Raw genomic sequence first — 144179 nt, 5'->3', positions numbered from 1 at the left:
TAAGGAGGTTGGGTGAGCCCTGGCCAGTTTGGCTCAGCGGTTAGAGCGTCGGCCTGCGGTCTGGAGAGACCCGGGTTCGGTTCCCGCTAAGGGCATGTACCTCGGTTGCAGTTTGTCCCCGGCCCTGGTTGGTCGTGCGGGTGGCAGCCACTCAATGTGTCCCTTCACATTGATGTTTCTCTCTCTCTCTCTCTTCCTCTCTCTCCCTCCCACTCTATCTGTACAAAAAAAATGGAAATATGTCCTCGGGTGAGGATAAAAAACAAAGGAGGTTTGGTGAGAAGAGGAGAACAAGTACAATAGCCGAGAGAGATGAAACGTCAATGACCATTTTTAGTTTTGTTTTTTGTTATGAGAGAAACTTGAATAGGTTAAAATGTTAATGAAAAGATCTAGTTGAGAAGAAGTAGCTGAATATATTGGTAAGGAGGATGATAAAGGATAAAATAATTAAGGAAGCAGAAATGGGTAGAATGAATTCTAGAACATAGACCCTAAAAGGGGAAAAATTGTGTGTGTGTGTGTGTGTGTGTGTGTGTGTGTGTGTGTGTATTTGAGTTTAAGGAAGTTAGGTATTTTTTCCTTTATTGATTTTAGAGGGAGAGGGAGAAAGAGATAGAAACATCTATGAGCGAAAACAGCAATTGGCCGCCTCCTGCATGCCTCCCACTGGGGATCGGGCCCACAACCTGGGCATGTGCCCTGACCCGGAATCAAACTGACGACCTCTTGGTGCATGGGTTGATACTCAACCACTGAGCCACACTGGATGAGCAGTTATGGGTCTTTTTATTATTGTTGTTATTGTAGGAATTCTTTAATTTAGAAAAATTAATTCTTTGTCTATGCTATGAGTGACAAATGGTTTTCACTAACATGTTCTTAGTCTTTTGACTTCCCATACAAAGATTTTTATTTTCTGGTCAATTTATCAGTTTTGTATGGCTTTTGGCTTTGTATCATGTTAAGAAAAGGTTTCCCCACACAGACATTAGCAGAAACAAAAATATTTCATGGTTTTGTCTCATGCTTTCATGGTTTTGCCATTTATATTTAAATCTATGATCCATGTGGAATCGGAATTTATTCTAGGGCAAGGTCTGAAATATGCATCTTTTTTTCTGGATGGCTGTCTTTTCTTCTGTTTCAATTTGATTAATTAAATAATCCTTTCCCATTTTATTTATTTTTTTATCCTCAGCTGAGGATATTTTTTTATTTATCAAATAGGGTGGGAGGGAGGGAGAGAGAGGGAGAGAAAAAGAGAGGAAGAGAGAGAAACATCGATGTGAGAGAGACACATTGACTGGTTGCCTCCCTCCCGACCTGACCAGGGCTGGGGACAAACTGCAACCAAGGTACATGCCTTTGACTGGAATCGAACCCGCAACTCATTGGTTCTCGAGCCAACACTCTAACCACTGAACCAAATTGGCCAGGGAAGAATCCTTCCCCATTTTAAATAGCCACTTTATCATATCCAAATTCTTTCATTTTAAAATGTAGTTATCTACTTACTATTCAATTTAATTAATTTATCTATTACCACAATATGAAATTACAATTGCTTTATAATATATTATAATATCTTATGTTTTCCAGAGTTACCTTAGCTTGGATGATAGATTTTAAGTGGTCCCTGTTAATGAATAAATTTCATCTAGTTTATTTCAGCCTGTGAAAATATTGTTGAATCTTAATTCTGAAATAAACTGTTCATTATTTCTCCTTTTATATTATCATTTTTAATTACCATGCTTATTGATATTAATCTAATATAAAATTTTCAACCAAAAAAAGGCTAGAAATAGAGTCCTGTAGCATTGTCCTAGAGCCTTATTATTCTAAGTATGGTCATGGACCAACACAGTCGGCCCTCGTTTACCGTGGTTAATCAGTTCCAGACTCTACCGCAATAAATGCATTTCCACGAAGTAGGATTCTTTATTTATACAGTCGTCCCTCCCTGCTTCAAGCTTTGACGTTCACAGCTTCACTCTATCACGGTTTTTTTCAAATGTAGTCTAGTATTTCAAAAAACCGCGATAGAGTGAAGCCTCGAAAGTAGAAGCGCCAAGTGGCGAGGGACGGCTGTATATGGAGCTTGTTGTAAGTTCTGAATCTTGGGACTTCCGATCAAGATGTCAGCAAGGTAAACGTGGTCCTCGCCTCCTCCCACAACCATATCAAAATTACAACTAAACTACGGAACACAACCATCATTCAAACAGCCTGAAATCGAGCTGAATGAAAGCCCTACAACTACAAAATTAAAGAAGAAGCCACATCAAGACTGGTAAGAGGGGCAGAGGCCCAGAAGAGTTGGTCCCACACCCACATGTGACGGATAAAAATCAGGAAGGATATTTCAGCTGTGAAGGTCCTCCCTGAGGAGTGAGGGGTCTCCGTCCTACACCAGGCCCCCCAGCCCAGGGTTCCAGTGCCAGGAAGAGAAGTCCCATAACTTCTGGCTGTAAAAACCAGCAGGAACTGAAGCTGAGGGAGGCTGAGGCTTCTGGAGTCCCAGGCAGTTCCTCTTAAAGGGCCCACACATAGACTTACTCAGACTCACTCCCCTGGACTCCAACGCAGGAGAGGCAGCTTGAAAGGCACCAGAAACATGCAGGGAAAAACTGAATTATTTGGCATTGGGGTGAGAGCTGGAGAGGCAGTTTTCTCTCAGACAGACATGCTGGTGGAGGTGGTTGTTCCTTTGGTGAGCCCTTCCCACACAGGGCAGGCAGAAGGCCACCATATCTGAGATTCCAGTAACCTGGCTCATACAGTTTGCCCCGCCCTGGTGATTCCCTGAGGCCCTGCCCCACCCAACTTTTAGGCCCACTCAAGCTGTGTCCAGTGGCTTTACTATAGGATTGGCCTGTCTTGGTTCCTGCTTCAGATTTTCCTAAATGCTCTCAAACAAACAGCACCCGGCCTCAGCAAGCCCCATACCTCTCGCTAACTGGCCCTAGGCCTGGCACTAGAAGCAACCAGGCTTGGTTCACAGTTTGGCTTTGCCTGGACACCTCTAAGCCCAGCACAAGAAGCAGCCATCTTCAGATAGCTTCGCAGCTTATGCCTGGTGGCCCCTGGTAGAACACAGGTAGTGGCTGACCTTGCCCCAGAGCCAGCACAAGTGACACACTCAATGAGCAGACTCAGTGGGTACCAGTGCCCTGCTGAAGTAAATCTTGCTTTGTGTGGTGAGCCCCTGCACAGCTGATCCTCCAAGGTAGTCAGAGGTCAGTAGTCAGTGGGCACACCCAGTCCTTGCAGTTGATCAGCCTGAGTAAATTCCTCCCATTGATGTGCCAACAGCAATCAAGACTCAATTACAACAGAAGGATCCACAGTCCACACAAGGGGAGCACCTTAAGGGCCCAGCTGGGGTGACCAGGGAGGCTGTGCCACTGGATCCTATAGGATACCTACTACAATAAGCCACCCTAAGAAATCTAGTAGATATAGCAACTCTACCTAATACGTAGAAACAAACACAGGGAGGCAGCCAAAATGAGGAGACAAAGAAACATGTCCCAAATGAAAGAAAAGAACAAAACTCCAGGAAAAAAAATTAAACAAAATGAAGATAAGCAATCTAACAGATACAGAGTTCAAAACACTGGTTGTAAGGATGTTCAATGAACTTAGTGAGAATTTCAAGGAATTTCGTGAGAACTTCAAGGAACTTAGTGAGGGCCTCAAGAGCATAAAAAAGGACCAGTCAGAAATGAAGGCTGCACTAACTGAAATAAAAAAATAATTTACAGAGAATCAATAGTAGAGTAGGCGAAGCCAAGGAGCAAACCATAGATTTGGAATATAAGAAAGCAAACACACCCAATCAGAACAGAAAAAAAAAAAAAGAATCCAAAAACATGAGCATAGTGTAAGGAGCCTATGGGACAACTTCAAGCATACCAACATTTGCATCATGGAGGTGCCAGAAAAAGAAGAGAGAGAGCAAGAAATTGAAAACCTATTTGAAAAAAAAAAAATGACAGAAAGCTTCTCTAATTTGGTGAAGGAAACAGACATATAAGTCCAGGAAGCACAGAGAGTCCCAAACAAGATGAACCCAAATTACCAAGACACATCATAATCAAAATGCAAAAGTTTAAAGACAAAGAAAGAATCTTAAAAGCAGCAAGAGAAAAGCAGTGAGTTACCTACAAGGGAACTCCCATAAGGCTGTCAGCCAATTTCTCAAAAGAAACTTTGCAGGCCAGAAGGGAGTGGTAAGAAATTTTTAAAGTGATGAAAAGCAATGACCTATAACCAAGATTACTCTACCCTCAAAGCTATCATTCAGAATCAATGGACATATCAAGAGTGTCCCAAACAAGAAAAAGCTAAAGGAGTTCATCACCACTAAACCAGTATTATATGAAATGTTGAAGAGTCTTCTTGAAGAAGAACAAAAATATGAACAATAAAATGGCAATATAAATACATATTTATCAACAATTGAATCTACAAACAAAATGAGAAAGCAGAACAGAAACAGACTCATACATACTGAGAACTTTTTGTTGGTTCCCAGATGGAAGGGGGTTGGGAGGAATGGGAGAAAAAGGTGAAGGGATTAAGAAGTGCAAATTGGTTGTTAGACTGAGACACCTCTAAGGGAATAGCAGAGGTTGGGCAGGAAGAGATAAACCAAAGAACTTCTATGCATATATGCATAACCAATGGACACAGACAATAGTATGGGGAAGGCAGGAGAGGGGTGGGAATGGGGAGGAGGGGGTCAAGGTGGGAAAAAGGGGGATATCTGTAATACATTCAACATAAAGATAAGTTTAAAAAGAAAAAATAAATAGCCCTGGTTGATTTGGCTCAGCAGTTACAGGGTCGGCCTGTGGACCAATGAGTTGCAGGTTCGATTCTGGTCAAGGGCATGTACCTCAGTTGCGGTTCATCCCTGGCTCTGGTTGGGTCATGCGGAAGGCAACCAGTCAATGTGTCTCTCTCACATCAATGTTTCTCTCTGCCTCCCTCTCTCTCCCTCCCTCCCACTCTATCTGATAATAAATAGAAAAAATAACCTAAGGTGAGGATTGAAAATTAAATAAATAAATTCTGAATCTCAGGCCCCAAACCAGGCTTATTAATTCAAAATATGCATTTTAACAAGTTACTTGTTTACACATTAAGACTTTGAGAGCAGTGTATAAAGAGATTTTCCTCTGGGATAGTAACGTACAAGCTTCACTGCATATTGAATTCACCTGGGGGAGCTTTTAAACAATACTCAGGACTGGGCTGTGCCTCTTGAGACTGATTTAATTGGGCTAGGGTTTGGGACCCTTGGCACTGGTATTTTTTAAAAACTCTAATTGCATCCAGAGTTAAGAAACAGTGCTCTAGAATTACAGCTTACCATTGTTAGGATCCTGGTTCTTTAAAAACCAGGAAGGATGCTTTTATTATCTATTGGATAGGGTGTCACTAGAAAACAACCAGGATCCAAAAGCATTATCTATGCAACATGCATCCCCAGAACTCAGCTGTTGCACCTGCCTGGCTTGGCTTTTTCCCTCACCATTTCTTTGGTTTTCTAGATAAATTTCCTGATAACTTAAGTACCACTTTATCTTTCTGTTCTAACACCCAATAAAGGTTTCTGGCTTGTCTGCTTTCTCTAATAAGCAACCACAGATTGGTTTCTGCCTGTATTCCTGTCCTACTGCCTCATACCTATTCATGAATCTGATATAAGTTTATTCCTACCTACTAGTTCCAGTTTTAGATTAAGAGATTTTAATTCCTGCCCTGGCCAGCATGGCTCAATTAGTAGGAGAATCATCCTGTACACCAAAAAGCCACAGGTTTGATTCCCAGTCAGGGCACATATCCGGGTTGCAGGTTCCATCCCCAGTCCGGGTGTGTGTGGGAAGCAACTAATCAATGTTTTACTCTCACATCCATGTTTCTCTCTCTCTCTCTCTCTCTCTCTCTCTCTCTCCCTCTCTCCCCTTAACTCTCTCTCAAATCAATAGAAGAATGTCCTCAGGTGAGGATTAAACAAACAAAAAAAAAGAGATTTTAATTCTCTGTACAGTTAAAATTCCATACTCATAAATAGCTAACACAGTGGTTAGCTCATCTCCCTGTTCAGCCATGGTGATTAGTGAAGGCAAGCTGTAGAATTCTCCTGATATACCAGGTACCCAATAACCTTAGCAAAGAAGAAAGGGGATTTATTTTGAATGACATTCTGAGAGAACACATATTGCCTTTAGTGATCAGTATGTATTTCCATAAACGCTCATGATGCAATGTTGAATGAACTGTTACATGTAGAATGTTGCTGAATATCAGAATCAAACTTTCTACCATGTAATTATTGGAATATATATTATTGAAAATTTGGTAAGTTATTAGTTTACAGTTTTCCAGAAACCTGCTCAACCCTACCCCTTATTTCTCAGAAATTACTAACACTTAACTCTGCAGTCAGTGGGGAAACTCTTTCAGCATCCAAAGGTATAATTCTCAGGAGTCCTGAGGTCTTGAACTCTGTTAAAGTAAGTGTGTGAGTCTCCAGTACACCCTTAGGTTTGTTCATTTAACATACGTGAAAGAAGCACCACAGTATACTGAACTTGGACAAAGTTGAATAATCAAGGAATTTACTCTCCATTGGAGGTGGCGATATATATGTCCCCAACCAATTCACATTCTGTGTGAACAAAATGGATTGGATGGGTAAATGAAATTCTGTGTGAAAGTAGCTAGCCTAGTACAATATTAATAGATTTTCAGATTTTAAAGCCTGTCCCAGGAGTGTGGATAATGTTCAATTTTATCTTGGAGGGACTGAAGAATAGTTTCCAAGTAGTATTTTTATTTTTCTCTAGCTTGAAAGCATTTATTTTTGCTTGGAAGATGGAAACAATATAGTAGCTCAATTCTCTCTCTCTTTTTTTCCCCCCAGCTACTAAAATCATACCATTTCCTCAAGCAACAGGCCTATTTCTTTTTTGAAGTATTTCCTCCCACAAACTCCTAAAGAGAGTCTATCGATGAAAGATAAAAAAAAGTTTATATCGCCCTGGCCGGTTTGGTTCAGCGGTTGGAGCGTCGGCCTGCGGTCTGGAGAGACCCGGGTTCGGTTCCCGCTAAGGGCATGTACTTCGGTTGCAGTTTGTCCCCGGCCCTGGTTGGTCGTGTGGGTGGCAGCCACTCGATGTGTCCCTTCACGTCGATGTTTCTCTCTCTCTCTCTCTTCCTCTCTCTCCCTCCCACTCTATCTGTACAAAAAATGGAAAAAATATCCTCGGGTGAGGATAAAAAAAAAAAAAAAAAAAGTTTATATCAAAATAGATACTTAAAATTTGGGGCATACAGTCAGAGTGGTAAGGGCAGCTAGCTCAACAGATATTTATCAACAAGTCACTCATATTTTACGATCTGCCTCAAAATCCATCTTTCCCAACTTCAGAACAGTAGTATGGAGGTGACTTAATGACTGCATAGTTAATATTTACTTCATGCCCAGCACCTATTTTATTTGATCCTCACAACAACCCTCTGAGGTAGACACTATTATTAGCTCCCTTTACAGATCAGGAAATAGGCACAGGATCAGGAAATAGACACACACATTGTTTAGTTTGTAGCTATTAAGTGCCAGAGACAGGATTCAAACCAGAGCCTGCCCAACTTCAAAGCGTAAGTGAGAAGCCGCCATACAAACTGCTCTCTGTTCCACTTTTGTTCGCTGCTACACTATTGGGCAAAGCTTGTCTTCCTGCCTTCCTTCAAGTTGTCAGTGGGATATTGAAGACTCAGACCTGAACCGATGTCTGGGAGCTGCTGAGTATGCAACTTCATCTCTTCTTAATCCCGTCCCTACTAATGTGTCTGCGGCGGTGATTTGTTTTGGGTTTTGTTTATTGTGTTTCTGTTTTTGGGTGTGTTTTTTTTATATAAAACTCTACTTTCCTTCAGGGACATATGAAAACAAAACAAACAAAAACGGTGAGAGGCGGGTGGTCTTTCTGTAGCCCTTCTGCTCTATACTTTGAGGAGAGGTTCATGGACTCAGTGGTGCCCACGGGGCCTTTTCAAGTATATGCTTTCTTTTCTGCCTTTGGCACCTCTGCACAAATATGAAACAGGCAGCAATATGGACATATGTCTTCTCCCAAATACTTTATCTTACATTACTTTTTCAGATTTTGAACTCAACACCTGATTATAGCCCATATATCAAAATTATGTAAGAGGAATGACTGAGAAAGGAGAATAAGAATATGTTTTTCTCCAATAACTTAAACATTCAATGATCTCATGGTTTTTCTAATAAAAATTTAAAGAAAACACACATATCTTTACTATAAATTACAGTAAATGACCTTACCACTTCAGTAGTGGCCCAGCTACTGATTATAATCAACTTTAATAGAATGTTGAGATTATACTGCTGTTTTCCTGTAGGTTACTGGTTTTTAACTGCTAGAAGCAAAAAACCAGTAGAATAAATAGAATGCTTTCACAGCGATATGAAATTTGGCCTGTACTTTTTTTAACACCAAAAAAAGGTAATTAAGTATTTCTTAACTGTTTAGAACTTTTGTTATCTGTAACTGCACATAGTATTTAAGATCTATTTTGTTTGAATACTATTTGGAATCAACTGTATAAATTAAATACTCCGGATTATTATTAAAATGGTGAAATAGGATAACTATTTTATTTTATTTTAAATGACATTCAATTTTATTAAAATTCTGAAAATTTTAAAAACTTTTACTTACAAGATCATTACACACAGGAAAATAATCACTTAAATGGCACCATTTTTGCTTTATCTGATGCTTATAGGGTTACACTAGAAATGATTGTTGAACCTGAAAGGAAGCTGTAGTAGGTTAGGTATTAAAATATCCAGGAACCAGTCGTGAGGCTGATGTTTGCTTTTGATTTTTCTAAGATATATTAATCTGATCATGCCATTCAGTGCGTTAGACTCTTCGGTGGCTTCCCATTGTCCAACCTTCTTAATATGACTGGCGTGCTGGGTTTTCTAGAGAGGGACTCTAGAGTTTTCTTCTTCAGTTTTCTTTTTTTTTTTTTATTAATTAATTTTTGTTACAGATGTTTCTCCTTTTTCCCCCACTGATTCCCCCCTCCCTCTCCCTCCCTGCCCTGTCGCCAGTTTGTTGTCCATGTCCACTGTTCATGCATACATGCATATAAGTTCTGTGGTTTATCTCTCCCCCACCATCCCCTCTTCTGGGGATTGTCAGTCTGTACCCCACCTCCACGTCTCTGGGACTACCCCATTCCTCAGACTGTTATGTTCATTATATTCCACAAATAAGTGAGATCATATGATACTTGTCCTTCTCTGTTTGGCTTGCCTCACTCAGGATGATACTCTCCAGGTCCCTCCATGTAGTCTCAAAGGACAAGAGATCTTTCTTTCTTACAGCTGCGTAGTACTCCATTGTGTATATGTACCACAGCTTTTTTATCCATTCGTCTACCAATGGACACTTGGGCTGTTTCCAGATCTTAGCTATTGTAAATAGTGCTGCTACAAACATGGGGGTACATATATTCTTTCTGTTTGGTGTAGGATAACTATTTAAAATTAATCCTTTTTCTCCTTTTCCATGGTATCTTTCTGCATTCTCCATTCTTCTAGGACAGCGATTTTCAACCTTTTTCATATCATGGCACACATAAACTAATAACTAATTACTAAAATTTTACGGTACACCAAAAAATATATTTTTCACCAATCTGATAAAAAGAATAGGTATAATTTTGATTCATTCACACCGGACGACTATTGTTGTGTGGCTGTCGTCATTTTTTTATTTGACAATCTAAGGGAAAAGAGGTCAGTGGCCCTGACTAAATAGTCAGGTATTACATGTTTTAAACATTTTTGTGGCGCCCTAGCTGGTTTGGCTCAGCGGTTAGACTGTTGGCCTGCGGTCTGGAGAGACCCAGGTTCGGTTCCCGCTGAGGGCACGTACCTTGGTTGCAGTTTGTCCCCGGCCCTGGTTGGGTCGTGCGGGTGGCAACCACTCGATGTGTCCCTTTCACGTCGATGTTTCTCTCTCTCTCTCTTCCTCTCTCTCCCTCCCACTCTATCTGAACAAAAAATGGAAAAATGTCCTCAGGTGAGGATAAAAAATAATAATAAAATAAAATAAATTTGTGTGGCACACCGGTTGAAAATCGCTGTTCTAGGGTGTTGTATCCTTCTGCTACTTCCCCAACCGCATACTATCTCCACTGCAGATTCACTAGTCTGGAGGTTGTCCTTTCCTCCCCTTTCTGCAGTGAGCCTCATTTCCTACAAGTTTTAAACAGGTTGGTACATGATAACTAATCCAGACTAACATATTAATGGCTGACAGCTGCCAAGGGAATTTGGGGAAGAGGTTAAGGGTAGGCCTCTCCCTGTGGCTTTCAAATACCACCTGGGCAACACATTAATTAGCTTATTTCCAAGAGTAGTCTTGTTCCTAATCAAATTAATTGACAAGTACTGTACATTTGAAAAGACTATATTGTGTAAATATAAAATAGTTCTTTAGCCCTGGCTGGTCTGGCCCAGCGGTTAGAGCGTTGACCCGTGGAGTTTTGACAACAGCCGGGAGTTCAATTCTGGTCAAGGGCATGTACCTCGGTTGCAATTCATCCCCAGCCCTGGTTGGGGTACTGCGGGAGGCAACCAGTTGATGTTGATGTGCCTCTCTCACATCGATGTTTCTCTCTCTCTCTCCCTCTCTTCCTCTCTCCCTTTCTCTCCCTCCCACTCTATCTGAACAAAAATGGAAAAAATAACCTCGGGTGAGGATTAAAAAATCAAATATAATAGTTCTTTATTAAGGGGGGGTTATTGATTAGATTTCATTGTGTCTCCAAGATGAGAATTTTTTTTTTAATATCCAGAGTTGAGTTGAAATGAGAAATAGGAGACTAATTCCAAAATCACACACTGGAAACTCATCTTTTCCTAGCTTTGTTGCTCCTGGATATCCTCTATGCGTTCTTAAATTAATCATTTATAAAATAGAAATAAAATGTGGTTATATTTCATAGGAATGTCATGGAAATTAATTATTCATTAAATTATAAATATAAAATAGGTAACAGTTATAATATTTAAAGTCATAATCTTGGTTTTTCTACAATGGTACCATTTACCAAAGTATACAAGAAGAAATACAGCATTATAAATTTATAATTTAAAAAGTAAGTGAAATGTTCATTCATATAAATATTAAATCAGGATGTATAAAACTTTGGAAGTGTTAAACACTCAAAATGAATTTGCTGTAGAATTTAGTTTGTGTGTGTGTGAAAATTTTTGCTAATTAGCAAGTTAGCATAAAATTTAAAAACTATTGGTACTTTATATCCTTACTAATCATGTAAGTTCTAAATCAATACTGCTGATTGATATAAACTAAGTTATAATTTTTAATTTCATACACAACATATAACCCAATTATTGGTTCGGTTGCAGATCTCATGAGTTCTGTTTTTAAACTACAGTACTTAATCTGGGTTTCTTCCTAAGGTTTTAGAATTGGGGAAGAAATTGGTGTAGCTGTGAAAGCAAAATTGTTTTTGGTAATTATGTTCAAAGATCCTTGTCTATGTTTACTATCATCCAGATAGTTTGATTTTAAATACTTTTGTGGACAGTTTACATCATATGTATTTCTTACAATTAAATTTAAAAATTTTTGGATATTCACATAAGGATGATTAAATATTGTGTATCATTTTAACAAGCATATGTACTCATTTATTTTGCTTGTATGAATGTTGCTTTTTCATTATTGCATAAACTATAAAAACTATATTGAACTTATATTTTCAGAATTTAATAAATAGGAGATAAAACTCAGAGCTAATTTGTGAGCTTTGCTTATTCTTTCTGATCCATTTTAAGTGATAACTAAAAGGAAAAAAAGTGATTTTTATGGAGCAAATAATGGGAATTACAAGAAAATGAAGTAGTTTTACCATGAAATACAGTCATACTTTAGAAAAGTGATTTGGGAGCTAATTACATTAACAAGCACCACAACAATAAAACAAAACAAAACCTTCTTACAATATAGCTGAAGATTAAGTTCTATTAACAAGGATGAAATATTTTAGCTAAAAATAATTGACTATAAAAGTCATTAGTAAAAATCTAAATTACTTCTCATTTTGGTGGTAGCCATGATGTGGTACATTTGCATGTCTTCTTGCAAAGTTTGAAATGGTATTTTAGATGTATTTTTAAATGTGTATGTGCTGATTGTGGTTGCACTATTGATAATGATGCAGTACTTTTGAATGTCTTTCATCCCAGCGTGGTAAAAGCCTTTACAGAATATTAAAATTCACACCTCTGATAGCCTATAGGCAATTAAATTCTGTGACCTACTCACTTGATATATGGATCAGTTCCTAGTTAGTATGCTATCTTACATATCTAAAATAACATTAAATTTTTAAATAACAATAATGGCACAAGCCACAGAGAAATACAAAGGAGTTTAAAATAATCATGAAAACTTCTAAATTTAAAAGTAGAGCTCCTTTAGAAATATGTGAAACTTTATTCTTTTTTTTTTTTAATCCTCACCAGAGGACATTTTTCAACACTTTGTTGAGATAGAGTGGGAGGAAGAGAGAGAGAGAGAAACATCGATGTGAAAGGGACACATCGAGTGGCTGCCACCCACACGACCAACCAGGGCCGGGGACAAACTGCAACCAAGGTACATGCCCTTAGCGGGAACCGAACCCGGGTCTCTCCGGACCACAGGCTGATGATCTAACCGCTGAGCCAAACCGGCCAGGGCTGAAACTTTATTCTTGAACTAGTTCAAGATGGATATAAAATATTAAAAATTAAGTCATTTTCACCCAGAAAATATTTTTGGAGACTCAGTGCACATCAGACATGTGCTAGAGGTGGTTATACAATGATACATAAGATATGGCAGGGTGGGCACCTGTCCTTGAGGAGCTAGCTGTCTAAGAAACCAAGGAAGCAAATAATTGTAATATAAAGTGACAAATGCTATAAGGCAGGTGTTTATAAAAGTGCTATTCTACTGCCCTGGCTGGTTTTTCTCAGTGGTTAGAGCATCAGCCTGCGGACCAGAGAATCCTGGGTTAGATTCTGCTAGGGGCACGCACCTCAGTTGCGGTTTGTCCCTGGCCCCAGTTGGGGTCGTGCGGGTGGCAACCAATCAATGTGTCTCTCTCACATCTATGTTTCTCTCTCTCTCTTCTTCCCTCTCTCCCTCCCACTCTATCTGAAGATAAATGCAAAAATGTCCTCGGGTGAGGATAAAAAAATTATAAAAGTGCTATTCTACTAATGCACAAGGACAATGGCATGTTAAAAGGCAAAATATATTACTGTAATTAATAACAATTACTCCAAGACTATGTTGATAATACCACATTTTTTGAAGCACAAAGATACATTTCTGTGCTATGGAATAATGAGAAGCCTCAAAAAAAATTTATGAATAATATGTTTCTATGGGAAGAATCTAATTTAAACCTCTTATTTTATAGATATGTTAACCCACCATTAAGAAAACTGAGTCCCCACCACCACCAGAAGTTCAGTGAATAGAGTTAATGGCAGAGACCAAATCTCCTGATTTCTATTGGCGTTCTTTCCATCCCACTTTTAAAGTGTATTTATTTCAATCTTGCTCATGATTCTAAAAAGAATAAACTCTATTTCAAATCTCTATAAAGTGTATACACTAGAAATGCAAAAGAATACAATCCAGATTCTTCATAGCATTTATTCATTCAGGCTATATTAAATAAGGGACTATAATGTATCAGGTATTTTTTTAAAGGAGAAAGGTACTGTTTCTGCCCACCCCTTTCCCAGAATTATTAACACATAAACAAATGGATACAATGTGTTATAGGAGCTAGATAGGGGGAGAAAGGCACTAAGAAAGAAGTGTTCACGACCCATATATATGCTGTCTACAAGAGACCCACCTCATAACAAAAGACTCACACAGGATAAAAGTGAAGGGATGGAAAAAAATTTCCAAGCAAATAGAAATGGGAAAAAAGCTGGTGTAGCAATACTCATATCTTACAAGATAGACTTCAAAACAAGGGCCATAATAAGAGACAGAGAAGGTCACTACATAACATTAAAAGAATCAATCCAACAAGAGAATATAACCCTGGTAAACATATACGCACCAAACATGGGAGCACCAAAATATATTTTAAAACTTCTGGAGGACTTCCAGGAAGAGATCAATAGCAACACGATCATCGTGGGTGACTTTAACACGCCACTGACACCACTGGATAGATCTTCTTGACAAAAAATTAACAAGGACATCGAGTCCTTACAAGACAAACTAGATCAGTTGGACTTCATTGATATTTACAGAACATTTCACCCCAAAGCTGCAGAATATACATTCTTCTCAAGTGCACATGGATCATTCTCAAAGATAGACCAGATGTTAGGACACAAAGCAAGTCTCTACAAATTTAAGAAAATTGAAATCATATCAAGCATCTTCTCAGATCACAGTGGCATGAAACTAGAACTCAATTACAATAAAAACACACAAAAACATTCAAACACTTGGAGGCTAAATAGCATGTTATTAAACAACAAATGAGTTACTAATGAGATCAAGGAAAAAATTAAAAACTTCCTGGAAACCAATGAAAACGAACACACAACAACACAAAATCTATGGGACTCAGTGAAAGCAGTCCTGAGAGGGAAGCTCATAGCACTACAGGCCTACCTCAAGAAACAAAAAACATTTCTAATTGACTTTCTAACCCTACAACTTAAAGAACTAGAAAGTATACAAAAAGAAAAACCCAGAGCTAGTAGGAGGAAGGAAATAGTAAAGGTCAGAGCAGAAATAAATGACATAGAGACTAAAAAAACAACTCAAAAGATCAATGAAACAAAAAGCTGATTCTTTGATAAATAAGATCGATGGACCTTTAGCCAGACTCACCAAGGAACAAATAGAGAGAAACCAAATAAACAAAATCAGAAATGAAAGAGGAGAAGTAACAAATGACACCACAGAAATACAAAGGATCATCGAAACATACTATGAACATACTGTGAACTATACGCCAACAAATTGGACAATCTAGGAGAAACAGACAAATTTCTAGAAACACACAGCCTCCCAAAACTGAACCAGGAAGAGATAGTAAACTTGAACAGACCAATAACAACAAAGGAAATTGAAGATGTCATTAAGAAACTCCCAGCAAACAAAAGCCCAGGCCTGGATGGCTTCATGAGGGAGTTTTACTGAACATTCAAAGAAGATCTAATAACCATTCTCCTCAAACTATTCCAAAAAATCCAAGACAGAACACTTCCAAACTCATTTTATGAGGCCAGCATAATCCTAATTCCAAAACCAGATAAAGACACTACAAAGAAAGAAAACTACAGGCCAATATTACTGATGAACACAGATGCCAAAATCCTTAACAAAATATTAAGCAAATCAGAGTCAGCAATACATCAAAAAATTATTCTTGCCCTGGCCAGTTTGGCTCAGCGGTTAGAGCATCGGCCTGCAATCCGGAGAGACTCGGGTTCGGTTCCCGCTAAGGGCACGTACTTCTGTTGCAGGTTGTCCCCGGCCCTGGTTGGTCGTGCGGGTGGCAGCCACTCGATGTGTCCCTTCACGTTGATGTTTCTCTCTCTCTCTCCCTTCCTCTCTCTCTCTCCCACTCTATCTGTACAAAAAATGGAAAAATATCTTCGGGTGAGGATTAAAAAAAAAAAAATTATTCATCATAACCAACTGGGTTTCATCCCAGGCATGCAAGGATGGTACAATATTTGCAAATCAATGAATGTGATATACCACATAAACAAGAAGAAAGATAAAAACCATATCAATAGATGCTGAAAAAGCATTCAACAAAATCCAGCACCCATTTCTGATAAAAACACTCAGCAAGGTGGGAATAGAGGGATCATATCTCAACATAATAAAGGCCATATATGAAAAACCTACAGCCAACATCATACGCAATGGGCAAAAACTAAAAGCATTCCCCTTAAGGATGGGAACAAAACAGGGATGCCCACTTTCACCACTCTTATTTAACATAGTACTGGAAGTCTTAGCCACAGCAATCAGACATGAAATAAAAATAAAGGTGATCCAAATTGGAAAGGAGGAAGTGAAACTGTCATTATTTTCAGATGATATGATATTGTACATAGAAAACCCTAAAGATTCTATCAAACATCTACTATACTTAATAAATGAATTTGGTAAAGTAGCAGGATACAAAATTAACGTCAAGAAATCAATGGCATTCTTATACCCCAAAGATGAAATCACAGAAAGAGAAACTAAAAAAACAATCCCATTTACCATTGCAGCAAAAAAAATTAAGATACCTAGGAATAAAATTAACCAAAGAAGTAAAGGACCTCTTCACAGAAAACTATAGGTCATTGAAAAAAGACATAGAGGAATATATAAAACAGTAGAAGCATATACCTTGTTCATGGATTGGAAGAATTAACATCATTAAAATGTCCATACTACCCATAGCAATCTATAGATTCAATGCAATCCCCATCAAAATACCAACAACAGAACTAGAACAAACATTCCAGAAGTTTATATGGAACCAAAAATGACCCCAAATAGCCACAGCAATCTTGAAAAAAAAGAACAAAGTAGGAGGGATCATATTACCAAATTTCAGGTTATACTACAAAGCCACTGTAATCAAAGCAGCCTGGTACTGGCACAAGAACAGGCAGATAGATCAATGGAACAGAATAGAGAACACAGAAATTGACCCAAGACAATATGCTCAATTAATATTTGACAAAGGTGGCAAGAGCATACAGTGGAATCAAGACAGTCTCTTCAAGAAATAGTGTTGGGAAAACTGGACAGCTAGTTGCAAAAAAATGAAGCTAGACCACCAACTTACACCATACACGAGAATAAACTCAAAATGGATAAAAGACTTAAATGTAACTTGTGAATCCATAAAAATTCTTGAAGAAAATGCAGGCAACAAAATTTCAGATATCATACGCAACAGAATTTTCACTGATACAACACCTAAGAGAAGAGAAACAAAGAAAAAAATGAACACATGGGACTACATCAAACTAAAAAGCTTCTGCCCAGCAAAAGAAACAACCATCAAAACGGAAAGGGATCCCACTATATGGGAGACCATAATCGCCAATGATACATCAGATAAGGGGTTAATTTCCAAAATACATAAAGTGCTCATACAATTCAACAAAAGGAAGACAAAGAACCCTATTTAAAAATGGGCAGAGGACCTAAATAGACACCTCTCCAAACAGGACATACAAATGGCCAAGAGACATAGGAAGAAATGCTCAACGTCACTAATCATCAGAGAGATACAAATTAAAACAACTATGAGGTATCACCTCACACTTGTCAGAAGGGCCACCATCAACAAATCATCAAACAACAAGTGTTGGCGAGGGTGTGGAGAAAAGGAGACTCTAGTACACTGCTGGTGGGAAAGCAGACTGGTGTAGCCACTGTGGAAAACATTATGGTGTTACCTCAAAAAGTTAAAAATTGAACTGCCATTTGACCCAGTGATCCCGCTTCTAGGATTATACCCTAAGAAGCCTGAAACACCAACCAGAAAGAATATATGTACCCCTATGTTCATAGCAGCACTATTTACAATAGCTAAGATCTGGAAACAGCCTAAGTGCCCATCAGTAGGTGAGTGGATAAAAAAACTGTGGTACATGTACACAATGGAATAATATGCAGCTGTAAGAAAGAAAGATCTCTTATCCTTTGAGATGGCATGGAAGAACCTGGACTATATTATGCTAAGTAAAATAAGCCAAGCAGAGAAAGACAAATATCACATGATCTCACTTATTCGTGGAATATAATGAACTAAACAAACTGATGAACAAAACTGACCCAGAGCCATAGATGTGGGGTACAGACTGACAAGCCTCAGAGCGGGGAGGGGGGGTTGGGGGGAGAGATAAACCACAGAACTTATATGCATGTGTGCATGACCAATGGACATAGACAACAAAGTCAGGAATGAGGTGGGGGGGATGGGGAGGAGGGTGTCAATAGAGGAAAAAGGAGAAACATCTGTAATGAAAACAAATTAATAAAAAAACAAAATAAAAAATAAAGAAAGAAGTGTTCAGTATAATCGGTGTTTGGGGTATGGGGATACAGAGAGTGCTTCTTAGGAAGATATGTGCTTAGTCCAATACGTTTTCTTAATCTGTATTTGAAAACAATGGCTTGGTCTATATAATTATATCTGACTTATTCAAAATATAATTTGAGGACAATAATAGTTTATTTTAGACCCCTTAAATTTTCCCCAGTCCTGCTTATTTTGGAAATTTTAGCCCTCTTATTGCAATTTGTTTTCTCTGACTGTTGAGACACACTAATGATCTTTTGTTCTTGAACAGACTGGTTGCAACAGCTTTGGAATGTGTTCATAAAATTAAAAGACAAACAAACACAAAATGCTACAGTTCAAAGTTTGCTTCTTTTTAGATCTGCTACTTTACTTCAAACTTTAAACTGTGCACAGACCATGCAAGAAACTGGTAAGTGCAATTTTCAGAGAACCTTCTCTGTTGTTAGCCTCTCGGGAATCTTAACATTTGAACATACTTTCCAAGGTCCAAGCATGCAATAGGGGTGGACTGCAGAAGATACAGGAGCCTACCTAGTTGTGAACCCCATTATTACAAAGAACAAATTATAGCAAAACTAAATTTTAGGCTATCCTTGAACACATGCATAGAAAGTTATATGTTACTTACTAATAGACAATTTATAAGACTGAAGCCATTCTGAAGTCATTCTAAATCCGTAAAAGCAATATTTGCTACTTTGTTAAAAGATAGATGATGCTTTTGGGGAGGGAAGCTAAATTGTAGAAAAGACAGAGACTAAGTTCTCGGTAGAAATCAAGTCCCAGAGAACCTTTCCTTTGAAGTGAGAGAGATCCAGCAAATGACCCAAGGACCTTCCTAGAAAAGAGAAATGTTGTTCCAGTGCTGCTGTTACTGTAGCTTACAGGTCTCAGAGTGGGTGTTTTTAGTGAATTAGGTCAGGAGGCCTACATGAACTCTGGGGAAGAACAGAAACAGCATAGGAGTAGAGGTGAAATGTGTGAGTGGGGCTGTAACTTTGACAATTTACAGAGAGCAGGACCCAAATCCTGTTACAGTGGGCACTCACCAGCATTTTTTTAAAGGTAAACTCAAATTAAGATAAACATCAAAGCTTAAAAGTAGAAAAGAGATCTCTCGGGTTATAAAGATAAGGTATGATCAGTCCCACTCTTGGCGGTAGGGTGAAGAAAAACATGGCCCACACCCGGCCAGTGTGGCTCAGTGGTTGAGCATCAACCAGTGCACCAAGAGGTTGCTGGTTTGATTCCTGGTCAGGGCACATGCCCAGGTTGTGGGCCTGATCCCCAGTGGGGGGCATGCAGATGGCAGCCAACAGATGTTCTCTCTCATTGATGTTTCTATCTCCCTCTCACTTCCTCTCTCTCTAAAATCAATAAAGGAAAAACATTGCCCACTTTGAATTTGCTATTATGTAGAAAAACTCTTGTTATAAATATGAATACTGTTTAAGGGAAAGGGAGAATAATATTAAGTGCCTGTTATGGGCCAACATTGTGCTTAGCACTTTCTCTGAAAGGTAGCAATTAACTTTTTCATTAAAAACAAGCAATTAGCCCTGGCCGGTTTAGCTCCATGGTTGGAGCATTGGCCTGGAAACCAAAGAGTCTTGGGTTCGATTCCAGTCAAGGGCACGTACCTTGGTTGTGGTTCAGTCCTTGGCCCAGGTCGGAGTCGTGTGGGAGGCAACCAATCGATGTGTCTCTCTCATACTGATGTTTCTCCTCCCTCCTCCCTCCTTCCCTCCTACGTGGTCTGAAGATAAATGGGAAAATATCCTTGAGTGAGATTTAAAAACAAAACAAAACAAAAAAGCATTAGAGCCCTGACCAGTGTGGCTCATTTGGTTGGAGTGTCAACCCACACACTGAAGGGTTGTGGGTTCAATTCCATATCAGGACACTTGCCCAGGTTGTGGGTGCAATCCTCAGTCAAGGTATCATACAGGAGGCAACTGATTGGTGTATCTCTCTCTCTCTTTCTCTCTCTCTCTCTCTCTCAAATCAGCAAACATATCTTCGGGTGAGGATTTTATAAAGAAAACAAGAAACAAGTAATCAGAACACAGAGAAATATATTTTCAGTGCTTAGGGTCATCTGATCTTGCTAGCAAATAGATTTAATGATCAGATTAATTTACTAGAGTAATAATTTTTCAAAAGCCCTTTTTCTTGTATTTTTCTGTATGAAATTGCCAGTGTCATTAACAGAAAGAGAGAATTGTACAGGGAAATAAAGTGATGTTCAGTTGTGATTGCATTACCTAAAATAAAAGAGGCAGGTGCAATGAGCTAAACTTTAGGGACTAGACTATGTTGCTTTGGGGGCATCCATACTTGCATTTTTGTATTCTTCATATGTAATTATATCGCCAAAGACAAACTTTTATCATGTATTGTAAACAACATTTTTCCCCAGACTTACCATAAAGTTTGCAGTGATGTATTATCTTCCAGTTGTCATAAAAATTACTAACTTGCAGCCATGGCCGGTTTGGCTCAGCGGTTAGAGCATCAGCCTGTAGACCAGAGTCTCAGGTTCGGTTCCCACTAGGGGCACGTACCAAAAAAGAAAAGAAAATTACTAAGTTACAGCAGTTAAAGACAAAACCCAGCTAATCTTATTCTTTCCTATAAAAACAATATATGGTCATTACTGAAAATTCAAAACAGCAAAAAATACATATTTAAAATGAAAATCATGCCCTGGCCAGTTTGGCCTAGCTGTAAGAGCATAGGCCTGCGGACCGAAAGGTCTCGGGTTTGGTTCCGTTCAAGGGCACATACCTAGGTTGCAGGTCCAGTCCCTGGCCCCAGTCAGGGTGATGCAAGAGGCAACCAATAGATCTCTCTCTCTCTCTCTCTCTCTCCCCCCCCCCTCCCGCCCCCTACCCCTTCCTTTCACTCTATCTAAAAATCAATGGAAAAATATTCTTGGGTGAGGATTAACACAAAAATCAAAATAAAATAAAATAATAAAATTAAAATTAAAAACACCAATTGCTCAGAAATCTAAACATAAATACTAGCCAGTGTTAAATTTTTGATATATTTCTGAAACATCATGCATACTGTTTTGTAACATTACTTTTCATTTGAACTATATATTAAAATCATCTTTCCATGGTAATAAAATACACTTTTACAATATCATTTCTAATGGCAATACAGTATTCAAGTTGTTTGGATATAGCATAATTTATTTACTCCCTTTTTTATAAACATTTGAATTGTTTTCATTTTTATTTTTTACTAATATAAATAAAACTTTGATGAACATTCTTACAGATAAATCTTTGCCCATAGTACCCAAAATTTCTGGGGAATATAGTTTTAAAAGTGGGCAATTTTTTTATTATTATTATTATTTTTTTTTATCCTCACCCGAGGACATTTTTCCATTTTTTTGTTCAGATAAAGTGGGAGGGGGAGGGAGGAAGGGAGGGGGGAGAGAGAGAGAAAGAGAGAGAGAAACATCGAGGTGAAAGGGACACATTGCATGGCTGCCTCCCGCACAACCCCAACCGGGGCCAGGGACAAACTGCAACCAAGGTACGTGCCCTTAGCTGGAACTGAACCTGCGTCTCTCTGGACCACAGGCCGACGCTTTAACCACTGAGCCAAACCGGCCAGGGTAAAAGTGGGCTAATTTTGTACCTTGAAGGTTAATAAATAAAAATTGATGTGCATATCTCTATTTTTTTTTTCTTTTTTCTTTCTTGATTTTAGAGAGGAAAGAAGAGGGAGAGAGAGATGGAAAAATCGATGAGAGAGAACATCTATTGGCTGCCTCCTGCATGCCCCCCACTGGGGATTTGGCCCACAACCTGGGCATGTGTCCTGACCAGGAATCGAACCAGTAACCTCTTGGTGCATGGGTCAACGTTCAACCACTGAGCCACACCAGCCAGGCCATATCTCTAATTTCTAATGAGACAACATCTTTCTCCAAATGTTAGTCATTTGTATTTTTTCTTTTTTAAGGGGCATTATGTCCTTTGCCCATTTTTCTATTGGGTTCTTCTTTTTGTTTATAAGGCCTCTTTATCTTTGAAGGATACTAAACATTTATCGGTCATAATTATTACAAATATTTCTGTGTTTTACATGCTTTTTAATTTCATTTTTAGGTTAATAAAATATTTTATTTTTATATAGTTAAGTTTATCAGTCTATTCCATTTTATTGCTACCTATTGTGTTATGTTTAGGCAGTCTTTCTCCATAGTAAGCTTCTGTAACACAAATATTTTCTTCTAAGAGTCGAATTTTAAGTCAGAATAATATGGCTTACACTTTTATGTTTTCTTTTCCATATAGTATGTATTCCGTGTGAAACTTATTTTGAAATAAGACATAAGATAGAGATATAGTTGATCTTTTTTCCAAATAATTTGCCTAGTTGACACAATACCATTTTGATCTATCTTCCCCCACTGATTCAAAATTCTACCTTTTTCTATTCTAAATTCTTACCTATACTGGTGCTATTTCTGAACTTTCTCTTTTGTTCCATTAATTGATCTGTCTATTCTCCCTTCCCTTTTCTTAAAGCAAAACTGAGTTTATTGACTTCAAGGGCAAGACAACACAAATCAGTAAAAATAATAATTCACTGATTCACTAAAGGAGATTATTTTCCACAGCAACTATACCTTTATAATCCCACCAGCAATATACGAGTGATCCAATTTTTCTGCTTTTTTGCCAGAGTTTGGTGTTGTCATTATTTATTATTTTAGCCATTCTGATAGGTGTGTATCAACATCTCATTGTGGTTTTAATTTGCATTTCCCTGATGGCTAATCATGTTGAACATCTTTTCATGTGCTTATCTGCCACCCGCATATCCTCTTCAGTAAAACAATCTATTCATATCTTTTGTCCATTTTATGATTGCATTGTTTTTTAACTGTTGAATTTTGAAAATTCTTTATATATTATATTAAATTTACATAACCCTTTGGCAGATATTAGTTTGCAAATATTTTCTCCCAATCCATAGCTTGTCTTTTCATCCTCTTAACAGGATCTTGGGTGTTATAGATCATGATTTTTGGTGTCAAGACTAAGAACTCTTTGCCTAGCCCTAGGTCCCAAAGATTTTCTTCTTCTAAAAATGTATGGTTTTAATGTTTTATATTTGAGACTGGGATCCACTTTGAGTTAACGTTTATAAAAGGAGTGAGTTTTAGATTGAAGTTTGTTTATTTATTTTCCTATAGCTATTCAATTACTCCACCACCATTTATTGAAAAGTCTACCCTTCCTCCATTACTTGCTTTTGCACCCTTTTCAAAAATCATTTGGGCATACGTCTGTGGCTCTGTTCCATTAATCTATGTGTCTACCTCTCCTGTTTATAATTTTTAATTTTTACAGATTTACAATATGTTTTTGTTTTTGGCGTTGTAAGGTTCTCTTCATTACTTGTTTTCTAAAATGTTCTTGCTCTTATGAGCCAGTATAGCCGAATGGTAAAGAGCTTAGGCTCCATAAACAAGTGGCTTCACTACTCCAATAGCTTAAGTGACCTTGCAAATTTGTATTTTCTGATCTGAAAATGAAGCTGTGAGAACTGAATTACTTCAAGTGCCATAATATTTGACATTTAGTAAATGTATTTATATGGTTATCTAATGTTGTAATAAACAAGTCCCAAATTTTTAATTGTAAGATATAAACTTACTTCCTGCTCATGCAACAGGCCAGTGAGGTTGTTCCTGAGTAGGCAGCTCCCTGGAGCAATTCTCTTCTAAACTGTGATTCCAGCCCTGGCCGGTTTGGCTCAGCGGTTAGAGCATCGGCCTGTGGTCCAGAGAGACCCGGGTTCCCTTCCTGCTAAGGGCATGTACCTCCGTTGCAGTTTGTCCCCGGCCCTGGTTGGGTCATGCGGGTGGCAGCCACTCAATGTGTCCCTTTCACGTCGATGTGTGTGTGTCTCTCTCTCCCTCCCCACTCTATCTGAACAAAAAATGGAAAAATGTCCTCGGATGAGGATTTAAAAAAATAAATAAATAAAATAAACTGTGATTCCAGAGGAATCGGGAAGAGTGCGTCTGGGGGGAGGACATCTGTAACAAAAATTAATAAAAAATTGCAAAAAAATAAACTGTGATTCCATCTTACTTCCAACTTGTGTCTCCACCATCTCTAGGTCTTTGAAATATTTTCACTTAGTTGATGGGAATAGAGAAGGGAGAGTAGAGAAATGCTTGAGAGCTTTTTTGCCCCTGCTTTACAAGTGGTACTTTCTCCCATGTGACATTGGCCAGAATTCAGTCAGATGGGTCCAACTAACAACAAGGGAGGCTGGGGAATGTGTTCTGTGTACCCAGGAGGAAAAGTAAGCACATGCAAACACACATAGTAGCTATCTCTGCCTAGGGAAATGCTTAATAGTGTTAGGGTCTAGAAAAGGGGAGAAGTCTTTCTAAAGAACAGGAAATTAGATGAGAAAGGAATGATGAGAGCAGCAGACATACAAAAATATAGGGGAAGAGTTTCAAGCAGAATAAATATCAAGTGCAAAGGCCTCAGTCTGGGCTCTTTTTGAATGGGATCTTTCTTCCCCTATATTTTCCAAATGGTTACTGCTACTGTACAAGAAAGTTATTTTGTAATCGAACATCTTTCTGAACCTCTCTTCTTAGTAGTAATGATTTTTTAGGTGACTCTTGATTTTCCAATTAGATCATCTACTCATAGTTATAAATTTCTCTAATATTTTAATACCATGCTTCTTATGTCCTTTAATTGTTTTTGTTTGTTTTGTTTTGTTTTGTTTTATTCTTCTGAATATATTTTTCCATTTATCATCAGAAAGAGTGGGAGAGACAGAGGGAGAGACAGAGAGAAACATCGATGTGACAGAGCCACATGGACTGGCTGCCTCCCGCACGACTCAATGGGGACGAACCTCGAACCGCAACCGGGTACGTGCCCCTGACCAGAATCGAACTCGCAACTCATTAGTCCGAGAGCTGACGCTCTGACCACTAAGCCAAATCGGCCAGGGCTGTCCTTTAATTGTTTTATTAGCTACTTCTTCAACAGATATGAGTTATAGCAGCAATAGTTTTTTATTGTTTCCAATTTTAATGGAAATGTAATTAAAGTTTTAATGTTTGTTTCAAATTTGCTATTTATGCTTTATTGTGTCTTCATTTACTTTTTTTTCTTTTTTTACAAACCAAGATCAGACAGTGAATTTTATCAAGTTCTCTTTTGTTCTCTCTCAAAGCAATCTTGGATTTATACTCTTTTGATCTATAAATGTATTGAAACTTATTTGTTGATCCAATGTTGAACCATCTGTACATTCTCAAACTAAGCCCTTCTTGGTTAGGGTGTCTTATCCTGTTAATATATTACTGGATTTGATGACTAACACTATATTTGGAATATTTTTTTGCATCGTTTTTTGTTAATGATATTTCTCTGTGGTTTTCTTTTTCTGTATGTGCTTTGTGCCTCAGATTTTGTTCTCAGGATTATGCTAACTTTGTAAAATGAATAATAAAGCTTTCCATTGCATTCGATTTTCTACCATAGACTAGATATTATGGATTATAATATATGTATAAAGTTTTGAAGAATTCACATAGAACCATATATAAGCCTAGAAAAGATCTCCATTCCTTATAGATGGGAAAATTTTGTTTCCCAAGGTTTTATGTACCAAAGGGAAATTTTAAAACCCAGTCATACAAAGGCATTTGCTTTCTGCAACAGCCTATTGTTTCTTTAGCATGATTAATTATCCTTAGCTATTGTAGGGATGTCTGGCAAGTAAGGGATTCATTCTTCTCTTATTTGAAAGAGCAGAATTTACCAAAAGCTTCAATAACCTGACAGGAGGAGAAATGAAACACTTCTATATTTGTGAATTTTCCACATATGATCACCAGTAGTTAGCTGTCCCTCCCATCCCAGCCCCCACTGCAGCTTTCTTTCAGCCTATGAGGGAGGACCACTCAGGCTTACAGTGTCTCGAAAATATTTTCTGCTTATGAGACTCTCTTCTACCAAAAGTCACTAGAACCTGATTGGAGTCTGTCTTTGAGCTAATGTCTTCTGGCTCATGAAGCCTAGAGGGAATGTGATGGAGCAGGGTTCCTCTGGCCTCCCTGTTCTTGTAGACATCACAAAATTTACACATTAAACTTTGAAACATAGATAAATTTATCTAAAACCTATTGAAGAAAATCATATTTTCCCTATATTTGCAGGCCTCAAGCTCAGTCCATAGGAACAATGACTCTATGTTATTAGGCAGAGCAACTGTTGGTCTTTTTGCTTTGCTCAAGAGGCCCAGTAAGTAGCAAATTAAAGAGCTGCAATACAGGCTGTTCTTGTCCCTGTCCTACATAACAAAATGTATTCTGCTTATTTGAACCACTTAATATCAAAATCTTTTGAAATGTAAAAAAGGTATCACCAAAGAAAAATCTAAATGGCAAATAAACATGTAAAAAGATAACTAACCTCATTAGCAATTAGAAAAATGCAAATTTAAGCTACAGTGAGATGTTACTACCTATCTAAGAGAATGACTGAAGAGAAAGACAGTACCAAGCATTAGTGAAAATATGCAGTCACTGGAACTTATGTAATGATGCTGGTGGGAGTGCCAATTTATATAACCACTTTGGAAGACAATTTGTGTCTATTAATGCTAAAAATATGCATATTCTATGACCTAATAATTCTACTCTTATCTACACATTCATATGTCCAACAGACACGTACAAGAATATTTATAAATAAAACTGCAAACAACCTAGTGTTCATCAACAAAAGAATGGATAAGAATACCACATAGTAACAAAAATGAATAAACTACAGGTATGTGTAACAACATGAATGAATCCCATAAGTACTGGGGTTCAGGCTATGTTCTCTTTTTTTACCTGGGTAGTGCTATTTGTGGTATTCATTGAGCTGTATGTTTATTTTGGGCACTGTTCTATGTATTTCATAATGGAAAGGGTTAAAGTGTGTGTGTGTGTGTGTGTGTGTGTGTGTGTGTACAATACATACATTCTCAGACTCCGGAATAGTATATTGAACATAATTTTATCTTTGTTTTGTTTTGTTTTTCTTTTATTTTTCAGTTGTGTCTTTTTTTTAATAATTTAGAAGCACTGTAATAAACAGTTATTACTGAGCTGGAATACACTTGATTTATGTGGGACTTTCTGTCCTAACATTAAATGACTCCAAATTTATGTTTATAAAACTCTTGTATCTGTTCCTGAGTGTGTATCTTGAGTCAGAAGCAGTTCTGAGTCACCTTCTGGGTGGTAGAAATTATGTCTGACTTTTACACTAGTTTGAAGTTATCTCCATTTTCCAGTAAAATGTATGACACAGTAAATATGAATATTTCATTTTGTCTGTATTAGAAAGGTCTTAAAAATGTGAAAAGAAGAAATCCTCTAGATGATTTCAGGAAAAAATTAGCCAATTTTCTAACTTATTCAACATCTCACTGTGATGACAGTATTCACAGAAGGTCCCTGTTCCTTCTTTTAAAGATACTCATGGATAGCCCTGGCTATCAGCGGTTGGAGCATCAGCCTGTGGACCAGAGAGTCCCGGGTTCAGTTCCCGCTAGGGGCATGTACCAAAAAAAAAGATACTCATGGATATAGGCACACCATTCTTTTAAAGCCAGGATAAGTTGACTTCTCATCAGTCAAGGCAGGAGTTTCCAGGAATGTCAGCATGGTTAATGTTGTAGAGAAATTGATAGGCATGAAGACTGCAAGCAGGCTATGGAAGGAAAACAAAGTAGCAAAGGGTTAGAGAGAATGAGTGCTGTGGAATTTGGAGCCTGGTGTGGAGCAAGAAAAAGGAATGGAAACAGAGACAGCTAGAGGCATTTTTCATGATGAGACTTGTGTATATTTAATGTAGTTGGATGGAAGTGGAAGAGGCAATAATTGATTAAGCCAGATTTCAAAGGAGATTTGTGATAAAGACAACCTAGGCAGAAGGGTCAATCTTGGGAAAGTAAATTTTCCTTATTTGTGTAGATAAGTGGCAGGGAAGAGGACAGAGGAGTTGTCATCTAATTAATATAAGCACCAAGAGTGCAAGGCTCTTCTGTTTTCTTCCCTGATATAGCCCGAGTCTCTAGCATATAGAAGGCACACAGAAATATTTTTTAAATGAATAGGCTTTGACACCTAATCAATCTGAATTTGAATCCCAGCTCTTCCATTTGCATACTGTGGAAACTTGGACAATTTCTTTACCCTGCTAAAACTCAGCCTTATTATCAATAAAACGAGAATAATAATATAAAATGTATTTCTGTATATGTTTGTAACATACACCTTTAATATGAGCCATTATGATTTTCTCATACTTAAATATTAATCTCAGTACTTGATAAAGTGTTTTATACCCAGCAGTTGCACTCTAAATGATTTTTTTTTAACTCTCACCCAAGGACATTTTTCCATTTTTTGTTCAGATAGAGTAGGAGGGAGAGAGAGAGAGAGAAACATCGACGTGAAAGGGACACATCAAGTGGTTGCCACCCACACGACCCAACCAGAGCCAGGGACAAACTGCAACTGAGGTACGTGCCCTTAGCGGGAACCAAACTCAGGTCTCTCTGGACCGCAGGCTGATGCTGCAACCGCTGAGCCAAACCGGCCAGGGCAGATTTTTTAATTTTATTTTTATACTTAATTGTAAGGAATCAATTTGCGATACTGTAAATCACAATATTCTTAAACTTTTTCAGAAGCTTTCTAGTTGTTAGAATACTTTTGTTAGAATAATATAAAAATACATATTTTATTTTTATAAAGTTATAAAAATAACTTTTTCTAAAAGTTGATCATAAAAATTAATTTGTTTTTAAATATTTTATTCTTGAGCCCTTAGATCCAAATGCTTTGCACCACATTCTGGCATTTTCTCTAATTTCATTAACAATTAGGAAGGCTGCTATAGTAGAACAGGGCTAAAAGGTAGCTTTTTAGGATAGAAGGAGAAATGGAGTGTACATAGAATACTGAGGGAAGGCACTGTCAACTTTCCTGCTAGAAAGTTCTAAAATATAAAGTCAATAATGTTTATAAAATAAAATCAATTGTATCTAAATTAATAATGAACCAAATTAGTGTTCTCATAATGCCTTCTAAGTTTAAAACTTCACTGCTCACTTCTCATGCTAACATCTACATTCGTTGCTGTAAGGATTGCCCAATACTTGCTTACAGCTTTAAATGAATATAATTGCCATTGTTATAGACATCAGAAAAATCCTGCCTATGATTAAGAGATAACCATCACATGACAACTCTAAGTGCATTTATACATTTAACTCCTTGGAAACAGATAAAGGCAAAGTAGTGTTATATTATTTATTATTTCTCAGAAGTCAGTATCCCAAATCTACAACTATTTCTTTCTCTCTCTCCCCGCCCCCTTTATTGATTTTAGAGAGAGAGGAAATGAGAGGGAGAGAGAGACAGAAACATCGATGAGAGAGAACATCGATTGGCCGTCTCCTGCATGCCCCCCACTGGGGATTTGGCCCACATCCTGGGCATGTGCCCTGACCAGGAATCGAACTGGTGACCTCTTGGTGCATGGGTCGATGCTCAACCACTGAGCCACATCAGCTGGGCCACAACTATTTCTTGATTAATCATAGCTGAAAACATTTTTCAACAGAGTTACCATATGATTTCTGTCCTACAGAAACTTACATTTTTGAGACTCTGATACAAACATATAGGAAACATAACACAAACGTGCCCTACCGAGAATTCAAACCACCATCAAGATTATATGTAGTTGTAAAGCTTATATTAGCTAGTAACACAGAAAAGAAGTAGTAAAGATGGTAGCTCTGAGGGAATCAAAGTAAAGGAAAACAGGTTTTTTTAAGGATAAGGTGGGCTTGCCCATGTTAGTAGACCAAAAGAAAAGAACAACTGAAGTGGGGAGATATTAGAGAAGGAAGTCATGGAATAAGGTCCTGAAGGTTGAAAGAAATGTGAGCAAAGACACAGACAGAGCCTTGGAAAGGAGAAGACAATAGGGCAAGAAAAAGGGTGGGGTGAGAATAAAATAAAATTTGGATTGAGAACTGAAGTCACATTGAATGACTCAGATTTTGTAAATAAATCAGGAGGCAGAGTGAGAGCTGAGAGCACGATAAGGCTAAGAAAGAAAGATCAGGTTAGTAGTTGAGAAAAATGAAAAGAGGTTTAGAAAACCTGTTGCGAGGGTATCCAATAGAATGTCAACATGAGATAACCTAAAAAGGAGTTGAGCATGTCTGTGAAGGCCCTGAGATTAGAGAGCATGTTTTTGTAGTATCTTGCAATGATCAACCAGGAAGAAGCAACAGAAAAAGCAAATGCTGGGGGTTACTCATGCTGGGACAGAGAGGTATTTTAGAGTGCCGGTGAGTGTCCTGGGCATCCTAGTGCTTGCACTGGGTGCTTGAATAGAGGAAAAATGGTAAGGGAGTTATATATTTAGCATATGTTAATTACCTACTCTATACCCATCAATTTGAGTAGCTTTTGTTATCTTATTTCTGGAAATAGTCCCCTAATTTATAGCCTCAATCCTGATTTCTCTTTTGATTTAAGAACCCAACTGCCTACAGGGCATCCCTGCTTTGATGTTTCATATCTAAAACTGAATGCTTCATCTTTCTCCCAAACCTACCTCTATACCTGATTACCCCATTTCTGTTAATGATGTTATTACCTTTCTAGTCTCTCAGGTCTGACACTTTTGAGTCGTCTATGGTGTCTCCTCTCCCTTCCTTAATGTGTCATCAAGTTCTGTCACTAAATACAAGTGTACTTTGGAGATATTGGTGGCAGGGGAGGGGCGGTCAGTTCCAGGCCACCATAATAAAGTGAGTATCACAATAAAGCAAGTTGCAATCTTTTTGCTTGTGGAGTATCTTGCCTTCAGTCTGTAAAAAAAAAAATGCAACACCTGTGAAGCTCAGTAAAGCAAGGCACAGTGCAATGAGGTATGCCTGTACTTCCACTGAAATATTTCTCTGGCTTTTCTTCCTTCCCATTGCCACAGCAATACAGGCTGTTGTTATTCCATAGTTGTACTTCTGTGACTTCTCAACTGATTTCCCTGCCTCCAGGCTCTACCCAATCCAGTCTGTCTTACATACCACACCCAGATTAATCTTTATAAAATATCAGTTTGATGAGTCATTCCTCATCTCAAAAATCTTGAAGGAGCTGTGTTGAAGGAGCTGTGGTAGAGTCCCTAAGGAAACAGAAAGACCCTAGAGGAGTTCACATTCCAGTGAGAATGGGTGCAGTTAACTAGACAGGAGGCATCGCTGATTAGAGAAGGCTTCTGGGAGGAGTGATGAGAGAAGAGAATAGATGGAAGAAAGCTGGGAAACCCCAAGGTTTAAGGAATAGGTTGTAGAGGAAGAGGTGATGCCAAGGAGACGCAGGACTGTTCAGAAGGGTAGGAGGAGAACCAGGGGAGAGCATGCCTCAGTGGCTAAGGCAGGAGAGGATGTCAAGGAGCAGAGTGAAGAGAATGGACTTTTCCCTGGTGAGAGTCTACTGGATTTGGCAATTAGGGGGACAGAATCAAGAGCAGTTTTAGGGGAGTATATAGGGAGGCTTTAGAGGGTTGAGAAATAAGGAAGTAGAAACAAAGTTTCCTTTTTAGGTCTTGGTTGAGAAAAGAAACAGTGCTGAAGATAGAGATGTACTTAATTTTTACCGCCACAATGACAGAGACTTGCACTAGATTACAACCCAACAGAAGAGATCTCAGGGGTGAAGGAGAGCTTGATATTAGATAGAGAGAAGTTGATTGATGAAGCAAGACCCCTAAGGAGGTCTGAGGAGATAGACTCTAATCGGAGGGGTGGTGTTTATAATCATCTTCTTACTACATACATGCTAATTTTGACTGTATATATGTTATTGTTGCATGTGGTTAAAGTAATGATACATTATGAAATAACTAGATGAATTTTGCAACTTGAAGAGTTAGCAGCTGGATAACTCTTCAAGTTGCAAAAAGATAACTCTTCAAGTTGCAAAAATTCATCTAGTTATTTCATAATGTATCATTACCTTAACCACATACAACAATACAACAAGAGTTAGCAGCTGGATAAATCATTATAAAAATTTCTAGAAGGAGTTGCAAATAACCTCAGCTTGAAAGAGCGAAATCATTCACTAAGGTTCAAAGATATCTTTCACTATTGCCGTGAAAATCAGCTAAGGATTACGACTGTTTTCTGACTTGAAACTGGATGTATTAGTTTTCTATTGTTGCTCTAACAAATTACTAGAAATGTAGGTCAGAAGTCCAGCACAGGTCTTACAGGGCACAAATAAAGGTGTAGGCCGGACTCTGTTATTTTCTAGAGGCTTCTAGGGGAGAATCCTTTCCCTTGCCTCTTTCAACTTCTTTCTAGAGACCACCACATTCCTTGGTTTCTCCGCTCCAACCCAGCAACCCCTCATCTCTCTCTAACTTTTCTTCAGTCGTCCCATCTATCTCTGACCACGCCCAGGAAAGGTTCTCCACTTTTAAGGACTCAAGTGAAGAGACTGGGCCCACCGGGGGAAATCCAGGCAAATCTCACTATCTCAAGGTCTTTAACCTCAATCACATCTGCAAGTTTCTTTTGCCTTATAACATATTCTCAGGTTCTGGGAATCAGACTGTGGATGTCTTTGGGGGCTATTCTTCTGCCTGCCACACTGGAACTGAGGATGAGGTCTTTATTTTAAGATGGACATGTGAAATGGGGAAAACAAAGGTGTCTAGTACTGGGAAATTTGTTTTTTGCATTTGAAATAGGTAAGATGCTTGTTCTGGTAGACAAACTGGTTCCTAGATGCCAGGCATGTGGTATCTAGATGCTAAAAAGTTATTGAGAAAACAGTTTACTGGTAGCTTAGAGAGAAATTAACCTATTTTTCAGTTGAAAAAGATAAAATATTAGCTATGCTAAGAAAATAAGAGATGGGTGTTTTGACCTAAACATTTAGACTAGAGAAAATAGGGTAGTAGCATGACGCCTGGTTTTTAGGTATAATAATAGCAACAAAAATAAAAGAGAGAAAACCCTAAATGTTTTATTTTATAGGCACCAGTAGCATCAGAATATGTTTCACTAGAAACTCTTAGATTAGAATTTAGTAACAATATATTCAGAATTGGGTTCTGAATTTCAACTGTCTTTTTGTTGTTGTTGTTTTGTTTTTTGTTTTGTTTTTTATCCTCACCCGAGGATATTTTTCCATTTTTTGTACAGATAGAGTGGGAGGGAGAGAGAGGAAGGGAGAGAAAGTGAGAAACATCGACGTGAAGGGACACATCGAGTGGCTGCCACCCGCATGACCAACCAGGGCCGGGGACAAACTGCAACCGAAGTACGTGCCCTTAGCGGGAACTGAACCCAGGTCTCTCCGGACCGCAGGTCGACACTCTAACCGCTGAGCCAAACTGGCCAGGGCTCAACTGTCTTAATTCTATTTCTTCATCCACAATTGCCAGGTAGTCTATAGATACATGCATTGCAATATGGGGCTAGTTATTGGTGTCAAACTTGGTAATACCATGCTTCAACCATAAGTGCTAACTGGAAAAAAAAAAAAAAAAGATATGGTCCTAATTATAATATTATAAATATCATTTAAATATTATCTTAAAATATAAGAAAAATGAAATGACATAGTACTTTTTTATAATAGGGTTTGAATGCCTACTGTGTTCCAAGCATTGTAGTAAATTCTTTTTAAAGATTTTTTAAAAATTGTACAGTAATATTTAGAATGAAATCTGATAATAGATTATGTATAGCCTGAATGGTAAAGAGAAAGTATACAAGGAACACATATATTCCATTTTATACTCCACTAAATGTGATGGAAAATATTGGCGCAACTTTTATCTGATAGCTATTTTACTACACATAAACTAAAACTTAAAAAGTAGTTTTGAGGTTGATATAAATAAGAAAAAGAACCCGTAATTCACATTTTAAAACCTTCTACTTGTTTGTTATATGTCTTATTCATTGATAGGATTTGTTCTGTAAGTTGGTATATTGCTAAGCATTAACATAAGCAATCTAGAGAGTTTTTCAGAAATGTGTAATTTAAATTCTATTTCCATATAAAGATGAAAGCAACCACCTGACTACTAATTTCACTGTAATCAAATTAAATTTGTATTTTACATTATCTATCTAAGCATTTATCTATCCAACAAATATGTGTTGAACTCCTGTCATGGGAAAGGCACTATGCTAGGTCCTGTACAATATTTAACAGAGACATTTTTTTTACTTTTTATTTGCAGTTCTAAACTTATTCCCAGTTGTGCAGTGAAAGACTTTAGTACATCAGTTATCTGTCCTGACCTGCCTCTTTACCGTCTTTATGTCTATCTCTTTTCTGTATCTCAAAAATTTGTATTCATCTTTCCACAATGAAGAATCTCCCTTTCATCCCTGTCCCTGGCAATTCTTTTCCCAGAGGCAACTAGTGTGTTGTTTTCCTGTATAACCTTTCAGATGCATTTTATGTATCAAGCAAATATGTATATATTAAACTCCATATATATTTTCTACATTGTGCTTTTTTTTTTTAAACTTTCTCATTCTTTCTATGTCTTCATACTATTCCATTGTATGGACATATCATAATTTATTTAATTATGGACATTCCCATTAATTTTAATATTATGCTATTCAAAGTTAGAGTCTTATATTTACAAGATATCTTCCTAGAGACTGAACTTCTGTGTGCATTCGTAATTTTGGATAAACATTGCCAATATGCTCCTTATGGAGGTTGTGCCTGTTTCCCCAGACTTTGGCAACATATGATGGTAATGTTTGCAAATCTGAAGGATGAAAAACGCTATCTCAATGGAGTTTTAATTTATATTTCTCTTATTATGAGTGAGGTTAAGAATCTTTTTATAGCCCTGGCCGGTTTGGCTCAGCGGTTAGAGCGTCGGCCTGCGGTCCTGAGAGACCCGGGTTCGGTTCCCGCTAAGGGCATGTACCTCGGTTGCAGTTTGTCCCCGGCCCTGGTCAGTTGTGCGGGTGGCAGCCACTCGATGTGTTCCTTTCACGTCGATGTTTCTCTCTCTCTCTCTCTGTTCCTCTCTCTCCCTCCCACTCTACCTGAACAAAAAATGGAAAAATGTCCTCGGGTGAGGATTAAAAAAAAAGAATCTTTTTATATGTGTTAAAAGCCATTTGTATTTCCTTTTCTTTTTCTCTTGTGTTACTATGATTTATTATTGCTTATATGATAAATAAGAAATTATTTATATATTAGGGAAATTAGCCCTTTGTCGGTGCAAATCATTTTTTTCCCAGTTTGATATTTGTCTTCCAAGTTCATGGTAGCTTTTGACATGCAGAAATTTTATTTTTATTTTATAGAATTATCTTTATAGATTCTGGACTTTGTGTTGTACTTAGGCTTTCCTCACTCTTGAGATAATTTTTTAAAATTCTTTATAGTTTCCTGTAGTACTTTTATGACTAACAAACATTGCTAATCATTAAAAGTTCTAAGTTGTTTAGTGCATAGGATCAAGTTCCCTGTTTCAATTTATTTCTGAGCTATATTAGCAAATCACCCCATGGAAATATAGAGTAGTAATAAGGAGCTTGGACTCTAAAGATGATAATTTGAGGTTTTCTGCTTCTGGACTGTATGACCTTGAGCATGCTACTTAATTAACCTCTCAGAGCCTCAGCAGCTTCATCTGTAAAATGGAAATGATAAATAGTATTTAGTTTGTTGTGAGAACTGCATGAGATGATTCATTTAAAGCCCTTAGCATAATGCTTGACAAGCTGGAAGCATTCATTAAATGTAAACTATTACTGTAATAATGATGATAGGCATAGACTATTTTTTCAACCCCTATTACCATCCCATAATTCATGACTTCAGTTACAAGGGATCGAATTTTAAAAATGCATTCCAAATTTTCTAACCTGCACTTCAGCATTAATAATCCAATCTCCTCTAAGCATAGTAGTTCTCAACAATAGCAGTACATTAGAATAATTTGGGTAGAATTTTAAACTCCAAATACCTGGATCCCTATTCCAGAGACTGTTTTAATTGCTCTAGGGTGTGGTCCAGGCATTAGCATTTTTCAAAAACTCCTTTGGTAATTTAAATGGTCAGCTAAGATCTATAATCACTATCCTAACACTAGGCTAGTCATTTTGAATATAAAGGGAAACATATTCATTGCTTCTAAAAAACAATATAGAGATCTTTTATAATAAAATGCCATAAATTAGTTAGGAAGACATTAAGAAGAGAACATAAAAGAGATGATACAGGTATGAGAGATATTGAAGAAGAGAGTTACAAAGTTGAAGATATTCCTGATATATATTTATAAGACATCTTTCTTGAAAGAGCTTAGGGCAGCTAAGCTCTTAAATTTTTTTTTCTTTATTGATTTTACAGAGAGAGAAAAGGGGGAGGGGGAGGAGGAGAGAGATAGAACCATCGATGAGAGAGAACATCAATTGGCTGCCTCCTGCATGCCCCCCACTGGGGTTTGGGCCCACAACCTGGCCCTGACCAGGAATCAAGTGACAATCTCTTGGTGCATGGGTCGACGCTGTGGTGCAGTGAGCCACACCGGCCACGCTACTCTAAATGTTTTTATAACTGCTACTTAGAGATAAGGGATATGGAGTGTTTATATTTGTTAGATGTGTTGAGTGAAGAATTTAAGATTCTTTCTACCCCCATTGCTTTCCTGGATAATTCTCAAAAATAAATTATTTCTGATCATGAGTAATATGTCTTATCCCTTAAACATTTTAGCAGTTTAGGAAGGAGTTGGAAGGGTATTTTAGCTCATTTGTAGATACAGTGTGAGTAACATACAGAAGAAAATTAGATATTACTAAATCCAAAGAAAAAGCAGCATGGTCTAGAGAGACTGGACAAGGAGTTAGGAGGCCAAGATTCAAGTTCCTCGGCTTCAGTTTCCTCAGCTGCAAAATGAGAGAGTTAAAGAGTTCCCCAAGGTTTCTTTCAGCTGTCTCACCAACTCACCTAAGTAAAGCCCTTCCTAATCAGTCAATAGAATACAGGAAAAGTATTCTAGCTCAAGCTTTTAAAATATATATTTCATATTCTTATTTTGTCTTTAGCTATGTAAGGCAGTATACCTTCTCAAATATTAAACTATGTCTTGCTGATACTAGATTAATACATGTCCTGCCTAACTAGTATATTTACATTTTACATTTAATCAGGGACCACTGGTGTCTTCATTCAGAGGGGTGACTAATGGAGGGTGTGTGGGGGGGTTGCTTCTTGAGACTGGCCAGGACATGTTGGAGCATGAGTTTTCTGTTGCCCTTCAAATCATGCCCTGTGGATGACTTCATTTAGGACCAAGCCCAAGTCCCCCCTTCTATATTTTCTTCTAATCCTTTCTACTTCTCTTTTTGCATTATGTAACTCATAATCATTAGGATGCGCACAATTCTTGTATTGGTTGTCTTTACACTATCTCTTCCCTATGAGAGTGTACTTTTTTGTGGCCAGAATACATTTATATTATATTCCTTACATAAGCTAGAATGTCTTGGCACATAAAAGGAGCTTGACACATATTTAATTGAATTAAGTTGTTAAAAATTATTTCAATTTCATTTTTCTTTCTTCTGTGATACTGTACCTTTGTAGTTTGTTATATTTCAAAAATTTTACCCTATCCTATTACACAAAGTCTTATTTCACAACAGTGTCCTTTACTTTCTGAATTCAGCAATGATATTTTCCCTCTCAAAATCCTAGAAGTGGTAATTAATAAAGCAAGGAAGAATCATGACACTAAATTTTAAAAAAATAACATATTAGGTAAGCTTTTAGTAGTTAATATGTAGGATAACTTAAAGAGAAGTGTTATTTTGAGGCAGCTTAGGTATGCTATCAATTTGGTCAAGTACTATAAACACGTCAAAAGTAAATGTTTTAATATGTTAATTATAATTTACTAAACTTACATTATTTTGAGTTAACAATGAGCAATTATGTGTATAACATGTATTATATATCACAAACCATTAAGATAAATTCTATGCATGTACCTCAGAATTTAGATATGATAATATTGAAATTTGAGTATAATAGTAGGAAAATTGAGTATGATAGTTTTTGGGTTTTTTTCCTATCCTCACCCGAGGACATTTTTCCATTTTTTGTTCAGGTAGAGTGGGAGGGAGAGAGAGGAAAAGAGAGAAAGAGAAACATCGATGTGAAAGGGACACATAAGAGTGGCTGCCACCGGCATGACCAACCAGGGCCGGGGACAAACTGCAACTGAGGTATGTGCCCTTAGCAGCAACCAAACCCAGGTCTCTCTGGACCACAGGCCGACGCTCTAACCGCTGAGCCAAACTGGCCAGGGCGAGTATGATAGTATTTTGATGAAATAGAATAAAATTTCAATTTTAAGTTGGTATAAAAATCCAATTGTTTAAAATGTGCATTTAATAAAATGAAATCAACGTTATTTTGATCATGGAGTCAACAAAATTAACAGCTTATCAAATAGTGAGATATAAGAAATATAAATACTATACATTCAGCAAAAATTTCATGTTTTTAGCTTAATAGTTAAGATGGGATTTTGAATTGTGAGCATGTTTCAATAGTGGTTTGAAAATTACCCATCCTAGTCCCCCCTTTTGAGTCTACCTCTTGAAAGAAGTTAAAAAATGGTAACTCTTGAGATTTAGATATATTCCTTACATTTCAGCTCCAATTTTCACATGTACTTAAAGATACAAAGATGATCCTATATTGTTTCTATAACTATGATTATTTCACAGTATTGGTAGCTACATCCTTTGTTGAACGACTGTTCTTCAAACTTACTTTTAAACTCATTCTTTCATGTTCGCCTGCAAATAAGCAACTGTCAAGAGTAGTAGCAAAAAAGACTATTTAAAACAAAGCTGGCAAACATTTGGAGTTATTTGGAGGCTCGACATTTCTTTTTAATTCAAAAGTCATGTGTTATGTGCATTAAAATTCATTTCACAAATGAAAATTACAGATATGGAAAAGTTGTTTGGGGGGAAATTTCACTAGTAAGTCCATAATCTTTAAAATTGAGTGATTTAATTAAATATTGACCATCTGCAAAGTATTTTCACATTGTATTCTAGATATTACTTTTTAAAGGTATGTTTTTCAGTTTGAAATATTTGGGGGTCCAATGGGCATGATGACATTTTCTAACATATGTATACTTTTTTGGTCTTTTCTTCTGTTAAATCTTTGAATTTCCCTAAGTATTAGAGAGAACTGCTGTCAAGAAAGGTATGTTCTTTTCAAGATGGACGTTTACACAAGCAAAATGTTTTAGACGGAATTCAGTTTTGAAGAAGAAAATGTCAAAATACTTTTTATTCCTTATTCCTCATCCCATGTTTCAAATACAAGTTAAATCTTAATCGTAATCAGTTTCCCATCGTGTGACCAAGCGATGGTGCCACACTTGAGGATGAAGGCTTTACTTTGTTAGCGATGCGTTTCTCAAACCCCGGCGCTTTCCCTCGATCTTTTGGCTGACAATCTCAAACATGGAGGATGCTTCTGATTCTTCACAAGGGGTTGCTCCATTAATTAATAATGTAGCTCTCCCAGGCTTTCCGCCGTCTCTTCCTGTATCAGTGACAAGCTGTAAAAGTCATCGAGTAGCCAATAAAAAGGTAGAAGCGAGAAGTGAAAAGCTCCTCCCAACAGCTCTTCCTCCTTCTGAGCCGAAAGTAGATCAGAAACTTCCCAGGAGCTCTGAGAGGCGGGGAAGTGGCGGTGGGACGCGATCCCCCGCGCGGAGCCAGGCCGTGGCAGCTGAAGGAGCGGCGGCCGCGGCGCGGCGGGGCCGGCGGGAGGCGACCCCCCGGGGCACTGAGCCTCCCCTCCCTGCCTTTGTAGTGGAGGTGAAGAAGTGGCAGTCGGCGTGCTCGCAGGTGAGGCGCTCCGTGGGGTCGGGGAGCCGGCCGGCGCCGGCAGGGAAGTGCAGGCGAGCGGGGGAACAAAGCGAAGGGGGGCCGGGGTCCGCCCGCTGCGAGCTCCCCTGCGGCGTCGGGCCGGCCGCCTGCGCGCCGAGCACGTTGTGAGCCCCGCGGCGGCGGGCTGGGAGCCGGCGCTGGGGGAGGGGGCCGCCGCCGCTCCCTCGCCGCCCGCCCGCCCGCCCGCGGCGAGACGGCCGGCCCCATTGTGAGCCGGCACCGGCGTGCGGAGGTGGGGCGCGCTCGGAGGGCAGAGGCGGCGGTGGCTCTGCTAGCTCAACACCCGGGCAGCGACAAGAGCGACCTCGTCTCCGGTGGCAGCCGCGGCGCGTTAGTCACACAAAAGGCAGTCGAGCCTCCCCGGCGCGTGGACCGGCCCATGCCGCCGCCGAGCGCTGCCCACCTTACCGGCTCTCCTTTCCCTCCAATTCTGATAGGGAAGCGGGGCCGACGCGGGCGGCCGAACGTCAGGGTGAGCCCGCGGGGGACGGGAGATGCCGCTGCTACACCGAAAGCCGTTTGTGAGACAGAAGCCGCCCGCAGACCTGCGGCCCGACGAGGAAGTTTTCTACTGTAAAGTCACCAACGAGATCTTCCGCCACTACGAGTAAGGACCGAGCCGGCGCGGAGGGTGCGAGGGAGTGTGGGGAGGGCTCCCTCCCCAGCGTCCTTTTGTCTCTCTCCCTTTCCTCGCCTTAGACTTGTGGCGGGGCGACTTGAAAGTGCCAGGTGGCCGCGGGCCCGCCTTTCTCTGTTCCCCGAGCCCGACCCGACGACTTCGCGGGTCCCCGGAGCCGCCCGACCCGCGGCGGCGCGCCTGGGGAGAGCGGGCGGGGGCCCCGGCGGCTGGCGTCCCGGCCGGCCGTGTGGACCGCTCCTGGCCGCGGCTGCCACCCGGCTACCACCCGGCTACGGGCGGCGGAAACTCCCCGCCTCGCCCCTCCCCGCCGCGGCCACACGCGCACTCCGGGGCCAGTTCCGGGATCCCCGCCCGGTAGCCGAGGGGATCCCCGCTCGGGTCAGTGGCACGGGGCCGCCGTCCCCCGGCCCAGAGAGGGAATCCCCGCCCCCGGGGGCAGGAAACGGCCGGGCTGGGCGTTGTTTTCTCGGACTGGGACGGAGCCTGACATTGGAGCCGCCTAGGGTAGGGGCGGGAGGGAGCAGAGTTGAGAGTCGGGGAAGGAGGGGCTCGCCGGGGGCAGGGGGCCCGGGACTAGACCGTCCACCCGCGGCCTCCAGTCCGGTGTGGCTAGGCCTCGGAGTGTGCGACTCGAGCCGTGTGCTCTGTCACCGCCTCTTCTCGGTGACTAACTCCGGGCCCCGGGGAACTCTGCGTCTCCGCCCCCGGGAGATCGGGTGAGGAAGAAGTCGGGGCTGGGCGGGGGGGAAGGGGAGGAGTAGAGAGCAGGGCCCTGGGCGCCCCTGGTTTTCACTTTCGCTCAGCCCAGAGGGCTGCGTTGAGAGTTAGGGGAGGGGGTTAAGACAAGTTCAACAACAGCCTCAGCCTGTCTCTTTATCCCCCTGCGCATGTGGGCTGCCTGACGTGTGCCACTCGCTATTGTTTTGATAAGAACCCGGAGCTGCTGCGTGTGTAGTTTCAACCCCTAAATTTTCAATCCTTCGCCTGGTTTATCCTGAGAGATCCCCTTGCCCTGTTATACCAAACAACGAGGTATTTTAGAGATCTGTGTTTAAACGCAGAATTTCCAAGTGATGATCTGAATTGTTCGATCACTAAAACAGCCTGATTCTCCCTTTTCTCATGCTTTATTGTCTCCACTCCAAAGAAATCCTTTGTGGTTTAGAAACCAAGTGTTAAGCAATCAAATAAATTGTGTAGGACGCACCTATTCTGACTGGGGGCTTGATCATCCAAGGAGGGCTTTAGTCACACTGCACCTGTCTGAGAAATGAGTGCGAAGTGAAGTTAGAAAAGTCCGTTCCTTTGAGCTTTTAACTTAAGTCTTTTTCTTCAGCTCCACGGAAAGAGTTACACATAAATATGTTAGATCTAGAGAAGTTTTACAGCAGACAGTACTTTTAAATAGGAGTGCACATCTTACTCTGCTCCTGTACAGACTTGTTTTGTTACTTTAAACTACTTAAGTGAATTTGGATTAGGTAACTTGACAAAGGTGATGCCTGATTTCTTTGTAAAGTTAAAGTTAAACTCTTTGGTAATAATTCCAAATTTTTTAAAACTTGTACCTAAGAGTGCCAACAAAATAGGGAACAGACTTACCTTTCAAACTGTTCTCTCCTTTGATGTAAGCAAGCTTGCATTTTTAAGATGTTTTTTCACTTTATCGGAGACTGCACATGGATGTTATCTTCGTTAATTAAACACTTTTCATATACTTTGGTTCTCGATAATTTACTATAATCATGAAGAAATCTGAAATGCCGAAAGAAAGGAAGAGACTTTTAGTATTCCAAATCTGCTACCTTCCATTAATAAAGAACTGTGTCCTTTGTAGCCTTATGACATTACATTTTTTAAAAACTAGTTCCTCTGTGCTGTTGTGTTTGGGTTTTGGGAAATTACAAGCAGTTCAGGAGATGTGATTTGTTTGGGAGCAAAGATATTTATTTAATCATTTACCCCGAACAAAACAGATCTACTGATGTTCTTAGGTATTCATCTTTAGGACTTTGAATTGGCAAAACTGGAAAATTTTAATTGTGTTAAATTTTGGATTATTTTATCTTTCTCTTAAATGATTACAATTATATATTTTCAAAAATGTATTCACAATGGATGGTATATGGTGGTCTACAGTAATCTGAACCTTGGCACAAGTCTGGAGAAACTGAAGGAAACCTGTTTTCACTCATTCACCAAATGGTTTATGTGAATTTGTTTGAAGATTATCCTTTAAGTGCATTATCTTGAATTTCTTTTATATTTGTTTGCCATGCTCACCTGTTTGCTCAGGTTTTTGATTTCTTGAATATAACTTTTTCTATCAGTCAGCCTCAAAGAGATTTTCTACACTGTCCTGCTTTTTTCATTTCCCAACACAATGCAAAGTAACTTTTGCCTCTAACTCTGGTTAGTAGAGGTTGCTAGTGACTTTTTAATTCCCAAATAGTTTTCTGTCTTTATCTTATTTGATATTATAGTGTAATACTTCCTCCTTGTCCTTCTAGGCAGCAGTGATCACCCCCTCCATTTTATCTAGTGTAACATCTGCTATTATTGCACTGTAATGCAGTGTATTTGTTGCCTCACATTTTCTCTTCTCCTACACCCTGAATTCTTCAAGAAAGGGACTGTGACCAGGATAGATCTTTAGTGATTATATAGTACAAACTCCTTTATTTTGTTTTTGAACTACATGCTCTCTAATTGCTAACTCTTGTTTGACCTGCTTTCCATAAGTAAAGAAGACTTGTTAAATATAGCACAAAAATAAAAATGTAGCACATTAACTGTTGGCAAATACATACGCTAAAGTGCAAAAAAATGAAATTGGACTACTATTTTACAGTATACAGAAAAATTAACTCAAAATGGATTCAAGAACACATAAACTAAACCATAACACAAGAACTAAAACCATAAAACTCCTAGAAGAAAACATAGGGAGTCAGCTCCCTGAATCAGTCTTGGTGATAATTTTTTGAATCTGACATCAAAAGCAAAAATAAACAGTGGGACTACATCAAACTAAAAAGCTTCTGCATAGCAAAAGAAACCAACAAAACGGAAAGGCAACCTACTGAATGGAAGAAAGTATGCAAATCATATATCTGATAGCAGTTAGTATTCAAAATATATAAAGAACTCATACAACTCATTAGCAAAAAATCCATACAATCTGATTTTAAAATGGGCAGAGACAGCTGGTGTGGCTCACTGGCTGAGCGGTGACCCTTGCACTAAGGGGTCGTGGGTTCAAATACTGGTCAGGGCACATGCCCAGGTTATGGGCCCAATCCCCAGTAGGGGGCGTGCAGGATGCAGCCAGTGGATGTTTTGTGTCATCTATGTTTCTGACTCCCTCTTTTTTCCTCTCTAAAATTAATAGAAGAAAAAAAAATTTTAAGTTAATTAAAATGGACAGAGGATCTGAATAGTTTTTCAAAGAAGACAAACTGATGGCCAGCGGGTACATGAAGAGATGCTCTACATCGTTAATCATTAGGGAAATGCAAATCAGAACCGTAATGATTATCACCTACACTTGTTAGAATAGCTATTATCGAAAAGACTAGAGATAGCAAGTGTCGATGAGATGTAGAGAAAAGGGAGCCCTTGAGCACTCTTAGTGGGAATGTCAATTAATGCAGCCACTACGAAAAACTGGAGTTTCCTCAAAAATAGAATTACCATATGATCCAGCAATTCCATTTCTGAATATTTATGCAAAGAAAATGAAAACATTAATTTGAAAAGATATGCATTTCCATGTTCATTGCAGTATTATTTATAAGAACCAAGATATGGAAACAACCTAATTGTCCATCAGTGATATACTGGGGTAGCTTTTCTCACCACGTTGTCTTTCATCCTCAGAAGGCTAACCTGGGCTTCTTCAACTGTTGGCCTCAGGGTTCCAAGAGAGGGAAAGCAGAAATCTTTCAATGTCATTTCTGTATTATGTTAGTTAAAGCCAGTATCAAGTCCAGCACAGATTTAAGAGATGGTAAATAGACTGTTCCTCTTGCGAGAAGAATATCCAAGTCATATTGCTAAGGAACCTGCATACCTTCACCCCTCTTTGCAAACTGTCTACCATTAAGCAGTTGATAAGATTTTATACTTAGGTCATCCTGATGGATTTTGGGGTGTTCTATGATAGTTCCTCTTCAGTTAACCCCTCTTCCTATCCTCCTTCCCAGTGCCAAACTCTCTCTTCAAAGATTCTCAGGTCTTTTATGTGTTGTTCTGGTATTGTTCCTCTATCATATGGGTTATTCTTCAGCATATTCTTCTAGGATCTCTCTGCAGATATGGTACCTGAACAATAAGAAATTTATACTGTTTATTGAGTGTACATATATAGTATGCTGGGCATAGTATTGTATCTTACCTTATTTAATTTTCATATTGTCTGTTCATGAAAGATACTATCCTCATTTTACAGAAGGGGAACCCGGTTTTTTTGTTTTGTTTTGTTTTTATCCGAGGACATTTTCGCATTTATGTTTAGATAGAGCAGGAGGGAGAGATGGAGGAAGAGAGAGAGACACACACACATCAAGTGGTTGCCACCCACACAACCCCACCCAGGGCTGGGGACAAACTGCAACTGAGTTACGTACGTGCCCTTAGCGGGAACGGAACCCGGGACTCTCCAGTCTGCGGGTCGATGCTCTAACCTCTGAGCCAAATTGGCCAGGGCAGGGACCCGGTTTGATAAGTTTATGTTCTACATAAACTTCAAATTCACATTCTACAAGTGGTAAAGCTGAGATTCAGACACTTTCCGCTCTCCTTTCCATTCATGTATGTACTTCTCTGTATAAATATACAAAAATAAATGACTGCCAGTGAGAATACGTTTGTTTATTCTTGACACTATACTTTTGGGGAGTTTTTGAGATGCTGAGATAATTTGTCCCTATAACGGGAAATGATGTATGTTTACAACACAATGGTATAAATAGTATATGTGCTATGGGAGTATAGAAAATTGAGCTGATAACTGCTGTGGAGTTGAGGAATCCCTCAAATTGGAGATAACTGCCCAATTGAGTCCTGAGAGATGGCGCTGTCAAGACACAGAATGAGGAAAAGGGGCATTCTAGGCAGAAAATGCTCTAAATACTTTTTGAGCAGAGAAAACGATATAAAAAGGCACAGAAATGTGAATTTGCAGTTTGCTTGAAATTTGCCTTTTTCACATTTATTGTTAAGCTAGGACATTTGTTAAGCTTGTATAAAGTTTCACTTGTTGATTTTTATTTAAGGTTTTAGTTTCTAGATTTCAAAAGTCCTTATTTCTATTCCTCATCTTAGAGTCATCTGCAGATTTTAGGAGCCTGCCTTATATATTGTCATTAAGTTTGATAGCACTGAGTAAAGTGCAAAAGTAATCTTTCATTGAAGTTTTTTTAAACTAAACTTTATATTTTTAATTAGTCATACTTTTCCTGACCATTTATAATAAATGTAATTTTCATCTACCTGGTATTTCTCTAAGGTATGTGAACTCTGCGGTGCCCAGGATCTCCTGATCTGTTTTGTAACCGTGTCAGCGAAGGAAACTGTTAGAACAACCCATGCTGTCTTCTGGCAATTACTATTTTTCTAAGTTTATAAGCCATACTTTCCATGTCTTGCTATACCCCATGCTGTTTAAGTCAGGAATTATGTTAGTTTTTATCCTATGGCTGCATTTCTCAGTTATACTAATTATTTTGTGACAGGAAAGTTTATGTTCCTTAGATCTTTTCTGGAGTATTGTGCTAGAGCTTTCTTTTCTTAAATCTGCCTAGTTAATAGAGCTTTGGCCCTTAAATAGAGTACACTTTGCATTTATCATTTCTGAATTGTGTTTGTTTTTTGGTTTTTGTCATTTCATTCTTAATCTTATTCTAATAGATTTTTAGTTGTCCAGATACCCAGCAAGTTAATATGTTGCCCTTTGTTCCTTAGTTTGTTCACTAGAGAGTTGGTTGATTTTATATTAGAGGTGTATTCTTACCAGTAGTGGACCTGGTAACTCAGAAACAATTTTTCCTTAAGAAATAATAATAAAGAGCAGAGGTCATCAAATTTTTTCTTAAACAGCCAGATAATATTTTAGTCTTTGCAGGCCATAGGATATCTGTTATACCTACTCAACTCTCAGGTTATATGTGAGGAAGCAGTCACAGACAATACCTAAAGGTATTGGTGTGGTTGTGTTCCAATAAAACTGCAAAAAAAAAAAAAGGTGGAAGGCTGGATTTGGTCACTGGGCCAATTTCTGATCAAGAGGATTGTTGAAGGAATGTGGTAATAAATTGGAGACATAATAATCTCTACTAGCCTAAAAGTATATTCATATCAAACAGTACTGTGTATTTTATAAATTTTTGCTCACAATAGTAAAATGTGTTTCTTGTAAAAGTTTCATTTTTTAATATAGAAATTGAACAGGCACTGTAACCTACCCCCTAGAGTTTAGTAATATTAACAAAGTATTACACATTTGAATGTATATGATAAGTGGGTAAAGAGCGGAATTACAGAAGTGGGGGAAAGTGAAGGTATGTAATGTTAGAGATGGGGCTATGCTGGTGGGAGGTGATGAATAGGAAAGATAATCCTTGGGCTTTGGGAGCCATGCCCATGGAGGATGTTGAATAGAAAAATATAGCCTTCAGGCATTTTACTCTGCATTGAAATTGCACTGTGGTGGTGGTTTGCCCTCCCTCCCTTGTCCTGAGGGTAGATCTTTGTACACAGCAGGACTATAATGTAACAACAGCTTTGTAGATAGAAGCAAAGGAAACAAACAGTACAGACACTTTGCAGGAGGTGTGGAAACCTGGTGTAGAAGGGCAACTGTACATCACTGGTTACCGACTATCCAATTTTTCTGCCTGGTAGCACGTTTAGTATAAATTTCTGGCACTTGTGTCATTGCTCTCCTTGTTATTTTGAACAGTGTTAACATATGTAAATAGTGTTTATTGCCCCTCTGTGTAAAGTCTGTCCCCCTGCATGCCTCAGGCTACCAAATAGCGACCTGCTCTGGCTAGAGCTGTGCTGTCCAGTACTGAAGCCATTACTTGGCTTGGAGGTTAATAAGAAGTTGAAATGTGTCCGAATGAAGGTGTGCAGTAAGTGTAAGATGCTTACTAGATTCTGAAGACTTAGTGCCCCCTAAAAAGTAAAATAATTCAATATTGATTACATATTGAAATGAAATTATTTGGGGATATATTGGGTTAATTAAAATAAAAAAACTAATTTCGTTAGTGTTTCTTTAAAAAATTTTAAGTGTGGCTAGTATCCTATTTCTGTTAGCACTGTTTTAGAGACTAGTTAATGTGAAAGGTATCTAGATTTGAAATTTGTTTTTCTTAAATGTACTATAGTTTAAATTATTAGAAGCATACCTCACATACTGTATTATGTGTTAACCATGTGTTGGCTTGGGAAGCTAAGTCTTACAGATATGTTTGTTTCTATAGAAAAAAAGTTTAAAACCAATTAAGTTGTCTAAGTAAATTGCAGTTTCCAGCAGTAAAACAAATAAGACTTCTTTCAAAATATATCCATTCATTTTATTCTACACCATTGATAACCACCTATTGGGTATGTCTTTTCCTCTTCCTTAGCTAATAAGTTATTTATCTGACATAGATTTAATTGCTTATTAGGACCAGATTATATTCCCTTTTTGTCTCTGGCATTTCTTTCTTAAACTCTACGTTTCCTTTACAACCCTAACTCTTTAGTGCCACTTCCTTCAAAACATGTTCTAGTATTCCTTGATCTTTTTTCGCCTGCCTCTCCTCCTTCCCTTCTTCTGAATTCCTGAATCACTTTTTACTTTGTATTTTAATAATATACATCTGTTATCTCCTCTACTAAAGAGTACATTGTTACGCTAAGAGAAATAAGCCAATTAGAGAAAGAAAATATCACATGATCTCACTTATATGTGGATTCTAATGAACAAAATAAATTCTTGAATAAAATAGAACGAGAGGCATGGAAACAAGAAACAGACTGATGAATCTCAGAGGGAAGTGGGGTGGGAGGGAAGATTAACCAAAGAATTTATATTCATATATGCATTGCCCATGGACACAAATAATAGGGTGGTAAAGGACTGGGGTGGGGCAGGAGCTGGGTGGAGGGCAGCATTGGAAAAAGCGGGGGGCATTTGTGATGCTCTCAACAGTAGAGATAATAAAAAAGGTTGCATACTTCAAAAGGATCATGTAACTTGGCTTATGTATGCTACCTCTTTAGATTTCATTTATGTTAAAGTATGATTAGTTTATCTTTATTTCCATAGATTTCATTTTTTGTTGTTCTATAGATAAATATACAAATGAAACTATCTTATTTTAACTCATCTTTATTGTTGAATATATTACAGATGTCCCCCCTTTTTTCCCCATTGACCCCTTTCTCCCCAGTCCCCCCCTCCTTCTCCACACTATTGTTGGTGTCCACTGATTACACATATATGCATAGAAGTTCTTTGGTTTATCTCATCATGCCCTTCCTCCCCCCTTCCCTTTGAGGTTCATCAGTCTAACAACCAATTTGTACTTCTTATTCCTTCATCTTTTTCACCCATCCCTCCAGCCCCCACCCATCTGGCAAGCAACAAAATGTTCTCTGTATCTATGAGTCTGTTTCTGTTGTGCTTCCTCATTTTGTTTGTAGATTCAATTGTTGATAGATATGTATTAATTGCCATTTTATTGTTATATTTTTATTCTTCTCCTTCAAGAAGACTCTTCAGCCCTGGCTGGTTTGGCTCAGCGGTTAGAGCATCGGCCCACGGTCCAGAGAGACCCGGGTTTGGTTCCCACTAAGGGCATGTACCTCGGTTGCGGTTTGTCCCCGGCCCTGGTTGGGGTTGTGCGGGAGGCAGCCACTCGATGTGTTCCTTTCACGTTGTCTGTCTGTCTGTCTGTCTGTCTCTCTCTCTCTTCCTCTCTCTCCCTCCCAATCTATCTGAACAAAAATGGAAAAATGTCCTCAGGTAAGGATAAAAAAAAAGAAGACCCTTCAACATTTCATATAATTCTGGTTTGGTGGTGATGAACTCCTTTAGCTTTTTCTTGTTCGATAAACTCTTGATATGTCCATCGATTCTAAATGATAGCTTTGCAGGATAGAATAATCTTGGTTGTAGGTTACTGCTTTTCATCACTTTGAATATCTCTTGCCACTCCTTTCTGGCCTGCAAAGTTTCTTTTGAGAAATCAGCTGACAGTCTTATGAGAGCCCCTTTGTAGGTAACTAACTGCTTTTCTCTTGCTGCTTTTAAGATTCTTTCTTTGTCTTTAACCTTTGACATTTTGATGATAATGTGTCTTGGTGTGGACCTCTTTGGGCTCATCTTGTTTAAGACTCTCTTTGGTTCCTGAACTTGAATGGCTGTTTCCTTCACCAAGTTAGGGAAGTTTTCCATCATTATTTTTTCAAATAGGTTTTCAATTTCTTGCCCTCTCTCTTCTCCTTCGGGCACTCCTATGATGCTAATGTTGGCAACGTTCATTTCTAACTGGTCCTTTTTTATGTTGTTGGTGTTCTCACTAAGTTCCTTGGAGGTCTCCTTAAGTTCCTTAAAGGTTTCACTAAGTTCCTTGAGCAATCTTATAACCAGTGTTTTGAACTCTGCATCTGATTGATTGCATATCTCCATTTTGTTTAGTTCTTTTCCTGGAGTTTTGTTCTGTTCTTTCATTTGGGACATGTTTGTTTGTCTCCTCATTTTGACTGCTTCCCTGTGATTGTTTCTATGTATTAGGTAGAGTTGCTATGTCTCCTATTCATAGGGTGGCCTATTGTTGTAGGTGTCCTGTAGGATCCAGTGGCACAGCCTCCCTGATCTCCCAGCTGGGCCCTCAAGGTGTACCCCTTTGTGGACTGTACAACCTTCTGCTATAATTGAGTCTTGATTGTTATTGGCATGTCAGTGGGAGGGATTTACTCAGGCTGATAAGCTGCAAGGACTGGTTATGCCCACAGACCACTGGCTTCTGACTCCCTTGGATGATCAGCGATGTAGGGGCCCAACACACAGAGCAAGACTTACTTCAGCAGGGCTCTGGTACCCTCTGAGTTCACTCAGTGTGTGTCACTTGTGGAAGTGTTTGGGTGGTGGTGCTTTGATGTGGTCTAATGCTGTCCACTGGGTGTGCTGGCTCTGGAGCAAGGTCAGCCTCTGCCTATATTCTACCCAGGGCCACCCGGCATAAGTTACAAAGTGATCTGCAGACGGCTGCTTCTTGTGTTGGGCTTGGAGGTGCCCAGGAAAAGCCAAGTTGTGAACCAAGGCTGGCTGCTTCTAGTGCCAGGCCTGGGGCCACTTAATTAGAGGTATGGGGCTTGCTAAGACCAGATGCTGCTTGTTTGAGAGATTTTAGGAAACTCTGAAGCTGAATCCAAGATAGGCCAATCCTATGGTAAAGCCTTTGGAAACAGCTTGGGTGGTGGTCCTGAAAGTTGGGTGGGGCAGGGCCTCAGGGAATCACCTGGGCGGGGCAAACAGTGTGAGCCAGGTTGCTGGAGTCCCAGATATGGCAGCTGTCTGGCGCCGCGGGGGATGGGCTTACCAAAGGAACAAAGGCATCCGCCTGCTTGTCTGTCTGAGAGAAAGCTGCCTCTCCAGCCCTTGTCTGGAGGCCAAACAGCTCAGTTCTTCCCTGTATGTCTCTGGTGCCTTTCAAGCTGCCTCCCCTCGAACTTAGAGTGAGCAAGTCCAAGTAAGTCCCTGTGCGGGCCCTTTAAGAGGAGCTGCCTGGGGCTCCGGCAGCCTCAGCCTCAGTTCCCTCTGGTTTTATAGCCAGAAGTTATGGGACTTCTCTTCCTGGCACTGGAACCTTGAGCTGGGCACCTGGTGTGGGACAGGGACACCTCAGTCCTCAGGGAGGATCTTCACACCTGAGGTGTCCTGATTTTTATTCACCTCACATGGGTGTGGGACCAGCCAATCTGCGCCTCCGCACCTCCTACCAGTCTCCATGTGGCTGCTGCTTTAATTTTGTAGTTGTAGGACTTCCATTGAGCTTGATGTCAGGCGGTTCTGAATGATGGTTGTACTGTACTTTAGTTGTATTTTTGATGTGGTTGTGGGAGGAGGTGATACCGCATTTACCTATGCCACCATATTGACCAGAAGTTGGGAATGTTATTAATCCAAATGAAACGATCTTAATGGAATTACCCCAACTCTTTGAATACCAGACTGCTACAGGGAAAACCTAAACAAATAATACTAAACAGATAAATAGCAGGGTTTTTGTTTTGTTTTTGTTTTTTGTTAATCCTCACCCAAGGATATTTTTCTATTTATTCTTAGAGTGGGAGGGAGGGAGAGAGAGAGAAACATCGATTGGCTGCCTCCCACACTACCCCAACTAGGGCTGGGGATCAAACCTGCAACCCAGGTACATGCCCTTGACCAGGAATCAAACCGAAGACCTTTTGGTACGCGAATTGACACTCTAACTGCTGAGCCAAACTGGCCAGGGCCATATAGCCGTTTTAATACTTTTTAGAATGATAGGAGAAGGAAAGAGGGATTGCAGGAAGGACAAAATGAGTTATGCTGGTTACATATAATTATTGCAAAGTAGACCAGAGTAGGGGGGGAAGGGGATGTATATCTTACCAGTTAGAGGCAACCATTGTTAACCCTATTGCATGTGTCTAACCTTTTCTATTTGAAAATATGTTTATTATAGCCCTGGCTGGTGTGGCTCAGTTGGTTGGGCTTCCTCCTGTACACTGAAAGGTTGCCATTTCAATTCCCAGTCAGGGCGCATGCCTGGGTTATGGGCCCCATCCCTGGTAGAGGGCATTAAGGAAGCAGCTGATCCATGTTTCACTTTCACATCCATGTTACTCTCTCTCTCTAAAAAAAAAAATCAATAAAAATTTTTTTTAAAAAAGAAAATGTTTATTATAAAAATAATACAAGTACATGCTCTTTATAAAAATTCAAACAATGTAGAAATATTTAGAATAACAAATTTTTCTTTTCCTTCCTTTCCAGTTCCTCTCTTTCTCTATATAGGGAATATCTGTTCATAGTATTTGTATAAATACACACATTTTTGTTACTATTATAATTAATGTTTATGGGATTTTGTTTAGTGATTTAAGTTTTTTCTACTTAGAATACCTGAGACATCTTCTCAAATTATAGATCTCTTGCATTTAAAAAGTGACAGGATAGAATTAAAATTAAAAATTCCAATAGTGCAGCCCTGGCCAATTTGGCTCAGCAGTTAGAGCGTTGGCCTTCGGTCCGGAGAGACCCGGGTTCGGTTCCCGCTAAGGGCATGTACCTCGGTTGCAGTTTGTCCCCGGCCCTGGTTGGTCATGCGGGTGGCAGCCACTCGATGTGTCCCTTTCACATCGATGTTTCTCTCTCTCTCTCTCTTCCTCTCTCTCCCTCCCACTCTATCTGTACAAAAAATGGAAAAATGTCCTCGGGTGAGGATTAAAAAAAAAAAAAAATTTCCAATAGTGCAGAAAAGAATTGAGTAGATTGGTCGCCCAGGCCCATCCCCACCCCCACTTTGTAGCTGTTACCTTAACTTTTGTATAATGTTCCAGAAATGTTTTATGTTTTCTTTTTTTTTCTTTCTTCCTTTCTTTCCTTTTTCTTCATTTTAACACAAACGGGACCATATTATTATATATTTATATAAACCTGAAAGTTTTTTCCCCTATTAACATGTTATTTAAGAATTCTTCTAGTACTGTTAATAACTGATTTTTCATCATATGAAGTACTTAACCTTTCTCTGATTGTTAGATGCTTAGATTTTCCAGTTTTTCACTATTATGTTAAAGCCTTTTAAAATTCATAGTTAAAAAAATAAATACATAAAAATAAAATTCATAATTAAGTACTTGAATTGACTCCAGTCTTTTGACTTCTTTGTAACAAAAAGCTTAAAGTTAGAATGAGCCTAGCCTGTGTGATTCAGTGGATTGAGTGTCCTCCCTCGGATTTAGAGGTCCTGGTTCAATTCCCTGTCAAGGTACCTGCCTAATAGGGGGTGTGTGGGAGGCAGCCAATCAATGCCCCTCTTACATCGCTGTTTCTCTCTCTCTCAAAAGTCACTAAAAACGTATTTTAAAAAATTAGAATAAAAGGAACGGTTGAGTTTATTTTCACTTGCACTTCCAGTTTAAAAAACTGATGGAAATAAGTTTGATTTTTGGCTGATTGTACTTGTAAATTGCTAAATATCAATGTCTAGTTTATTATACTTTTTCTTAGGTTTGTATTAATGTGTAAGCTGACCAGTTACTAAACCCTTGTTTGAGTTCTATGATTCTATGTAAGTTTTTTCAACAGAGGCACAATTACTTACCAGCTTTTAATATAAAATTCGTGAAATGATAGGTAATGAATTTTCATTTTTGTTTTTTAATCAGTGACTTTTTTGAACGAACCATTCTGTGCAACAGTCTTGTGTGGAGTTGTGCTGTGACGGGTAGACCTGGACTGACCTATCAGGAAGCACTTGAGTCAGAAAAAAGAGCAAGACAGAATCTTCAGAGTTTTCCAGAACCACTAATTATTCCAGTTTTATACTTGACCAGCCTTACCCATCGTTCACGCTTACATGAAATTTGTGATGATATTTTTGCATATGTTAAGGATCGATATTTTGTCGAAGAAATTGTGGACGTCATTAGGAACAATGGTGCAAGGTAAGATACTTTTAATATTTTCTTTGATCTGCATACATCCACATTGCTTAAAATTCAAAATACACAAAAGGCTGAAATGAAGAAAACTTCCCTTTTACTATCCTCCAACTACCCTGTTACCCTCCCCACAGATCCTTAGTGTTAGCAGTTTTTCTTATGTATTTTTCTAAAGTTAATTTTTATGTACATCCCCAAAACGTACATGCAGACACGCACACACACTCTCCCACCCACTTTAATGCAAAAGGTAACACATTCTGTATGCTATACCTTTTTTCACTTAAAATATCTTGAAGATCAGTCCATGGCTTTATAAATCACCTTCCTTGCCCTGGCCGGTTTGGCTCAGCGGTTGGAGCGTCGGCCTGCGGTACAGAGAGACCCGGGTTCGGTTCCCGCTAAGGGCACGTACCTCGGTTGCGGTTTGTCCCCGGCCCTGGTTGGTCGTGCGGGTGGCAGCCACTCGATGTGTCCCTTCACATCGATGTTTCTCTCTCTCTCTCTTCCTCTCTCTCCCTCCCGCTCTATCTGAACAAAAAAAATGGAAAAATGTCCTCGGGTGAGGATAAAAAATAAATAAATAAATAAATAAATAAATCACCTTCCTTCTCATTACATAGAAGTTTCCTTATTATTTAAAAATGAAAGACCTTAGATAAAGATATCTACTGTGTCCTGATTTTGTTACTTTACAGTTTAAATAGGCCTGTTTTTCTTGCTGGTTTTAGTGGTTCCTTTGATGAGGACTGAGTTTCATGTACTCCACTAAGTTCACTTCTCTTTTACCCAGGTCTTTAAGAAAAAAAATAGATTTTTTATATATGAAAATTTAAAATGACATTATCTATAGCACTAAATTAAAAATTGTCACTGCTTTCCTGATTGGCTAGTCACTGATATTTATCATAATAACTTTTTTTTGCATTTAAATTTAATATAGCTTTCTTTACTTTTAGGGCAGTGACTGAAAAATGTTTTTTGGCTGCTTTTTTCCCCTCTTGATTGACCTGAATGCAGATTTTTTTTTCTTTCTGAATTTTTTTTTTTTTAATCCTTACCGGAGGACATTTTTCCATAGAAAAATGGGATCAAACCTGCAACCCAGGGCTGGGATAGAGTGGGAGGGAGAGAGAGAGAAACATCAGCGTGAAAGGGACACATCCAGTGGCTGCCACCCGCATGACCAACCAGGACCGGGGACAAACTGCAACCGAGGTATGCGCCCTTAACGGGAACTGAACCCGGGTCTCTCAGGACCATAGGTCGATGCTCTAACCGCTGAGCCAAACCAGCCAGGGTTTTTTTCTGAATTTTAAACTTTAGCGGTCAAAAGTTGTTTTTATTATGTTCTTTATTTTCTTTTGGAGAATCATCATATGTTTATATGTAATTTCAGAAAAATGTCTTAAAATATTACAATCCAGCCCTGGCCGGTTTGGCTCAGCGCTTAGAGCGTCGGCCTAAGGTCTGGAGAGACCCAGGTTCAGTTCCCACTAAGGGCACGTGCTTCGGTTGCAGTTTGTCCCCGGCCCTGGTTAGGTCGTGTGGGTGGCAGCCACTCGATGTGTCCCTTTCACATCGATGTTTCTCTCTCTCTCTCTCTCCCTCCCACTCTATCTGAACAAAATATCAAAAAATGTCCTCAGGTGAGGATAAAACAAAAAAAATTACAATCCATTTTAGTTATTAAATGCTACTATACGTGAATCTTACAAAGCCAAGAGATGTTTATATTAAGATTTAAATTTGTTTGGATTTGATTTTAATGAATAATTGGATAAGTTTTTTTATTAATTGTAGAAGCAACAAATGATAAAAATTTAAGAATTTTGGAGAAAAATTATATCTTTATTTTCGGGGGAGAGATTAACATGTCACCAGTAATCCCACCAAGAACATACCCTTTTAAAAAGAGATCAAATTAGCCCTGGCCGGGTTGGCTCAGCTGTTAGAGTGTCAGCCCACTGACCAATGGATTGTGGGTTCGATTCCGGTCAAAGGCACATACCTCGGTTGCGGTTCGACCCTGACCCTGGTCAGGTTGTGCGGGAAGCAACCAGTCAATGTGTCCCTCTCACACTGATGTTTCTCTCCCTTTCTCTCCTTCTCCCTCCCTCCCATTCTATCTGAAGATTAAAAAAAATATCCTCAGGTGAGGATTAAAAAAAAAATGATAAAAAGAGATCAAATTATAAATACTGTTTTGGAGTATATTTTATGGGTTTTGGTAATATACTTAGAAAACAGATTTTTGTATTTTGATCTATATCGCCAAAAGGAATACTAATAGGAGCATATCTGGGGACCAGGACAATTTTTTTATCTTTATAGTCATTGTTTTTATTTGACTTAACATTAAGAATATAGCTTACATCAAAAAATGTAGTGGTTCATTGAGTTTTGCATAGTTTGTTGTTGTACTTTAAAAGTGGAGTTCAGGTAGTTGTAGCTGTTAACAGTAGTAAACCAGGATACATTGTAGAAATGTGAAATCTGGGAGTCACAAGCTTGTTGATTATTATTCATCAAAAAACGTATCTCTTCTTGCTTAAGAAGACTTTAAATTGTAAAGTCTTCTTAAAATTGGTGTTTTCTGCAAACTTTTAAGACTTAATTTTTTTTCTTTACTCATATTAGAGAGAGAGAGAGAGATAGAAACATTGATGAGAGAGAACATAGGTTTGCTGCCTCCTACATGCCCCCCACTAGGGATTTGGTCCACACTCTGAGCATGTACCTGACTGGGAATCAAACTGGCGACCTCTTGGGGAATGGGTCAATGTTTAACCACTGAGCCACACCAGCCAGGTGTGTTGACCATTCTAATCTTTGTACAGGAAAGGAGAAATTATAGAAGACTCCTTGACTTTTTGTCTTTATCAGCAGGGTGGATGATAAGATGCAGAAGCCTCAGGAAGTAATATGAGTCTAACCATCTTTGCTCTCATCTCAGGCCCAGACATGTCTGATTGCTCTGATGTTATGTTTCACATGTTTCTTAGTGATTCATAAGTGTCAGTTATAAGGTAGACACTGAATTGGGGACTAGGGATACAAAAAGGATTAAGATGCCCTTCAAAATTCAGTTAAGAAAGAGACAAAACATGCCCAGTCGGTATGGCTCAGTGGTTGAGTGTCGACCCATGCACCAAGAGGTCACTGGTTTGATTCCCGGTCAGAGCATATGCCCAGGTTGTGGGCCTGATCCCCAGTGGGGGGCATGCAGGAGGTGGCTAGTCGTTCTCTCTCATCGATGTTTCTATCTCTCTCTCCCTCTCCTTTCTTCTCTCTAAAAATTCAATAAAAAAAAAAAATTTTTTTTTTTAAAAAAGAGACAAAACATTTTGACTTTTCTTTTTTTTTTTTTTAAAGATCCATTTTCTTTTCTTTTTTTTTTTTTTTAACAAGTTATGTTTTAATTTTCTTTTTTTTTTTTTTTTTTTTTTATCCTCACCCGAGGACATTTTTCCAACTTTTGTACAGATAGAGTGGGAGGGAGAGAGAGGAAGGGAGAGAGTGAGAAACATTGACGTGAAAGGGACACATCGAGTGGCTGCCACCCGCACGACCAACCAGGGCCGGGGACAAACTGCAACCGAAGTATGTGCCCTTAGCGGGAACCGAACCCGGGTCTCTCCGGACCGCAGGCCAACGCTCTAACCGCTGAGCCACCCCGGCCAGGGCACATTTTGACTTTTCAAGTAGTGAAATGTATGAATGAAGTAATTCAGGAGCATCCAGGTCCAGAGTGCAATAAAGGCTAGGTCTGGGTTTCCTACACTCATGCTAACACTAGATATTTTAGTTTTTTAATCTTTGCCAGATCTGATGATACCACAGTGTTTATTTGCTTGTTCAGGTTCTTTGCTCATTTTTCTTTTGACTTATTTGTCTTAAGTGGCTTTGTGAGAACTATTAATTAAATGCTAGGCAGCCCTGGCCGGTTTGGCTCAACAGTTAGAGCATCAGCCCACGGACCAGAGAGTCCCGGGTTCGGTTTCTGCTAAGGGCACGTACCTCAGTTGCAGTTTGTCCCCAGCCCCAGTTGGGGTTGTGTGGGTGGCAACCAGTCAGTATATGTGTCTCTCTCATATCGATGTCTCTCTCTCTCTCTCCCTCCTTCTCTCCCTCCTGCTCTCTCTGAAGATAAATGAAAAACTGTCCTCAGGTGAGGATAAATAAATAAATAAATGATAGGCATATTATACTCTTTGTCTTACTGTTGCAAATATTTTTCCATTTCATTTTTTGTTATTTTTTCTCTAATATGCAGTTAATGTAAAAATAAATTTTAAAATACGCATAAATAATAATGATATAATTAAGGAATAAAGGATAAATGTGCAATCAATATTCATGCATTTACCACTTGGTTTTAATAGAATACTTTTTATCTTTGATTTTTGTTTATAGTTTGAGAAAAGTTATACAGCTCTAATTCTATAGGAGGCAGAATAGTGTGATAGTGAAGGAAATAGGCTTTGAAGTCAGGCTGACCTTTTTGGACAATGACATCCTTTTCAGGTTACTATGAGACTAAAATGAGAATATGTTGGGGGAATACACATTTTTAATTGCTACATAAATAGAATATAGTAGCATTTTATGGGGGTAATAAGGCTGCTATTGGCCCAAGAGGCTTATACAGAAGTTACTATTTTTCTTCTATCATTAAAAATTAAATTTTATATTATAATTTAGCTTCAAGCCTGACTTAAGATTTCTGTTATTTTAAATCCTAAGTCCCTGCCATACACCCTATCCTTTTACCCTTTTCACTTAAATTTCAGTTAAAATAATTTTAATTTATAAACTTGCCTAATGATTAGACGTCCTTTGGTTGGAATTGTGCCTCCACCACCTGCTTACCAATTGCATAACTTTTGGGGAGATATTTAACATCACATCTCTCCTTTGCATACTTAGTAGAATTATTGTGAAAATTAACTGAGATGCTATATTTGAAGTACCAGACACACAGCAAGTGTTCAATAAACAACAAGTAAAAAAAGTCAGTCTTTTTCCATTTTGATTTTTGTGTTCTCTGTCATGCTTATAAACTCTTATTCTAACTGTAGTTTCTGGGCTTTGTGTTTGAGTTTTGTTTTTATAACTTGGATTATAGGGTGGTGGTCTAAACTGTTTAGGTGGCCAAAGGGCCTTGTTCTTATCAAGTCAATGACCATTCCTGTGTTTCTGGCACCTAAAAATACCGTAAATAGTGCTATTCTGACCTGTGGGGACAGCTTTTAAGATGATGCTTTTAATTTGTTCTCTTGCTTCTGAGAGAAATATTGATATGAGAGAGACATAACAATTGGTTGCCTCCCAAGGATTGAACCTGCAACCCAGGTACATGCCCTTGACTGGAATCAAACCCGCAACTCATTGGTCCACAGGCGGACACTCTAACCGGTGAGCCATACTGGCCAGGGTGTCTGTCCCCTTTAATAAACCAGTCAGTGGTCTTGATTTCATTATTATATTAGTAGCTTCCCTTACTGTTTTCCATGGAATGTTTTAAGGGATAATATATTAAGTACAGGCCATCTTAATCTCCAGGCTGCTGCAACCCAGTCTAATATAGAGCTTTGTCAATTAATATTGGAAAAGAAAAGAAAACCTCTTATTCTATTACATTAATATGGGGAAATGACTAGGCATGATGTTTTTCATTTGGAATGTGTTCTAGATACCCAAGAACATAAGTCCCTTCTGGCTTCACAGCTACTTATGTAACTTTTGGGATTGAGTTTAATTTTGACATGATGGAAGTGGTAAGATCCTGGCAGCCTCAAGGGGTGGGATAGGGCAAGCCCAGCTTCCATGACAAGAGAAACTACAGGTGGAATTTCCTTAGTATTCTTGTTTTTGTTTTTCATCCTCACCTGAGGATGTTTATTGATTTTAGAGAGAGAGGAAGGGAGCTAGAGAAAAACATCAGTATGAGCAAGAAACATTGATCGGTTGCCTCCCATGTGTGCCCCTACTGGGGATTGAATCCACAACCCAGGTATATGCCCTTAACTGATAATTGAACCCACAGCCTTGTGATGTATGGGACAACGCTCCAACCAACTGAGCTACCCTGCCAGGGCATTCCTGTTGATTTTTATTTGTAGGCTTCTTTGGCCTTTCTACCTGCTGTGGCATGAGGTTTATTGTTAGGAGGCTTATTTAGAGAAATAATTGAATTTCTCCCAGTGACAGACATACCAGGCACGTACATGGAGTCCATGAGTATGAGATATCTGTGCTCCTACTGCCACCTTTCAGTTTTCATTCTTTCTGTACAGAATGTGAAGTTACAAGAATTTGCTTACACAGAGCACACATTTTCATCTCTTCTTTGTTGTTAAATGAGCTTTATTGAGATATAATTCACACATCATAAAATTTGCCCATTTAAAAGGTGCAAATGGGCTTTAGTATATTCACAAGGTTATGAGGCTATCACCACTACCTAATTACAGAATATTTTCATCACCCAAGAAATCCTGTACTCATTAGCAGGCACTCCCAACTACCCTCTCCCCTCAGCCCCTGGCAACCACTAATCTATTTTCTGTCTCTATGGATTTGCCTATTCTAGACATCTCATATAAATGGAATCATAACATATATCCTTCTGTGTGTGGTTTCTTTCACTTACTATGTTTTCAAGGTTCATCCACATTGTAGAATCTATCAGTATGTTCCTTCTTTTTATTAATAAACAAATTCTACTGTATGGAATGTTTTAAGGGATCATATATTAAGTACAAGTCATCTTAATCTCCTGTACTTAATTATATTTTGTTTATCTGTTCATCAGTTGATGGACATTTGGGTTGTTTTCACTTTTGAGCTATTATAAGTAATGCTACTAAGAACATTCATGTACATATCTTTGTGTGAAAATGTTTTCAGTTCTCTTGTATATATATCTAGTATTCTAATAGTTGCTAAGTCATATGATAACTATTTTTAGCATTTGAGGAACATCCAAACTGTTTTCCAAAGCAGCTGTGTCATTTTACATTCCCATTTGGCAATGTGTAAGAGTTCTCCATATCTTCACCAAGTGATATGTATAGACAACTTATTGTTGCCCATTTTTTTTTATTTTGCCATCCTAGTAGGTATGAAGTGGTATCTCACTGTAGTTTTGTTCTTTTTTTTTTTTTTTTTTTTTGGTATGTGCCCCTAGGGGGAATAGAACCCAGGACTTCTGGTCCACAGGCCAACAATGCTCCAACCTCTGAGCCAAACCGGCCAGGGCTCACTGTAGTTTTGATTTGCATTTCCCTAATGACTAATTATGTTGAACATCATTTCATGTGCTTATTGATCATTTGTATATCTTCTTTGGAGAAATGTCTATTCCGGTCCTTTGCCCATTTTAATATGGGATTACTTATCTTTTTATTACGTAGTTGTAAGTGTTCCTTGTTTTTGCATACTAAGGAACAGATATATGATTTACAAGTATTTGCTCCTGTTCTTTGAATTTGCCTTTTCACTTTCTTGGTAGTACCATTTGCAGCACCACTTCCCTTTGCTTTTAACTTTTGTTTCTACTTGTCAGTAGCATCTACCTTTTGTTTCTCTCTGCTGGTAGTACTTATCAGTGGTCCTAAAGACTGCTTCATCCATCAGAATTAGTTTTACTGGAAAGAACATACTAAGTTACAGAGAAATGGGATAGGGGTTGAATTTCTTAGTACAGATACTCTGGATCTTCTCACCTCAATATTCTTTTCTTATTGTATCATTACCTTTAGGTATCCCTCCCCATTTTCTTTCTTCATCTTACAAGTATAGATTAGGTGCTTTCCTCCCCACCAAGAATTTCTGTTTTAAAATAAGCAATCAGCTAACAGATTCTTCTAGAAAACCTTTTGTCATTGCCATGACAGATAGTTAAGAGAACAACTGACTACTTGACTTAGCCAACACTTTAGTTCTTTACCCTCCACATCTTGATTATCACCCAGCATGCCTGCCAATCATGCTGACATTAGTTCTTTGCCACTTCGAGCCTAGGATAAGTGAGAAGATGGGTAATCTTGTGAAAAGAACACTAAAACTGGGAGTCAGGTCTGTTCATTCTTAAATACCTACCAGATGCTTTGTGTACACTTTGTATCAGCAGATATAGGCAAAAACTTACTGTTTCATTTTCAGATGAGGAAAGAGAGATCCAAAGAAGTTAAATAATTTTTTTTATAATTCAACCTATACTGACTGATCTCCTGCTATTTACTTGTACTGTTCTAGACACTGGAGATATGGCAGTGAACAAAAAGTCATGGAGCTTCTATCCCAGCTTTACAAATAGTCAGTGGTAGAGTTTAAATTCAGGTATGGCTGACTTACAAAATCATTTCTTTTAATGTATCACTGTCTCCTTGGTTTTGGAATCTGCCCTTTATGATTTGCTGTGTGGCTCTGAGGAAGTAATTTAAACTCTTTAAGCTTTAGTCTTTTTCATCTGTTAAATTGCTTCACAGGATGAAATGACGTAATAAATGTGAATTTTTTTAAGCCAAATATTATCATTTGTTGTAAGTGTCTTGTTAATATTTGAATGTATTTATTGAGGGCCATGCAATTTGGTTGTTGTTTTTGTTTTGAGAGTGCCAGTAATGATGCAGGATTCCAGTAGCTGTCTAAACCACTGGTACTTGGAATCAAATCTCCCTATTGAAACTCTGAAGGGAAACCCCACAGTTAACAATTCCAGTGTCTTAAAAGACATAGTTATTTTTTAAGACATTCATCCCACATTTGTACATGATCTTCTAAAAAACACTACACAAGCAGATATTAAGGCATCTAAGTTTCATTTCACTTAATCATTTCTTTTTAACAAGCCTGATAATCATTGCTTAATGAAGGATTGAAAATTGGTGAACTAGAGAACTCAAATACTTGCATGATAAACCCACCTTCTCTCATCTACTGTAGAACTGGAGAATTCAATCAGAAAAAAGGAGGTAGAAATTGCACAACAAGTAAACATTTTGGACTGTTGAGTTATTGTAAAGATAGGACTGGAGTTTGAGCGAATCTGAAAAATTGAGTCAAAATATAATTGTGTAGTAATTTTTTAAAAATTAAAGTGAGTTTTGGGCAACTTGTTTCTAGACATACAAGCACAGTCAAGACATTCTGAGAGCTGAGAGAGTTCATGGAGGTTTGAAGCAACAGGTGTGAGAAGGTACTTCTAAAAGTCGATATACTGGCAGCAACAAGAAGTGGCACCTGATAGCAAAGGAGGAGATGGAATAAACATTAACTAAGAAGTATACTGGCCTGGCTCAGTATATAATTTGGTAGCATTAGGAGACATTGCAGAATTGAAAGTATGCTTTTAAATTACAATTTCATTTTAATTCTCATGATATTAATAGGTGACCCAAATTTTTCAAAAAGGTTATGTACTTCTTGGTATTTACCTAAAGGAGTTAGAAACTTATGTCCACACAAAACCTGAATACAAATGTTTATAGCAGCTTTATTAATAATTGCTAAAAGAGAAGCAACTTGGATGTCCTATAGTAGGTGAATGGCTAAAGAAACTGTGATACATCTAGACAATGGATTTATTCATTGCTAAAAAGAAATGAGCTATCAAGCCATGAAAAGACATGAACCTTAAATGGATATTAAGTGAAAGATGCAATCTGAAAAGGGTATATATGGAATGATTCCAACTATGACATTCTAGAAAAGGCAAAACTGGAGACACTAAAAAGATCAGTGGTTGCCAGGGTTGCAGAGATGAATTGGTGGAGCCCAGAGATTGTTTGAGGCAGTGAAAATACTCTGTATGGTACATACTATAATGATGGATACGTGTTCATTATACATTTGTCCAAACTCAGTGAATGTACAACACCAAGAGTAAACCTTAATGTAAACTATGAATCAGCTGTAGCAAATATTCCACCCTAGTGGGGGATGTTGATAATTGGAGAGGCTATGCATGTGTTGGGGCAGGGGTATGTGGAAAGTCTGTATCTTCCTTTCAATTTTGCTGTGAGCCTAAAACTGCTCTATAAAACTAAAGTCTTTAAATTAAAAAAAAAAAAAAAAAAAAAAGTTACACTTATTAAGACTGAAGTTTACAATTTCTTGAAAATCTACCTTTTTCCTGTAAAGATTCATATATATGTCAGAGGAAAGTACAAAAGGTGAAAGCCTAGAGTGCATTTCCTAAATCCTCCCTTCAGAGATAACTCACTGTCAAAAAATGAATGTGTAGTTCTCTTTTTTTCTATAGTGCACTAAATTTTAAAAAAACAACAAGCAGCATTTTCCTTTAGTAATTGTTTGGTTGCCTTCCTAGATCAGAACACAAAGATGTGTACCATTTCTAATTGGTTTTGCATAAGCTGTATAAACTATTGGATCCTGAAAAGTTTACTTGCCTTTTTCTAAAGATGGAGAAAGTCATTCCTTTTGCTAGAATTCTCTTTTTGAAAATAATAAACTGCATTTTCTTCTAAATAATCTTTAACTTTTGGCTGACAGGCCTCTTCCCAATGTACTTTATATCAGTAAAATAGTAGAATTGGATTTACACCAATGAGTTTCATTTGTAGCTAGATTTTTCCCAAATATTATACCAATACTATTTAGATTTAACATTTATAAAGTGTTGTCTAGTCAAGAAGGTTGAGACCATTGTTCAATATTGTTTATAGTCTGGCTGGTGTGGCTCAGTGGTTGAGCGTTGACCCATGCACTGAGAGGTCTCCAGTTCTGTTTATTTCCCGTCAGGACACATGCCCAGGTTGTGAACCAGATCCCCAGTGGGGGGCCATGCAGAGGCAGCCAGTTGATGTTCTCTCTCATTGATGTTTCTATCTCTCTCTCCATCTCCCTTCCTTTCTCTCTAAAAATCAATAAAGAAAAAAAAAACTGTTTTTAGAACTGCCTTGTAAGATGAATATTATGGATAGTTTTTCATCTTACAAACTGATACAATTTTGGCATCAAATAATGACCAGTCAACTAGAGCTCTTAACTATTAAACAAATAAAATATATTCCCTGTGGCTATGTTGCATTGATGGAATGCTTTACGCACTTTAGTCTAATGAAGTAAGAGAAAATTAGCATAACCTATCATACAGAGAGTAGGCACTTAATATAAGAATTGAAAATGAGAAAGTGGACTTTTTATCTTTGGACTCCTTTTTTTAATACTAGCCTAAATGTTAGTGAATCATAATTAATTAGAATTCATTAACATTTAGGACAAAGAAATACTAAATATATTGAGAAGACAGTAGGAACAAGATATGTGAAGAAAAAGTAGTTATTTTGATTTAAAGGTACATGCATGGGTGCCAATGACTGGGTCCAGGTGGAATTAATCAAGGAGAAATTTTTGGATAAGAGTTATTTGACTAGAAATATGAAGGCAGAGAAAAATATAAATTAGTAGAAAGTATTAAAGGCAGAAGGCTTCTTATTTAGGTGCAAAGATCATGTAGGGTTTTTATCAACGTAAATTTATTATAGTTCTATTTCAGAAATAAGGCTTTCTATTGGTCAGCTTACACTACTGACCTTTTAAGGTCAAGATTTCTGGTTCTCAACCAAGTAGAGTACTAAAAACCATCCCCAAATCGTTGTTTTTAATCTTCAGTTCCCAATGACCCTAATATAAATGTTATAATTTTTATTAGAAACAGAAAAAAGAGGCTTTTGGGACAGCTGCAGGGTTTTGTTTTGTTTAGAAAGTTTGAGTTACAGTGGTACCATCTTCTTTAGGTAGATACTGTGTTTGTTTTATGTACCAAAGACCCATACTTACAACCTAATTGACTCCTGGATAGTCATTGCAAGTTTAACGGTTATAATTCAGAATCCTTATTTATTTGTATAATAACATAAACTGAGAGGCCATCCTGAGAAACCTTTTTTAATACCCTAAAAACCTTGATTTGTTAGTTTTATATGTAATAATTTCTTTGCAAATTTTTATTTGTATGTACTGTATTTTGATGTGTAGAAATCATCTGACTTTATTTGACTTGACTAACTCAGGTTGTAAGAGAGAACCCAGTGTATTGAACTTCCTTAATGAGAAATGGGTATTTTAAGATGAATTTTTATGTTTGTAGTTGAATTTTTTTTCTTTATTGATTTTAGGAAGAGAGAGAGAGAGAGAGAGATGGAAACATCGATGAGAGAGAACATTGATTGGCCACCTCCTGCACACCCCCAACTGGGGATTTGGCCCACAATCTGGGCATGTGTCCTGACCAGCAACCTCTTGGTGCATGGGTGGGCCCTGGGAAACAAACTGGAGACTAGAACTCGCTTTACATAGTTTTTGCATTACACAGAACTCTGGCTATTCTTCTGATAGGTGTAGAGGACCAATCTGTATTTCCGTGAGATCCAACAAGTGGACCTACTTCAGTTCTCATGTGTATTAATGTTTTCAGAAACGCAATAAATGTTTTTCTTTTAGGTTAAAGAATAAATAACTTACATTCTGTAGGCCTTTATCCTAAGTGGTTTAACCTAATAAATCTTTATTAAAGTATATTACTTTCTTATGATAAAATTCACCCTTTTTAGTGTACAGTTGGGATTTTTCATGCCTGTAGTCACATAACCCACCACAATAAGACATAGAAGAACATTTTTATTACCCACCCCCAAAAGATCCTTTGTGCCCCTTTGTAGTCCACCCTTGTTCCCACCTGCTAGCCTCTGGCAACCACGGATCTGTTTTCTGTGCTTATAATTTTGTCCTTTACAAAATATAAATATAAATGGAATCTTGGATCTATTTCTGGACATTCTTCTCTTCCATTTATCTGCATTGCTGTCCTTTTGCCAATACTACAGTATCATCATTTACTGGAACATTTTAGTAATACATGTAGTATACATTACTTTTGTCTTTTATTGATTTTTTTCCCAATGACATGGAATAAGTGATTTTAGTTGGGGTTAATGCTTTCTAATATTTATCATTAGCATTTTAAAATTAAACTTTCTATTTTGAGAGAATTGTAGATTCACATGCAGTTTTAAAATAACAGAATTTCCCCTCATAATAGTACTGTTACAAAATTATAGTACAGTATCACAAACTGGATGTTGCCATTGATATTGTCATGATAGACAACATTTTTTTAAATTTTTATTTTTGTTACAGATGTTTCTCTTTTTCCCCCCCATTGACACCCTCCTCCCAATCCCCTCTTCCGCTCCATCCCCAGCATTGTTGTTTATGTCCATTGGTTATGCATACATGCATATAAGTTCTGTGGTTTATCTCTTCCCTCCCCTCACCCCCTCTTCTGATATTTGTCACTCTGTATCCTACTTCAGTGTCTGTGGGTCTATTTTGTTCATCAATTTGTTTTGTTCATTATATTCCACAAATAAGTGAGATCATGTGATATTTGTCTTTCTCTGATTGGCTTGTTTCGCTTAAGATAATACTAGACAACCTTTTTTTTTTTTTAAAGATTTTTTTATTGGTTTTTAGAGAAAGAGCATGGGAAGGGGAGAGAGAGAAACACTGATGGGAGAGCAAAACAGAAATTGGCTGCCTCCTGCATGCCCCCTATCGGGCATCAAGCCCACAACTTGGGTCTGTGACCTGACCAGGAATTGAACCAGCAACCTTTTGGTACCTGGGATGATGCCCAACCAACTAAGCCACAATGGCCAGGGCTACACAACATTTCTATCACTACCAGGACTCCTCATGTTGCTCTTTTATAGCCACGCCCACAAATCATAGGGTATTAAACTTATTTCCTTCTTTTTTATTTTTTTAATGAGCTTGATTTATTTTTATTGTAAAGATTTTTTTAAATTTATTGATTTTAGAGAGAGAGGAAGGTAGAGGGAGAGAGAGATAGAAATATCGATGAGAGAGAAAATCGATTAGCTGCCTCCTGCATGCCCCCCACTGGGGATCAAGCCCACAGTCTGGGCATGTGCCCTGACCGGCAATAAAACCGGTGATCTCTTGGTGTATGGGTCAACATTCAACCACTGAGCCACACTGGCCGGGCTATTGTAACGATTTTTAATTAATTTTTAGAGAGAGAGAAACGTTGATGTGAGAAGGAAACATCATCAGTGCCTCCTGCAAAACCCCTACCAAGGATAGAACCTGCAACCCAGGTATATCCCTGACCAGAAATTGAACCGGCAACGTTTTGGTGTGCAGGAGTACACACAGCCAACTGAGTCGCACTGGCCAGAGCCTTATTTTCTATAGATTTTCAGTTTCCTGAAACAAATATGACTTGACAGTTATCTTGTTATTGGTAATACAGATTTCAAGTTTGAAACTTATACTCAGCTTTTCTTAGTTGAATTGAAGAATACAGTACTCTAACTCAAAATAAGTTTAATATAGACAAAATGTTTATATAAGCTGATCATTATTTAGTAAAGTAGCCAGTACAACTAATAGATTGCCTATTGCTTTTTTTTGTCAGCCAGAATTTGACTCGGTACAGATAATAGAAGAAATTTTAATGGCATAAACAAAATAGAAATTTCTCTCTCATGTATAATTAAGTACAGAAGTTGTAGTGTAGGGCTGGGTATGTGGGTCCACAGAGTTGTCAGGAACCCAGGCTTTTTCCTGTTTTCTGCTCCATCATCCCAAGGTTATGACCATTGTTTTATTTTTTTTTATCCTCACCCAAGAACATTTTTGCATTTATCTTTAGATAGAGGGGGTGGGGGGAAGAGAGAGAAACATCGACGTGAGAGAGACACATCGACTGGTTGCCACCCACACAACCCCAACAGGGGCTGGGGATGAACTGCAACCGAGGTATATGCCCCTAGGGGAACCAAACTCTCTGGTCCTCCAGCCGACACTCTAACCAGTGAGCCAAACTGACCAGGGCTGACCATTGTTTTCTTTGTTCAGGATAACAGAAAGAGAAAGGCAAGAAGCCTGCTTCTCTTCCTTTATCCATCTCTCACATTTAAGCCTATTTAAGGGTTCTAAAATGCTGTTGTCATGTTGAAAACATAAGGTCACTTGCTACTAAATCTGTGGTGGCTTTTCATTATATTTAATGTTGTCTCTGATCTTCATACATTGGTACATTGGTCTTACTTTCTCACAAGGTTATCATCTCTTCTTACATGTTGGCATGACTATACCAGGCCAGCATGAAGCTGAGTCCACAAACACTTTGCATATTTATTAATCTGAATACACTAGTTGGAATTTTAAAGTATTTTGATAAAACTTTAATTAATTTGGTTGATACTTCAGCCAAATTAACTCATGTGGCTTTAAAATAATAATTTTGAATAGTGGAGTTTAAACAGCATGCTGATAATATCCAGGTATGTGAAACTTATTAGAAATATAAAGGATTAATTCATACATTATATCTAGAATTTCCTTTCCCAAGATTTTTATTAGTACTATATATCTTTTAATAAATAGATTTAATCTTTAGTAAGAATCTACTGATTTTTGTTATGCTATTTAGACTAATCTAATGCCAGTTATAGAAATTATAAGGCCTGGTTCTCTGGCCCATAAAGAGTCTTTGAACCATTCAAAATGAAATATTCTTTGAACTACTCTGATCAATTTGTCTAAAAAGTGAGGTGTTACAGCCCTGGCCGGTTTGGCTCAGCAGTTAGAGCGTCGGCCTGCGGTCCAGAGAGATCCGGGTTCGGTTCCCACTAAGGTCATGTACCTCGGTTGCAGTTTGTCCTCGGCCCTGGTTGGGTCGTGCAGGTGGCAGCCACTCAATGTGTCCCTTTCATGTCAGTGTTTCTCTCTCTCTCTCTCTCTCTCTTCCTCTCTCTCCCTCTCGCTCTATCTGAATAAAAAATGGAAAAATGTCCTCAGGTGAGGATAAAAAAAAAAGTGAGGTGAGGTGTTACAGCAAAACAACCTTTTCTGTCCTTTTTTCTACTCACAACATAATTCACAGTCTTGCTTAAAGTAGCAGACTTGTTGATCAGTCTAGTTTCCTCTACTTAAAATGAGATATCACATAACCTCCTTTAATTTGAGTTTTTTAAGCTCTAAACTGCAAATTAAGCAGATTTACTCTATTTCTGCATATAGAGGTGAACTAATTACCCAAGCACAGCATTTTGAAATACATGTTTAAGAAAATAAATTGTTAATGAGGCAGCACAGGGGAGCAGGTGTAAAGTGTGCCATAGATTCAACATATTCCATTTTTAAAGACCCAAACAGAGAGATGCAGTTCTTTTGTCAAGTAGGTCTCCCCAGATTTCTAGTCATCTTTTATTTTTTTTATCCTCACCCGGGGACATTTTTGCATTTATCTTAAGATAGAGCGGGAGGGAGAGAGGGGGGTAAGGAGAGAGAAAAATCGATGTGAGAGAGACACATTGAGTGGTTGACACCCACACGACCCCAACCACGTGGGGACAAACTGCAACGGAGATACATGCCCTTAGCGGGAACCAAATTCAGGACTCTCTGGTCTGCAGGCTGACACTCTAACTGCTGAGCCAAACCAGCCAGGGCTAGTCATCTTTCCTTTTGCTGTTAACTATTTATCTTCCACCCAAAATGCCTTGTAAAAATTCTGCATATATTTCAATTCTGGAATGTTTTATAAATTTGCTGTTGCTTTAATAAATTTGTATTTTGAGATATAAATTGAACTATGACTATTAAAACAAAATAAATTACTATTAAAACAAACAACTTTCCCTGGCCGGTGGTGTTCGGTGGTTAGAGTATCGGCCCACACACTGATGGTTCTCAGGTTCGATTCCCAGCCCCAGTCCCAGTTAGGACACGAGCAGGAAGCAACCAATCGATGTGTTTCTCTCACATTGATATGTCTCTTTCTCTTTTTCTCTCTCTCTTTCTCCCTCCTCCTTTCTTCCCTCTCTTCCACTCTCTAAAAATTAAATGGGTGAGGATTAACAACAACTACAGCAGAAAAAACAGAAACAACTTTGTAGAGGGAGAGGTATATATACCATTCCAGAATATTTTCATAAAAGATTATTTCTTTATTAAGCTTATCACTGTTACAGATTTATGGCTAACTTCTGCTGTGTCTTCATTCTGTGCTTGCTGCTGTTCCAGACTTGATTTCATTCTGAAATGTGTTTAAGTAGTTAGCACTTTAGGAGCTTCTCAACTGCCTAGATTTAAAGTTCTGAAATACCCTTGGGTCAATATAGTGTTGCTATTCCCCTCAATCCCGTAATAGAGTTAAAGATTAGAAACTACAGTTAAAGTTTTGGCTGTACCATTCCTGGTTGTGTGACCATGAGCAAATGATTTCTCTCATTCTGAATTTCATCTTCTGAAAAGTGTGTAACTTGCAGAGTTGATATGAGGAGAGAAATATGTATAATGTACATAATTATTTGACATACAGGAACTCTAATAATAGTCAACCTCCATTCTGTCCTCAAATAATGAAGCATAACTTTAATTTAGAAAGTTTCTGTATTCTCAAAGACCCACTAGCTACATCTTATTTCATGATTCTTTTAACCTTTTTTACGCTCTAATCTTTGGGCTCTCTAGAACCAAGAAATTATAGAAAGTGGATTTGAAAATATAGTCTAAGTCTCTCTGGGAATCTATTAGAAGGTGTTGACTTGACATCTCATGTAGTTTACTGAAGTTTAGCTAAGTACCAGTGGGAGGCCTAGCCTTGATTAGATTAACAAGAACTGATAACCTATGGTTTGGGTGTGGTGCAAAGTTAACAGTAGCATTGATAATAACTAGTATAATTTCTACATAAAACATCTACTACATTCTAGGCAGTGCTCCTATGCTGCACTGGTTTCCTTCACCCTTATTCCTCTGTCAGGGAATTTGCATTTCTGTTCATTTTCTGTTGGTTTTAAATAAGTTAGCTCTTGAATTATTATAGCTCTGTGGGCCTCATTGTGGGGCATAGGCAATTCCCTTCAGTGGACTGGCAAACCATTTCAGGCACCACATCAACCATACTTGTATCCAGAGTAGACCCATTTACTTTGTTTTTTCCTTGTGACTACATCACTAATTAGGGTACATGCCCTGCCAGTGCAAAACATCTCTTTTTCTAACTTGAAGAACCTTGTCAAAGGTTCACTGAAAAACTTTCTTCATCATCTCTTGAAACCCTGAATAATGTGATCCCTGGTTGTGATACCCAGGCACTTCAAAAGTGGGTCCATTTGATTCCTTGCATGTTTTGGGGCAGTTCATGTCACTAAATTATAGATCCTTTTTATCAGCAGGCTACATAATTACCTAACACATTTTGATATAATTTCCTGTAGTTGTTCCTCTTTAGAAACACTGGTTTAGTTTTATCAGCCAGTCGTAAAAGTCAGCCTTCAGTTCTTTTGACACCATTTCCGTTTGCTACCAATATGGCTTGGTAAGTGAGCCTTCTTAAGCTTCATTTTAAAAACAAAAACAGTTCCTTTTTTTATTTTTTTTATCCTCACCTGAGGACATTTTTTTTTTTCCATTTTTTGTTCAGATAGAGTGGGAGGAGAGAGAGTGAGAGAGAGAGAGAGAAACATCGAAGTGAAAGGGACACATCGAGTGGCTGCCACCCGCACGACCAACCAGGGCCGGGGACAAACTGCAACCGAGGTTCATGCCCTTAGCGGGAACTGAACCCGGGTCTCTCTGGACCACAGGCCGACGCTCTAACCGCTGAGACAAACCAGCAAGGGCAACAGTTCCTTTTTTTGAAATTGTAAAATAAACATAACTTAAAATTTACCATTGTAACCATTTTAAATGTTCAATTCAGTGGCTTTAAGTAGTTTCACAGTGTTGTGTAACCATCATTACTATTTCCAGAACTTTTTCATCATCCCAAACAGAAACTCTGTACCCATTAGGCAATAACTCCCCGTTTCTCCCTCATTCCAGCACCTGGTAACTTTTATTCTACTTTCTGTCTCTGTGAATTTGCCTGTTCTAGATACTTCAGATAAGTGTATTGATGCAATATATTTTTTTTATGTTTGGCTTATCTCACTGAGCATAATGTTTTCAAAGTTTATCCATATTGTAGCATGTGTCAGCCTCTTATGGCTGAATAATATTCCCAATGTGGTATTCAAAATGTAGTCTGTATGTGTATATACCACATTTTGTTTTTTCATCTGTTGATGGACACTTGAGTTATTTCCACCTTTTGGCTATTGTGAATAATGCTGTTATGAACAGTGGTGTACAAGTATCTGTTGAGTTCCCATTTTCAATTCTTTGGGGCATATACTTAGAAGTAGAATAGCCAAGTCATATAATAATTCTCTGTTTAATCTTTTTAGGAACTGCCATATTGTTTTCCACAGTGCTGTACCATTTTACCATCCCCACAAATAGTTTACAAGGGTTATCGTTTCTCTACATCCTCATCCACACTCATTTTTCTTTTTTGTGTATTTTTTTTCTTTATTGATTTTAGAGAAAGATAGAAACATCGATGAGATAGAACATCGCTTGGCCACCTCCTGCATGCCCCCCACTGTGGATCGGGCCAACAACCTGGGCATGTGCCCTGACCAGGAATCGAACTGGTGACCTCTTGGTGTATGGGTCAATGCTCAGCCACTTAGCCACACTAGCCAGGCTGTGAATTTTTTGTTTAAATAATATCCATGTTGCCCTGGCCGGTGTGGCTTAGTTGTTAGAGCATCGGCCCACGGACCAGAGAGTCCCAGGTTCAGTTCCCGCTAAGGACACATACTTTTGGTTGCATTCATCCCCAGTCCTGGTTGGGGTTGTGCAAATGGCAACCAGTCAGTGTGTCTCTCTCACATCGATATTTCTCTTCCTCCCGCTCTATCTGATAAATGCAGAAATGTCCTCAGGTAAGGATAAAAATAAATAAATAAATAATAGCCATGTTAGTGAGTATGAAGCAGTATCTCATTGCAGTTTTGATTTTTGCATTCCCCTTGTGACTGAGATCCATCTTTTTATGTACTGATTGCCATTTGTATCTTTTTGGGAGAAATGTCTGTTCAGGTTCTTTGCTCATTTTTTGAATTGGATTGTGTGGTTTTTGTAGAGTTATAAGAGTTCTTTACATGTTCTGTCATGTCTTTGAGTCAAGGTAATGCTGGTTTTGTAGAATGAGTTAAGAAGGGTTCTCTCCTCTTCAATATTTTGGAAGATTTGGGGAAGAATTGGGATTGACTGTGTAAATACTTGGTCCTGGTCCTGGATTTTGTTTGTTTTTTGTTTTTTAAGAGAGGGGAACGAGGGTCAGAGAGAGAGAAAGAAACATTGATTTGAGAGAAACATCGATCAGCTGCCTCCCATAAGCATCTCGACCAGGGATCAAACTCACAACATAGTATGTGCTCTGAGTAGGGGTAGAACCCACAAGCTAGGTATGTGCCCACAGCCGTTCTTGAGATATATTTCACATACCATGAAATTTACCCATTTAAAATGTATAGTTTAGTCATTTTTAGTATATTCATAGAATTGCACAACCATCAGTACAAACTAATTTTAGAACATTTTCGACATCCCCAAAAGAAAGCCTGGGACCATTTGCAGCTACTGCCCTTTACTCTCATCTCTTATCCCTCCCCCTGCTCCCCCAAGTTCCTGGCAACCACTCATCTACTTTCTGTCTCTATGGATTTGCCTGTGTTATTGATTTTCATATAAATGGAAACATATTATGTGGCCTTTTACATCTTTCACTTAGCATAATGCTTTCAAGGTTTACCAATACTGTAGCATGTTATCAGTACTTCTTTGTATTTTTTTATTTTGTTGAATAATATTCCATTGTATGGATATACCACATTTTAATTATTTCAGTTGAAAATTGGAACATTAAAATGGGATTGAGGAATATTTCAGTTGTGAGTGAGTCTGAAACTGCATGAAACCCCAACAGAGTGGGCAGAGATAAAGAAAGCCAACATAGGGGTAATTGAGTTAATGAATAGGAAGCTTTCCAGAGATCAGAAATCACAACAAAAGTTACAGTGAGGCCCTGATGGTGTAACTCAGTTGCTTAGATCCTCATCCTGATATGCCTAGGTTGCAGGTTCAATCCCCAGTCAGGGCACATACAAGAATCAACCAGTGAATGCATAAATAAGTGGAATAACAAATTGATGTTTCTGTTTCTCTCTCACACTCTCGTCTCCTTCCCTCCCCTCCTTCTTTCTGTCTCTCTAAAAGTCAATTTTAAAAAGTTGCAGTGAGAATGTAAAAGATTATGATCGGGAAAATTTCAGAATTGAAAATGTTGGAAGCTTTGAAAAACTATAAGCCCCAATCTGTATAATGAGATATTATGCCAGGATTTGATTTCTAAATAGTAACTTTAGTTAAGAATATAACTACCACCCTGGCCAGTTGGGTCAGTAGTTAGAGTGTCAGCCTGTGGACCAAGGAATCATGGGTTCAATTCCAGTTAAGGGCATGTACCTCAGTTGCGGTTCAGTCCCCACTCAGGGTCATGCGATAGGCAACCAACCAATTGAGGTGTCTCTCTCACATCGATGTTTCTCTCTCTCCCTCTCACTTTGTCTGAAGATAAATGGAGGACTATCCTCTGGTGAGGATTTAAGAAAAAAAAAAGAATATAATTGTCAAGAATCTTGATAAATTGACATTTAAAATAGTTTTGTATTATTTTACATTGTAGCCAAACTTTACTTAAATTGGATGTTATAGATTTTTTTTTTTAGAAAATTGGTTACATCAATCAGCCATAATTTCTATAAAACCAAAATATTAAATGATTTGCATTTTTAAATGTATCATTTTCTTTCAGGTTACAGTGTAGGATTTTGGAAGTCCTCCCTCCATCACATCAGAATGGTTTTTCTAATGGACATGTCAGCAGTGTAGATGGAGAAACTATTATTATCAGTGATAGTGATGATTCAGAAACACAAAGCAGTTCTTTTCAAAATGGGTAAGTGATTTTTATTAATTTTAAAATGTATATCAGATTGGGTAATGATATCATTGAAACATTCTTTAATCCCTCCCTTCTTCCTTTCTAGTCATAGTGTGATATACTATTCAGCTAAACAGTGTGGTTCCACAATACGTTAGAGTTTATAAAGCTGAAACTTACATAGTTAACTCTAGTTAGAAGCTTTAGAGCAACTGAAGCTCATCTCATTCAATTACACTTATACATTTTACTTTTGTTTACTTGGGAAAATTCATTCTGTACTATATTAGACTTATTCACTTTATGGTACATAGGGTGAACAAACTCTGTAACCTTCTGAAATGCATGCAGTTGACAGCCTGGGTCAGCTGAGTGCTCTTGGAGAAAAATCACACAGCCCTGGCCGGCTTGGCTCAGCGGTTAGAGCGTCGGCCTGCGGTCCTGAGAGACCTGGGTTTGGTTCCCGCTAAGGGCGCATACCTCGTTTGCAGTTTGTCCCCGGCCCTGGTCGGTTGTGCGGGTGGCAGCCACTCGATGTGTTCCTTTCACATCGATGTTTCTCTCTCTCTCTCTCTCTCTCTCTCTCTCTCTCTCTCTCTGTTCCTCTCTCTCCCTCCCACTCTACCTGAACAAAAAATGGAAAAATGTCCTCCGGTGAGGATTAAAAAAAAAGAAAAAGAAAAATCACACAAACACATCTAGATTGGCACTCCCTGCAGGTAAATTTAAAATCTCAGCTGAGTCCTCAACTGATTAAGAGTCTATTTAAATGTTTTAGCTCAGCTCCCACCTGTTCTCCACAACAACCATCTAATTCTTCACTGCTCCATTCTGTTCCCTCTCCACCTTTTAGGAATCTCAGACTTAAAAATGCTTTCTCCAGCCCGTCTTGTGTCTGTCTTTTTTTTCCCTATTTTCATTGAATAGTGGTGTAATCAAATAAGAAACCTGAGGCAACTCTTAAACATTTCTTTAACGCCTTTGCTCCTGAAATACTTAGTAACAAGGTCTGTGCCTCAAAATCTTGTAATTCAAGTTCTCATTTTGTCTGACTTGAACTGTTGTATCCATAGCTAGCATTTGAGCATTTACTCTGTCCTGGCACTCTGCTAAGTGCTTGATTTGCATGTTTGCCAGTTCTGGAAGACTATTGTTATTTTTACTTAAGAATCTGAGCCTTAGAAAGCTTCATTGGCTTTGCACAAGTTCATCTAGCTAGTACATTACCTGACATAAAAAATGATTTTTGGGTGAGGAAATGAAGCATAATATGGTCCTATATAAATAAGTTTTTTGGTACTTCCAGTCAAGATGGCAGTGTAGGTAAACGCGGTATCGCGTCCTCCCACAACCACATCAAAGTTACAACTAAACTACAGAACAACCATCATTCAAAACCGCCTGAAATCAAGCTGAATGGAAGTCCTACAACTACGGAATTAAAGCAGCAGCCACATCGAGACTTGTAGGAGGGGCGGAAGCACGAGGGGCGGAGGCGAGAGGGGCTGGTCCCACACCCACGTGTGGCGGATAAAAATCAGGAGGATACCTTGGCTGGGAAGGTCCTTCCTGAGGACTGAGTAGTTAACTAGTTAGAAGCTTTAGAGCAACCCCGTTTCACACCAGGTGCCCCACTCAGGGTTCCAGTGCCAGGAAGAGAATCCCCATAATTCTGGCTGGAAAAACCAGCAGGAACTGAGGCTCAGGGAGGCTGAGGTGGCTGGAGCCCCAGGCAGCTCCTTAAAGGGCCCGCGCATGGATTTATCGGACTCTCTCCCTCTAAACTTGGAGGGGAGGCAGCTCGAGGGGCACCAGAAACATACAAGGAAGAACTGAGCTGTTTGGCACTGTAGCGAGGGCTGGAGAGGGGGCTTTCTCTGGGACAAATATGCTGTCAGAGGCCTTTGTTCCTTTGGTGAGCCCTTCCCTGGGGCGGCAGACAGTCGCCATACCTGGGACTCCAGCAACCTGGCTCACACTGGTATCCCTGCCCCACCCAACTTTCAGACCCACCCAAGCTGTTGCCACTTGCTTAACCATAGGATTGGCCTATCTTGGATCCTGCTTCAGGTTTTTCCTAAATTCTTTCAAACAAGCAGCATCTGGTCTCAGCGAGCCCCATACCTCTCGTTAAGTAATACACAGAAACAAACACAGAGAGGCAGCCAAAATGAGGAGACAAAGAAACAGGTCCCAAATGAAAGAACAGAACAAAACCCCAAGAAAAGAACTAAGTGAAATGGAGATAAGCAACCTAACAGATGCTGAGTTCAAAGTACTGCTTATAAGGATGCTCAATGAACTTAGTGAGAACCTTAGTGAACTTAGTGAGGGCCTCAAGAGCATAATAAAGGATCAGTCAGAAATCATGGATGCACAGTCAGAAATGAAGGAGGCATTAACTGAAATAAAGAATAATTTACACAGATTCAATAGTAGAGTACGTAAATCCAAGAAGCAAACCATCGATTTGGAATAATTGTATAAGGAAGCAAAAAACGCCCAATCAGAACAGCAAAAAGAAAAAAGAATCCAAAAAAATGAGGATAGTGTAAGGAGCCTCTGGGATAACTTCAAGCGTGCCAACATTCGCATCTTGGGGGTGCCAGAAGGAGAAGAGCGAGAACAAGAAATTGAAAACCTGTTTGAAACAATAATGGCAGAAAACTTTCCTAACTTGGTGAAGGAAACAGACATACAAGTCCAGGAAGCACAGATAGTCCCAAATAAGATGAACCCCAAGAGGTCCACACCAAGACACATCATCATCAAAATGCAAAAGGTTCAAGACAGAGAGAGAATCTTTAAAGCAGCAGCTAGTTACCTACAAGGGAGTTCCCATAAGGCTGTCAGCTGATTTCTCAAAAGAAACTGTGCAGGCCAGAAGGGAGTGGCAAGAAATATTCAGAGTGATGAAAAGCAAGAACCTACAACCAAGATTATTCTATCCTGCAAAGCTGTCATTTAGACTCGATGGCCATATAAAGAGTTTCCCAGACAAGAAAAAGTTAAAGGAGTTCATCACCACCAAACCATTATTATATGAAATGATGAAGGGTCTTTTTGAAGAAAAAGATAAAATGTATGAACAAACAAAATGGCAATGAATACATATCTATCGACAATGGAATCTACAAACAAAATGAACAGGTAGAACAGAAACATTCTCATAGGTACAGAGAACATTTTGTTGGTTGCCAGATGGGAGGGGGGTTGGAGGAATGGGTGAAAAAGGTGAAGAGATTAAGAAGTACAAATTCATTGGTAGACTGACAAACCTCAAAGGGAAAGGGGTTGGGGGTGGGAAGAAATAAACCAAAGAACTTACATGCATAACCAATGGACACAGACAACAGTGTGGGAAAAGGCGGGAGGGGGGCGGGAGTGGGGAGGAGGGGGTCAATGGGGGAAATATGAGGAACATCTGTAATACATTCTACATTCAACAATAAAGATTTTTTTTAAAAAATGTGAAAAAAAAGAATCTAGAAAGATAAAAATCATAATGGAGTTATATCATGGTAGTGATATTAGATGAAATTTTTCTAATCTTTGCATTTTTAATTGTTCTGTGAGAATGTGTGTTGGTTAATAAATGAATATACATGTTAAAAAATAAATAAATAAATAAATAAGTCTTTTGATACACCTCATTTTTTTCTTGAATTGCTACTATCAAGCAGAAAAAGAACTTAATAGGTCACTTGTCTGTGTCTCTTATTGAATATATAGTTTGACATGCAAAATCAGTGGGTATTATGTTAATGTATATTCTTTAGCTTCTCTGAGAGTAGTTCATGTGTTTTTTCCCTGGACTATAGCAAAGATTGTAACCCTTAGAGTTAATTATATATTAGATGAGTCTTGAAGGGTTAAATCCAGATTTTGTATACAAAAAATATTTTTAATTGACATTTAAATATGATTTGCATTTGTTTAGTTGTGTTTTTTTATTTTAAAATAATTTATTTAAGATTATTTTATAGTAACTTTTAATATACTCTTCTTATTCTTTTAGGTGCTTTGAGATGAGGAATGTCTAGATTCTTAGGTTCGGCACTCTATTATTCAGTGCATTAATGTCCTTTCCCTTCTTTTTAGATTTGAATATGAGCTACCTGCATATTTTATGGCTAATTTGTTACCTTGAGTACAAAGCAAATTAATTCAGAATCCCAATTAGTAAGTGAATATTTTGCCTGTTACATGTAGCATTTAGAGGAGTATTTCTGTTGGTAAATCCCACTTGTGCCACTTATAACAAGCTCATTACAAAGTATAATTAAGTTTGGCTGTAGGAGTAATCAGTCAATTTCCTTCCTGTGTAGTGTGTACCTTCTCCTGTGAATATAGGTACTTGAAATAAACCTTTGATACAGGAAAAATGAGTAAGTTGGTCTATTACTTTATTCATAGATATTTTTAACCTGTTTGTGATTCTCAAAGAATCTGAGCTTTCACTATACATCAACATCATAAAATGCCTGGTTGTTGATAGATTGCTACTGCTGTATCCTGAGATACCAGAAAGAGTGAAACATAGTCATCTATGGACCTTTACTCTGTTGAGTTATTTCTATTAATTCCCAAATTTTAGTGATTTACTTCTAGGTTGTTCCCTACCAGAAAACATAATCTGGGTTTTCTTATGTTTTAGTATGTGGGTTGAAGGGAAGGGAAGGGAACAGTTCTTTATTGGGCATTTTCCATGAGTTAAATTGCATAACAGCACCCACATATGTTGTGTTATTTATTCCTCAGACCCATTCTAAGTGTAGATGGTCATATTCTTATATCATTGAAGAGAAATAGAAGTTGGATTAGCAGATTTGCCCAACATCACATAGTTCGTAATATCTGCAAAGCAACATATTTGTAATAAAGCCTAGGTGGTCAAAATGGGCACCAGCATTTTGTTGGAGAAAAGGTGAGGCAGAGACAGAAAGAGAGAGAACATGTATAACATAATCATTTGCCATTTTAACCATTTTAAATGTACAATTTAGTGGCATTAATTACATTCACAGTGTTGTAAAACCATCACTATTTTCAAAACTTTTTCATCACCCTAAACTGAAATTCTGTACCCATTAAGTAATAATTCCCCATTTCCTTCTACCCCCACTCCTAGTAACCTCTAATCTGGTTTCTGTTTCTGTGAATTTACCTATTCTAGATAGTCCATATAAGTGGAATCATAATATAATACTTATCCTTTTGTATCTGGCTTATTTCATTTCATATAATTTTTTAAGGTACATCCACATTATAGCATGTTGAAATTTATAACAATGAATGAATACACTCTCAAGAGAAGAAAAAAATAAGTTGGTGGGGGTAGGAGTTTTAAATGTGTACTTGTCAATTCTTAAAATGGGGTAAACTACATTATCTCCACTTTTTTTTTTAGTACGTGACCCTAGTGGGAACCAAACCCAGAACTCTCTGGTCTGCAGGCCAACGCTCCATCCGCTGAGCCAAACTGGCCAGGGCTTATCTCCACTTTTATTCTTGGATTGCAATGCTATGAAGAAGAAAGTTTAAAAGCAAATATAAGAGCTATTTGTTTGTTTACTAATTTAGCATAAACTGGGTACTCTGTGCTAATTTTCTCTGGTTATTTTCTATACTTAAGGAAAATTCATTGGATGAGTAATTAGAGTGCCTACCTAACATAAAATAGTGTCGTATACTGTTTTGGCTAATAGAATGGTGAGGGATATTAGTAACATATAAAATTCTAGTTAAAATAAAAATACATTAGGTTCTATTATAGTATGTTGTTAGAAACTAGATTTCCATTCAAAATCTCATATTTCCAAAGAAATTATTAACTGATTTGTATTTTTTCTCTGCTTTTTTTAGGAAGAAAAGTGATGCAGTTGATCCCTTACTGTTCAAGTACAAGGTGCAACCCACTAAAAAAGAATTGTATGAATGTGCTGTTGTTAAAGCCACACAAATCAGGTAAAATTCAGTATCTTCTCTATGCTGGTTTAAAGTAGTATAATTATGTTAGGTTAAGAATATTTGATGTAGCCCTGGCCGGTTTGGCTCAGCGGTTAGAGCATCGGCCTGCGGTCCAGAGAGACCTGGGTTCGGTTCCCGCTAAGGGCACCTACCTCGGTTGCAGTTTGTCCCCGGCCCTGGTTGGTCATGTGGGTGGCGGCCACTCGATGTGTCCCTTTCATGTTGATGTTTCTCTCTCTCTCTCTTCCTCTCTCTCCCTCCCACTCTACCTGAACAAAAAATGGAAAAATGTCCTCAGGTGAGGACCAAAAAAAAAAAAAAAAAGAATATTTGATGTAGAACAAATGAGTAGTGTTGCAAATGGTTGCTTCCTTTTTTAAAATAAATGTTCATTTATACGTTCATAGACTGATAAAATGAATCCTAATGGACTTCATGAGCCCTTTATTTAGATTTGTAACTAACGCCAAATAGTCTTCACATCTAGGAATTTATGAAGGATCCTATATATGAAGTAATTCTCATGAAAGAACTTAATTTTCAAAGCTGGGAAATCTGGTGGTGCTTTCAAATTCACATTTGTAATATTTTATTTATTAGACACAAACATCTGATCAGTTTCTTCTCATTCCTTAAGCAAGTTAAATAATAAAAATTGAGTATCCTTAAAAATTCCTCTTTGAGCCCTAGCCAGTTTGGCTCAGCGGTTAGAGCATTGGCCCATGGACCAGAGTGTCCCAGGTCTGGTTCCTGCTAAGGGCACGTACCTCGGTTGCAGTTTGTCCCTGGTCCTGATTGGGGTCATGTGGATGGCAGCCGCTTGGTGTGTGTCTCTTACATTGATGTTTCTCTCTCTGCCCCACCCCATCTGAAGATAAATGCAAAAATGTTCTCAGGTAAGGATAATATTTAAAAAATTCCTCTTTGAGACTTAATCAAAAGAGAGGTAGTGAAAAAGAATCAGCACTATACATAGGGAAAATCCTTATTGGTACCTACTGATTTTAATTTTTTTTCTTTTTTTTTTTTATCCTCACCCAAGGACATTTTTGCATTTACCTTCAGATAGAGCAGAAGAAAGAGAGAGAGAGAAACATCAGTGTGAGAGAGATACATTAATTGGTTGCCACCCACACAACCCCAACTGGGGCCGGGGACAAACCGCAACCGAGGTACATGCCCTTGCAGGAACTGAACCTGGGACTCTCTGGTCCACATGCTGATACTCTAACCTCTGAGCCAAACCAGCCAGGGCTGATTTTAATTTTTTTTTTTTTTTTATCCTTACCCGAGGACATTTTTTTCATTTTTTGTTCAGATAGAGTGGGAGGGAGAGAGGAAGAAAGAGAAAGAGAGAAACATCGACGTGAAAGGGACACATCGAATGGCTGCCACTCGCACGACCAACCAGGGCCGGGGACAAACTGCAACCGAGGCAGGGTGCCCTTAGCGGGAACCGAACCCGGGTCTCTCTGGACGGCAGGCTGACGCTCTAACCGCTGAGCCAAACCGGCCAGGGCTGATTTTAATTTTTTAAATTTTAATGGGCCCTAGCTAGTGTGGTTCCATTGTTAGAGCATCGACCCAAGCATTGAAGTTTTAATTCCCGGTCAAGGGCACATACCTGGGTTGCAGGTTCCATCCCCAGTCCAGTGGGGGCACCTGCGGGAGGCAACCAATTAGAGTGTCTCTTTCACATCAATGTTTCTCTCTTCTTCTCTCTCTCTCTCTCTCCCCTCTCTTTCTCTCTTTCTTCCGTCTTCCCTCCTTCCCTTCCACTCTCTCTAAAAATTAATGGAAAAAAATATCCTTGGTTGAGAATTTAACCAAAAAAGGTGAAAAAAAAATTAATGGTGATAACTTATAGGAATGATCATCTAATCTTATAAGATTTGGTTTACTCTTTGCAGTTATTTTCCTTGAGGTTTATTTTATTTCTAAGTGGTTCCTAAGCAGTAAATGTATACTATTTTAATGGACTTTTATAACACATCCAATCACGTAGATCTTATAACATTCTACATAAATACTTGTGTATGGAGTTTCTTGTTACCTCTAAATAAATACTCTTAGAAAATGAAATGTCCTTTTCCTAGTCTTGAAATTGATGTTATGAATTTACAGAGTTCATGGAGTTTGGATTGAATTTTTTGATACTAACACTTTCCTCTTTCTTTTTGTTTTTCCCCTTTAGCCGGAGAAAACACCTATTTTCTCGTGATAAACTAAAGCTTTTTCTAAAGCAACACTGTGAACCACAAGATGGAGTCATTAAAATTAAGGTAATTAGAGCAATAAAATTATTTGTTAGAAGAAGAAAAAAATGGGTAGTGATACAAAGTTATAACATTGCAGAAATGTTGTTTCAAAGTTGGTTGAAATAGCTCTATTTTTATCTAGAGCCAATTTTTAGTAATTTTCTTTATACATTGGCTTAAATACTGTTTTTGCAATTTCTAGAATTGCTAGGTGGTACAGGTACTACCACTTCTTTTTTTCTGGTAAGGAAGATTAACCAGGTAAGACTAGATGGACAACTTGGAAAAAGAAAGGTTGTAGGGGTAGAGTAACCATAATTTTTTAATAGTGTGGTTCTGGCTCACAAAAATAGATCAAAGAACAATGCTAAAATAGACCCTACTAGATAGGAGAACAACATATATAATAAAAAGAATATCAGAGACAATACTAAGCAGATAGATTATATTCATAACTGTTATAGAAACCTCAGATTATACACTGAGTAAAAAGTTAAATGGTAAAACTAATTCCTAAAAATTAGAAATATTTAACACATATTGAGAGAAATGCTAAATCTAAGTAAAGAAAAAAAAATGGAATGGGTAGGAGAGATGTATACATGTACTAGAAATCAGCTGTTATATGCCTAAGATTGATGCATTTCATTATGTGTAAATGTTACATCAAAAGAAAAAAAATGAAAAAAAAAATAGATGAGTTTACTCTATGTGAAAAGGAGCTTTTTACATCTCTGTAGACCAAGATAGATTAATATTAAATAAAACTAGGATATTTGGTTAACTCAATAAAAAATGAAATAAAATAAATCTTAATGTTATATATGCTGAAATACTTAGGAGGAGCAATAGAAAAGAAATACCAATGATGAGAGTGATTTGACAGTATAAACATATGTAGGTTTAAAATGTCCTAAATGTCAAGTGCCAGAGAAAAAAATGCTTTCAGTGAATATAATGAGGAGCTCAAGTCAATTAGAAAAACATAACTTCAGTAGAAAAATAGACCAGACATGATCAAAATTCACAGTGGATGAAATATAAAAATTTGAAAACATAAGATGGAATCATCTGAAAGAATTTAATTTTTTTAATGTGAGCATATTTATGTATTTGTCTTGTTAAGAGGAGAATGCTTAAATTATGCTTTATCGATGGCATTGACTATCAGATAGCCATATAAAATGATACTTATAAGAAGCTAACAATTTTAATAGTTGTGTTAAGTGGCTAGAATAGTGCCTGGCATTTGATAGGCAGTGAGTGAATATATGTATGAATAGTTGTTTATTTAAATAGCCAGTTGGCCAATTCCTCTAATTTACAAAAATCTCTTACACATACACATCAGTGAGCAAAAACAACCATGTTAGAAAAAGTGGTGAAGGACATCAGCAGTTATACCCCAAGGAAAATAAACTGTCAATAAATATGGAAAGAAGTTCGACTTTACTTAATAAATAAATGAAAATTAAGGTGACAATAAACATTTTTCTCTTAGAGTACAGTGAAAGATTGTTCATGGATATCTGGTATAAGCACATACATGTACACACACACACACACAAACATGTACACACACACACCTGCCCTCACCAAAGCAACAAAGTTTGATACTCAGTGTGGTGAATATAGACTGTTAGGAGTACTTACAAGTACGCAAAGATGTGGCTATTTATATATGTTGTGCAATACCTGTGTGTGAATAAGGAACCTTAGCAATTAATGTATTAAAGCCTATTTTGACTTTGTAGAGTATATTTGTAAAGAAACGACTCATGTGCTTTACATTCATATTTAAAGAGCAATTCTATATATTCAGGGGTTATTTATGTGGGATAGTAAACAACCATCTTAATAGAATTTATGTAAAATCTTAATAGATTCTTTAAGATTTATTATAGCCAGAACTGATTGGATTTTAAATGTTAAAAGCTATGTTCTACCCAAAATGGAACTATATACAATGCTTGGTGGGGGGCAGGATAGGGAGGAGGGTGTCTGTGGGGAGGGAAGGAGAAACTTTGGTAACAAAAATAAATTAATAAAATTTTTAAAAATGAGTAAAAAAATAAAGTTGAATTCCCAGTAGTAGTCCTGTTTTGTTAATACTTTAAAGTTGTGTATCATTATTTTCTTACACATTTTCTGAAAGGTATTTCTATAAATGGCACATTTTCTTCAAGAAAAATAAAGAATGATGATCTTAGCCATTAGACAAAAAATAATCTTCAGAATTGCTAATCAAAAATAAAAAATCTAGAGTTGGACATGGATAAAAGGTGAACAAGTTCTGAATACAAAGTAAAAGGAGAGAAACTCTTAGATTTAGCAGTTATTCTAGACCACATCACTTCTGATAAAAATGAGGTTGATTTTTCTGAACTTAAATTCTGTGTTGAAATTTTATAGGAATTAGTATTTCTGCTTTTATCCAGATCAAGTTTAAAATTTAATACATAAAAATATTTGTTGTCACCCCAAATTGGGAGTGGGGGGGACTTAAATGTTTAGCAGTTAGGAAATGGTTAAGAAAAATGTATTGGATTATTTACATAGAAAATCTCATATTCAAAAGCAAAGCAAATAAATGATTCTTCTATAAATGTAATTTTGAAATAGTTTTGAATATTTTATTTCAATTTTGGTTTTCTCTCTGGTAAAGCTGATTATGTCATTTTTTTAAAGGATCAAGTAAACTAACTAAAATATACATAATAGCACAAGAAAGTCTAATATTTTGGACCTGATCTAACATGTCAGTCAGATGACATGTTAGAGCATATCTATATGTGGTTTACTAATGTGTTTTTATTGTACCCTATGTCTTTTTTTTATGAAGGCATCATCTCTTTCAACATATAAAATAGCAGACCAAGATTTTTCTTATTTTTTTCCTGATAATCCACCCACCTTTATCTTCAGTCCTGCTAACAGGAGAAGAGGGAGACCTCCCAAACGAGTATCTATTAGTCAGGTAAGTAAAGAATAGATAAAAACTACGTTGTAAGTCTTAATAAAACTATTTAAAATCAAGAGCAGTGTTTGGCACCCCACCTCCATAGCCTGTAGGAAGGAACACATTTCTTCACACACAACAAAATATGTGTACTGTATGATGATAACTGCTCAGCAGTGAAGATTGCAGAAGCTTCCAGTGTGAATTTGACATGGCTCTCATACCACAGGGATTTTATACCACAGTGGAAGCAAACATAAAATGTAAACCAGGGTGAAATAGAAGGAATAAATGATGGTATTGAAACATAAAGAGTATTTAATATATGAGATAGTAAAGCAGGTTAGAGACATTATTTTCACAAGAAATAAAGTAGAAATAAACTTTTGACATTTTTTAACATTAGCCCCAGAATGTTTCTGACATGTCTGTTCTCTGTCTCTTACATAGTTGATGTCTGCACCACCTAGTTTATAAGATTTTTTTTGTTTTTCTAATGCATATTTTTTGAAGTCTCCCTTTATAGGTTACAAGTTGTTTTTTCTGGAAAGTTTTTGTAATAATTTGTAGACTATAAAATTAACTTATATTTTGTGTGTTACTATGATTAGAGTTATTAAAAGTTCAGTTATAATTCAGACAGGAAAAGGACAAAAACTGAATAAGTAACAGATGAACAAAACAAAAAGAGAATCATAGATAGAGACAACAGAATGGTGGTTACCGGAGGGGAAGGTGGCTGGGGGCATGACAAATTGGGTAAAGGGGGTCAAATATATGGTATCAGAAGGAAACTAGACTTTGGGTGGGGAGCACACAATAGAATATACAGATACTGAATTATAATACTATACACCTGAAATTTATATAGTTATTAACCATTGTTACCTTAATAAATGTCACATTTTTATTTTTATGTAAAAACAATTTTATTGATTTGAAAGAGAGGGAAGGAAGAGAGAGAGAGAAACATCAGTTTGTTGTTCCACTTATTTATGCATTCATTGCTTGATTCTTGTATATGCCCTGACCAGTGATCAAATCCGCAACCTTGGCACATGGGGATGATGCTCCAGCCAATTGAGCTAACCGGCCACGGCCTAAATATCATATTTTTAAAAGTTCAGTTATGCTTTAGAATAAAATCTCATTTTAGTATAAAGAAAATATAATTGAGGAGAGCTATTAAATATTTGTTTTTTATTCTTACTATAAGAACAAGGCAGACTATCAGTTTGTAAAGGTTGTGGTTCTACAACCTTAGTTTCTTGGTTTGTTTTTTAGGAGGACAGCATTGCTAATAAACAGACTATTGCAAGTTATAGGAATAAAGCTACTAAAGAAAGAGACAAACTTTTGAAACAAGAAGAAATGAAGTCACTAGGTGAGTTTTAACATTTCCTCCAAAAACTGTTTAGATCAGGAAAGAGTATTTCTCTGTGCCCATGTGGGGGAGGTTTCTAAAATGCGTATTTCTGGGTGGTTGTTTTTTATAAGTATAAATCATTTTTTTTCCTTTAGGTATCTATTTTTATAATAAGTGAGACCTTTGCTTATCTCTTAAAACTATTTCAAGGTATAGTATATCCCATGTTAAACTGACCTAATGCTCAATTAAACACAAGTTGGAGTTTCTAGAGCTGACAAACTGTTTTGAGCGATTTTGTCTGAGTCACACGACCTTATAAACATGGCTTCCCAAACCTGACTGTGCATATGAATCACTTGGGAACGTTATTAAAAACAGAGATTCTAAATGAGTAGGCCTGGGTGATAGAAGAGATTGTGCATTTCTAAGAAGGTGATATCCTGGCTGCTGGTCTTAGGACCACACTTGGAGTAGCAGGGCTTTCAAAGACAGGTAAATGTTTGTCCCACTGCAGTAGTCTGTCTTAAACCCAGCCAACTTGCTTTTTTGATGTTAATCACCTGCTGGCCTCCTCCAGGAATTTATAGCCCCTGTGCATCTCTGCTGATATCTCATTTAACCTTAAATTGTTTGGGGATTCTTTTGTTACACTATAAAATGTGTTAATTTCTGTCTGCGTACAGTTCTAACGTTGACCTTCTCCACAGCTTTTGAAAGGGCTAAATTAAAAAGAGAAAAAGCAGATGCCCTGGAAGCAAAGAAAAAAGAAAAAGAAGATAAAGAGAAAAAGAAGGAAGAATTGAAGAAAATTGTTGAAGAAGAGAGACTGAAGAAGAAAGAAGAAAAAGAAAGGCTTAAAATAGAAAGAGAAAAGGTATTCATTTAAACATATTATAGCTATGCTGTCTATATATAGTAAGTAGTGCTTTACATATTTAAATTCATGGTTAACTTTCAGGTGCTTTCACCATTTTTATTCACATTTATAGTTGTGTATAAAGCACTGATAAACATTATTAACTATCTCCCTTTTGCTGTGAAAAATTTAATGAATTATTTAAGGTTCAGCATATATATATATGCATGCCTTTACATAACATGCCTTTATATCTCAAAGCTTCTTTTAAAGTGTAATTCTAAAGTTAATTATCTTCATCATTTAGACTTCCAAATTTAGGGAAGGTGATAATGTGTAAAACCTTTAAAAGTAAAATATATAATAAGAAAAATACAATACAATCTATGACTAATAAGAATTATTACAGAGTTGTTATTCTCCTTAAAGAATAAGACACCTGTGATAATAAGAACATTTCAGCAAATCTTTATTATATTCTTTAGTATTAGCTATTCCTTAGAGAATCCTATAGCTATTTTTTTCCAAAGACAGTCATTGTCATTGTCATTGGTTTTCTGAGATACTCAACAAGTAGCTTTAGATGATCATGTTATACTCAGGGCTTGTTTAAATCACCTCAAGTTTTATGAATTATTTCAAAGAGGCCATTGCGGTGGCAGTGGAGATATCTAATGTATGTTCATTCCAGAAAAGGTAGAGAACAAAAAAATCCACTTGTAATCTAAATGGTAATATTTAGAGATAGCACTGTTAATACTTTGATTAATTTATTTCTAATCTTTATTCTGGACCTTAAAAATGACCCAGCATTTATAATTTTGTATACTTTTTTGTTTAACATTATAAACACTTCTTCATGTTCTTAAATAAAATAAATAAGGTGGACTTTTTAGTGACTGCTTAATAGTTAATCAAATAGATGTAACTAAGTACTTTATATTTTTTTGCCCATAAATAATGATACTCTGTTCAAATTTGTGAATAAATTTTCTTTTACTGGATTATGTCCCTGGATAAATTTGTAAAAGTAGAATAATAGATCAAAGGTAAGAACATTTTTTAAACTTTCTGTACATGTACGTGGGTATTTATTTACCAATCATGTTGTGCTTATTTGCACTCTTAGCAACAGCAAATGAGAATACCCATCCTCTTACATCCTATAAGAATGATGTTGTAGTGGGTGGATGATTTATTTCACAAGACTACTCAAAGCACAGTTAATAAGTTCTGCAACCATCTAGCTGTTTTATGTTGAAAATTTGATTAAGTGCTCATCTGTTTACCTTTGGTGTTTCTAAATTTCAAAGGAAGAATATTAACATATATTAAACATTTATTGGAAAAATTATAGTAAAATATTTATACTGTACTTTAATTAGAGACCTTTTTTTTTGCATTTATCTTTAAATAAAGTGGGAGGAAGAGCTGGGGGAGAGAGAAACACACACACATTGACTGGTTGCCATTCATACAACCCCAACAGGGACCGGGGACAAACTGCAACCAAGGTATGTGCCCCTAGTGGGAACCAAACCCAAGACTCTCTGGTCCACAGGCTGACGCTCTAACCGCTGAGCCAAACCGGCCAGGGCTAGAGACTTTTTAGGTTGGTATTTATCTTGCAATTTCAAATATCAGGACCAAGAAGTAAGGGTATCAGAAGACCAAGCAAGCAAGAGAAATGGCCCCGAGTATAAAGAAAGAGAAGTTCACCAACTATACTCTAATATTACTTTACTTACTGCTCCCTCTGTGTATCTCTAGGCTGTCAGTCAGGTTTAAATTAATCTTGAAAACAACAAGTGTATTGCAAATATAAGAGGTTTTATTTTAGGTACTCTAATAATTTACCACCTGCTGTGTCAGAATCTAATTGATTTGAAGTATGGAGAGAGCTATATTTATTATTTAAATTAATATTCAATAACTACTGTGTTGGACATTTTCTATCTTTGTAGCAGTTATGTCAAGTATGCATTGTTTGATCAGTGGTTCTAACACTTTAGCATGTATCAATTGTTAGGTCCCAACCCCAGAGTTCCTGATCCAGTGGCTAGGCCCAAGTATTTGTATTTTTTACAAGTTCCCAGGTGATGCTAATGCTGCCTTATAAATTTCTTACAAGAATTTTTATTAACCTTTTGTTTTAGGAAAGAGAGAAACTACGTGAAGAAAAGCGAAAATATATGGAACATTTAAAACAGTGGAGTAAACCTAGAGAAGATATGGAATGTGATGATCTTAAGGTATAAGTTTGTTATATGGTGTTTCACACACCCATGTCTGTGTGCCCTATGTAGCTTTGCTGATGAAATCTTTCTTTCTTTTTAATAGTGGCCTCTTCATATTTAACTGAGAGAAAATAGCCAATTAAGCAAATGCTATTTTTAGAGTGTCAAGGTGGTATTTCTTATCAAGCTTTGATAATGATTTTTTATTTATCTTTATTGTTGAAAATATTACAGATGTCCCCCCTTTTTTCTCCCATTGACCCCCTCTTTCCTGATCCCACCCGCCTCCTGCCTTCCCAACACTATTGTCTGTGTCCATTGGTTATGCATATATGCATGTAAGTTCTTTGGTTGGTCTCTGTATCTGAGTCTGTTTCTGTTCTGCTTGTTTATTTGGTTTGTAGATTCATTTGTTGATAGATATGAATTTATTGCCATTTTATTCATATTTTTTATCTTTTTCAAGAAAACCCTTCAGCATTTCATATAATACTAGTTTGTGACTCCTTTAGCTTCTTCTTGTCTGGGAAGCTCTTTATATATCCATCGATTTTAAATGATAGCTTTGCAGGATAGAGTAATCTTGGTTGTAGGTCCTTGCTTTTCCTCACTTTGAATATTTCTTGCCACTTCCTTCTGGCCTACAAAGTTTCAGTTGAGAAATCGGCTGACAGTCTTATGAGAGCTCCCGTGTAGCTAACTAACTGCTTTTCTCTTTGTTTTAACCTTTTGCATTTTGACTATTATGTGTCTTGGTGTGGGCCTCTTTTGCATTTTGACTATTATGTGTCTTGGTGTGGGCCTCTTGGGGTTCATCTTTTTTGGAACTCTCTGTGCTTCCTGGACTTGTATGTCTGCTTCCTTCACCAAGTCATTATTGTTTCAAATAGGTTTTCAATTTCTTGTCCTCTCTCTTCTCCTTCTGGCATCCCTATGATGCAAATGTTGGCACGCTTGAAGTTGTCCCAGAGGCTCCTTACACTATCCTCATTTTTTTTCTTCTTCTTCTTCTTATTATTATTTTTTAATTTTTTTTTTCTATCCTCACCTGAGGACATTTTTCCATTTTTTTGTACAGATAGAGTGGGAGGGAGAGAGAGAAAGAGAGAGAGAGAGAGAAACATCGATGTGAAAGGGACACATCAAGTGGCTGCCACCCGCACGACCAACCAGGGCTGGGGACAAATTGCAACCGAGGTACATGCCCTTAGCGGGAACCGAACCCGGGTCTCTCCGGACCGCAGGCCAACGCTCTAACCGCTGAGCCAAACTGGCCAGGGCTCTTATTATTATTTTTATTTTTGCTGTTTTGATTGGGTGATTTTTTGCTTCCTTATATTCCAAACTGGTGGTTTGATTCTTGGCTTCACCTAGTCTACCACTGATACCCTATAAATTATTCTTTATTTCAGTTAGTGCATCCTTTATTTCTTTCTGATCCTTTATTATGCTCTTGAGGTCCTCACTAAGTTTCTTGAACATCCTTATAACCAGTGTTTTGAACTTTGCATCTGTTGAATTGCTTATCTGCATTTATTTAGGTTTTTTCCTGGAGTTTTGTTCTATTCTTTCATTTGGGACATGTTTTGTTTTTTTTTTCCTCCTCATTTTGGTTGCCTCCCTGTGTTTGTTTCTATGTATTAGGTAGAGTTGCTACCTCTTCTAGGCTTGGTAGGGTGGCCTGTTGTAGTATGTGTCCTATAGGGTCCAGTGGCACAGCCTGCCTGATCACCCCAGCTGTGCCCTCGAGGTACACCCCTTGTGTGGACTGTACACCCCTCTGTTGTAATTGGATCTTGATTGCTGTTGGCACCTCTATGAGAGGGATTTTCTCAGGCTGATCAGCTGCAAGGACTGGCTGTGCACACAGACCACTGACCTCTGACAACCTTGGAGGATCAGTTGTGCAGGGCCCACCACATAGAGCAAGACTTACTTCAGCAGGGCTCTGGTACCCACTGAGTCCCCACTCTTTGAGTGTGAGGCTTGTGGAGGTGGTTAGGTCGTGGTGATTTGATGTGGTCTGATGCTGTCCAATGGGTGTGCTGGCTCTGGGGCCTCCTGAGATGTGTAAGCCAGTGTCAGCCACTGTATTCAATCCGGGGCCACCAGGCATAAGCTACTCAGTGATCTGCAGATGGCTGCCTGTTGTGCTGCGTTTGGATGTGCCCAGGAGAGGCCAAGCTGTGAATCAAGACCAGGTGCTGCTAGGGCCACTTAACTAGAGGTATGGGGCTCGCTGAGGCCAGATACAGCTTGTTTGAGAGATTTTAGGAAAATCTGAAGCATGAGCTGAGACAGGCCAATCCTATGGTAAAGCCACTGGAAACAGCTTGGGTGGGCCCAAAAGTTCAGAGGGGTAGAGCCTCAGGGAATCACCAAGGTGTGGCAAACAGTGTGAGCCAGGTTATTGGAGTCCCAGATATGGGTGCCCATCTGCCACATGAGGGTAGGGCTCTCCAAAGGAACGAGGGCTTTGGCTGGTTCATCTGTCCAAGAGAAAGCTGCCCCTCCAGCTCTTGCCCCAGTGCCAAACAATGCAATTCTTCCCTATATCTCTGGTGCCTTTCAAGCTGCCTCCCCCGCACCAGAGCCCAGAAGGAGCGAGTCTGAATAAGTCCATGCGTGGGCACTTTTAGAGGAACTGCCTGGGGCTCCAGCAGCCTCAGCTCCCCCAGCCTCAATACCTGCTGGTTTTTGAGGGTATCAATGGGGGTAAAAGGAGAAACATCTGTAACAAAAACAAATTAATAAAAAATAAACTAAAAAACACCTGCTAGTTTTTAAGCCAGAAGTTGTGGGGACTTCTCTTCTTGGCACTGGAACCTTAAGCTCTGGAGTGCCTGGTGTGGGACAGGGACCCCTTGCTCCTTGGGGAGGACTTTCACAGCTGAGGTATCCCTCCTGATTTTTATCCAGCATATGTGGGTGTGGGACCAGACTTTTGGCACTTCTGTCCCTTCTACCAGTCTCAGTGTGGCTTCTTCTTTAATTCCATGGTTGTAGGACTTCCATTCAGCTCAGTTTCAGGGTTCTGAATGATGGTTGTGTTCTGTACTTTAGTTTTAATTTTAACGTGGTTGTGGAAAGAGGTGAGTACCATGTCTACCTATGCTGCCATATTGACCGGGAGTCCCTCGATAATTATTTTTAATTTGCAGAAATAATTGGTCGTTTATATGATCCTTGATAATCTAAAACCACTGGGGCCAGGTATGCATTTAGTTTGGTTGCTAGGTAAAGAATTCTTCCATGCCCTGACCGGGTGGCTCAAAGGGTTGTGGGCTTGATCCCCAGTCCGGGAGTGTATGGGAGGCAACCTGTTGATCTGATCGATGTTTCTCTCTCACAGTGTTTCTCTTTCTCTCTCTCTCCTCCCCTTCTTCTCCCTCTAAAATCAATGAAGACATATCCTCAGGTGAGAGTTAAAAAAAAAAAAAAAAGAATTCTTCCTGTCTCCAGAAATGATCACAATATTCAAACCAAGCTCATTTAGCTCAGTTTATAAGGAAGCATTTCTAAGTCAGTAGGTGGTAGAGTAATTCTGTTCCATATCTTAAGATCCCACATTGAAGATAATATTGGCACAACTGTCTTGACCTCAGAATCTAGGCTAAAAGTCCCTCTTAACTAGCAAGTGTAGTCAGAAATACACTTCAGCCAAAAGTTCTGTTCTTAATTTGATGAAGGAAAAAGTCCTTAGGGACTATGGTTTAAGAAAGTTGGAATAAGGCCAGGACATCTGTAATTTTAAAAGTTCTAAAGGTGAGCCTGTCCTGGCCGGTGTGGCTCAATGGTTGAGCGTGAGTCCAAGCCCCAAGAAATCGCAGGTTTGATTCCCGGTCGGAGCACATGCCCAGGTGTGGGCCTGATCCCCAGTGGGGGTCATGCAGGAGACAGCCAGTCTGTGTTCTTTCATTGATATTTCTCTCTCTCCCTCCCTCTCCCTCTCTCTCTAAAAATCAATAATTAAAAAAAAAAATTAAAGGTGAGCCTGGCCAGTATGGCTCAGTGAATTTAGTGTCATCCCATGGACTGAGAGGTCCCAGTGCAGTTTCAGGGCACGCCCAGGTTGCAGGCTTGATCCCCAGCAGGGGGCATGTAGGAGGTAGCTGATACATGTTTCTGTCTCTCTCTCCTTTTAAAAAAAAAAAAGAATTCAAAAGGTGATTATTATAAACCACTAGTCTACATGAAATGATTCTTATTAAGTAAAGAGTATATCATATCTACCTTTTACAATTTTCTATACTTGGTTCAAATAGTTACATAAATTGTTTAATCTTGCAGGAACTTCCAGAACCAACTCCAGTGAAAACTAGACTACCTCCCGAAATCTTTGGTGATGCTCTGATGGTTTTGGAGTTTCTTAATGCATTTGGGGAACTTTTTGATCTTCAAGATGAATTTCCTGAGGGAGTAACCCTAGGCAAGTGCTATTGCTGTGTTATAGTTCACCCTAAAATTAGTGGCTTAAAAGAACAAATTATTCTCTCTCAAAGTTCTGTGGAGTCACTGGACCCAGCTCTTAGGTCTCATGTGGTTCCTGTCAGACAGTGGCTAAAACTGGAGTCATCTGAAGGCTTACCTGGCTACATGTTCAAGGTGGTTTCTTCACACACATGCCTGTGCTCCTCCACATGGCATCTCACTCCATCACACTTCTTACGTGGCAACTGAGGGTTCCAAGAGGCAGGACACAGAAACTGCCGGTCTTTTTAAATGCTAGGCCTGGAACTGGCAGGCCTTATATTTCTGCCATATTCTATTGGTCAGGCCTGCTGGAATTTAAGGGGGTTAAAAAATAGACTCACTTCTTGAGGGTGGCCTGGTAACTAAGTGCAAGGAAGGAAAGAATTGACACCAGCCGTTTTTGAGACAAGTTGATGCCTACCTTTAATTTGTGGTTCTGTCTTGTCCCTATACTAACATACTTTAACTTATATAAACATCATTTTTAAGAGCTAACCTAGTACGAGGAGAGCTTTGGATCATATTTTGAATCTTTAGCTGTCAGAAGGTAAAATAATATCTTAAGATCCAAGTAAAGACCCTCAAAGACAGAATTATAATGCCACTCTTATTTTAATAATAGTGAATTCTTCAGGAGGACTTTTACATTCCCTCAATTTCTCTCTAGGAGCTAGGTGAAATATGAATCATTGTTACAGGTCTAATCAGTGCTGGTTTAGGTAAGATAGATAAGAAACATTTATGACTTGGATGTAATATTAGATTATACCTAATACTGATAATTACCTCTCCTGTGCACTATTTGGGAAAAGTAATGTCTCATATAGCTCTTAAGAACGGTGGGGAAACAATACCAAATTTTTACATTGTTATTCAAATTAGAATAAAATCATAATTTTTAAGATGTGCCTTAATTTGCACCTCAAATTTAAACTTAGATGAAATATTGTATTTGATCTACTTAGTCTAATTTGGCTTTCTTGAATGCAGTGATTTTGGCTTATGATTTTATTGGAATTTATAGTAATCAAATTATAATTGTTTTTTTGTTGTTGTTTGCTTTTTACCTTAGATAATACTTGGCTCTACTTTGATAAACGGGCACTTAAGAAAATAGTTACACAGGCTATTGTTGATTACAATGTTTATTATTCCATTGGAGTGTTTTTCCAGTATATGAACAGAACTTTAAATTCATTTCAAACATTTTATTCACAGAAGTGTTAGAGGAAGCTCTTGTAGGAAATGACAGTGAAGGCCCACTATGTGAATTGCTTTTTTTCTTCCTGACTGCCATCTTCCAGGCGATAGCTGAAGAAGAAGAGGAAGTAGCCAAAGAGCAAATAACTGATGCTGACACCAAAGGTCAGAATTCATATTATTGTTGGTTGATAGTGGCTTTGTAGTGACTCATTTTTTAAGGTTATTTTTAATTTAACTTAGCTTTTACAATTATAAAATATAGTTGTTTAAGTTACCAAAGTCTTGAGTCATATACTGGGAACACATTATCAGTTGTTTTATAAAAACTTTGTTTTAATGTATCCTGTTTCTGATGACCTTAAAAATATTTTCTCCTCAATTTGTCTTGCTTTTTATTCCTTCAGATCTCTCCTATGATGTAGAAGCATTATAGATTTCATTGACTAGTATCTGTAATTCCAAGAGATTCTTCTAAGTAGCACTGATTTTTTTTTTGCCCCAACCTAAGGAAATACTTTAATTGTTGTTATTAATACTTTACATTGAAAATGCTACTGCTGATTCCATTTTAGATCTGGCAGTTTTTAAATCAGAATTAAATAAAATTTAATTTTTTTATTTTGCTATTTAGTTTGAACTAGAGATTTAGCTTTTAAAATTCTGTGTATTTAAATATCTAGAGTCAGTGTGTGGTACATATTAATGTAGGAATAATTTTTGGATAAACTCTTTTTATTTTTAAAACAGTATGTTTAATATTTTGCTTAGGATTCACCTCAATAAGAGGAATCATTAACCCTGTATATTAAGAGATTGATTTGGTTCCCTAAATAATAATCTCTGTGAACTTAGATACCTGTGAGATTTAGGAATAGAAGCTTTATTAAACAATACTTTAATGTATTGCATAAAAATTCACAATAAGAAATAACTGTTAGGAGACATCTTGATAGCAGAATCTTGGTACAAAAAGGTAGGACATTCCTCTATTCAAATAGTATTGTTAGCTTTAGATAATTTGAGCTTATTTTCCTTTGCCTGCTCTTTGGAGCAACAGGATAATGATAAGTATGCATCCAATGTTGGTTGCCTTTTGATTTTATAGCCTGAGTTCAAGCAAAATATATTTTCTAACTTGAGTGCCAATCACCATAGATCCCTTATCAAGGCCATTTTAGCAGTGTGGTTTCTGTTGTCATCACAGATAACTTAGTCAATTAAATGAAATTCTGCGAGAGGGAAGACGGAAGGGTAAATCATTCTTAAAACATCTAGAGATTACCTAAGATGACAAGTACCAGCACTAAAGATGGGTTATCTAAGACAGACAATGTAGCACATACTCATTCTTATAGACATTAGGTTGTCTTAATCACCAATAACATCACAGGGTTATTGACCAAGTTCTGACCTTAATTCTGGACATAAAACTATGTTTAATTCAAGACTTGAAACAGATGAACATTGTAGTTTTGAAAGTCCCAGTGACAAAAAAATGGGTGACAAAATTGTGTTGGAAAATGAGCTAGTGTAAGGAAAAAATATATGTGACCGTTGGTATTTGTATTATCATTACACACAAACGCACGCACGCACACACACACACACATACATATATATTTTTAAATTCTTCAGAGAATATTTTTCTACTTATTATCAGATAGAGTAGAAAGGTAGGAGAGAGAGAGACAGAGAGAAATATCGATGTGATAGAGCCACATCGACTGGTTGCCAACCACATGACCCCACCAGGGTTGGGGACAGACCGCAACAGAGGTACATGCCCTTGACTGGAATCGAACCTGTGACTCATTGGTCCGCAGGCCGACGCTCTAACCATTGAATCAAACTGGCTGGCCGGTGCTATTATCATTATATTTTGTATTCATTATTTGATCTGTAATTTTTATAGCTCTAATTCTTTTTTTTATCCTCACCCAAGGACATTTTTTCATTTTTTGTTCAGATAGAGCAGGAGGGAGAGAGAGAGAAACATCAACGTGAAAGGGACACATCAAATGGTTGCCACCCGCACGACCCAACCAGGGACGGGGACAAACTGCAACCGAGGTACATGCCCTTAGCAGGAACTGAACCTGGGTCTGTCTGGACCGCAGGCCAACACTCTTTAACCACTGAGCCAAACCAGCTAAGGCTATAGCTCTAATTCTTTATAGAACTGTCTATACATATAAATGTAAGGTCTCTGAATAAGTATTATCCTTTAAATAAAGGTTGTAATGTTCCTTTTGAAAATATTTATTGAAATGTGAGGGAGGGGAAAAAATACTTAGGAATTTTTCACCTTTCTCTCACTTTCCTATTAACCACATTTTACCTAATTATTTTAATTTCCATAAGGGCCCTAGATTGTTCCCCCTGGTATTTTTCATATGTCCTCTCATCTCAGTAACAAAAAGGCTTGTTGGCTGTTTTTCTAAAGCAATTGAATGGTCAGATGGGATTGAATATTCTCTTACTTTCTCTTTAGCTGGTCTTAATAGTAAGGTGTTTTCCTGCTATTTCTAGAAGGGGAAATTGGACAGATAAGTATGAATTTATCTTAGTGATGAAAAAACAGGTTCAGTGAGGTTATTTACTGAAGATCACATAGCTAGCTAATAAGTGATAATAAGACACTATACATGTATTATTTCATTTAATCCTCATATCACCATTGTGAGGTGTAGATATGACTATTTTCTGCCTTTTTACATATAAAGAAACTTAGACTTCAGGAGTTTAATTAACTGGCCCAAAGACACAAAGCTAATAAGAAAGTGATGGGATACAAACTTAGGCAGTCGGGTCTAGAGCCTCATAATGACTATGCTATCTATAATGGCAAAGAAGTTGAAATTTTGAGTATTTGTTTCTCTAGCATTACCCATAAAATTATGTCTTCAAGATCTAATTTCTTTGGCCTTTGGTCTCCCTGTTGTTATATCAAATCTTGGGAATTTTTACTAGCAGTTTTTAAAATCATATATTAAAAATATCTATTTCTCACTTTAGTCTTATATCATAAACTTAAAAGCCCTTCAAAGTATAAGAATAAGAACATCCTTCTTATATAGAATAGTTTTATATATTTGCTGAGATATTTGTTTAGTGTTGGAATTTTATATGCATAATTCTAGATTACTATGATGATAAAAGTATCATTTAGATAGTCATAACACATATAGTTCAACTATATATTCTCTTAGTATGATGTATCCAAGTGACCATCTCAAAGCAAATCCTAGAGTGATATTTACAGTTTCTGGAGAGTATCATTTGGTAGATAAATTTAGTTAAGTAATATATATTTTAACATGTTAATTGAACACAAAAGTAGACTGTTATTTTGTTGGTTGTCCATTTCCTAAGGCCTTTATAGAATCTGTCCTAGGAAATTAGAGCTTATAATAGATAAAGTAGGTTGAACATGTGATTGCTGCAAAGGAGGAGCACTTTTACAGCTCTACAACTAGGGCTGTTGTTAATTTTAGAGTGCCTATCAATTTTAAGTTTGACTATATGTAAAGTGAAAATTTAGAAAGTTTTAGGTCTATTATTTCCCTGGTGAGGAAGAACATGTCTGTCATTTGTCTAGATTCATGGCCTGGTAAGAATAACTTCTGCATGTATGTAAAATTTAGATTATTTCTCCTGTGTAGTATTGTTTATGCTTTAAGTGCCATGATATTATCAAGGATTGTAATCAGACAGGATACTAGAGCTGCCTTTTTCCCTTAGTAAAGGACAATGGTTCTGTTCTCTAAGATTCATTTTTTGAGCTTGTGAACTTTGGGAAGGAAATCATATAGTAGAAGGTTAATGAAACACAGAACTAGCTTAGCCCAGTGATTTTCCAAACTCTAATCCATAGAGTCCTTCAAGTTGTATGGGGACTCCTTGCTGCCACTGCAGGAGAGTTGGAAAGATGAGTGGACAGGATAGTCATCTCCATAACCCCACTTTAACAAGGGCATCTTTTATGTCTTTTATATTGGGCTTCCAAGAAATTTTTGAAGAATTTAAAAACTACTGATCTAGACTCAGGCCTTTAAGAAAAATGAAGCCAATTTAGTGATTTATCTAAAGGCTACATACTGTGGAACTAGGGACTGGCGGAGCTAACACTAGAGTGTACATGATCTGACTCTTAGTCTGAAGCTGTGTCCACTGTACTATGACATAAGCTTAAGTTTTGTAACCTTCAAGTTTTTCATAGTTGACAACTTTAATTTTTTTATGTATTATAATTAGAAATAATTATATATGCTAATGCTTTAAATACATTTGTGCTTGTTGATTTGCTCTTTAGTCCTATTTGTAAACTAAGCACTGTTTTCCAAGCTAAAGCAATTTACTTAGAAAATCTTCCTATTGTTTTTTGGATGGGAGAGTTTTCAAAATGAAAACAAAATGTAAATGTGTAGGGTAAATCAATGGTTGAGTGACAGCAGTGCTGTCTTTAAGTTCTTCTAGCTCTTTTCTGTGTTAGTTTTATGATCATTACAACCTATACTTTGTTATGATTCAATCTTAAGATACTTATAAAAGATTGGATATCTTCACGTGGGTTCTGATTTTCAAAGTAGACTTTTCTCAAGTTTTATTGAGTAAGGAGATTTGTTATTTTAAAGTGTATTTTACCATTTTTTGGAAGGTATATGTGCAACTTGTTGGTAACTTGGAAGTTGTCTTCTCTATGTTAAGTAAGAAAAATATTAATATGTAGTGCATGTCGCAGGATTTATAGTGTTAGGTGGAGACCAGGCAGAATATAAATGATGCTTGTACTCAGTGTTGGTTCTTTTGAGGTTTGTGAATATTAAGGTGTTTGCTGTTTCTTTCATCATTGTAAAAGGGCATTGTTCCCAAATATTCAAGCTTTGATTTGCACTCTAGAATAAAGTATTTATTTCCTTAAAGATCTAACAGAGGCTTTGGATGAAGATGCAGACCCCACAAAATCTGCACTGTCTGCAGTTGCATCTTTGGCAGCTGCATGGCCGCAGTTGCACCAGGGTATGTGTGGGCTTTTTTTTTTTTTTTGGCTTTTTATTTTTAATTTTATAAAGGTAACATTTTACATTGCTGAGGATTTATGGTTTACATTCTAAATGACTATTTTAATTTTTAACCATAGGCTGCAGTTTGAAAAGCTTGGATCTTGATAGCTGCACTCTTTCTGAAATCCTCAGACTGCACATCTTAGCTTCAGGTGCTGATGTAACATCAGCAAATGCAAAGTACAGATATCAAAAACGAGGAGGATTTGATGCTACAGATGATGCCTGTATGGAGCTTCGTTTAAGTAATCCCAGTTTAGTGAAGAAACTGTCAAGCACTTCAGTATATGATTTGACACCAGGTAAACTTTGCAAATTGGAATTTGGATAACCTTTATACTTTCTTTTTTGTGTTTAAGTTTTGTTGTTGTTTGTCAATGCTCACCTGAGGATGGTTTTTCATTAATTTTTTAGATAGAGTGGAAGGGAAGAAGGGAGAGAGAGAGAGAAACAATGATGTGAGAGAGACACATCGATTGGTTGCCTTCCACATGACCCCGACTGGGGCTGGGGATCGAACTTGGAACCCAGGTACGTGCCCTTGACTGGGAATCAAACCCAAGACCCTGTGGTCTGCAGACTGATGCTCTAACTGCTGAACCAGACCGGCCAGGGCTAACCTTTCCACTTTCTACCCTCTTATGTCTCCTATACCCAGAAGACTAGGTAGCTAATGAGAAATTTTGGATGATAAGCGGTTTTAAAAGAGAAAGAGAAAATACAATCTCTTTTTTCCAAAAGCATTGGAATACCAATAGTGACCTAAATTGAAACTATTACTATTGTTCATATTAGCTTTAATTATTTATTTCTTTATTATTTGTCTTTTCTATTATTTAATTTTTTTTTTTTTTTTTTGGTTTGTCTACTGAATATACGTTTAAAAGGATAAGGGAGAGCCCAGCCAGTGTGACTCACTGGTTGAGCATCGACCCATGCATCAAGAGGTCACCGGTTCAATTCCCAGTCAGGGTACATGCCCAGGTTGTGGGCCTGATCCCATTGGGGGGCATGCAGGAGGCGGCCAGTCAATGTTCTCTTTCATCAATGTTTCTCACTCTCTCTCCCTGCCTCTCTCCCTCTCACTCTATCTGAAGATAAATGTAAAAATATCCTCGGGTAAGGATTTAAAATAAAGAAGAAAAAGAAAACAAAACATATAATACAAGTAAAGGATCTTAATTCCTAACATTCATGTAGTTTTTATCATTGGTGCTAGTGTTTTTCAGCAGTCTTTTCAGAGTAGCAATTTGCCTATTGCCATTTTATGTATTTATTTATTTATTTAATATTGACTCTAGAGAGAGAGAAAGGGACAGAGAGATAGAAACATCGATGAGAGAACATCAATTGGCTGCCTCCTGCATGCCCCACACAGGGGATTTGGCCCACAACTTGGGCATGTGCCCTGACCAGAAATCAAACTGGCAATCTCTTGGTGCATGGGTCAACACTCCAACACTTAGCCACATCTGCCGGGCTGCCTATTGCCATTTTAAAGAAGATTTATGTGGTTATAATTTAGTTTTTATTTGAACTTTATATGTGAACCTAAAAATTAAAACTTGAAAAATAATTCTTGGTAATTAAAAAAGTTTTCATGTCTAATTCACTAGTATATAAGGTAGTCACTGGTACAGTGATATCTCGGTTCTCGAACGCCTCGGTTTTCGACCAAATAGAGATTCGAGAAACTTTTGTCTCGGAATCCGAACAAATATTTGGAACTCAAACTTCCGAGATGAGCCGAATGGCGTTCATTCGGCCCAGCGCGCCTTGCTTGCGTCATCAGTGTGAGTGCAGAGAGAGAGTCACGCTTTGTGGAGTCACGCTTTCCTATTGGTTTCATTGCTTCGGTTCTCGAACAATTCGGTTCTCGACCGTCCTCCTGGAACGAATTATGTTCGAGAACCGAGGTATCACTGTATTTGAAATGCCTTGTATATCACATAACTAACTGTTACATTGGACTCAAAGTTGCTTTTTTCTGAAGACATGCCATTGGCATTTATGATCTTAAGAGACTTTTCCAAAACTATTCCTTGGTAAACATTTTCACATTGAGCCGCAAATAAAAAATTTTCAAACATAATTCCTTTTTTGTCATTGATAATACAGAAGTTCTTTACCATTGTTTTATAGGAGAAAAAATGAAGATACTTCATGCTCTCTGTGGGAAACTACTGACCCTCGTTTCTACTAGGGATTTTATTGAAGATTATGTTGATATATTACGACAGGCAAAGCAGGAGTTCCGTGAGTTAAAAGCAGAACAACATCGAAAAGAGAGGGAAGAAGCAGCTGCTAGGTGAGAGACAATTGTTGTCAGTTGTGACAATGATAGGTGCTTAATTTTTTGCATCTGTAACTATTTTTCACATTGGGCTGTAATGTAACACTGGCTCACACTGATGTTTGCTGGCTTTACTAAGAGGTTATGAATGAATTGCTGCATTATGGCTTTGTGATAACATTTGGAGCACTTTCCATAATTTGATGATTAAAGGCAAGATGCTAAAAGTTAAAACATCAAATAGAATATAATATTTTATTTTAATTTTCAGAATTCGCAAAAGGAAGGCAGAAAAACTTAAGGAGCAAGAACAAAAAATGAAAGAGAAACAAGAAAAACTGAAGGAAGATGAGCAAAGAAATTCAGCTGCAGATATATCAATTGGGTATGGTTTGAATTATACTGTTCATCTTGCTTTCCATAAAGAATTAAAGTCAGTGCCTTGAACTCTAAAGTGCTTTCAGAATTTTTAGAAAACTAGTGTTCTATACATACAGTAATTTTGTAGTGAGCCTGTGAAAGTTACATAGCATAAACAGTCCTCAAGAATACATGTGCTGTGTTTTAAAGTACTTCCATCCTGGCCGGTGTGGCTCATGGGTTGAGTGCCGACCCATGCACCAAGAGATCACTGGTTTGATTCCCGGTCAGGGCACATGCCCGGGTTGTGGGCCAAATCCACAGTGTGGGGCATGCAGGAGGTAGCCAATCAGTGTTCTCTCTCATTGATGTTTCTATCTCTCTCTCTCTCCCTCTCTAAAATCAATACAAAGGAAAAAAATATATATATATTTTTTTTTTCCATTTTTTTTTTTTGTTGTTCAGGTAGAGTGGGAGGGAGAGAGAGGAACAGAGAGAGAGAAACATCGATGTGAAGGGACACATCGAGTGGTTGCCACCCGCACAACCGACCAGGGCCGGGGACAAACTGCAACCGAGGTACGTGCCCTTAGCAGGAACCGAACCCGGGTCTCTCAGGACCGCAGGCCGACGCTCTAACTGCTGAGCCAAACCGGCCAGGGCGAAAAAAATATTTTTAATAAATAAAAATAAAAGTACTTCCAGGGAATCCAAACCTCATTTTCTCATAGAATTAATGTTGTTAATGATAATTTCCCAGAAAACTTTAAATAGGCTATTTTTAACTGGTAATATGTTTCTGGCATTAATAATATATCCCATACTCCACTACCATCATCATCACAGTTGTACGCTGTGCTTCACAGAGCTCCTCTGAGCCTATTAAGGAATAGGAATGGGATTGGAGGTTTTGGTAGAAAGTATAGAGAAAGGATGAAAACACCTTAAGTAATTTAGTGACTGCCTAAGTATTTTATTGCATTTCCAAATATTTGGGATGAAGATTGGCTATGAAGACAAGAAGGAATTTTTCCATATTGTAGATTCCAAACTGTATTCAAATTTAGCAGAAATAATTTTTTTTTTACAAAATCTGCAAAGGAATGTTTTAAATACCTCAGTATTGCAAAATTAGTGTAATGACTTTTGATTATAATTCCATGTAAGAATACCTATTAAGTGTGAAGATCGTAAGTCACAAACTTGCAACAGTTATATTTTATATGGCCATCAACAATACTTTAAGAAATTGAATTTGGATGCCTTAAGAAAGTTAATAGATATGACATCTTAAGCACAAGCAACCAAAGAAGAATAGATCATTGTACTTCATCAAAATTAAAATCTTTTGTACTTTAAAGAACACTATCAAGAAAGTAAAAGGAGCCCTGGCCGGTGTAGCTCGGTTGGTTAGAGCATCTTCCCATGTACAGAAGGGTCTTGGGTTCAATTCCTGGTCAGGGCACATACCCATGTTGAGGATTTCAATCCCTGGTCTGGGCACATGTGGGAGGCCATCCATTGATGTTTCTCTTTTCTCTCCCTGCCTCTCTCTAGAATCATTAACAAACATATCCTTGGGTGAGGCTTGAAAAAAATAAAAGTAAAAAGACAACCCAGTGAATGGGGAAAAAATATTTGCAAATTATATATTTGATAATGGTCTAATATCCAGAATAGATAAAGAACCCATACAATTCAATAAAAAGACGACTCGATTAAAAATGGGTAAAGGATCCTGGCCGGTGTGGCTCAGTAGACTGAGCATCGTCCCATGGACTGAGATATCCTGGTTTGATTCCTGGTCAGGGCACATGCCTGTACTGTGGGCTCCATCCCCAGTAGGGGACATGCAGGAAGCAGCCAATCTATGTTTCTCTCTCATATCAGTGTTTCTATCACTCTCTAAAAAAATCAATAAAAACATTTTTTTTAAAATGGGCAAAGAATTTTAATAGGCATTTTTTCAAAGAGATACGTAAGACACACATGAAAAAATGTTCAACATCATTAGTCATTAAGGAAATGTGCATCAGAACCACAATGAGATACAGTCATCCCTCACCATTTTGCACTTCGACTCGCGGCTTCACTCTTTCATGGTTTTTTCAAGTACTAGACTATATTTGAAAAAACCACCATAGAGTGAAGCTGCAAAAGTCAAAGCGCAAAGTGGTGAGGAACGACTGTATAAATAAAGAATCCTGCCCTGGCCAGCTTGGCTCAGCCATTAGAGCATTGGCCTGTGGACCAGAGACTCCCAGGTCCACTAAGGGCACGTACCTCGGTTGCAGTTTGTCCCCAGCCCTGGTTGGGTTCATGTGGGTGGAAACCATTCGATGTGCCTCTTTCACATCAATGTTTCTCTCTCTTTCTCTCCCTCTTCCTCTCTCTCATTCTATCTGAAGATAAATGCAAAAATGTGCCCGGGTGAGGGAAAAAAAATCCTACTTCCCGGAAATTTACTTATCGCTGTAGAGTCTGGAACTGATTAACTGCGATAAACGAGGGCCAACTGTATTACTTGACCCTCACTATAAAGGCTGTAATTCAAATGAGAGAAAATAACAAGTGTTGATGAGAGAGTGGAAAAAATTGGAAGTCTTATATGTTGATGATGGGGATGTAAAATGGTACAACTGCTTTTGATAAGTCTGGCAGTTCCTTAAACAATTAAACCATATGATACTATATGACCTAGAAATTCCACTTGTAGGTATATACCCAAGAGAATTAAGAACATACCTTTACCCAAATATGTTTACATTAAAGTTTATAGCATCATTATTCTTAATAGCCAATAAATGGTAACATTCCAAATGTCTATCAGTTGATGAATAGATTAACAAAATGCTGTCTCCCTTCTGTGATATATCCATACAGCAGAATGTTAGTCAGCAATAAAAAAGCATGGACCTCTGTTACATGCTGCAATTTGGAGTAACTTTGAAAACATTATGCCAGGTGAAAGAAGCTAGTCCTAAAAGGCCATGTATATTATATGATTGCATTTATGTGAAAAGTCCAGAATAGGCAAATCCATAGAGGAAAGGAGATGAGTGGTTACCAGAGACAGTGGGGAAAATGGAAAGGGATTGCTATGTGATTATTCTTTTCGGATGATGAAAATGTTGTGGAATTAAATAGGGGTAATGATTGTACATCCTTGTGGATATACTAAAAGCCACTGAATCATGCACTTTAAAAGGGTGATTTTTTTGGTATGTGAATTATATCAATTTTTTTGCATTTTAGAAACTTTTTCCAGTTATATTGAAATATAATTGACATACAACATTGTATTAGTTTAAGATATACAACAAAATGACTTAATATATGCATATATTGTGATATGATTACCACAATAAGTTTAGTTAATATTCATCACCTTACATAGTTACAAATTATTTTCCTTGTGCTATCTCAGTTTAAAAAAAAAAGAAAAGAAACATGTTATAGACCCCACAACTCATCTAGCCTCACTCATTTACATTATCATCTCTCTGGCTTCTGAATACATTTGAGTTTGCAAACCACACTTTATATATAGAACATAAATGTTGGAATTTATTTCAAGGTTCATATAATTTTAATTTGGATGGTATAATGATAAAGCATTCATATTGTGTTTATTCTGCATATTTACATCTGAAATCTGTCTACCTTTCTCCTCCACCCTTTGTCTATTTATTTTCTTTCTACTCTGAGCCACCATCCCAGCTACTTGGACTCTTATAGTGGCCACTTTACTGGTTTCCCCTCATCTACTTTCTCTGCCAGATAATTTTCCACTTAGCAGCCTGAGTGCTTTCTAATTATATCATTTTCCTTTACTAAACTTCTACTTTTTTACCATTGCTTTTTCTCCCTCTCTTTTTTTTTTACCGTTACTTTTTGGATAATGCCTACAAGGCCCAGTATGATCTAACTCTGCCTCTTTTTCACGCATATCTTGGGTTACTTTTTATTTTACATTCTCAAAAGGATGCATTATTTTCTGTTCCCTTGAGTTCAGTGCCTTTGCACATACTATCACCTCAACTAGAAAGGGAGATTTTTTTTTCTGCTGCCTCGCTCCTCCTCAGTCTCTCTAGTTTCTCTCTCTTTTTTTTTTTAATCCCCACCTGAGGACATTCTTCCATTTTTTGTTCAGATAGAGTGGGAGGGAGAGAGAGAAAGAGAAACATCGATGTGAAAGGGACACATCAAGTGGTTGCCACCCGCACGACCCATCCAGGGCCGGGGACAAACTGCAACTGAGGTACGTGCTGTTAGCGGGAACCGAACCCGGGTCTCTCTGGACCATAGGCTGACGCTCCAACTGCTGAGCCAAACCGGCCAGGGCTCTCTAGTCTCTCTATTCACTCAGTTTAAATGTCACTTCTTCAAGGAAGCCTTTCTTGATCTCTGAGACTAGATTTGGTTCTCCTGAAATGTTTCCATAGCATCTTGAACTTCTCCTTTTTTAGTACTTATTACATATTTTAAATTCACAATGGCTTATGTTTTCTTTGCAAGTCTGTAAACTCTGTGTCATCTTGTCTACTGCTTGCTAAGCATAACACATGGCATTTTATAGGCAGGCAATAACTATTTTATGAGTAGAATTATATATTTGTTAATGAATATAATCTTTGTTTTTATCCTGAAGGGAAGAAGAAAGGGAAGATTTTGATACTAGCACTGAGAGCAAAGAAGTAGAGCAAAAGGAACTAGATCAAGATACGGTCACTGAAGATGAAGATGACCCAGGATCACATAAAAGAAGCAGAAGGGGTAACAAAGAAATTTCTTAAGGACGTGCTTACTTATTTTTAATTGATAAGGCACTTTATTAATTCAGCTATTCTGACATATGTATTAGATTACTTCCATTTGTAATTCCAAGGTATGTTTATTTTTTAAGTGCCCAGCTCCTAGCTGTGACCTTTTTGTTATAAAATGGTGTTATGAAGCCCTGGCCGGTTTGGCTCAGCAGTTGGAGCATTGACCTGCGGTCCAGAGAGACCCGGGTTCAGTTCCCGCTAAGGGCGCGTACCTCAGTTGCAGTTTGTCCCCGGCCCTGGTTGGTTGTGCGGGTGGCAGCCACTCGATGTGTTCCTTTCACGTCGATGTTTCCCTTTCACGTTGATGTTTCTCTCTCTCTCTTTTTCTCTCCCCGCCGCCACTCTTATCTGAACAAAAAATGGAAAAATGTCCTCGCGTGAGGATAAAAATAAAAAACAAAAACAAAAATGGTGTTAGGAAGTTACATTAGTATATTTATGATTAAGTCTTTACATGTCATTTATACTTTAGGGAAAAGAGACAATATCTCTGTCTCTCTGTAATAGATCATTTTCTCATGACTTCTACTTTTGGTTAATCAGTGAATTTTGTTGAGTTTTTGTATTTATTACATTTTATTAGGCCGAATAGAAATTATTTTTCTATAACATACCCATTCAACATTCATTGAATGCCTCTTAGATACCAGAGATACAAAGATCACTAAATGCTTATAATTGCTGTCGTTTCTGAGGATGGAAATTTCTACTGCCTTAAAATAATTTCACAAATTCCTGGGTCAAAGGAAATACAGGATTTTTTTTTTTGGCTTGTTTTGTTTTTGTTTAATTTTTATTTATTGTTTGGTTTTAGAGAGAGAGAGGAAGAGAGAGAGAGAAACATCGATTTGTTCCACTTACTTATGCATTCATTGATTGAGTCTTATATGTGCCCTGATCGGGTATCGAACCTGCAACCTTGGCATACCAGGATGATGCTCTAAACAAATGATCTACCCTTCCAAGGCTTGAAATACAGTTTTTGAAAGCTGTTGATAAAAATTACTTCTGAGGATCCTTAACCATCTTCATTTAATAACTTAATCCTTAAGTTTATTCTTGCCTGTAATTTGGATGCTGTTTTTTTCTACGTTATTTTCTAAGTGGTTATTATAGACAGAAAATCTCCTGTATCATGGAGACTGTATTCTTTGATTGCAATGCAATTGATTTAGAAATTCAAAACAAATAAACCTCATATGGTTAGAGTTTTAAAACATGCTTCCAAGTAATGTGTCAAAGGAGAAACCATAATGGAAACTAGAAAATATTTTAAATGAATCAATAATGCATGTTAACATTAGTTTGATATAGTCCCTCTACTTTGAGGAAAATTTATAGCTTCAATACATATTAGGAATCAAGAAGGCAAATTGAGCTAGGCATTTATTTAAGAAGTTAGGAATAGAAAATAGAATACAAGGAAACAACAGACTAGATACGGGTAGAAATTAGTAGAAAATAAAACTGTAATAGAGAAGAACAACAAAGCCAAAAGTTTGTTCTTTGAAAAAGACACAAACTAGACAAACCTTTTTTGGAATTTTTATGTGTACAGTTTTATGGCAAAAGTTTAAAATGCAAATGGTTCTAAACCATTAAAGATCTTGAATTAGTATTAAATGTCTTCCTACAGAGAAAACATCAGTCCTGGACAACTTTATGGGTAAATTCTGCCTTTTTTTTTCTCTCTTCTTTTTGTTAGTCCTCACCTGAGGACATTTTTCCATTGATATATGGAGTGGGAGGGAGAGAGCGAAAGAGAAACATCGATGTGAGAGAGACACATCAGTTGGTTGCCTCCCACATGATCCCAACTAGGGCTGGGTCAAACCTGCAGCCCAGGTACATGTCCCTTGACCGGAATCAAATCCAAGACCCTCGGGTCCATGGGCCGACACTCTTTAACTACTGAGCCAAACTGACCAGGGCAAATTCTGCCCATTTTAAAGCAGCAGATAATTCCAATCTTATATAAACGTGTTCAATCAAACCAAAAACAAAAAGAAGTAGAAATAAAAAACACTCTTCAACGATTTAAGCAATTTGACTGACTGAAATAAGAGAGAAATTTAATTCTTCAACACATCATAAACACCAGGCAGGTCACCAGAAATCCAGGCTTTTTCTCTCTTTTTGGTGCTTTCATCTCGTGTTCCAAAATGATATATCATCATATCTCCATTTTAGCTAGTTGGAAGAGGGAAGGACAAAAGAAAAGCATGACTCTGAAGTTACATGTAATGCTTCTTTTCCCATCTCTTCCACCAGAAGTTTCTCATGTAGCCATGTGTACTGGGGAAAGAGTCTGGGAAATGTTGTTCTTCTTTTGGATTACCAGGTGCCCAACTATAAAAGCTAGCCCTAGCTGGTTTGGCTCAGTGGTTAGAGCGTCGGCCCTCGGACCAAAGAGTTGTGGGTTCAATTCCGGTCAAGGCATGTACCTCAGTTGCGATTTGATCCTCAGCCCTGGTCAGGGTCATGTTATAGGCAGCCAGTCGATGTGACTCTCACATTGATGTATTTCTCTCTCTCTCTCTTTCTCTCTCTCTCTTTCTCCCCCCACCTCTCTTTTTCTCCCTTTCTCCCTCCCACTCTATCTGAAAATCAATGGAAAAATATCCTCAGGTGAGGAAAGTAGAAAACTAAGGGTTCTCTTACTTAAAGGCAGTGGTTAGTAAACTACAGCCCATTAGCCAAATCTGCCCTGCCCTCTGTTTTTATATAACCCATAGTTAAAAATGGTTCCTATAATTTTAAATTGTTGAAAAAAAATTGAAAGAATATTTTTAACGTGTGAAATTTATATAAAATTCTGATTTCAGTGATTATAAAAGTTTTATTGAACTCAGCTATGCTCATTCATTTACATATTGTCTTTGGCAATTTTCATGCTACAATGGCAGAGTTTTAGTAGCTGTGACTAAAACCATATGACCCATAAAGCTTAAAATATTTACTAACTAGCCCTTTTAAAATGTAGTTTGCTGACTCCTGCCTCAGAGGAAGGACTGAATATAAATTTCAGAATAACAGACTCTGCCACACTCTCCAGTATAGAAATCACAGATTTTTGTGTGTCCTTTTGTATTTTAAGTACCTGTTTCTTATTAACATAGTGTATTAGTCTGTTAGTGCTGCCACAACAGAATACCACAGACTGGGTGGCTTAAACAACAGAAATTTATTTTCTCACAGTTTGAGAGACTCGAATTCCAAGGTCAAGGAGCCATCGGGGTTGATTTCTGGTGAGGCTTCTCTCCTCAGCTTATAGGGTAGCACTTTCTCACCACGTCCTTACACAACCTTTCCTCTTTACTCTCAGTGGGGAGAGGGAGAGAGAACGCTCTGGTCTTTCTTCCTCTTCCTATAAGGACACAGTCCTTATAGGGTCACTAGTCCTTAAAAGTTCTCACCCTTATGACCTCATTTAACCGTAATTACCTCCTTAAAGGACCTGTCTCCAAATACAGTCACATTGTGGTTTAGGATTTCAACCTATGAATTTGGGGGCATACATTTCAATCTGTAATACATGGTAACTTGGGATAGCCTTATATCTTATTTTTCTAATGAAAATTTAAAATATGATGATCAAATATTGTTTTGACTATAGGGAAAAGGGGACAAAATGGATTTAAAGAATTTACAAGGCAAGAAGAGATCAACCGTTTAACAAAAGAGCCTCTTACTGCTGATGAAGAAGAAGCTTTAAAACAGGAACACCAACGAAAAGAGAAAGAGCTCTTAGAAAAAATCCAAAGTGCCATAGCATGCACCAATATCTTTCCCTTGGGACGTGACCGCCTGTACAGGCGATACTGGATTTTCCCTTCTATCCCGGGGTTGTTTATTGAAGAGGATTATTCTGGTCTCACTGAAGACATGCTGTTGCCTAGACCTTCATCATTTCAGAATAATGTACAGTCTCAAAATGCTCAGGTATCCACTAAAACTGGAGAGTCTATGTCTGAATCTACCTCCAACATTGACCAAGATCCATGTGATGATTCTATGCAACTGCCAAAACCAGTGCATAAGCCAAACCGGTGGTGTTTCTACAGTTCCTGTGAACAGCTAGACCAGCTCATCGAAGCTCTTAATTCTAGAGGACATAGAGAAAGTGCCTTAAAAGAAACTTTGTTACAAGAGAAAAGCCGAATATGTGCACAGCTAGCCCGTTTTTCTGAAGAGAAATTTCATTTTTCAGGTAAATTTTCAATGAAAACTATTGTCTTTATTTTACCAGTTAGGGAAACAAGGTTCTCTAGATTCCACTGGGTTTTGTTTGTATTATGAGGAACACATCTGGCAATGTGACAAGACACACAGTCTTACTGATCTCATTCCTCCATCCTAAATTCTGAATACCCAAAGCACCAAGGTTACTATCAGTTTTAGAGGTCACTCACTAAGGGTTTTGGCTGAGGTCCAGGGACAGGGTCTATTAGTGATCATTTGGAAGATTGGCTGCAAGGGCAGATCATGTTGCAACATTTCCTACTTGATGGCTGGTTCATTGATAAGAGAAAGCAGTAAGACATTTTTAGGTATAAGTTTTTGTTTTTGTTTTAATCCTCACATGAGGATATGTTCTTATTGATTTGCGAGGGAGAGAGAGAACAAGAAAGAAACATCGATTGGCTGCCTCTTGTATGCACCCCAACTGGGGATGGAATCTGAAAACTAGGCATGTGCCCTGACCGAGAATCAAACCTGTAGCCTTTTGGTACATGGGATGATGCTCCAACCAACTGAACCACCCAGCCAGCGCTAGGTATTAGTTTTTATATTACTAAATGAGATTCTCTAGATAGGATCTCTTAAATTTGGGGTCATATTGCCATAACTATTTTAGTTCTCTTCAGCATTAAAAACTGTAGCTCACCATTCTTTTAACAGCTTTATTAGATTTAATTCATATACCATACAATTCACCCATTAAAAGTATTCAGCCCGGCCAGTGTGGCTCAGTGGATTGAGTGTCATCCCATGGACTGAGAGTTCCTGGTTCAATTTCCGGTCAGGGCACATGTCCAGGTTGTGGGCTCGATCCCCAGCAGGGCGCTTGCAGGAGACAGCCGATCAATGTTCCTCATATCGCTGTTTCTATCTCTCCCTCTCCCTCTCTCTCTAAAAAATCGATTAAAAATATGTTTTTAAGTATTCGATTCAGTGGGTTATATAAGTATATTCACCGATATGTGAAACCGTCACACAGTTAACTTTAGAACATTTTCATCACCTCGTAAAGAAACACCATACCCTTTAGCTATCATCCCCCCCCCATAGACCTAAGCAACCACAAATCTATTTTCTGTTTATAAATATCCTGTCTGAATATTTTATGTGAATGGCATTATGTAACATAATAGTCTTTTGTGACTGACTTCTTTCACTTATTTTCAAGATTTATCTAAGTTGTAGCATGTATCATTACTTCATGCTTTTTTATGGCCAAATAATGTTTCATTGTATGCTACATTTTATTTATCCATGTGTTAGCTGATGGACATGTCTGTTGTTTCCACCTTTTGGCTATTTTGAATAATGCTGTAAACATTTGTGTGTCAACATATGTTTTCATTTCTTTTGTGTATATGCCTAAGAGTGAAATTACCAGGCCATATAATTCTGTTTAAATTGAGGAAATACCACACTGCTTCCCAAAGTGGCTAGACAGTTATATTTCTACCAACAGTGTATTAGGGTTAAGATTTTTCCCTGTCCTTACCAGCACTTGTTATTATATGACTTTTTTATTCTAGGCGTCCTAGAGGTGTGATGTAGTACTTCATTTTGTTTTTGACATTCATTTCCTGAATGAGTAATGATGTAGAGCATTTTATCATGGTCTTACTGGCCACATATATATGTTCCTTAAAGAAAAGTCTATCCAGATCATTTGTCCAGCTTTAATTGGATTTGTCTTTTATTGTAAGAGTTCTTTATATATCCTGGATATGCTTTTCAGATATATGATGTGCAAACATTTTCTCCCCCACCCCTTTTTATTGCACTTGAGGATTTACTAAGGGTTTTTATGACCATTATCTTATGATCATAACAGTCACATGAGATGGTTGTATTTTTTAATAAGGAAATCATAATAAAGGTATTGGATAACTGTTTCAGACAAACCTCAAACTGATAGCAAACCTGCATATACTCGGGGAAGAGCTTCCAATGCATATGACCTATCTCAGATGTCTGCAGAGAGGCAGCTTGAATTGAGGCTGAGAGATTTTCTTTTGGATTTTGAAGACAGAATCTACCAAGGAACATTAGGAGCAATAAAGGTTTGTACCTGTTCCCATTTTTAGTATATTTAATTATCAGAATTTTGTTAATGTCTTTGATATAGGCAACCCATCTGTGTTTTGAGTAAATACCAGTGAGTAATACATTTTTTATAAAAACTAAGTTTTTATTTCCCTATATCAAATGTTTATGTATGGATATAAGTCTTTCTTAATTATGCTATATGACTGTTTTCTTAAACAGAATTTAGTGAATATAACTGACCTTTTTAATATTAATTTTTAGTCTTTTTAAAATATCTGTTATTTGGTATTTTTATCCAAGATGTTGAAATGTGTAAGGATATTTTCTTCTTCCTTGACCAGCTCCCGCCTGCTCTGCTGAGTCTGGTTTGTTTATTGGTTTCTTTGTTACCTTTTTAAAATCTGTAAGTAATTCATGCTTGATATGTGTGTTCTATTCATTGCTTTGCTATCATCTGTCACTTTTTTGCGACTCCCAGGTGACCAATCTTAGAATTGTTTATGATTTCCCTATATAGAGAATAAGGTACTAAAGCTTCCATCTATGAATGATATGAATTCCATTTTGACCACTTAGTAATCTTATTTTTAGATCCCTTTTTGATTCACAATCTGTTTTAGAATATTCATGATTTTTTCATATGTACATTGAACCTCATACACGTCAGGAACAACATATGCCAGTTTTCAGGGTTAGTAATTTGTGTTTTGTTACAGGTTACAGATCGACATATCTGGAGATCAGCATTAGAAAATGGACGGTATGAGCTGTTAAGTGAAGAAAACAAGGAAAATGGGATAATTAAACCTGTGAATGAAAATGTAGAAGAAATGGAAATTGATGAGCAAGCAAAGGTCATAGTAAAAGACAGGTACAAAAGCAGTTTTTAAAGTAACCTTCACTTTTCCTTGCCATCTCTAATTATAAGTTTTTTAATGCAAATATTTTACTTTTCAAAAAAATTGTTTTAAAATCTTATCATGAGGACTTTGATTTTTTTTTTTAAATCCTTACTCAAGGATATTTTTCATTGATTTTTAGATAGAGTGGAAAGGAGAAGGGAAGAGAGAGAGAAACATCTATGTGAGAGAGAGACATTAATTTATTGCCTCCCGCACAACCCCATTCGGGGCTGGGGATCAAACCTGCAACCCAGGTACCCTTGACTGGGAATCGAACCCTGGACCCTTTGGTCCAGAGGCCAGTGCTCTACCATGGAGCCAAACCGGCCAGGAAAAGGACTAATATTTTTAACCACTGAAATTATGATGGTTTTATTAATTTTAGAAAGTATTTTTATACTATCCATTTTTCTTTAGGACAATTTAGTAAATTGTGGTAGACTTAAATATTATTTTGAATTAATAATCAGAACCTATATCTCTATATCAGTAGATACTTTTACCTTTTTTGGGAATTATTTTTAATAGGGAGCTTATTGTCTAGAAGGAAATGGTGAAGAGACATTAAGCTAGCAATTATAGAACAGGGTGCGGGTTCTGGTAGAAAGAAATACCCATGCAAATATAATTCATAGGAGGGCTGTTTGTGTTGGTAGAACATGGAAAACAGCAAAGGAAATGCTAGAGGACATGAATCCAAACCTGAGACCTAAATGTGGAGAAGATATCACACTGGGAGGGAAGACAGTAAACCAAAGGCTTTGCATGAATGGGTTTGTCCTTTTAAATGACCATTTTAGCTGCAGCATAGAGATTTACTGCATAGGGAACAAGATTGGAGGCTAAGGAACCAGTTAGGAGGCAGCTGTAAGTAAAATTTGAAATGAGAAATAGAGATAAGCTGCCTGAGATACTTTATCCAGTAAGGCCCATCACAGTGTCACTTCTAAAACCTTCCCTCCTTCAAATATTTGCCCTCTGACCCCCCTAAATAACTTGAAATTTAGTTTAGCTCTTGATTCATGTATATATCTCCCTTTCCTACTATCTTATTAGAGTTCCTTGAGATTGAGGAAACTATTTCTTACACAGGTATAAGCAAGCATTTGGATGAATGAGTGGACTCAAGTCTCACCTAATAGTGTTTTTAAGTACCATAAACTCTTCATTGTTTTAATTATAGACTTTGGGGCATAAAAACAGAAACTCCAAGTACTGTCTCAACTAATGCAAGTACACCACAATCAGTGAGCAACGTGGTTCATTACCTGGCGATGGCACTCTTCCAGATAGAGCAGGGCATTGAGCGGCGTTTTCTCAAAGCTCCTCTTGGTAAGTATCTGTTTTTAATTCAAAATATTAGTTATATTTTAAATGATTTTGAAATTGCCCTTTAATTAATAGAACTTTATTGACTAACATAATGAAATTGATTGATTTGAAAAATTTGAGATTGTATTTTCATTTTAATAAATGAGTCCTTTCAGGTGAGATTTATTTTTTAAATAATACTTAAATACTATTTTTAAAATTTTTATTCTAGATTTTTTTAATTCAGTTTAATAAATGTCTTTTTTATTTCTGTTCATCTCTTTTGTGAAACCTCAACCAAAAGAAAAATTACCCCAACCTATGATTAGCCAGACCCTGAATAATCAAAGATTGTACATAAATTTTTTTTTGTTATTATTTAAAACAGAACCCCAAAGAAGCTACTTAAATGTCCACCAATCAGGGTATGGTTTAATAATGTGGACCACTAACCTTAACACTGTACAAGTAGTGCTATATCAGAAATACCAAGTGTTAAAGGGTACAAAGATGAGGAAATGTTCTACACTTTATGATTAAGATCATAGAAATAATACTATCTGGATCATGTTTCAGCAATTTTTCAAATTCATATGCCTTTAGGAGCTAATCAAGGAATATAATCATTACGTCTTTAGGAAATTATGTGTTTCAAGTTCTAAATCAATTTTCATGTCATTTTTACTTCCCTGTGGTCTTTCTGAAATGTTGAATTAATTTATAATTCATCATGTTGAGATAGTTTATATCTCAGTAAGAGGGTACTAGAAGAAACAGTTTTTTAAAACCTTATCTTTTTGGTCTCATACTGAAAGAGCAACTTGAATAGACTAAATTCCTTTTAAAATTATTTTAATAGTGCCTGTTTAGTAGTAAGAACAAAGTTTTATAAATAGATGGTGCTATCAGCAATTTCAGAATGTGAATATATTTGTAAAGTGTCTATTTTTAAGTTGAAGGGTTTCTGGCTAATATCTCTGTGTTCTAATAAACCTATTCATAGTTTTTATAAATTGATAATTCCACCCTGAGGCCTTAATAATTCATATTTCACATTGAAAGTAGTATTTGTAAGAAATAAAATATATATGATCACAGCTCACAAAGATATCAGAGTTTGTATTTACTATATCACTGTTATTTCCCAGTTTTCAATATTTCTCAGTATTTTCTGGCTAAATCAAATTACATGTACAGAGAGTCTCTCTGCATTATTTCTCACAGCCACAAGTTGAAGTTGCAGTTACTTCAATTAAACTTTTAATTAAAAGTTATTTGTAAATCATGTAGCTCTTTATAAATGTAAGATATTGCTACTGTGATTAATCCAGTGACCCATTAATCCTATGATTCCAAAGGGGTAAGGAATAAAACACAATTCTGATTTTTATACTTCTGAAATTACTATCAGTTAAAGTTGTTTATAAGTTCAAGAGGAAAAAATCAATTGTTTAGTCTTTCTGTATCTTCATCAGTACATTTTATTAACTATTTAGACAATGAAAAAAAATAACATTGGGAGATGTTGCAACTTATATCTGGTAGCTATATTAGACCTATAGTGTTCTTAAATGCTGGTTTGTATATAGTAGTATTAGATCATTCATTTCATCCTAAAAGATATATTAAAAAACTATTTAAATTGGAATTTTAAAATAAGAAAAGATCAACTTACTTATTTTGGTGGTCAAAGTCATATATTGATCATTTATAATACGGATCTTACCATTGCTGCCCCATAAAAAGTTAATAGTAAAACTGATGTCTATAGCTCTTTGTGTTTAAGTCTTTGAGGGGTCTGTTTTGAATGTGACAGCAGGAGATGGAGGTACCACTGGGGTTTTAAGATAGTCTGAATATTTGGAGCAAGGTGATCAAGAATATCATTAATTTGGGAGAGAAAAGGTGGTTCCACTTTATGTGAATGTATGAGTAGAATACAAAAATATTCTCCATTCTTGATCATTTTTCAGCCTGGCAAATTAACTGCAGTAGGAATTTCCCCATGTTAGCTTCAGATATTATTTTCGTTTCTTGAGGAAGCAAATAAGAAATAAAAGCTCTATTTATGTTCTACCTTCCCTAATATGTCCTTTTTATTCTAGGGTTTAATCATATTTTAGTTCATTATTTTAGATTTGTAAGATTTGTGAAATAATTTAGGTTAATAGTTTTGTTACTTATAAAATCATGCTTATGGTTAAACCCTTAAGCTATGAAAAATCCTCACACTAACTTTATCCATTTGAAATTAGGTAACACAGAAATTAATAAAGATCAAAAGGGAGATAGAAAAAAAAAGGACAAGAAAAAGATAGAGGAAGATCAATCTAGTGTGAGAGATGGTAAATTTTTAACTTGTTAAAGAACTTTGTCTTTTTAAAGAATTATTATTTTACTTTCTATATTGCTGAATACTAGTTTGCATATTTAGTTTTTTGAAGGAACCTTGCATTTGACATTTTTTTGAAAGGGAATATCATCTTCCTAACATTTTTCTTTCTACATTTCATACCTCAGCTAATCAAAGTCTTTTAAGTCTATATATAAAAAGTTGACATTAGTGAATCTTAGTATACTTAGATATTAGTGAGAAGATTGAAGAGCTGTGGAATGCGTGTTTACTTATTTTGCATATAGTATTTATTCACAGTTGTTTTTTCTTTTACTAGCATAGGAAATTTACAGGTTAGAAGTTTTTGGCATGGTCACATGTGGGTTACTGGACAGTGGCAGTTAGTAGTATGAAATCTCTCAGTGTAATAGTTGACCATATGACTCTAACAACATTTTATGTTAGTGAAATCCTTTCATTTTAGTAATTCCTTAAGGAATTTATCAGTGCTATCATAATGGAAGATAAAAGAAAAACAAGACTTTTCTGCCCATGAGCATTGTATAATCTGAAGAAGAAGCAAGGATTAAGAAAAAAAAGCAATTAGGAAGAAAATGGAATCAATTGATTTACTTTATCCTTATTTAAATACTACTTGACAATAGAAAAATGTAGACATCCATTTATATTTATCTTATATTTAGAATATTTTAAAGTGGGTAGGAAGGAGTGTGTGGGATAAAAATTGGACCTTGAGCTACCACTGGTTTAATTTTCTTTCTAATCCTCACCCTGAGGACCTCCATCCATTATCGGATGGAGTGGGAGAGAGGAAGGGGGAGAGAGAGAGAGGAAAACATCCGGATCATGCATTGACTGGTTGCCTCCCGCACCACTGCACCAGGGCTGGAGAGACTGCAGCCGAGGCACATGCCCTTGACCAGAACTGAATCCATGACTCATTGGTCTGCTGGCTGATGCTCTAACCGCTGAGCTAAACCAGCCAGGGCAATTTTCTTTTATTTTTTTAACTTATCTTTATTGCTGAATGTATTACATATGCCACCCCCTTTTTTCCTCCATTGACCCCCTCCTCCCCAATCTCACCCGTTTCCTGCCTCCCCCACACTATTGTCTGTGTCCATTGGTTATGCATATATGCATAGAAGTTGTTTGGTTTATCTCATCCCACCCTTCCTCCCCCCTTCCCTTTGAGGTTCATCAATCTAACATCTTTTTCACTCATCCCTCCAGCCCCCTCCCATCTGGCAAGCAACAAAAAGTTCTCTCTATCTATGAGTCTGTTTCTGTTCTGCTTGCTCCTTTTGTTTGTAGATATGTATTAATTGCAGGGCAATTTTCTTAAAGCACCTCTTTGATCAAAACCCATAGTGTTAAAAACCTTTGAGTTGAAAACCATTCATACTGATTTTCAAGGTTCCAAAAGATCTTCATAATTTTTCTTTTTTCTTCAACTCTTCCACGTCGGCCTCTGTCTGCAGTCTTATTTTTTGCCATTACCAATAACAATGCCCTCTGATTTATCCAGAAAGATTTCTTCAAGATCTTTGAATTAGCAGTTCTTATTGTCTCCTTCCTTGGAGGTCCTGCTCAGGCCAGACCTTTCATGAAACCTTAAAACCAAGATAAATAGCACACACACAAAAACAAGATAAATAGCACAAAATGAGAGGGTGGAAATAAGTCAAATGGGCTGTATTGCATTTATTTCCCACTCTGCTAATATTTCTCTTTAGCTTTGTCTGAGCTCAGAGCCATTTGAACCATCTGTTGTTTTCTTCCCATCAAGTGATTAATCTCTATTCTTTTTAGAAATTCTGATGCCTTTTCAAACTACTTATTTACTCATATTTTCAAATGTTTATTTATTTATTTTTTAATCCTCACCCGAGGATATTTTTACATTTATCTTCAGACAGATGGGAGGGAGAGAGAGAGAAACATTGATGTGAGAGAGACACATCAACTGGTGGTTGCCACCCACACAACCCCAACCAGGGCCGGGGGCGAACCACAACCGAGGTACGTGCCCTTGGCCAGAATCGAATCTGGGACTCTTTGGTCCACAGGCCGAAGCTCTAACCGCTGAGCCAAGCCGGCCAGGGCTGTTTATTTCTTAAAACACATGAAACAACTATTTTATATTCTGTGTGTAATTCTAATATCTCAAGTCTTTATGGGTCAGATTCTGCTGGCTCTTGCTTATAGTGTTTTATTTCCATGTTGCCTTGTTGGTTTTTTACTATTAATTCTCATTTCTGAGAACTTGATCTGTTGGATATTTCTTCAGAGAGAATTTGCAAAGATTTGTACTTTTTTCTGCCTGAGATCACTGTCAACCCTGGACCACTATAAAACCTTAGCTTGTGGTTTTTCAGGTTTTAAACCTGTTCAAGATTCTGCATGTAGTTACATAGTCTTAGGTTATCTTTATTTCCCCTTTCTACCTAACACCAAGGTCCAGATGAGCAGATTTTCTTACTATTTCTTTCTTCATGCTTCCCTCCATAGCCTTTTGGAGTCCTAGCTTTTGTTTTTTGTTTGTTTGTTGTTTGTTTGTTTGTTTTTTTAGTACATGCCCCTAGTGGGAACCGAACCTGGGACTCTCTGGTCCGCAGGCCAATGCTCCAGCAGCTGGGCCAAACTGGCCAGGGCCAGAGTTCTAGCTTTTTAGAGGGGACTCACCACATTGGGTGGGCACTAGGTTTCATGTCCTGTCTTTCTCACCCTGCCCCAGAGTTAAACAGGAGCCCAAGACCCACTAGAGCTGAGCAGGTCTGTTGTTTTATGACTTGAACTCATTGTGTATATATCTTCACCCTTCCAGCTACATTAAAATTTTCTTAAAGGTATGGACCACAGCCTTTCCGGTGTGGCTCTGTGGTTGAGCACTGACCCCATACACCAAGAGGTTGCCAGTTTGATATCCGGTCAGGGCACATGCCCATGTTGCTCGCCAAATCCCCAGTGTGGGGCATGCAGGAGGCGGCCAATCGATGTTCTCCTTCATCGATGTTTGTGTCACTCTCTCTCCCTCTTCCTTCCTCTCTCTCTAAAACAGTGGTTCTCAACCGTCCTAATGCTGCAACCCTTTAATACAGTTCCTCATGTTGTATGTGGACGTATCTGCATGTGGGCGGACCCGCCTGGAGACAGACAGAGGAGTGGTGTCTCCGTTCCTAAGACCATTGGAAATATGTGTTTTCCGATGGTCTTAGGGGAACCCTGTGAAAGGGTCATTTGACCCCCCCAAAGGGGTTGTGACCCACAGGTTGAGAACCACTGCTCTAAAAAATCAGTAAAGAAAGAAAAAAAAAATTTTGAAAAAAGGTATGGACCAAAGAATAGATTTGTTTCATATCTTCTAAAGTGCTGCACGTAGAAGAACCGTGTAATGCAGTAATGATAATAAGAGCATTTACTCTATGACAGTCAGTTTACATATACATGTATTTTCTAGTTTAATCTTCCCAACAGCCCTCAGAGGTAGGTACTGCCCATATATTCCTGTTGAAGAACCTGAAGCGTAGAGGGGTTAAGTAACACCCAAGCTCACATAGGAGAGCTGGTACTCACCTAAAGGCAGACTAACTCTGGAGCCCACATGCTCTTGACATTATGCTACTGCCCAATAGGTTTTATATGAGGATTATAATAGGAAATATGGTATGCTAGGACCAAACAATGTATGGAGTCTAATATACCTTGCAAATTTTGGCATGATGTGGTAGACCCTTCATGATTAAATATACTGTCTTAGGAAAACTTAGGTGGTAGCAATATTGAAGATTAATTAAAGATGGAAATCACATGCCACTATAAAATGATAGACTGGCTAGATTAATGACATCAAATGACTCTTAATAAAATTTTTAGCCCAGAAGACAAAGAGATGATGTTTTTAATCATACAAGGTTTCAATTATCTCTATATAAATTTTGGTGTTGAAAGTTTATTTGGAGAGATAGTAGCATTTTTTATTTACCTCACTTTAAAAATAATATTTTCTTAGAGATAGAAGACAATATAATTGACACTTATACATAATTGGTATTTTTTTATAACAGCTACATTGAGATAATTTACATATATAAAATTTATCCTTTTAAAATTTACAACTCAGCCCTGGCCAGTTTGGCTCAGCGGTTAAAGCGTCGGCCTGCGGTCCAGAGAGACCCGGGTTCGGTTCCCGCTAAGGGCACGCACTTCGGTTGCAGTTTGTCCCCGGCCCTGGTTGGTCGTACGGGTGGCAGCCACTTGATGTGTCCCTTTCACGTCGATGTTTCTCTCTCTCTCTCCCTTCCTCTCTCTCCCTCCCACTCTATCTGTACAAAAAATGGAAAAATATCCTCGGGTGAGGATAAAAAAATAAAAAATAAAAAAAATAATAAAATTTACAACTCAGTAGTTTTTAGTATATTCACTGTTGTACAGCCATCCATTACTATCTGTTTTCAGAACATTTTTATCAGCCTTAAAAGAAACAACCTATGTGATTGATATTTAACTGAGAGCAGTCTTTTATCTGAAAATGAGGAAGTAACATCCTTGTTTCAAATGAATAGTAGTTGACATAGCCATATTTAGCCCGTTTTCTAAATTAGATCAAGATTTATCACAAAGATTAGATTGAGAACACATTGCCTAAGTTATTTTTTTAACTATTAAAATCCCCAAGCATTTGATGTACGGATTTAAAATAAACAAAATGTGGCTCTGCGAATATTTTCCAACATGAGGTTTTTGTTTTTAATATCAACATGTTATTTTTGATAAATATTACAAGAGAAGAACTGTAAAATTTATTCTGTTTAAACTACCAAGAAAATAGTTCTAGGAGATGTCTAAAGTTTATCTAGAAACTTCAATCACTTTTCCTTTTCATTCAAGATGCCAGTGACAGTGGGCGTTCTTATAAAACAGTCCTGGACCGTTGGAGAGAGTCTCTTCTTTCTTCTGCTAGTCTATCCCAAGTCTTTCTTCACCTCTCCACCTTGGATCGTAGTGTGATATGGTCTAAATCTATACTAAATGCTCGTTGTAAGATCTGCCGAAAGAAAGGTGATGCTGAAAATATGGTACTGTGTGATGGCTGTGATCGGGGTCATCATACCTACTGTGTTCGACCAAAGCTCAAGGTATTGTTTTTTTTTTCTAACTATGAGAGTAGAATTGATACATTGAGATTTTGAATGACGGATGATTAATGAACATTTATGTGATTTATCAGGCTGTGCCTGAAGGAGATTGGTTTTGTCCGGAGTGTCGGCCAAAGCAACGTTCTAGAAGACTCTCCTCTAGACAGAGACCATCCTTGGAAAGTGATGAAGAGATGGAAGACAGTATGGAAGGTGAGGATAGTGAAGTTGGTGGTGAAGATGAAGAGGGTCAAAGTGAGGAGGAAGAGTATGAACTAGAACAAGATGAAGATGACTCCCAAGAAGAGGAAGAAATCAGGTAAGTCCTAACATGCAATAAAATGAGTGTTCGTGAGTCTTAACCAGACAATCTCTTGACTACTCAATCAAATACAAATGGAATAGTTAGGGTCTGTCTTTTAAAAAAAAAAAAAAAACTAGTATGTAATATAGTAGCTTAAAGTTACCCTTGCTTTATGTATTATAAACATATGAATTTTTCCTGAGGGAGTATAGTAGCTTTGTGAGCTTTGCCAGATCATAAAATCAAGTATGAGTTCAAGTTTGGGTGGGAATCCAATCAGACCCACATCAAGGTTGATTTTACTTAATTTTATGCCTAAAGCAGCAAGTAAACAGTTCAGAGAATATTTGTGAGATAAAGATGGATGGAGCTTCCCAGTGCCTTTCTTACTTTTTCAAAGTTATACCCAAATTTTGGTTGATCGTGGCAGCCTGCAGAGAGAGGGATGCCAGAAGCACATTGTATTTGTATACTCTGACCATATACCCAGAAACGACTTCTATACTGCCATATAACCAAGTGTTCTGCAACTTAGCACAGTGTGTCACTCAGGCCTGATCAGTGGGTTTTGGGCCAGGTTATTCCTACTGTGCCAGCTATGGGCAATCTCTCCTAATTTGTCCCTAAAACTTTCCCCCTTTAACATTTGAACCCCATTCTTGTGGAATCAGAGAAGTGAATGTGAAGCCAGGGCATCCTAGAACTAACAAAGTACTAAAAGGCCACAGTCTGAGGAGATTTCAGTAGAGAGAACTGCCCCATAGGTTGTTTTTGTTTTGTTTTATTTTACATTTTTTTCTTTATTGCTTTTAGAGAGAAAGGAAGGGAGAGGGAGAGAGAGATGGAAACATCAATGAGAGAGAACATCGATTGGCCGCCTCCTGCATGCCCCCTACTGAGGATTGGGCCCACAACCTGGGCACGTACCCTGACCAGGAATTGAACCAGAGACCTCTTGGTTCATGGGTCGACACTCAACCACTGAGCCACGCTGGCCGGGCTGCCCCATAGTTTTTAAACAAGTTGTATTTGGTGGGTATTTTTTTAAGATTTTATTGGGGTTTTTTTTAGAGAGAGGAAAGGGGAGAGAGAGAGAGGGAGAAACACCCATGTGAGAGAGAAACATCTGTCAGTTGCCTTCCACACATACCCCGAAAGGATCAAACCTGCAACCTGGGTATGTGCCCTGATGGGACTTGAACCCGCCTTCTATTGGTGTACATGATGATGCTCCAAGCAACTGAGCCACACCGGCCAGGGCACAAGTTGTTGTTTTAAAATTGTTCCAACTAGCAGGAGGCATATTCTCTGTAGCTTGTAAGGTCAGTTTTGTATTAAGCGTAAAGACGATCAAGAATTTGGAAAATTCTTGGAAATATTTTAAGTAAACTGGAAGTCTGGGTATAAGGGGAGATGGATAAACGGAGGCTTAATGGAGTTATTTTATTCTTTTCTTCAACTTAAAGGCAATTAAAAGATTGAATCTAGTTTTGTATTTTCCAGTAGAATCAAATGGCAAAGAGATTCTTAACTTGATATTCGGGAACAACAGGTTTAAGGCCTGCTTTAATGACAGCTATGGGCCGAAACTGTAGGTTACCTCAGTATCAATAGTAATAGAAAGTGATAATAAGGAGACAAAAGATTTGCATTTTAAGATTAGTTTGTCACTCTTTAAGTTTTTCAATATGATTAAGTCTATTTATTTGTTGTCCTATAGATTTTATTATAGTTTTATCACCATTTAGGATTTTATTTTCATGACAATGCACTGGAGTTACTAAGAAAATAATAAATATTCTCTTTGCATTACAAAGAAATATATGAGAACATATTTTAGATTTCCATAAAAAATGTGTTAGCTCCAAGTTTAAAGAACCGAGCGTAGTTTAAGTCTCATTAATATAGAAAAGTAATATGTAGAACTCATTGGTTGAATACTAGAACAAGAAGAATAGAAGTAATTGTATGTTCATCATTGCTCTGTACAACAATTGTGTTTTCTAACAATATTTATAGCCCACCAAAACGAGGAAGACCACAAGTTAGATTGCCAATTAGAACAAGAGGGAGACTTAACTCTTCTTTTACAAGTCGTGGCCAACATCAAGATCCTAGAAGATACACTTCAAGGAGTCAACAGAGTACACCCAAAACAACTGTTTCTTCTAAAACTACTGGTAGAAGCCTAAGAAAGATAAAATCTGCTCCTCCTACAGAAACCAAATCTTTAAGAATTGCCAGTCGTTCTACTCGCCAGAGTCATGGCCCATTGCAAGCAGATGTATTTGTGGAACTACTTAGTCCTCGTAGAAAACGCAGAGGCAGAAAAAGTGCTAATAATACACCAGAAAATAGTCCCAACTTCCCTAACTTCAGAGTCATTGCCACAAAGTCAAGTGAGCAGTCAAGATCTCTAAATGTTGCTTCAAAACTTGCTCTCCAGGATAGTGAATCCAAGAGAAGAGGCAGGAAAAGACCATCAGCAGGTATGAAGAAGTCTGATTTTAAACTATCCTTACCTAAGAAAATGGAATAATTTGGAAAGATTAAATGTTGGGATACTTTGAATCATTTTTTAAGGGCCGTCACTAATTTAGTTTTCTGTATTCTTTTATCTATTTTGCTCTTCCCTGAATCTGAACTTCAAACTATTACACCTAAAACATTTTTTTCAAAAACAGTCTTCTAAAGAAATTTTTTGTTATTAATTGACTTGTGAAATCACTAACCTGTTTCTAAGGACAAATAAAGGGGGAAATGTGTGGATTTACATTTAAATAGAGAACTTAAACACCTGAATTCATGTGTGGACTATACAGCTACCTTTTTCTACTAATTTATACACCTTAAATTTCATTATATACCTTAGATTTTATGAGAAATCATCTTTTTTTTTTTTTATCCTCACCCAAGGACATTTTTCCACTTTTTGTTCAGATAGAGTGGGAGGGAGAGAGAGAGAAACATCGATGTGAAAAGGACACATCAAGTGGCTGCCACCTGCACGACCAACCAGGGCCGGGGACAAACCGCAACTGAGGTACGTGCCCTTAGTGGGAACCGAACCCGGGTCTCTCTGGACTGCAGGCCGACACTCTAACCGCTGAGCCAAACCGGCCAGAGCAGAAATCATCTTGCTTTAAGAAAAAAGAGGCCTAGTTTCTGAAGAAATAACTTTCCTATTGATGTGTTTCAGGAAATACTGGAGAATTGCTTACTGTTATTTTACTGTAGTTAAAAATGTTTGTGGGTTTTTTTTAATATTCACCCAAGGATATTTTTCCATTTTTGTTCAGATACAGTGGGAGGGAGAGACGGAGAAACATTGATGTGATAGAGACATATCAACTGGTTGCCTCTTACACGACCCTGACCAGGGCCAGGGCGAACCGTAACCGAGATACCTGCCCTTGACCAGAATCAAACCTGCAACTCATTAGTCCGAGCCGACACTCAACCACCAAGCCAAATCGGCCAGGGCTGAAAACATATTTTTAGTAAAACAGGGTAAAAAAATCCATAAACTTTGTGTTCTAGAATTTTCTTTTGTATTACACTCATTTTACAATCTGTTCCCAATGAATATTTAATGCAATTGGAATTTTTTTTTAATTTATTTAATTTTATTTTTGTTACAGATGTTTCTCCTTTTTTATCCCATTGACACCCTCCTCCCCATCTCCCCCCCTGCCCCGTCCCCAGCTTTATTGTCCATGTCCATTGGTTATGTGTACATGCATATAAGTTCTGTGGTTTATCTCTTCCCACCCCCCACCACCCCCTCTTCTGAGGGTTGTCAGTCTGTACCCTACTTTCGTGTTTCTGGGTCTTATTTTGCAATTGGAAATTTTTAAAACCAAAAGGAAATAATGAATATTTGGTCCAGACTTTCACATCTCAAAATGTAAGTCAGTTTAACATCTCAGTGTATAGTGTCAATTTTGTTTGAATTTAGTTTGTATTTATATGCCCTATTTAGCTTGTAGTGATCAAATATTTCGCTCTGTCATCACCTAAAATTAATTTAATTATTTATTTAGAATCCTCTCCTGTGACTCTAAGTCGAAGAAGTTCGGGTCGACAGGGAGGAGTTCATGAACTGTCTGCTTTCGAACAACTTGTTGTGGAATTGGTGCGGCACGATGACAGCTGGCCTTTTCTGAAACTCGTTTCTAAAATTCAGGTATTATTTCTAGACTTTACAAAATGGTTTCCTGTATATTATTAGATTTAGTCTGCATGGCAGTGTTTCAACCACTTGAATAGTTGATCTGTATATTGAAAAAAAATGGAGTTGGACAACAGTCTTCTCCTCGGTCCCTTCTAATTCTGTGACTGATTTTTGGGGGTTTTTTCTGTTGTTTTTTTTTTTAGAGGGAGAGAGAGAGAAACACTGATTTGTTGTTCCACTTATTTATGCATTCATTGGTTGATTCTTGTGTGTGCCTTGACTGGGGATTGAACTGGGAACCTTGGTTTATTGGGGTGATGTTCTAACCAACTGAGCAACCTGGCCAGGGCCCTGTGACTGATTCTTTTAAGTAATGACAGGGTGTTGAAATAACCTCAGTGTTTTTATTCAAGGTAATGAATATGAATTAATTCAACTGAGTATTCTTATTGGTATTTCTGTTATGTAAACAGTGGGTTTCAAACTTCAACATACACCAGGATCACCTGGAGGGCTTGTTAAAACACAGATTACTGTCCAGCCATTGTGGCGCAGTGGTTGAGCATCGACCCATGAACCAAAAGGTTGCCAGTTCAATTCCCAGTCAGGACACATGCCCAGGTTATGGGCCCCATCCCCAGAGAGGGGAGTGTAGGAGGCAGCCCGTTGATGTTCTCTCTCATCAATATTTCTTTCTCTCTCTCTCCCTCTCACTTCTTCTCTCTCTAAAGTCAATAAAGGGAAAAAAAAAAACAGATTATTAGACCCTAACCCAGAGTTTGATTCACTAGGTCTGGGATAATGCCTAACCATTTGCGTTACTGACAACTCTCCAGATGATGTTGATGGTACCGGTCCAAAGACACAGTTTGAGAGATGCTGATTTGAAAAATAAGTACTCTTAAATAACAGAGATGGCCTAACCTAATTAAGGGATTAGAGTTGGTGCTGTAGTTGTTTATACATTTAACCTTTGAACAATACAGGTTTGAGCTATGTGAGTCCACTTATATGTCGATTGTTTTCCATATACATATTGGAAAATTCTTTGGAGATTTCCTTACTACCATGAAGCAATCATATTGATGACACTTTTAATAGTGTCAAATAGGCTTCTATAGCATTAAATGACTAACAATGTAGTATATGGTTTTAACGAAATGATAGAATTCAGAAGTTAATATGCAGTTGCTTTTCAAGGTGCAAAACCTTCACATATCTGACCACTTATTTCTGATAAATTTTATATAGGAGAAATAATATTTTAATTATTTTACAGGTCCCAGACTATTATGACATCATCAAAAAGCCCATTGCCTTAAATATAATTCGTGAAAAGGTGAACAAATGTGAATATAAATTAGCATGTAAGTAATTTATATTTTTCTCTATATTTTTGTTTAAAGAGATAGAAGCTCTTTAATAAGATAGAGACTATTTCTCTTTTTACTTATATGATATATATTAATGTAATTATGTAGATGGCATCCCAAGAGGACTCTCAAATGCTTATTCCATGTATATGGAGATGAAAGATGGATGGGATTAAATGAGTTAATGGTATTTTATAGAATCTAATCTTAATAGCAGTTATTTATTGAAACTATGCAATTATGCCTAATTACATAATTGCATAGTTTCAATAAAACAGTTTTAAAGTATTTGTAATTAAACAATTTTAAGCTTCAGTTCTGCTACCCTGTTTCAGCCTTCAATTTCTAAAGAAGAAAGTGGGCTTTTTTTTCCTTTATTGATTATTAGAGGAAGGGAGAGGGAAAGAAAGAGAGAAACAGCGATGAGAACATCAGTTGGCCACCTCCTGCATGCCCCCCACTGGGGACCAGGCCCACAACCTGGGTATGTGCCCTGACCAGGAATCCAACCGGTGACCTCTTGGTGCATGGGTCAATGCTCAACCACTGAGCCACACTGGCCAGGCTTTTTTTTTTTTTTTCTCTATTGATTTTAGAGAGAGAGGGGAAGGGAGTGGGAGAGAGAGAGAGAAACATCAGTGAGGGAGAACATAGATTGGCCACCTCCTGCATGCCCCCACTGTGGGAATCAGGCCAGGAATTGAACCAGCGACCTCTTGATGCATGGGTCGACTCTCAACCACTGAGCCATACCGGCCGGGCAGGGCTTCTATTTCTTTTTTTTTTTTTATCCTCACCTGAGGATATTTTTCTATTTATCATCAGATAGAGTGGGAGGGAGGGAGAGAGAGAGAGGAAGAGGGAGAAAGAGAGAAACAATGACATGAGAGAGACACATCAACTGGCTGCCTCCCATACAACCTAACCAGGGCTAGGAACGAACCACAACCGAGGTACATGCCTTTAACCGAAATCGAACTCAAGACTCGGTCCACAGGCTGACGCTCTAAGCACTGAGCCAAACTGGCCAGTACTGGGCTTCTGTTTCTTAACAATATTTCTAGAAATGACACAGACAAAAATTTTATTTATAAACTCAATACTTTCATTCTGATCTCATTTGGTTTTTTCTTTCTAGCTGAATTTATCGATGATATTGAGTTAATGTTTTCAAACTGCTTTGAGTACAACCCTCGTAACACAAGTGAAGCAAAAGCTGGAACGAGGCTTCAAGCATTTTTCCATATTCAAGCTCAGAAACTTGGGCTGCACGTCACACCTGGGAATGTGGATCAAGTTAGCACGCCACCAGCTGCAAAAAAGTCACGAATTTAATTTTGTCCTTCTAAAGGATATATTTGAGGAAAACAGATTGTTCGTGAAATGGAACATTAAATCATGCTATAAAGCAGACATAAATGTATAAAGCAATAACAACTAATTGACCACTTTGAAGTGTGGCCTGCACTATCTTCTCAATTTTAATATTAAGCACTCAGGAGAATGTAGGAAAGATTTCCTTTGCTACAGTTTTGTTCAGTATCTAATAAGTTTGATAGATGTATTGGATACAGTACTGGTTTACAGAGGTTTTTGTACATTTTGAGGTCATTCATGTGTCCCAATATCTTGGAAAATATTTTTTCGCCTGTGATTTATTTTGTTATTGATGACTTTTCTTAGACGTGTGGTATTAAGGGAGATTTATCTACACAGATAACTCTTCTGTTATAGCACAGAAAAAAAGTATATGTCTAAGAATTTTTAATGAGCACATTCTTTCAACACTACACATGAATGAGTCCAATTTTATATCCTTGAAGTGCTGTGCCAGTGCTGGCTAGAGGTATTAAGTCTGAGTTTCTTAACTAGATATTTATTTAGCATTCAGAGTAACTTGTGAATTTGTTTTGTATTTATAAAATTTATACCTGGAAAATGTTCTTTAATTTTTTTAAACATTTTACTGTGTGTTTGTTTTATTTCTCTTAACTTCCTTAATGAATGATCAATAAAAGGTAACACCCTTCCTTTTCCCTGACAGTTCTTCCAGTTTTACAGAACTGTATTATAAGTTTCTATGTACAACTTTTTTTAAGTGTACAAATAAAGTGATACATTTTTCCAAGTATTCTGAATTTCTGGAATTTTTACAAATCAGAATTGGATTTCTATACATGATACTTGCAGATCCTAGGAACCAATGTTTTATTGTACATGAGTCTTTAAAACAGTGGTTTGCGACTTCCGGTCAAGATGGCGGGTAGGTAAACGCGGTATCGCGTTCTCCCACAACCACATCAAAGGTACAACTAAACTACAGAACAACCATCATTCAAAACCGCCTGAAATCAAGCTGAATGGAAGTCCTACAACTACAGAATTAAAGCAGCAGCCACATCCAGACTGGTAGGAGGGCCGGTGGCGAGAAAGGCTGGTCCCACAACCACCTGTGGTGGATAAAAATCAGGAGGACACCTCGGCTGGGAAGATCCTTCCTGAGGACTGAGGGGGTCCCTGTCCCACACCAGGTGCCCTGCTCAGGGTTCCAGTGCCAGAAAGAGAAGTCCCCATAACTTCTGGCTGGAAAAACCAGCGGGAACTGAGGCTCAGGGAAGCTGAAGCAGCTGGAGCCCCAGGCAGCTCCTTAAAGGGCCCGCGCATGGACTTATCGGACTCTCTCCCTCTAAGCTTGGAGGGGAGGCAGCTCGAGGGGCACCAGAGACACACAGGGAAGAACTGAGCTGTTTGGCACTGGAGAGGGGGCTTTCTCCGGGACAGTCGTGCTGTCAGAGGCCTTTGTTCCTTTGGTGAGCCCTTCCCTGGGGCGGCAGACAGTCGCCATATCTGGGACTCCAGCAACCTGGCTCACACTGGTAGCCCCACCCTGGTGACTCCCTGAGGCCCCACCCCACTTTCAGGCCCACCCAAGCTGTTGCCACTTGCTTAACCATAGGATTGGCCTGTCTTCATGTTTTTCCTAAATTCTTTCAAACGAGCAGCATCTGGTCTCAGCTAGCCCCATACTGCTCGTTAAGTAATACACTGAAACAAACACAGGGAGACAGCCAAACTAAGAAGACAAAGAAACAGGTCCCAAATGAAAGAACAGAACAAAACCCTAAGAAAAGAACTAAGCGAAATGGAGATAAGCAACCTAACAGATGCGGAGTTCAAAATACTGCTTATAAGGATACTCAGTGAACTTAGTGAGGGGCTCAAGAGCATAAAAAAGGACCAGTCAGAAATTACAGATGCACAGTCAGAATTGAAGGAGGTACTAACTGAAATAAAGAATAATTTACACAGATTCAATAGTAGATTACGTAAATCCAAGGAGCAAACTATCGATTTGGAATATAAGGAAGCAAAAAACGCCCAATCAGAACAGCAAAAAGAAAAAAGAATCCAAAAAAATGAGGATAGTGTAAGGAGCCTCTGGGACAACTTCAAGCGTGCCAACATTCACATCTTGGGGGTGCCAGAAGGAGAAGAGCGAGAACAAGAAATTGAAAACCTGTTTGAAACAATAATGGCAGAAAACTTTCCTAACTTGGTGAAGGAAACAGACATACAAGTCCAGGAAGCACAGAGAGTCCCAAACAAGATGAACCCCAAGAGGTCCACACCAAGACACATCATCATCAAAATGCAAAAGGTTCAAGACAAAGAGAAAATATTAAAAACAGCAAGAGAAAAGCAGCTAGTTACCTACAGGGGAGTTCCCATAAGGCTGTCAGCTGATTTCTCAAAAGAAACTTTGCAGGCCAGAAGGGAGTGGCAAGAAATATTCAGAATGATGAAAAGCAAGAACCTACAACCAAGATTACTCTATCCTGCAAAGCTGTCATTTAGAATCGATGGCCATATAAAGAGTTTCCCAGACAAGAAAAAGTTAAAGGAGTTCATCACCACCAAATTGTTATTATATGAAATGATGAAGGGTCTTTTTGAAGAAAAAGATAAAATATATGAACAAACAAAATGGCAATGAATACATATCTATCGACAATGGAATTTACAAACAAAATGAACAGGTAGAACAGAAACATTCTCATAGGTACAGAGAACATTTTGTTGGTTGCCAGATGGGAGGGGGATTGGGGGAATGGGTGAAAAAGGTGAAGGGATTAAGAAGTACAAATTCATTGCTAGACTGACAAACCTCAAAGGGAAAGGGGTTGGGGGGTGGGAAGAAATAAACCAAAGAACTTATATGCATAACCAATGGACACAGACAATAGTGTGGGAAAAGGCGGGAGGGGGGAGGAGGGAGTCAATGGGGGAAAAATGTGGAACATCTGTAATACATTCTACATTCAACAATAAAGATTTAAAAAAATAAACAAAACAGTGGTTTGCATCTTTTTCTGCCCCAGACCTTGAAGAGTAAGATTAACTCCCATCAGTAACAGTAAATATTCTATGGCAAGGATTGTCTATAAAACAAGGTAAATAAATTTGGAATATGCCCACTTAGTTAAGAAACACCACTGTGGAAATTTTTTTAAAAATAAAACAAAGTGCCATTTCTCAGTTATGGAAGACATTCAGGGGTCTCGTCTGTGTAGGAGTTAGCTGTTCCTCTTCAGGATGCAAAGGCAGGTGTCTGTCAGCTCTAGGGCTTTTGGGGAAGAAGAGAGAGAACCCAGCACTCCATTGTCTCATCTAAAATCCTGAGCATACTGTATTCTCTTTTAACTAGGCTCATTAATTTGGGAAGTCACTCCTCTTTACTTTTATTTCTTTCTCAGGTACTTTGAGGTTATCAAATTCTCTGAATTCTTTGCACGAATGTGTTCATTTCTATAAACTTTGGTATATTTGTAATCATATCATGTGTCAATAACCAAATTTCTTTGAAAGTTTTACTTAGCATTTAAATATTGAGGAGGGCCCTGGCCGGTTTGGCTCAGCGGTTAGAGCATCGGCCTGCGGTCCGGAGAGACCCGGGTTCGGTTCCCGCTAAGGGCATGTACTTCGGTTGCAGTTTGTCCCCGGCCCTGGTTGGTCGTGCGGTGGCAGCCACTCGATGTGTCCCTTTCACGTCGATGTTTCTCTCTCTCTGTCTCTTCCTCTCTCTCCCTCCCACTCTATCTGTACAAAAAATGGAAAAATGTCCTCGGGTGAGGATAAATAAATAAATAAATAAATAAATAAATAAATAAATATTGAGGAGGGAATTCTAAAATATATACTTTTTAATATGTTTTTATTGATTTTTTTAGACAGAGAGGAAGAGAGAGAAACATGAGTCAGCTGCCTCCTACACAACCCTGGCATGTGCCCTGACCAGGGGTCAAACTGGGACCTCCCAGTCTATGGGACAATGCTCAATCTACTGAGCCACACCGGCCAGGCTAAAATATAATTATATTTTAAAGTAAATTATCTGATTACTTAATATTCTTTATTTGTTAATGTTAATAACAAGTAACTTTTACACTTGCTTTTCTTCCAGACATACATTTAAAAGGAACCATTTCTGACTAGCTACTTGCTGAATTATTCAGTCTGAAAGTCTGTTTTAAAACTTGAACTCTATCTTACATGTTTCCTTTTTCACCCAGTTAAAATAAGACATTGCCTTTTAATCTGCCCAGCCAGATTATCTGATATACCCAGCCAGATTGTCTGATATACAAAAATCACCCTTTACTCCCATACATGTCTGCAGTAATCAAAGTTTAACACAACAACAAGGTGAACACACAAGGATATATGGTAGTGACTGAGAATGTAATGTTGACATGACCAAGAAAGCAGTCAGCATTATTCAACTTCTATTTTGCTTTTATATTTTTCTTCAAGGCGCAGGACTACATAATGGAATAGGTAGAACAAAAACAACAGAAAACTAAAGTCCAAGATAGTGAAGGAGACATTTCAGGCAGCTGGGTACCTCTTACTGAGATCAGTCTCTATTATATTTATCTGATATTATGTCTATAAGTCTCAGATTATATTTCTAAAAGCACTTAATTTGTAATTGCAAGAGAGTGCCAGAGGGAAAGGAATGAACGCATCCAAGCCAGTTTATAATAGAGAAGTTTATATCCTTTGTGCCTAGTAACTGTTAGCCCACTAATAGAAAAGTTTATAACCTTTGTATGTAATAACAATGGTAAATGCTTTTTATGTTAAATAAGGCGATGCTGTAAGGTTATTTTGTTGTTATTCTCTCGATTTCTCAAATGAAGTTTAGACTTGGACTTTTTTTTAAGTACTTGTCCAATGTCAGACTAAATGACACTAGGCTGTCAAAGTTTTATATTTCATCACACTAAGATACCTCCAGGAAGGTGAGAAACCACAGGTTTGTCTTTGTGCACAATGTAAAAAGGTGGACAGCCTAGCCCGAGTGGCTCAGTAGTTGAGCGTCGACCATTGCACCAAGAGGTCACCGGTTCGATTCTGGGTCAGGGCACATGCCCAGGTAGTGCACCTACCCCCAGTGGGGGGCATGCAGGAGGCGGCCAGTTGATGTTCTCTCTCATCTGTGTTTCTATCCCTCTCCCTCTCCCTTCCTCTCTAAAATCAATAAAGAAAGAAAAAAAAGGTGGACAAAAGGGAACATGTATATGGGAGAAGGTATACGGACATCTATATGTGTCAGATAATAGTTGATACCACACTTTTTGCAGCGATATTCATTGTAAGCACGTGGTTCTTTTTTTATTTGTAGTTTCTGAAGATCTTATACTCTAGCCACGTGCTCAGGATATGTAATGAAGGCTGCATGCATTCTGGAAAAGCTGCTGTCTTCCAAACTTTTAATAAAGTTCCTGTGTATATAGCTACAGGTCCAATTAATATTGGCTATAGGGTCCTTATTTAAGCATATGCAGAAACACTTTTTGTTTTGTTTTTTTATTTTTATTTTTTCCTTTATTGATTTTTAGAGGAGGGGAGAGGGAGAGAAACATTGATCAGAGCATATCTATTGGCCACCTCCTGCAAGGCCCCCACTGGGGATCAATCCCACAACCTGGGCATGTGCCCTGACCGGGAATCCAACCGGTGACTTCTTGGTGCATGGGTCAATGTTCAACCACTGAGCCACACCAGCGGGGCGGGGCAGAAACATGTTTTTATTTTTGTAACAATTCATTCTTTAATCACAGTTGACATGCAATATTATATTAGTTTCAGGTGTACAGCCCAGTAATTAGACATTTATTTAACTTACAAAGTGATAACCCTGATAAATCCAGTACCCATCTGACACCATATATAGTTATTACAATATTATGACTATATTCCTTATGCTATAATTTACATCTCCATGACTATCTGTAACTACCAATTGGTACTTTTGAATCCCTTCACCTTTTTCACCCATCCCCTCAGTGCCCCTTCTATCTGGCAACCGCCAAAATGTTCTCTGTATATATGAGTCTATTTCTGTCCTTGTTCATTTGTGTTTTCGATTCCACATATAGGTGCAAGCATATGGCATTTGTCTTCCTCTGTCTGACATTTCATTCAGCACAATAGGTCCATCTACATTGTTACAGATGGCAAGATTTCATTCTTTTTTATGACGGAGTCATATTCCATTGTATATTCAGGGGTGGGCAAAGGTAGATTTATAGTTGTAGGTATACAAAACAGTTTATTCTTTATTTTTGTATCCTCACCCGAGGACATTTTTTGCATTTATCTTCAGATAGAGCTTGAGGGGGAGGGGGGAAAGAGAGAGAAAGAAACATCAATTCAAGAGAGACATCGACTGGCTGCTACCCACACAAACCCATCCGGGCCAGAGACAAACTGCAACCGAGGTACGTGCCCTTAGCGGGAACCAAAACTTGGGACTCTATGTTCTGCAGGCCGATGCTCTAACCAGAAAACCGGTCAAGGCCCAACATCATTTATTGAATAGACTGTTTTTACTCCATTGTATGCTCTTACCTCCTTTGTCAGATATTAATTGGTCATAATGGTATAGGTCGATTTCTGGGGTCTCTGTTCTATTTCATTGGTCTATATGCTTGTCCTTGTGCCAGTACCAGGCTGTTTGATTACAATGACTTTGTAGTATAGTTTCATATCTGGTATTGTGATCCCTCCAAATTTGTTCCTCTTTCTCAATATTGCTGTAACTATTCAGGGTCTTTTCTAATTCCATACACATTTTTGGCTTGGTCCTTCTTTGTCTCTTGATTTGGCCTTTGTTTTAAAGTCTTTTTGTCTGGTGTAAGTATTGCTATGCCAGCTTTTTGTTTGTTTTTTGTTACCATTTTCATGAAATATTTCTTTCCACTCCTTTTCTTTTAGTCTGTGTGTGTCTTTCAATCTGAAGTGAGTCTCTTATAGACAGCAGATGTAAGGGTCTTGTTATCCATTCAGCCACACTATGTCTTTTGATTGGAACGTTTAATCATTTTATATTTAACATAATATTGATGTCCTGGCCGATTTGGTTCAGCGGTTAGTGTGTCAGCCCACGGACCAGAGAGGCCCAGGTTCAGTTCCTGCTAAGGACACATACCTCAGTTGCAGTTTGTCCCCAGCCCCAGTTGGGGTCGTGTGAATGGCAATCACTCAGTGTGTCTCTGTCACCTCGATGTTTCTCTCTCTTCCTTCCTCTCTCCCTCCCACTCTATCTGAGGATGGGTGCAAAAATGTCCTTGGGTGAGGGTAAAAAATAATAATAAAATAGTGTTGACAATAGTTACTGCCATTTTATTATTCATATTTTCTATCTTTTTTATTTTCTTGTTCTTCAAAAAGACCGTTTAGCCCTGGCTAGGGTTGCTCAGTGGTCTGAACATCAGCCCACATACCAAATGGTCACAGGTTCAATTCCAGGTCAAGGGCATGTAGTTTGGTTGTGAGTTCAATTCCAGTCCCTGGTCAAGGAGCTGTGCAAGAGGTAACCAATCAATGTCTCTCTCTTACATGGATGTTGATCTCTCTCCTGACACCCCTCCCTTCTACTCTCTCTAAAAATCAATGGAAAAAGTATCATTGGGTGAGGATTAATAAAAAAAATAATTTTTTTTAAAGAAGACTCTTGCCCTGGCCAGTTTGGCTCAGCAGTTAGAGCATCGGCTTGTGGATCAGAGTTGTGGGTTTATTCCCAGTCAACAGCACATACATCGGTTATAGGTTCAATCCCTGGCCCTAGTCAGGGTCATGCAGGAGACAACCAATTGATGTGTCTCTCTCACATCAATGTTTCTCTCCCTCCCACCCATTCTATCTAAAAAAGAAGAAGAAGACAACCTTTTAACATTTCTTGTATTATTGCTTTGGTGGTAATGAACACTTTAGCATTTTCTCGTTTGAGAAGCACTTTATCTGTCCCAAATGATTATTTTGCTGGGTAAAGTAATCTTGATTGTAGGTCCTTGCTTTTCATTGCCAGTTCCTTCTGGCCTGCAAAATTTCTGTTGAGAAATCAGCAGATAGTTTATGGGAGCTCCCTTGTAGATAACTAACTGCTTTTCTCTTACTGCTTTCAAGATTCTCTCTTTGTCTTTAACCTTTGGCATTTAACTAAGATGTGTTCTGCTGTAGGCCTGTTTGGGTTCATGAAGTTTGGGACTCTCTGCACTTCCTAGACGTCAATGCCTATTTCCATCACTGGTTAGGGAAGTTTTCTGTCATTATCTTTTCAAATAGGTTTTCCTTTTTTAAAATTAATTTATTTTGTATTGTTGAAAGTATTACAGATGTCCCCCCTTCTATCTCCCATTGACACCCCCCCACTCCCACCCCCCTCCTGCCTTCACCACACTATTTTCTGTGTCCATTGGTTATGCATATATGCATAGAAGTTCTTTGGTTTATCTCTCCACCCAACATTCCCTTTCCCTCTGAGGTTTGTAAGTCTGTTTTCTACTTCTATGTCTCGATCTATTTTTATTGTCACCTTATTCAAATAGGTTTTCAATTCCTTGCTCTCTCTCTTCTCCTTCTGGCACCCCCATGATGCAAATGTTGGTATGCTTGAAGTTGTTCCAGAGTCTCTTTAAACTATCTTCATTGGCCCTGCCAGTGTGGCTCAGTGGATTGAGTGTTATCCCATGGACTGAGAGGTCCCAGTTTAATTTCTAGTCAGGGCATATGCCCAGGTTGTGGGCTCAATCCATAGTAGGGTGGGTGCAGGAGGCAGCCAATCAATGTATCTCTCTCACATCGATGTTTCTATCTATCTCGCCCTTTCTCTCTCTGTAAAAAATAAATTAAAAATATATTTAAAAATAAATAAATAAACTATCCTCATTGTTTTGGATTCTTCTTTCTTTTGCTGTTTTGATAGGGTGTTTTCTGCTTCCTTATCTTCCAAATCAATGATTTGATCCTCTGCTCTGTTGATTCCCTCTAAGGTATTCTTTTCTTTTTCTTTTTTTTAATCCTCACCCAAGGATATTTTTCTATTTACCTTCAGATAGAGTGTGAGGAATAGAAAGGGAGAGAAACATCAATATGAGAGGGACACATCGATTGGTTGCCTCCTGCATGACCCTGACCAGGGCCAGGGATGAACCACAACCGAGCTACACACCCTAGACTGAAATCGAACCCATGACTCATTGGTCCACAGGTCGATGCTTTAACTGCTAAGCCAAAACCGGACAGGGCTCTAATGTATTCTTCATTTCTGACTGGCTCTTTTTTATTTATTTATTTTTATATATATATATTTTTTTTTATTAATTTACAGATGTTTCTCCTTTTTTTCCCCATTGACACCCTCCTCACCATCCCCCAACCCCATCCCCAGCTTTGTTGTCCATGTCCATCGGTTATGCATACATGCATATAAGTTCTGTGGTTTATCTCTTCCCTCCCCACCCCACCCCCTTTTCTGAAAGTTGTCAGTCTGTACCTTACTTCCACATCTCTAGGTCTACCCTGTTCCTCAGACTGTTATGTTCATTATATTCCACAAATAAGTGAGATCATGTGATATTTGTCTTTCTCTGCTTGACTTGTTTTGCTTAGGATAATACGCTCCAGGTCCCTCCATGCCGTCTCAAAGGATAAGAGATCTTTCTTTCTTACTGCTGCATAGTACTCCATTGTGTATATGTACCACAGCTTTTTTATCCATTCGTCTACTGATGGACACTTGGGCTGTTTCCAGATCTTAGCTATTGTAAATAATATAACCTGACATCTGGTATTGTGATTCCGCCTACTTTATCCTTCTTTTTCAAGATTGCTGGTGCTATTTTGAATGATAGCCTTGCCAGATAGAGTAGTCTTGAATTCAGATCCTTGTTTTTCATGACCTTGATTACTTCATGCCACTCCCTTCTGGCCTGTAGTGTTTCTGTTGAGAAGTCAGCTGAGAGCCTTATGGGATTTCCTTTATAGGTAACCTGTTGCTTATCTCTTGCTGCCTTTAGGATTCTCTCTCTCTTTAATTTTTGGCATTTTAATTACTATGTGTCTTGGTGTAGGCCTGTTTGGGTTCTTCTTATTTGGGGCTCTCTGTGCTTCTTGAACTTAAATGCCTTCTTCCTTCACCAAATTTTTCTGTCACTACCTCTTCAAATATAATCTCTAGCCCTTGCTCATTTTATTCATCGTCACGGACTCCTATGATGCGAATGTTATTACTTTTCCTGTTGTCCCACAGTTCTCTTAAGCTGTCTTCTGTTTTTAATTGTTTTTTCCTTTTGATGTTCTGATTAGCTGATTTTTTTCTACCCTGTCTTCTAATTCACTGATCCAGTAATCAGCTTCCTCTACTCTGCTGGTTAGAGCTTCCAAAGTGTTCTTTATTTCTTCTATGTCATTCTTAATTTATTCTTGGTGGTTTTTAATTTTCAATTGGTTGATTTTCAATGTTTCTATGTCCTGACTCTTGGTGTCGATGTCCTTACTCATGCTGCTGAGCTTCCTCAAGATCATGGCTCTGAATTCTAGCTCTGTTAAATTGCTTAACTG

General features: G+C 37.9%; 1 protein-coding gene across 2 annotated transcripts; it reads left to right on the top strand.

The window, feature by feature from the left end:
* Positions 1-40042: 40042 nt before the first annotated feature.
* On the top strand, positions 40043-134400 carry BAZ1A (bromodomain adjacent to zinc finger domain 1A). Of its 2 annotated transcripts, XM_036251770.1 has the most exons (27): positions 40043-40260; positions 40740-40909; positions 54383-54661; positions 76434-76577; positions 82428-82529; positions 84727-84814; positions 87633-87767; positions 89034-89133; positions 89826-89992; positions 92131-92226; positions 96502-96640; positions 97903-98049; positions 102811-102906; positions 103028-103252; positions 105093-105258; positions 105515-105628; positions 110255-110379; positions 114046-114639; positions 116565-116728; positions 117431-117585; positions 118800-118948; positions 126174-126421; positions 126514-126740; positions 128745-129214; positions 130769-130911; positions 132179-132266; positions 133411-134400. In XM_036251770.1, exons 2-27 carry the CDS (start codon positions 40797-40799, stop codon positions 133605-133607), a joined length of 4671 nt encoding a protein of 1556 aa, XP_036107663.1. In that variant the 5' UTR covers positions 40043-40260; positions 40740-40796; the 3' UTR covers positions 133608-134400. The 2 variants fall into 2 exon arrangements, with proteins under 2 accessions (XP_036107663.1, XP_036107671.1); XM_036251778.1 differs by lacking the exons at positions 40043-40260; positions 132179-132266; positions 133411-134400 and having other exon boundaries at positions 40780-40909; positions 129172-129214; positions 130769-130796.
* Positions 134401-144179: the final 9779 nt, after the last annotated feature.

This window comes from Molossus molossus, unplaced genomic scaffold (genome assembly GCF_014108415.1).
Source record: "Molossus molossus isolate mMolMol1 unplaced genomic scaffold, mMolMol1.p scaffold_m16_p_1, whole genome shotgun sequence".
NCBI classification, from domain to species: domain Eukaryota; kingdom Metazoa; phylum Chordata; class Mammalia; order Chiroptera; family Molossidae; genus Molossus; species Molossus molossus.
The sequence above is the reverse complement of the archived record's forward strand: the minus strand, read 5'-3'. Positions and strand labels throughout refer to the sequence as shown.

Coding starts and splice junctions, on each gene's coding strand:
- BAZ1A (XM_036251770.1), top strand. CDS start 40,797: ATGCCGCTGCTACACCGAAAGCCGTTTGTGAGACAGAAGCCGCCCGCA. Junction 82,530..84,726: donor GTTAAAGCCACACAAATCAG/GTAAAATTCAGT, acceptor TTTCCCCTTTAG/CCGGAGAAAACACCTATTTT. Junction 114,640..116,564: donor AGAGAAATTTCATTTTTCAG/GTAAATTTTCAA, acceptor TAACTGTTTCAG/ACAAACCTCAAACTGATAGC.